Raw genomic sequence first — 144,179 nt, 5'->3', positions numbered from 1 at the left:
GTTTCGTGCCTGCATATGACAGGTGGATCCCTGATGTACTCACCAAAGAAGGTGTGCCAGATCATCGTGGCCTGCTGTATGCTTCACAGTCTAGCATTGCGACGTCAGGTGCCTTTCCTGCAGGAGGATGGTCCAGATGGTGGTGTTGTAGCAGCTGTGGAGCCTGTGGAGAGTGAAGAGGAGGAAGACGACGGGGACGACACAGACAACAGGGACACAGTCATCCAACAGTATTTTCAGTAGCACATAGGTAAGACTCACCCACGCCATTTAACATTTACTTAAAGGCTCCTGCATCTCTACTTTGTGTATTTCCCCCCAGTTCTTTTTTATTGATTTTTCCTTTTCCCTTCCCTTTTCAGTGCTGTATGACCCACTGCGTGACTTCTGCTTGGTTAGCCCATGGACTAATGGTTATTGACATCGGTATGTTCTCTTCATAAATTAACTGAGCATTATTGAACATTAATGTGTAATACATTTGTAAATAATACAGGCTGACTCCTGAATGATTTAAGTGCAATGAGTGTTTTATTTTTAGTGATAGATATTGGTACATGATATTAAAACGGTGATGGGAGGGGGTGGAGTAATGTCCATGGCAGAGTCCAGTTCTCAGTTTCACAGGTGCATTGTCCATATGCCTGTGGAAGGATGGAGCAGGGGCAGTTCAAGATTGGACAGGGTGACAATGTGGGACAGTGGGATGACATCAGGGGGTATGTTGTGGTGGAGGGTGTCTTGGCATCCTACTCTGTCTTCCTATGAGATCTCAGGTTCCGCTTGCGGGGTGGTTGTTCTTCAGCAGGAGGTGGGGTTCTGGTGGCCTGACGTTGTGGTGGGGCCTCCTGTCCACTAGCGCTGGCGGAGGTGGTAGGCTGTTCCTGGTCCTGGCTAGTGACAGGGGCCCTTTGTGCTGCCACAGTGTCCCGCAATGTGGTTTCTATCCGGTTGAGGGCCTGGACTATGGTCCCCATGGCGGTAGCGATGTTTGTAAGTTCATTGCTGAACCCCATGTAGCGTTCCTCCTGCTGTGCCTGTATCTCGGTGAACCTGGCCAGTACCGTCGCCATCGTCTCCTGGGAGTGGTGGTATGCTCCCATGATGGTGGTGAGGGCCTCTTGGAGAGTTAGTTCCCTGGGCCTGTCCTCCCCCCCCCGTCGCACAGCAGCCCTCCCAGATGCCCTGTTTCCCCGGGCCTCTGTCCCCTGGACGGTGTGCCCACTACCACTGCCCCCAGGTCCCTGTTGTTGTTGGGGTGTTGGGTCAGCCTGGGTGCCCTGTAGTGGCGGACACACCGCTGATTGACGCGTCCTGGTGACAGAGGCATGGGCCCGCTGGGTGTGAGCTGTGCTGGTGTTCCCAGAGGGGGTTGGGTCTGGTGTGGCCTGTGTCTGTGTGTGGGGAACCGACTGTCCAGAGGTCCCCGATGGTCCGGGCTGGTCATCAGGTTCTAGTTCGACAGAGCTGCTGTCCTCACTGGGGGGCTGTTCTGGGGGTGGGATGGACAAAGCTGGACCCTCCGTGGCGGTGTGTTGGCGTTCGGGCCCTGCAGGGGTAAAATGTTTGGTTATTGTTTTTGTGTCTGCCATGGCGTGCATATTGTCAGTGCCCTTGTCCCCCAGTGCTGACATTCCCTTGTGGGAGGTGTTGTGAGGGTAGTTGGGGGGGGGGGATGGGTCTGTGCAGTGGTCATGCATTGGTGATGGCTGTCTATGGTTTGTGTTGGCATTCAGGGGTTGGTGTTGTTTAGGGTGGGTTGTGCTGGTGGGACACTGGCAGGGAGGATGTGTGCTGGGGGTTTGAGATTGGGGGTGAGGGTGGGGTTGTGGGTTGGCATGCTGGTGATTGGGGGGGGGTGAAGTAATTGAGATTCGACTTACCAGAGTCCATTCCTCCGTGTACTCCAGCGAGGCCGTGAGGATGCAGGATATTTCCTACCTCTTGCTCCCATGCTGTGAATTCGGGTGGAGTGGGTGGGGGTCCGCCGCCAGTCTTCTGCACAGCGATGTTATGTCGCGACACCATCGAGCGCACCTTCCCCCGTAGGTCGTTCCATCGCTTTCGGATGTCGTCCCGATTTCTGGGATGCTGTCCCACAGCGTTGACCCTGTCTACGATCCTTTGCCATAGCTCAGCCTTCCTTGCTATAGTGGTGTGCTGCACCTGTGTGCGAAGAGCTGGGGCTCTACCCTGATTATTTCCTCCACCATGACCCTGAGTTCTTGGTCCGAGAACCTGGGGTGTCTTTGGGGTGCCATGGGTGGTGTGGATGAGGTGTGGGGTGGTGTTTGTGGTGATGTGCGTGGTGATGTGTGTTGATGTGTACGTAGATGTGGTGTGGGTGATGATGTTGTGTTCCTGTGTGTGTTGTGCTTTGCGTTCCCTGTGCTCTCTCTCAGTGTATTGCGCCTTCTCTCAGATATTTTTTGTTGTAGGGGTTTGTGGGTGATGTGGGTGTTTTTTTTATATTGTATTGGGTGTGTGGGAGTGGTGTGTCTATGTGTCTCAGGTGTGTGTATTTCAAATTGTCCAATGTGGTTGTGTTTTGTATGTGTGTGTGTATTTTGACCGCGGCGGTGTGTACCGCCAATGGAATACCGCGGTTGTAAGACCGCCGCGTGGATTCGTGGGTCAGAATGGCATGGGCGTGTTTGTGTTGGCGTGGCGGTGGAGGTTTGGTTATCTCCAGTTTATCGCTGCCCGCTGGTGAGGCGGCCTTCCGTGGATGTCGGGTTTTTGGCGGTTTGCCAGTTGGTGGTCAGAATGACCGTGGCGGTTTACCGCGGTCGCGGCGGTAGAATGGCGGTCTTCTGACCGGCGGTAAGGGCCTTTTACCGCTGAGGTCAGAATGACCCCCATAGAGCCAAAACCATATCAGAGGACTTAGCGGAGTTAACAGAGGTAGGGATATATGATAATCAACAGACGACCATTACACATGAATGACACTGGAGACAAACAATACGGCATTGTCGACTCTAGAGAATAATACAAAAAAGAAACAAATACTTAAATACATGGGATAATATATAACAGCAAGAAGCAAGAACCATGAAGGAAGTGTAAAGTAGACTCGAAATGCAAAAAGATGAAATGTCATTTCGCTGTAGCTCCAAGTTCCATGTCCTCATGGCAATTCTGATGAAGGAAGTCTCGAAGTTTAGCAGGATCTTCAAATAAATAAGAGGTAAATTTAACTTTTGAGCATTGGAACGGGCAATACTCTTAGACGAGAGGTCAAAAGAAGAGTCTTTATCTTTTGACTTTGACGGTTTGGCCATAAATAAAAAAAAGTCAAAGTTAATTTGTCAAAAAGATCTTTGTATTTAAATTAATAGGTAGATAGAACCAGTAGTAAGTAAAGCAATTGTAAGTAAGGGCCAGATGTAGCAACGTAGCAAATTGCGACTTGCAATTTGCGAGTCCAAGCGACTCGCAAATTGCAAGTCGCAATTTGCTATGCAGAACGGTGTCTCAGACACCGTCTGCGAGTCGCTATGGGGTCGCAAAGACCCACCTCATTAATATTAATGAGGTGGGTCGCAAATTGCGGCCCCATAGCGACTATGGGCACTCACGGGTATGGAGGCCTGCTGTACTCAGCAGACCTCCATGTCCGTGACTGCTTTTAAATAAAGCAGATTTTTTTTTCCAAGTGTAGCCCGTTTTCCTTAAGGGAAATCGAGCTGCACTTAGAAAAAAAAAACGAAACCGTTTGTTTCTGATTTTTTCAGGGCAGGTAGTGGTCCCTTGGACCACTACCTGCCCTGAAAAAATAATTTGGTGTCCAGTCACAAAGGGGAAGGGGACCCCTTCCCGTTTGCGAGTGGGTTACCATCCACTTCAAGTGGATGGTAACTGCGACTCCATTTGCGACCGCGTATGCGGTCGCAAATGGAGTTGCATACCACTGCGACTCGCAAATAGGAAGGGAACACCCCTTCCTATTTGCGACTCTGAAATGCATTTTGCGAGTCGGTTCCGACTCGCAAAATGCATTTCTGCATAGCAAACACACGTTTGCGACTCGCAAACGGCGATTTTCGCCGTTTGCGAGTCGCAAATGGTTTGCTACATCTGGCCCTTAATGCCTTACTGGAATTCTTTGCATATAAAAATTGGAAGGCCTGTTCACCTCAGAAAATATGACAGGAAAGCTTTTCGCATTTTGTAAGCTAAAGCACCCTCCATAAGCAATGAAAATTAGTCAAATAAAGGTCATTACCTTCCGACACAGAATTCACAGCCAGAACATTAAGGGACAGTTTTATACTTTTTCACATAAAACTGCGTTAGCGCAGTTTTGCATGAAAAAGTATAGTGCTGGCTAGCGCCATTCCAAGATGCCAACCGGGCTCCATATTTATGGAATGCCACTGGCCGGCGCTAATGCCCTGTTAGTGTCCTTGGAAAGGACGCTAACAGGGCAGGGGAGGCGTAGGGGAAATCAGGCCTTGTGCGCAGAATTATGGCGCTACACTGTTTAGAGGCAGAAATTGCCTCTAAGCAGTGTAGAGCCATTTTCTGGCGCACAACCCCCATGGACATGACTCCTGTCTTAGTAAAGACAGGAGCCATGCCCACCACCCCAATGGCCATGCCCAGGGGACAAATGTCCCCTGGGCATGGCCAATGGGGTAAGCGAAATTCAGGGGGTTCCAAGTCAGGGCTCTCGAGCAGGGTATTTAAATAAAATGAAATCTTACTGGGACTTACCTGGGATAGGTCCTCCATCCTGTGGTGTCCCTCTGGTGTGGGTGGGGGTGGGTGGTGTGTCCCTGGGGCCAGGGAAGGGCACCTGTGGGCACTTTCCATGGTCTCTGACCATGGAAATATGCCTACACGTCCCCTAACACCTGCCCATACCCAGGCATTCAATAATGGTGCTAAGCAAGCTTAGGGCCATTATTTAAGGCCCTCATCCCCCTGTGCTGGTTTTTAGCATGGGGGATAAATATGGCGCAAAGGCCATATCATCCTTTTATGGATAGGAACACCTTCCTTGCATATTATTGATGCAAGGTAGGTTTTCACGTCCAGAAAACAACGTTAACTCCATAAATTTGGCGCTAGACGTGTCTAGCACCAAAGTATAAATATGGAGTTAGGTTTGCACTGAATTAGCATTAAAAAAATGACGCTAATTCAGCAAAAACTGAGTATAAATATGGGCCTAAGTTTACACAAAATAAAAGACAAGAGTTATCCATTCCGTGACACTGTTCACCTCAGGAATTCCTGTCAGGCAATAAAGACGGCTTCAGAAGATTAAGTGGGATCCGTTTCACTGCTGTTATCAGGAGACTTTCCACCTCCAGGGACAAAACAGAGGCAACAATAGAAGGAGGACACCTTCCGATTTCAAAACCTGAACTCCAGAGATAGCTATCTGGAGTTTGTCAATCAACTTATATAAAAAAAACAGAGTCCGGCCAGAAGGCTCAAGCTCTGGTGGCCACCTTGCACGGCGCTCGCTACGCCCCTCTCCCTGAAAAGCTCTTAAATATATGTTTTTCACTACTCTAAGGCCTACTTCTCCCATAAGATAATACTGGAGATACCTTACTACATTTAGTGGGTTGTAAGTTCAACTTGGAGCAGATAGACATGTTGACTTGGGTGTCCAAAGAAGTGTAAATAAAACCCCCCTTTAATGGTAAAGGCGGATCTTATTCACAATTCTGAAAATGCCACTTTTAGAAGGTTGGCTTTTCTTGTTCTAACCATTTGGTGCCTGCAGCCTGATCCTGGGTCACATGACCAGTTGTAGCTGGCAGTTGGTCTTTGTGTATTGCTCCCAGACAGTGAGACAATGGGAAGATAGGTGTTGGCAAGATGGGCTGCTCTGAGTTAACAAGGGGGAGGAGCTGTCACCTACCACACTAGAACATCACAAAGGATCTGCCTGAGCACTCTCACAAAGGGTTGGTCACTATTCTTTTGTGACTCCAGACAAGCTAAGGCCAGGATGGGGGGGTTGCCACTTCAAGTGGTGAAAACCTCTGGAAGCTTCTTCCACTTCAAAGAAGGCACCAGGTATAAATATTGGATCCCAGACACCAGCTCTTCAGTACACCTCTGTATCTGTGGATACTACAGAAGAAGGGCTGCTGTGCTGATTTGCTCCCAGAAGGACTGCCATTCTGAAGCCCTGCTACTCTGCTGCTCTCCTGCCCTCTGTCCTACTTATAAGAAGGAAGATTGGACTTTCACCCTTCTTCTTAGGCTGAGTTGACTCCAAGGGTCAGCCAGATGACCTCCATTTCTGAGCAACATGGACATAGGCTCCAGAGGCTCCCTGCAACTGTCCGGCTGACCTGTTGCCTGGGTCAGCAACTGGATCTGCCTGAGACCTGATGGCCTCTGCTGGAGTCAGCTCCTGACCCACATGTGGTGCCCCTCAGGTCTTCGACCATTGGTGTGGCCTCAGTTGAGTCCCCTCTAGTTTTTCGGCTCTTCATAAATGCAAACGGGCCCGTTCATGGAAAGATCCTGCCACCTGTGCCAACGCGAAGTTCTGGGGAACCCAACTGTTTGCGCTGCAGCATCAACAGCCTGACAGGGACCACCAGCATGAAGCTCCAGCAAGGACCACCAACAACACCGACAGGAGCTTCACGCTACAGCGATGACTGTCTACAATGCCTAACTTGCTCTTTGTGCTACTTTGCATACCACCTGCTGACTGTTTAGCTCAAAAAACTGCAGTGCTGACCTAGATTTTACAAAGAATGCTGTGCCCACCATGTTGGAAATTTCGGTGTGGAGCCAGGCTTCCATATAGACTTCTCGTCTACCATAGCGCACTATACCAGCCATTAAAGGCCTGCTCCAGTGTGAAAGGTCTGAGCCAAAGGTGGTACTATTGGGAGGAGGCCTCCCACTGAGCTAGCTACCACCAGGTTAATCAATTTAATATTTTAATTCTCACAACACAGTGTTTACCGTATTGAAAAATGTCACATAAATGACAACTACAAGATGGAAGGCTGAAAAATGTGAAAGCGTTCAGTGAATGGTTCAATACATCAGATAATTAAAGGCAGAGCCATATATAATTCTCTTGGTGTCTAAAATCAGCCCTGGAGGAAAAGCTATACACCCTGCCTACATCTAATATTGATTCCTTTATTATGAATGGGCTAGAGACAGCTTTAGGTGTCTTTCCAGGCCTCTTGACAATAATAAAAAAAATATTATTAAATACTATATAAGAAAGAGCTTTGGGTCTCTGCCCACCTTCATGCAAGTGCTTACCTGATATGGAAGCTGAAACACAATATTCTCCTGTAGCCCAAAATTAAATGAACCCAAAAACGGAGGTCAGACCCATGATTCTAAATCATTTATATAGTTGTAAGAAACTACCCTCCCTGTCCATACTCCAAATTTGACAGAGTAAATTCATGATTAGTAACTGAGACAACTCAAGAAGTGAGTTCTAGATCTAAATTAATTTTAAAAGATTGAATACAGAGGCGTTAATAAACATTATAAAGGATTACATAATGTGTCATAAACACTCAGAGAATACAGAATCATAAATCATAGCATGACCCTTGTCAATTAATAAAATCTCTGTTTGTTCTACGTGTTAAACGCATGAAGAGTACTGACAACATTCTAGTAAGAAAGAAAATGTCAGCATAGGTGGACAGTGTCTCGGACGGAAAATAAGAAGTCGCCACTGATTCTTCAAAACCAGGTGTTTTAATACACATTTTAAGCATATTAATTAATAAAACTGCAAATTCAGCATGGTATGATCATAGCTAGGTCGCATTCGCAAATCAAAAACAGTTTTGTAATTTCAAAAAGTTCTTAACACTTACTTATTTCTTGCATCAAGGGGAATCATCTGCTTGCTTCCTCAGCAGTTGCACTGCGGAAATGTAAAACCCAATATGAAACATTTTTTTTCACAATAACCCATAGAAACATGTTCTTCTGTAAGCTTACATTGGAACTTTCATCGGAAATCCCTCGAAATGATACAGCATGTACCCGATGGAAAGTTTAATTCACAATACATGCTCTCTATTACAACAATCTTTTTATGACATTAGGCTTTGTATTCTGCGGAAACTGTGATCAGAGAGGATTGCAGCGGGCCCCTGATTCAGCAGGATGAATACACCAGAAACTGCATCCATTTTAAAACAATGGTGTCTTGCACGAAAAATGTGGCATAACTATACTACATTATTTTTCACACTTTCAAATTAAACAATCATATTGTTTCAAGTGCAAAAGCATTAGTTCGTCTTTAACAGTCATATGCATCAATAGATTTGCTAATCTAATTCACCCAAATTACTTGTCACCCAAAATTGTACATCAGAAAAAAACTAACACTGACGCGTCATTCTCCATCTGAATCCACCCGCAGGTTGCATATATAGAGTAAGGCAGCGGGACGGCTCTCTTAAACTTAATTAAAGTGTTGTGGATCAACCTACAGGACATCTATTCGTTGTTTAGATCTTGGCATATTGCCTCATTACGTCTTTACCGGCATAACATAGTTCTCTCCAGCAGCAAATTATTTTTTCCCAGAGAGACACACACTGTCTCTCTGCATAAGCAGTGAGACGGGGTATAGCAGTACGACATTGCCCTCCTCCTACTCCTTTTTAGGGTCGAGCCTGCGTTGCATGCGCTCGTGCATTCGTATCACAGCGAGACGCTGTAGTAGTTAGAAAAGGGCTCGGAGCCCTGTTGACGTCACGTCAGTATTTTTCATTGGTTCGTGGGCTTGCCTATTAAAATCTGCTTGCTTTCATTAGGCAAAGGCATGCATACGTCATGCCTTTTCCGGTGGCTAGCCTTCCTCGAGCGCAGCGACCAAGTACAGAAAACATGCAAGGCTCGCTGTTTTCTGTCCGGCTCATGGACTACTTTTTCTCTAATTTACTAGCGCGATTTCGCTTGGCAGAAGTTACATAGCTTTACATAGTTAATTGCACTTTTTCGGGTTAGGTACATAAATGCACTTTTGCCGATAGGTGAAATGTCGGGTTAGGAGTTTACAACGCTATCGCTCTAACATGATCAAACGCGAGACCCGTTGCATTGCAAATGCTTGTTTTGTTTGTTATTGCTAGCTCTTGCTTCCTATTCAAAGACTGCACTGCACAAAAGGCAATTTTTAAGTGCTGCTAGTACATTTTGTCTTATTGCCTGCATAGATTAATTCAGGCCTGTAATGCCAAAGCATCATCATGTGAGTTGCATAACAAGACTGAAAGCTGTTTTTTTAAATTTCACAGTGACAAGCTCTTTTGAGCATCTCATGAATGCATGTACTCAGTCTTATTGCCTTAATATAAGTCTGCCAGTTAACAGACCGCCAGACTCGTGGTGGAGGTGGGACCACTGCGGTTGTGGCAGTGCAACTTCCACATTACAAGGTTGGTGGGCACACCCGGCAACCTACCGCCATCCCCGCCAGGAACTCCAATCCTGATGGGATGACAGCAGTGCAGGTTGTAATCAGCACTGCTGGGCAGACAGTGCACGTTTCAAGGGTGCTGGTGCCCCCTGTGTGCGGCAGCATTGCCATCAGCTCTATTATGAGCTGACGGCAATGCTGGCAAACCTTTTCCACTGGGCTGATGGGTGGGAACCTTAGTTCCCGCCTGTCAGCCCAGTGGAAAAGTCATAATAGGGCCGGTGGGGAGACCACCACCTTGACAGCGGTCTCATCACCACGGGTTGGCAAAGTCGACCGCTGAACTCATAATCAGGCCCTTAGTTCTTACAGTACTGAGATCTTCAAGCCAGCTAATGATGTACTTGAAATACCCTTCTCTGGAAATTAAAAGAGAACCTCACCTTTCATATGCACCTCACCAGAAAGAGACAATGTCTCTGCAGCACTGTTGTGAAATTAATCTCTTTAAAGTCATTTGCCTGCCAAAGTCATCTGACTCGAAAGAACACTTCGCACAGCCACAGACATGTTCAAAGTGAAGTTTGCATGTTAGTTCTATGAGGCATTATTTCTTCTTGGTGAGTACAAAATAAAAGGTGAGGAGCTCACTTAACTTCCAGAGCCTGCACATGATTTCAAAAAGTTTCATTTTAGGGAGGCATCCTCTCTTTCCAGTGAGTACAAAAGAAAATGTGCGATGCCCACATAGGACATTTTGTGATTATGATGGTCATGGAACTCCTAGCCTCGGTTTCCATGTGAGCTACCACTAGTCTGAGGCATAAAGCGTGTCATGATGCAATGAAGAAAATGGCTTTCCTTTATCAATGCTGGTAGGATTAGATGCATTGACATCGCTGGCCTCAATCTTGGAGTGATCAGAGGGCCACACCACACTGCCACTGCCATGTTCTGCAGTAACTGATTATAAGTAACTGGAACAAATACTGCCCTGGAATAACACACATAATGGGGTCCATTGAAAACTGTAATAGGCGAGTATTATTTTACTGTGTATTTACATGCTAATATGAAAGAGTTAGATTACGTATATATGTAGTAAACAGCCTTCCAGCATAACATACAAAGGGAAATTATACAAAAAGAGTGGTCCTTGTAAAGCACTTAAATCGCCATTTGCTTGCCTCCCTCCACAATAACCTAATTGTATCTTCCAATTGGAAAGAAGACTTAATGGCAGACACCAGCAGCAAATCATAAGGTATGTGCGAGTGCTCTCTTTGTAGCATCATTTGTTCAAAGAAGAAAGCATTTAGAAAAGAAGTCCATGTGACTCAAGACATAATTTTGCAAAAAAACAGAGATCTATTCCAGGCACTCAGCAAACATTTCTACAAATTGAAACTTTTCATACAGCCTTTATCTGTCTATGGTATAATCTGGGATAATACCTTCTATGCTACTTTTATCAATTTAAATAAATCCAGAAGTTCTGTTCTGTACAAATTGTCTATAACACAATAGCTTCAGGTCTTAATAACATTTTTGACATGAAAAAGTGTACTGTTTGGGGCATGGCTAGGCACACAGCTGAGATGGTGGCTCGTCTCTGAGCTCTGACGAGCCTCTGGCATGTTTTGGACACTTCACCCAAAGTACCCCAAATTGCGGATTATGCTTTGAGTCCTCTGAAAATCAAAATCAAAGAAACATACCTGCGGACCTCCAATTGGAACGAATACTTTGGCTCACTGCACTTCTGCGCCCGCACCCAATCCCCAGCAAAATTAAATCAACTGAGGTCCCCTGTCCCTGAACATCGTTGAACACTGTGACGGAACAGGGTGAAGACAAAGGCCCTTCCTAATGGTGGGCACATGTGGTGAGTGGTGTGTTAGCATGCATACCCCGCTACTTCCTGCAATTGACTCTAGGCACCCCAGCCACTCGCCCTTGCTGGTTCTCCTTATAACCAGGAAACCCTGCTGGTGCTTCCCCCCATGCCAGTGAAAACACAATTGACAATGACCGCCTCACTAGCGGTGGCCCTGGGATGATCCTGCATGCCCTCCGCTTTGTTGCAGCTCTGACCATGGACAAAGCCCATTTGTTTGCAATGCAGTAAGATGAGTAATTTCACCCTGGCCCCCAGCAGTGATCATCCTCTAACACACCTGACATCCTATCACTGTCAAGGGAGAAGAACCACTCAGGGCTACCCATTTAGGACTCCACTGTGAATGCAGTGCGACACCATGCGAGCTCCACCCCCCAATTATCAGAATCCGTTGATGCTATGCGGATGATATCTAACCTACACTGGGTGGAGACGCTTGACTTGTTAACTGCTGAGTGGCTTTGGAATCTGGTTCACTGACGAATAAAATTTCACATAAAGTTCTATAAAATGAAAATACCCACCAACATAAACCACTTTATATCCCAGATATTCTAACCATATAACGACTACACCTCGCTAATCAAACCTAAAAAACGTACACCGCCCAAACCTCCAGCAGCCTCAAAACTCAAATGACAGTACGTCCTCCACCTCTAATCAAATTCTACAAGAGCTGTATATCTCACCCTTTTGTTGTGCCCACCAGCAGCTTCAATATGAGACATTGGTGGTCATTACAACCCTGGCAGACGGTGTTAAAGCGGCAGTAAGACCGCCAATAGGCCGGCGGTAAAAAATTTGCAATTACGACGGTGGCGGAAATCGCCAACAAAGACAGACACTTTAACACTCCGACCGCCACAGCGGTACAAACAAACAGCTTGGCGGTCACCCCCAACAGACAGGCGGGAGACAATGTACCGCCCACACTATTACAACCCACCAATCTGCCACCTTTTCCGGGGCGGATTCACCGCGGATAAAAACACAGCGGAAACAGGACTTCGAAGGGAAAACGCTCACCTCTACACACCCCACGAGGAACCAGAACACCATGGACCCAGAACTCCAAATTCTACCTGCGATAGTCTTCCTGCTCCTCTACCAGGAGCACGAACGCCGGTGGCGAAGATCACGGTGAGTACTGCACCTACGACACAGGGGAGGGGGGAGGGAAAAGAGAGTGACACACACACTCAACACGCAACATGCAACACCCCCACCATCACCCACTACAACACACACACTAATGCATATAAATACATCACAGTTACACCCCCCAACCCCTCCGGAAGAATGCAAAGACAATAGAAAATGAGTGTAACCATTGTAATATATTCAAATCAAGTAGGCAAAAATATATATATATACACCATTTACAAAATATATACCAAGCATAGTAGTCCAGGTAGTGCTCCAATTAAGTCTGTGGAACACTGGGCCCACACGGTATGGGCAAGGCCCACACAAGATCCCCGACCATGACAGAGAGAACACTGCAGGGGCATCAGACAGCAACTAAACAGGCACCTCAGGGGGAAGGAAAGGGGGGGCACCTCAGCCGGTTGAGTGCACGACGCCAAATCCACGAGGGGGTCACATGCCCACTGTACCATCCTGGGGAGTGCAAAGCCACAGTCTCTCAAGTCTTTACAGTGGGTGAGTTGCCCACTGTTCCATCCTGGGAGTGCAAAGCCACAGTCTCTCAAGTCTCTACAGTGGGTGAGTTGCCCACTGTTCCATCCTGGGGAGTGCAAAGCCACAGTTTCTCAAGTGGATAACAGTCTCCACTGGTTCTGGAGGGGGCCTTGTGCCCAGAGTGCTTCATCCTGCTAAGGACAGAGGAAGTGGATGACAGTCTCCACTGGTTCTGGAGGGGGCTTTGTGCCCAGAGTGCTTCATTCTCCCCGTGACGGACTCAGTAGCGTCAGTGCCCTTGGCATTCATGGGCCAGCGGTGCTTGAGACGGCGGTGCCCTGTTCAGCGGTGCTTGAGGCGGCGGTACCCTGTTCAGCGGTGCCCTGTTCAGCGGTGCTTGAGACGGCGGTCTCCATTGCAGGGACTCAGCTGGTGATGGTCCTTCATGGCACAGCGTGGCTTTTGCTGGCGGTCCTTCATGGCCCGGCGGGGCTGGTGCTGGCGGTCCTTCATGGCCCAGCAGGGCTGGTGCTGGCAGTCCTTCATGGCCCAGCGGGGCTTTTGCTGGCGGTCCTTCATGGCCCAGCGGGGCTTTTGCTGGCGGTCCTTCATGGTCCAGCGGGGCTGGCAGTGGCCTCCTGGGCAGCTGGGCTTGTGCTGGCGGTGGCCTCCTGGGCAGCTGGGCTGGTGCTGCCGGTGGCCTCCTGGGCAGCTGGGCTGGTGCTGGCGGTGGCCTCCTGGACAGCTGGGCTTGTGCTGGCCTCCTGGGCAGCTGGGCTGGTGCTGGCGGTGGCCTCCTGGGCAGCGGGGATGATGGCGGTCTTCTCCGCCGTGCTGCTCTTCCCAGACTTGCCGGGTTTCTTGTGGCCCTTCCCCACCTTTGAAGGTGTCGCAGCTGACTCCACACTCCCACCGGGACCCCTGGGAGCGGCTTTGGTGGCTGGAGTCTTCCCTCTCTCCCGCCGGGCACTGGCCAACTTCTGATGCTTCACAGATGGGGGACTGTCTGTGCTGTGGCTCCGTGCCAAACTTGTTGCCCTGGTGGCCGGTGCACTCCAGATTCCGGTGACTACAGGCACCCCTGGTCCCGGAGATGTTGAGGCTGAGGTGCTAGTTCGGGACCTAGGAGACAGACGGGGTGGGGGAGGTGTGGGAAAGAGGTCATGGTTGGACAGGAAAAGTTTTTTTGACACACTGGGACGGGTAGCTGGAGGGGGTTTGGGAGTGGAGAAAGAGGTTGTGGTTGTAGAAGGTGTTCGTTTGCTGACTTTGGGTGAAGGTGCATGCGCTGGAGGCTGTCATGAGGTGGATGGCTGTTGGGTGGGTGTGTGCCTGCGTTTGTGTATCTTCGGAGGGGGCGTCACAGACACACTGGGAGAGGACACAGGGGACGTGTGAATGGTAGTGGGATGGTGACTGCACGTGAGCGGGGGTGGTGGTGGGTGTGCTGGTGATGGCAGTAGTGGCTGTAGAGGTAGTGCATGCAGGTGTGAGTGTAGACGAGACTGGGAGGGAGGAGGGAGACGAGGAGGAGGGAGACACAGTGGACACAGTGGATGTTGGTGTGTCTGCATGTGTGTGATGCTTGCGTGAGTGCCTGTGGGATGTGTGGTGCTTATGTTTGCCTGAGCTTCCCTTGTGTGTTGACGTGTGTGCATGCTGGTCTGTAGGTGTGCTTGGGATAGGCTGAGGTCCGGGGATTGGGTCAGGGTGGAGGAAGTTGGAGGGGGGAGGCTAGACACAGGGACAATGGCTGCCATCAGTGCTGAGGCCAGAGTCTGAAAAGCTCACTGAAGGGCACCCTGACCAGAATGAATGCCCTCCAGGAATGCATTAGTTTGTTGCAATTGCCTTTCTACACCCTCGATGGCATTCAAAATGGTAGATTGCCAAACAGTGAGGGACCTGGGGAGGTCAATGGCCTCCTCTCTGAGGGCAGCAGCGGTGACTGGGGCAGGGCCTGAGTTGCCTTGGGCGAAGGTGATGCCCACCCTCCCGGGTGAGCGGGCACAGGGCAAAGGCTGAGGGGCTGCTGGGAGGGCGGTGCTGGAAGGGGGGGTGGCGGCTGTACCTGTAGATGGGAGTGGCACAGATGTTGCCGCAACCACAAGGGAGCTCCCATCAGAGGACGAGTCCGTGTCACTGGTCTCAGCTCCTGTCCCCACCGTGGAGCTCCCCTCGCTCTCTGTCCCACTGGTGAAGTCCGATTCCGTAGTGTGGCCCTCCATGGCCATGTGGGATGCAGCCCCCTGGTGCTCCGGTGCCACTGCTCCTCCGTCTGATGATGCTAATGCACACAAGAACAGGCAGACCACAAAAAGGGGGGGGATGACAGAAGAAATACATGTTGAGTGCATGCATTACCGCTACCGTTGGCAGACACAACAGACACAGAAGCCCCCTGCACTACGCCGTGCTCTTGGGCTTCACTGTTCCATTCCTGGGAAATGGCCTACAAGGCTATGGACGACATCTGCACACATAGATGACACAGGGGCATGACTAGGTGTAGTTGTCACTCTACAGAGGTGGGGTGGGGTGCCACATGGCCTGCCTTACGGAGGGACCTTGCCTACGGAACTCGCCCTGGCCTAGGGAAACCCACAGCCCACCTCCCCCACCCAGACCCCTCCACTGCGTGCAAAGTCAGCAGAATGCGAGTGTACTCACCCCCTTGTGGCTGCTGTGATGCTCTCAAGTGCCCATCCAACTCCGGGTACGCCACCGCCAGGATCCTGAACATCAGGGGGGTCATGGTGCGACAGGCACCCCTCCCACGTTGGGAGGCCATCCCCAGCTGAGCCTCCGCCGTCTTCTTGCTCCAGCGGCGAATGTCCTCCCATCTTTTCCGGCAGTGGGTGCTCCGTCTGTGGTAGACCCCCAGGGTCCGGACGTCCTTGGCAATGGCACGCCAAATATGTTTTTTCTGGTGGGCGCTGACCTACATGATTTGTACAGGGGGAAGAGACAGTTATTACCAACTGCACCATCAAAGTGATTGGCCCCCATACCCACCCTTGCCATGTGGCACATGCATTCACCGTTGTTTCATGCACGCCGCACTCTCCCCCTTCCTTCTTACATCCACCCCTCTCCACACAGGCATAGCCCATACATCATGCTCCCTGTGTACTTACCTGTTTGTCTGGAGGACCATAGAGTAGTGTGTACTGGGGGAGGACCCCGTCCACGAGTTTCTCCAACTCCTCTGATGTGAAGGCAGGGGCCCTTTCCCCAGACACTCGAGCCATTGTCTCTTCCAGACCGAGGTCACAGCAGTACTTGGAGTGTAGGTCCTCTCCTGTTGAAGATCAGGTATTGAGTGATTGAACAGATAGAAAATGGTGGTCATGTCCGCGGCGGTGCGTACCGTCACCGCCGGCGTACATCGTCATTAGCTTCTGGGACCCATAGGGTCCAATGTTAAGCAATGCAGCATTGCGACACGGTCTTCGACCGCCTACAGCGACGGTGTACAACGCCAGCGCAGTTTCCTCACATCCCATTGTCCCACTTTACAGGTCATGCAGCCACCATTTCAGGGGCCCACTTGGCTTCATTTTGAACTGCGTCACACATACCTAGGCCTAGACTCAACACACATACAGGCCACTTTTTGAGTATGAATGGTGTTCTGTGTAAGCTGTGGGTACGTACCACTGAGTTGGTTGACTCTGTGCTCGCTGTTGTCCTTCACAGGCACCGTCCGCTGGGACATGTGAAGAGATGGCGGCATCCTCCGGTGTACCGACCGTTGGTGGACCTGTCGACAATGGAGGAAAGACATGTGATAATCACATACAGGCTTGACCGTGCCACAATCCAGGAACTGTGTACCCAGTTGGAGCCAGACCTGATGTCAGCTATCCGCCATCCCACAGGAATCCCCCCTCAAGTGCATGTGCTGTCAGTGCTCCATTTACTTGCAAGTGGGTCATTTCAAACAACAGTGCACATAGCATCAGGGATGTCCCAGCCTATGTTTTCCAACGTGTTGTCCAGAGTGTTGTCTGCCCTGCTGAAACACATGCGGAGCTACATCGTTTTCCCTCAGGTGGAGGATTTGCCTACAGTGAAAGGTGATTTCTATGCCCTGGAACATATCCCCAACATCATAGGTGCCATTGATGGGATCCATGTGGCTTTGGTACCCCCCCACAGGAGTGAACAGGTGTACAGAAACAGGAAGAGTTATCATTCCATGAATGTACAGATGGTATGTTTGGCAGACCAGTACATCTCCCATGTGATTGCCATGTTTCCTGGCTCAGTGCATGACGCCTACATCCTGCGGAATAGCAGCATCCCTTATGTGATGGGTCAACTCCAGAGGCACCGTGTGTGGCTATTAGGTGAGCACCTGGAAGCTAGTCAGTGGGAATGGTTGTCTGGATCTGGGGATATCCCTCCAGGTTAGTGTGTGTCTAACAGTTGTCCCTCGCCATTTGAAGGTGACTCTGGTTACCCCAACCTGTCATGGCTACTGACCCCAGTGAGGAATCCCAGGACAAGGGCAGAGGAACGCTACAATGAGGCCCATGGGAGAACTTGGAGGGTGATCGAGCGGACCTTCGGCCTCCTGAAGGCCAGGTTCCGGTGCCTCCATATGACAGGTGGATCCCTATTCTACTCACCAAAGAAGGTGTGCCAGATCATCGTGGCCTGCTGTAAGCTTCACAACTTGGCTTTGCGACGACAGGTGCCTTTTCTGCAGGAGGATGGTCCAGATGGAGGTGTTGTGGCAGCTGTGGAGCCTGTGGACAGTGAAGACTAGGAAGCAGAGGAAGAAGACATGGACAACAGGGACTCAGTGATCCAGCAATATTTCCAGTGAGACACAGGTAAGACTACAGACCTGCCTACTACATGTACTGAAACACTACTGCCTCTCTACTGTCTGTCGTTTTCACCCAGTGTATGGTCACTGAGTTGTCACTTTCCCTTGCAATTTCACAGATGTGGGTCCCACTGTGTGACTTCTGCTTTGATTCCTCATGGACTAGAGCTGTGTGACATAGGTATGTTGACATTACCAATGAAAAAAGCTTTTTGACACAGTTATTGCTAATACAGTATTCCGAAATCACAGACAGACTCCAGATTGTTTTGTGCTTTAAGGGTGTTTATTTAAGTGCTCAATATTGGAGGGGGTAGTAAAATGGTGAGGGGTGATGGTGGAGGAATGTCCATGCCAGAATCCAGTCTATTAGTCTCACAGGTGCATTGCCCATATGGGCATAGGAAGTGGAGCTGGGGCAGTTTAAGGATGTACAGGGTGACAAAGTGGGACAGAAGGATGACAATCAGGGTGGTCTCATTTCTTGGTGGGGGTCTTGGCATCGTTCTCTGTCTTGTTCCTGGATCTCAGGGACCGTTTGGGAGGTGGTTCTTCCTCTGCAGGGGGTGGGGTGCTGGTGTGGTTGTCCTGTGGCATGGCGTCCTGTCCACTAGCGCCGGCGGACGTGGTGGGCAGTTCATCGTCCAGGCTAGTGTCAGGGGCCCCTTGTAGTGCCACAGTGTCCCTCCTGGTGTTGACGAGTTCCTTCAGCACCCCTACGATGGTGCCCAGGGTGGAGTTGATGGTTTTGAGTTCCTCCCTGAAGCCCATATACTGTTCCTCCTGCAGGCGCTGGGTCTCCTGAAACTTGGCCAGTACCATTGCCATCGTCTCCTGGGAGTGGTGGTAGGCTCCCATGATGGAAGGAGAGGGCCTCGTGGAGAGTGGGTTCCCTTGACCTGTCCGCCCCCTGTTGCACAGCAGCCCTCCCAGTTCCCCTGTGTTCCTGGGCCTCCGTCCCCTGGACCGTGTGCCCACTACCACTGCCCCCAGGTCCCTGTTGTTGGGGTGGTGGGTTTGCCTGGGTTCCCTGTAGTGGTGGACACACAGCTGATTGACGTGTCCTGGGGACGGTGGTATGGGCCCGCTGGGTGGGTGCTGTGCTGGTGTTTCCAGAGGTCTGTAGTGGCCTGTGACTGTGTGAGGGGAACGGACTGTCCCGAGGTCCCCGATGGGCCGGGCTGGTCATCCAGATCCAGTTGCACAGAGGTGCTGTCATCACTGTGGGCCTCTTCTGTTGGTGGTGTGGACATGTCTGGACCCTCCTGTCTGGTGACGTTGGGTAGGGGTCCTGCAGGGGTATAAAAGGATGTTTAATACATCTGTGTGTGCCATGGTGTGCAATGGGTGGGTGACTGTGTACCCCAGTGCTTGCATTCCTGTTTGGGACCTTGTGTGATGATGGTTTAGGGGGGTGGATGGGTACGTGCAGTGGGCATGCTTTAGTGCTTTAGTGTCCATGCATTGTTGTTGCATGCAGGGCTTGGTGTTTGGATGGGTGGGTTGTGATAGTGGGACATTTGTGAGGAGTAGGAGTGATGGGGGTGAGGGTGGGGGTATGTGCTGGCATGCAGGTAGGGGGGGGGATGTAATAGTTAAGATTTGACTTACCAGAGTCTATTCCTCCACCTACTCCTGCGAGGCCCTCAGGATGCAGAATCGCCAAGACCTGCTCCTCCCATGTTGTTAGTTTTGGGGGAGGAAAGGGGTGCGCCGCCAGTCCGCTGAACCGCCAGGTGGTGTCTTGAGACCACGGAACGCACCTTCCCCTGTAGGTCGTTCCACCTCTTCCTGATGTCATCCCGATTTCTTGGGTGCTGTCCCACTGCGTTGACCCTCTCGACTATTCTTCGCCATAGCTCCATCTTCCTTGCAATTGAGGTGTGCTGCACCTGTGATCCGAATAGCTGTGGCTCTACCCGGACGATTTCCTCCACCATGACCCTGAGCTCCTCCTCCGCGAACCTGGGGTGTCTTTGCTGTGCCATGGGGTGGTGTAGGTGATGTGTGGGGTGGTGTGTGGGGTGATAAGTGTGCTGATATGTAGTGGTGTGTAGTGTGAGGTGCGTGGAAGTTATGTGGGTGATGATGTTGTGTGCCTGTGGATGCTTGTTAGTTGTTTGTGGTGTCTCTCTCTAGCCTTCGTTCGTGAATTTTGGTTGTAGGGGTTTGTGGGTGATGTGGGTGGGTGTTATATATTGTATTGGGTGTGTGGGAGTGGTGTGTGTATGTGTATCAGGTGTGTGCATTTTGAATTGTCCAATGTGGCTGTGTTTTGTATATGTGTGTGTATTTTGAGCGCGGCGGTGTGTACCGCCAATGGAATACCGCGGTTGAAAGACCGCCGCGTGGATTCATGTGTCGTGATAGTGTGGGCGTATTTCTGTTTGCGTGACGGTGAAGGTTTTGTTTTCGCCAGTTTATCACTGACCTTTGGTGTGGCGGACTTGTGTGGGTGTCTGAATTTTGGTGGTTTCCGTGCTGTGGGTCATCATAGCTGTGGCAGCTTTCCGCGGGTGCGGCAGTGTGTTGGCGGTCTTCTGCACGTCGGTAAGCGGCTTTTACTACCAATGTTGTAATGAGGGCCATTGTGCTTTCAGAAGTGATACCTGGTAAACCTCAGCTCAATAGCTACTGTGACACGTACTCTGGTATCTACCAATCAACCAGATATTGGCACAGGCGACTACCTATTTGGAATCCATTATGTGGTTTGCTAGTGGGAACCATGGCTGACCGCAGAGAAACTAACATGAAGGAAAGCGAAAGAAAAACCAGCCTGAAATGATCAAAACAATGATCAAAATGAGCTCCTATTCCAGAGTCCCCAGTGGTAGAAAGATGCCAAACTAGATGCCATTCTACCAAAGCTTGAAGTAGCACATAGCACCAAAACAAGTTGAGGTTGCCGGGATTTGAAAGGACCTAGAAGATAAGAATCGCTAATGTAGAAAATAGAATAATCTCCATCGAAGACTACAACTTAGTTGGGCTTTGATCCAAAACATTTTAGCAACACTATTCAAAACAAGAATCTCCTTAAATTTACCAATGATTGCCCTACGACCCTGGCCCTCTCCGATGATTTTAAATCTTAGGCCCTGTGACATGGCCCTTTTGGACCCCCTATTAACATTTGCTGTGAAAATCATCCTATCAGAATGTAAATCCTTTTCCATTATATATTGCACTACACATGGTGGGAATGGATTACCTACCTAAAGGGAGCCCACAGCTCCCAGGATTATTCCTCAATCAATCCTCCGATATTGAACGAAGCCTGGTGAAGGCTAGATAGATACATGAACCACAATAACAACACACCCTCCTCTTGGCTACACACTGGAACCACTATTTAAGACATTGTAATATTACTTATATTCTCGTAATCTCACTGGTCACACACCCCCACCTCCCTCTCCTACCTCGATTGTTTGACTTGTTCTAACTGTGATACACATCCATGATGTACTTTCTACAAGATGACATACATACCTCCACATGTCCTCAAGGGACTCACCTTCTCATTTAAAATGACCACAAAATATGCCCCTACTTAGGAACTATAACTAGAGCCTAACTCACCAACTACAAGACAAATTTTGATGCACTCACAAGTTTAATGGCTCACTGTCTAACATCAGATACATCATCAGGAGTCATGCATCAATACCTCATACGGTCCCAGAAATGCATAATATATATCTTCATATTTATCGCATATCATTTGTACTCATGTAGATAACCATGTGCAACTGTATCGTGTATATCATGTTTTCCACTATTTTACCCACCCCATAATTGTGTATTGGTGTCTATCACATGCCATTTATCATGTTCTCTGTTCACTGTGTGTCTTAAAACAAAAAAAACATTTTATTTAAAAAAAGTTGTACTGTGTCATTACAGTGTGACCTGCTTTAGTGTACTGTGCTGACACATGTTACTGTGAGCTTTATGACAATGAGCTGTAATCATATGCTAGCTAGCACCACTCACAAGTGTCCCTTATAAGGCCATGCTAACGAGTACCCAGTAGCAATGTGCTGCTACATATAAGTGCCTGCCGTGTGTCAGCGCATCCCAAGCCCTTCCACAAGAACCTCTGTAACCACATGCTTGTCTGTTTATAAACCATGGCTAGTGTGGGCCCTATGACAGTTTGCATCAACAGGCTCGTAGTCGCAGGCTAGTGACATATTATGGTACCGTACAAGCATGAATTCTTAAAACTAGTGCTTCCGTTCTTTTTTTACCAAGGCCAGGGGTTATAATAGTCTACCTAGTGACTCACTCTACATAATTATAACAATCTTAGTGAAACAAATATTTTTTGCTTGCCTGATAGATTTTGTAAAAATTTACTAAGGGATTTTAATCACATTGTTGGTTTTCTTCTGACGAGTACTTTATATAATAACATTTATTTGGCTGCAGATATTGTTTTTCATTTGATATAAATGAACCTTAGTGTAGCTGAACCAGTCAAGTGGTGGTGGCACCCACCAAAGCTCCTTCCAAAGGGAAAATATGACTAAAGAGCCACAAACATTTCTATAATTTACTGTTCAATTTGGGTACATGTAATCCTTCAATTGTTAAATCTGGACCTGGCAATAATGTTTCAATTGTTTTCTATTGTACTTTTAGGTGAAATCCACCTTTTCTGTTCCAGTTCCAAATGATATTTTATTAAGAGGGGGTGAGAAGATGCCTGAAGTGCTGGCAGAGATGTATAATCTCTCCTTAGAAACATATAGTGTACCTAATGATTGGAAGCATGCCATCATCCGTCCACTATTAAAAAACCCAATTTGGATCCAGAGTCAATTGGAAATTACAGACCAGTCTCGTCTCCTTATTGTCAGGAATAAGTAAAATTTTTGAGAAACTAATCAATAAAAAGAATATTGATCATCTTGAGGCTAACAACTTGTTCCATCCTACCCAAATGGGCTTTCAAGCAGGACACAGTACTGAAACTGCTCTCTTGAGAGCCACAGAGGACCTGAAAATAACCATGGACCAAGGGGGATCGACTGATCATTTTGGATCTGAGTGCCGCCTTTGACACAGACTCATACGCTACCTTGCTCCTACGGCTGAATACAATGGGCATCATAGGGAAAGCTCAAAGATGGCTTGCCTCCTTTCTGTAACGTAGTATCTTCCAAGTCAGTGAAGGAATTAAACTTTCATCGAGTTATCTCCTGAAGTGTGGTGTTCTGCAGGTTTCATCCTTAAGTCCAACCATTTTAAACATTTAGATGTGTCCTCTTGGAGACATAATCGGCGCATTTGGATTTACGATGGTATCCTACACAGATGACACACAGATGGTGGTTACACTATCTCCAGATATTGATACACTTTTGTTAAGATTAGACTGCTGTTTGGAAAGGGTGTATGATTAGATGAGAACCAGTTGCCTAAGACTCAATGAGGAAAAAACACAGGTTTACAAATGGTGTTTTAGAATAGAATAGAATACTCCACTTTCACCACCCATACTTGATGTACCTTTATTTCCTGTACCGGATAGCAGGCAAACCTTTTTTAGTTAATGTGAGCAATGATGCCACGGTTAAAAGGGAAACGTTACTGAATAGCATATGTTGCGATTGTTAACCTTTATGGCACGTATGATGGTTGTACGGCCAGGCTGGCTGAAGCATTTCTGAACAAACTGGGCCGATTTGTACACCAGCTTTGATTGCTTTGATGTAATAACAACACCCCCCCCACCCAAAGACCAAAAGAGTATTGATTAGCATAAATTATCCATGTTTTCCAGAAAAAGCCCCTAAGAGGGGAGGAGAGGTGGCAATCCTTTTTTAAAACTCACTGAGTTGCAGCCTTATCTCATTAGCAGACTATTCTGACGCCTGCGAAGGTGACATCTACGAAGGTGCTTACTTTAGAATTAAAACAGGTAGTGCACCAAATCTGGAAGGCCTTCTACTCTATCGCCCTCCCAGACCAAAAAAGCGTTTCTTGGTGCTGTGGCTGCATATGATTGAACATCTATCTACATTAGACCAGAGTATCATCCTTGGGGACTTCAACTTCCACCTGGATGATAAGGAGGATAAAGACACTACCACGCTTTTAGATTTCATGTCAGGGCTGGGATGGTCTCAGATGGTAAGTTCCCCCACCCATTTAGCTGGCCATACATTGGCTGGCATTTTCACTACATCTAATACCCTGGAGATGGGGGACTGTAATCAACTAGACTGGACTGATCATAGCATTATTGCTTTTGGGATAATTCTTGAGGGCAGTAACAAATTTTCCCATCTTGGTACTGTGACGTACAGGAAATGGGATAAAATAAAGAGTGAAGACCTTTCTGCCATTTTAGAAAAAAGTCAGTTAGATGGGCTGAGCGCTCCTGGACTATCCGTCTCTGCTTTTAACACTTGGATCATGGAAGCTATTGAGTTGGCGGCCCCTTAGACGGTAGTGCACCACACAGAGAGGACAAGAAATTCTGCCCTGTGGTTCTCCACTGACTTGAAGAGTATCCAAAGAGACTGCAGAAGACAGGAAAGGACGTGGAAACTTTACCCTACTGCATTAGAAAGCATTAAGTTAACAGATGTTAGAACTCAATATAAATTAGCCATTAAAGAGGCGAAAATTGCATACTTCTCTCAGAGAATTTTAAAGGCCTCAAATTCCCCTCAGGAATTGTTTGAAACTGTGAAGTCCCTCTTTGTCGCCACAAGGGCTAGACAATTCACAATCGCTTTGTGATAGGATAGCTAGTTTCTTTAATGACAAAATTATCACAATACATAACGGGTTCCAGAACCCTCTACCTCTGTGGAGAGACCGGGATCTAGATCTTTATCCAGCGCAGCCTGAGCATCCCATCCTAGAAAATGTTGCTCCACTTCCTTCAGAACAAATTAAGGTCCTTTTATCAAGGACTCATTCGGGATCCCCCGCTGACCCCTGTCCCCCTAGGGTGCTACAGCAGATTGGTGACTCAGTGTCAGGGCCTTTGGAAAAGCTGTATGCCGGGGTGCTGGAAAGGGGCACTTATCCTCCAGAATGGAAAAAAAACAATCATTGTCCCCTTAAAGAAAAAAACGGACGGTGACTCAGAAGACCTTAAGAATCTGCACCCTATCACGCTCCCACCCACTCTAGCTAAAATCTTGAAGAAACATTTAAATCAAGAGCTCACCTCGTTCCTGACTACTTATGGCTGTCTGGATGGCTCCCAACATGGGTTCCGGAAACATCATAGCACGGAAACTGCCCTGTTGGCAACCACTGAGACAATTAGAAAACAGGTAGATATGGGAGGGGTGCAATTTTGATATTACTGGATTTGTCGGCTGCTTTTGACACCATCTCGCCACTCAGATTAACTGACCGTCTTTATGAGGTCGGAGTGAGAGGACCAGCCTTAAACTTGCTTTCATCTTTTTTTCAGAATAGATCCTTTGTAGTTAAAAGTGGGGACTACACTTTGGACACTTTTCAGCTCCCTTGTGGAGTTCCTCAGGGATCTTCCCTTAGTCCAACCCTGTTTAATTTGTATGTTGCACCTTTGGCAGAACTAGTGCGATCCTTTGGGTTTCAGGTATCTTCCTATGCAGAAGAATCACAAATCATTGTTTCCTTTGGAAACAAGACACAGGATACTGCTAAACAATTTCAGGCCTGCATGCATGAGGTTATTAACTGGATGGATACGAATTGGCTTAAAATTAATGGAGACAAAACTGAGGTAATTGTCTTCGGGGCTAGGTCATCTGTTTGGGACTCTAATTGGTGGCCGGAGTCGTGCTGGACACTTCCGGTCCCCTCAGCCACAGTGAAAAATCTGGGTGTTCTTTGTGACTCTGCCTTAACGTTTGATTTTCAGGTTAATAAAATCATCAATGTCTGCATCTGGATTATTAAGATGCTCAAGAAAATCCTCCCTTTCATACCTCAGGATTTGAGAGTAAAAGTAGTACTAGCCCTGATTGGATCAAGACTGGACTACTGTAGTGCTCTTAATTTGAACATTAATCAATCCTCGCTAAATAAGCTCAAATTGATCCAGAATCGTAGTGCATGTTTGGTTCTGGGTCTAGATAAGTATGCATCGGCCAAAGATAGCCTGCATAAACTTCATTGGCTATCAATTAGGAAGCAGATTATTTTAAAAGCATTGTGCTTGGTTCATAAGTCCCTTTACTTACAGGCTCCTTCCTCGCCTCTTCCTTTCATTAAGTGGTACGTACCTGGGAGGATGCTCCACTCAGCTGATCGAAAGTTAGCTTATGCCTTTAGGACCAAGAAAGTGAAATGGGGGGATCAAGCTTTTTGGAGATCGGCGGCCAAATAATGGAATACTTTACCTTTGAAGATTAGGAACATTCCTTCCCTTCAGCTATTTCGTAAACAACTGAAAACCTGGCTATTTCAAGCCTAATCATAGACGGATCGTAGTACTATGGTCTTATTTCCTCCTCATAGCGCTTTGATACCTCTGGTCAAAATGCACTCTATCAAATACTAGATTTAAAAAAAAATCATTGTCTTAAAGTTCTTCAAGTAATCCGAATGAAACAATGTAGCCAACACGTGTTTCGTCCCTCTCCTACATGGGAGATTATGGCTGGTACATAGTATGGCTGTCGTCACTTTTTACTAACAGAAGTCGAGGGGCGGTTCTCCAGGATGATATTTTGGTTTCACAGGCCTCTATAGGGTTTAAATATTTCACCCAATTTACACGCCAACCATGCGAGGTGCCTGGAGCACTCTCTCCTTACGAATACTTGTGGCTTTGAGACTTTGTAAGTAAATGAATGAGATTCCTATTGACTGCATGAATGCCAAGTAGATGTAGGAGGCTCCGGTGTCAAACTTAATAATGACATTTTGTACAAGCCTGTTATTGATATTGCACAAACCTGTTATTGGCTGTGCTTGACTAGCACGTTATGCACAGAAGTAAGGAATCATTCAGCTGATATTCATATGTTGATTAATTCGAACCTTTTCCTATATGAGATAATCCCTCAGGATGGTGAGGTTTTAAAATCTATATGTGAACTGGCAATGCATTGATTATTAGACCAAGCTAGTGGTCACTTGTTCCATATGGCGTTTAAACACTGGAGACTGGTTAGTACTTTTTTCATATTCCATGAGCATTTGTGATTGATAACAAATGAACCTGTAACTGACTGTGAATGATGGATTAATTATGCACATATGAAAATAATGAAGCATCAGTATTTAAGTGATAATAACTGCTTACTTTTTCATATATAAGATACGTACCGTGGGCCTCATTTACAAGACCCGTGTGCAAACCAGTGCAGCAAGTGCCTTGCTGCGCCGCCCAGTGCCAAGGGGAAAGGGCAGAAATATAAGATACTGTGCATTTCTGTTCCCTCCCCCCATGCTGGCGCACACAGTGCTGCCTAGTACCAACACAGGCATGCAAGGGAGTCTGAGTTGTGGGGATGATTCTTTTCATTCCTGCACAAAAACAATCACAAGAGTTTTTTTCCTCTTTCTATGTGAGCTGCAGAATGCAGAAAGAGGAAAGATTGGGGAGAAAGAAAGATATTTCTCCCTGTTGCCTCATTTATACGCCACCCCTGAGTTGGTGTAGGAATTTGATGCATTCCCAGTCTTGTAAATCTGGTAATGTGTCAGATTCCTTTGGGTTTCACGGCTGTTGCATGGGAACATGCCAAGCAACACCCATGGAACACCCCTTTCACGCAGTGTTATATGTGAAAGGGGTTCATATTTACAAGGCCATGAAAAGCCACGCAAGGTGGCTTTGTGTGGCCTTGTAAATGCGGGCTAGCACAGGACGCCACCGGAGGGTCATAAAAAATGACGCTCCGGTGGTGCAGTGTGCCACTCAGGTCTCATAAAGGAAGCCCTCAGTATTATGAGTTTTTGGGATTCACATGTGAAGAGTAAACACGCTGACTATTGAATCAAGTTAGCAGTCGCTTGAGTAACATGGTTTGTGAATATTGGGACTAATTCATTTTTTTCCCTCTACTTTTAAATACTTTTATGTGTTGTGCAATTTTGGATAATTCGTTGGATACATACGGCTAAGAACTACTACGTGGTAGGTAATGGACATTAATATATACCTGTTTGATACAGAAGAGGTTGATTTTTAAAGAACCTTTCGACATGACTTGCTTGACTTTATTTCAGAAAACACAGTTATGTAACTTGCTTCTAACTGGGAGCACATTTGTGGTGACACACTGATCTTGGTAAGATTTTTTATCTTGCTCACATACTCTTGGGTACCTGGGAGTGGCGACTAAATATTAATGTGCAATATCTGGAGCGCTATTGCAACTTGTACCCACTTGGAGCTCTGACTTAGTGAAGGGCCATATTAGATGATATTTCCTCAATTTTACCTCATTCTTTCACGATTTATCTTCCTGGCATGACGCTGTTGTCTGATACCTTTAACGGAATTTGCTCTCACCAGTATTCACCTACAATGGGGTTACACTGGTTTTCTCATTTTAACTTGGATGACACGTGGAGGTTGGTTCATAGATACAGTTTGAAAAGCTCTATTTTTCACCATTTGGGATGTTATGGTGATGGACCAAAGGATGTAGATTATCGTGCCTTGTCTAAGACTGTTTTGTTTATTTTCGATTGTAGCACTGATAAAGTCATTGGTACTGCAGCGATGAAACACGTGTTGGCTACATTGTTTCATCTGGATTGCTTGAAGAATCTGAAGACCATGAATAAAGGGCTTTTTTCTGGAACACGTGGACAGTCATGCTCTCTTTAGCACCACATAAAAGTTCTCAATTATGCTTTACTTGGGTACGCATGGGTTTGCACCTTTCTTTACCTAATCACTCATCCACTGTCTTTGCTTTGCTGTAATTACCTCCCGAGTCTCACAGTGGTAACTGGTACTTGGAAGCCTTCTAGCATTTGGCTGAATAGATAGAAAAGTAGAGTCATGAATAACAATGTGTTGTAATGTCCCTGCACACAAACCAGCAGGACAGATCACAGGTTTGCCAAGACACTGCCTTCGGTGTGTTGCAGCTTCCAGAATGGCTTGCTGCTACCATGTTCGGTGGTGGCAATAGAAAAGTATGGTTGCCAAAACAAACACTTGTAGGTATGAGCTACTTGTGCACAATTTCTCTGCAATTCTCAACTACAGGATATGAATTCCTAAAAAAAAAAGGAATATTTAGGGCTTTACCTATAGCTAAAATGCCTCATGATCAAATTTTGTGTTTGGGGCTGTAGGGTATGAGCTGAAAATATGTAATATGTCATAATATCAGCCCTGCATATGTACCCTGAGGCATGTGTTAAACCTGTGACCTGTTTTCATCATAAAAAATATTTTATTGCAGTAGATCGGTCTGTCTGCATGTGTGCCATACTTGTAAATAAACACATTACAGAAGATATTGCCATTACTGCAAAGAACATATTCACCTAAAATAGCCCAGACCTGTTGGCTTTGCCAATGATTGTTAAGAAATAGGGCAAATATGGCTATATTACCTCTGGCCTATATGGAGTGATCATAGATGCATCATACTCCTGTCCAATGTCTACTGAGCTCAAACTGACATTGGTCAGACAGATTGGGAATAGAATATACTGACAAAGAATGGGATACTCTTTTGGGATATCATTGGGAGGAGTTACGGGAAGCAAGACTAAAGCTTAGTAATTAGAAAATACCACATGATTAGAACTGAACTCCACCAAAATTGTGTTTGTTCAATCTGAGCCCAAATTATAATTTCTGGAGAGATGGGCGTGGAGGTGGGGATATTGGGCATATTATATGGTCCTCAGTGCAGTTGAGGCACTAGACAGAGATCCAGTCCAACATGGAAAGAGCAAAGGGGCATGATATACAGCTGGACTCTTCTAGGGTACTATTGATTAATGGTTAAAGAAATCCCTGCTCTTGTAAAACACAGACATTATGATATGCAATATACCTATCAACAGCTTCTTGTGTGTTTTACAACACTAAACGTGTGGGATGCCACCAGGTAGAAAAGAGTGGTTTAAAGAACTGATATGCAAAGCTGAACATGAAAGATTGACATACAAACTCAATCATCATCTTTCTGTATTTGAACGTCATATACTACCAAAAAAGGGGACTACTGCTCTTACAAATAGATTACCTTGAAGGAACATAAGGAGAGTATGAATGTAAGTGAAAGGTAATGTTGAAATGTATGGAGTTGGAATTTAATTTGGAAGCTGAAAGCACGAAAACTGGGGAATAAAAAGACGGGTTTTGTGCAAATTTAACAAGAAATTATCAGTGTAATGTCCTGTTAAACTGTCTTGAGACTTGCATAGTGCTTTCTGATAAAAAATGCTAAATAAACATGTGTTGCGCACAGCACTGCAGACATACCGGAAGAACATTGCCCAGGCAGAGGAGGTATTATGGGCTTATGTGTTTCCTAGGTGATGAGAATGTAGAATGTTCCAACCGTGTCAAGCAGTGCCGAATTCCAAGGATGTCAGTTAAAAAGAAGACTGACTGAGGGGGGCTGTGCTTTGGCTGTTGACCTCATATTTTAATAAACTGGCACTTAACTATTGAAAACGTCTTTGTTTCTACTTACCAACCACAAGAATTTGGCGATGAGTTGCCAGACTTCAGGTCTGTAGCCTAAAAGCCAGCATCAAACCAACACACAGACGGGAGGATTGTATTGAGTTGAAGGCCTGGAGGACCATTGAGCTACTATGGGAGATTGACTCTGTGAGATATTGATGGCTGGCAACCATTTGATATAGTAACTCCTTTAATTTTGAGCTTCTTCAGTTTGGGGCATGAGCAGCTTCACTTGTACTCAGCTACAGTGCAAACCTCGTGATGTCACTCCCAGAATTCTGCATATTTTACGTATGTGATGTCATGGCCGTTTTGGATCGGGCTACGCACAGCAATACGTGGGAGCCATTTTAACTTGTGCTATTTATGGTGATACGCACACCATTTCATTTGCGTGCACCAAAACAGTTTTAACCATGATACGCACACCTCCACTGCATTATTAACACTGTATACGTTTCACTGGTGATGCTCACAACCTTTGCTATATTATTAACACTGTACTATAATTTGGTAATTCCCAATTTAGAATATATATATATATATATATATATATATATATATATATATATATATATATATATATATATATATATATATATATATATATTAAGTTGATTTAACTTCTAAACATTTACAATGCAATCCATTAATGCTATAATGACACCTACCTTATTTTTACACAAATCAGGCCCTCTATCAATGGAATGGGAGGACTGGATTAACATGTTTGAAACCTATATTGAAGCTTTAGATGGTCAAAGATTTAGTGCAGCAAGAAAAAAGCATTACTTTTAAATTCATTAGGCAAAGAGGGGCACCATATTTTAAAATATTTACCAATGGTTACTAAAATTAATGGAGATCCAATAGATGATGTATATGAAGAAGCCAAAAAATGTCTTGAAGGCAGATCTGTGAAAGAAAGAAATGTAGTTATGAATTGATATAAATTCTACACGTATTCACAAGCTGAAGGAGAATCAATAGATTAATTTCTGTAAAATGCATATTTGGCATTATGACGGGTTAGCTACTTCGGGATCAATTTATTGTTCATTGCAGAAGCAAGAAAATTCAAGGAAGGCTGTGAGCAGCAAACAATCCATCACTTAAGGATGCGACGGATATAGCAAAGGTGTTGGAACAATCAGAATTTTGTTTGAAAGAGATGGAAAAAAAGAAATTAATTGCAGTGTAACATCAAGTAAAACCGAACCAGATGTAGCAGTGATAGGGAACTCATGACAAAGAAATGTCAAATCGAAACAAATTACAAAGCAATGTTATAGAAGTGGCAGCAGTTTCCATACTGCAAAGTATAATAAGTATATAGCAGTTAACAATGAGTGTAGAAAATGTGACAGGAAAGGTCATTTGCTGTTGTATGTAAACAAGATAATAAACAAAGAGTAGCAACAGTAGAGGAGGAATTACCATGGAATTCATGAAGACAGAATACATAGTGTGGGCAGCGTAGGAAAACTAAAAGAGGGAAAAGAGAAGGGCCAAAAGCTGAATTTTTAGTTAGAGGACAGAAAGTTGTTCTAATGATAGATTTGGGATCCATGTACACTATTTATTCCAAATACAATGTTTACTGAAAATTGGCCAAATGAAAAATTAAACAGTAAAGATATTAATACAGGAGGATATCAAAGTGAGAACATAGATTTAATGGGATATATGGAAGCCACAATAGGGTTTGAAGAAAGAGACAAGTTCAGGGAAAAGTGTACGTAGCATTAGAGGGACCACTAATTTTAGGTTGGGCACATCAATATGATCTTGGTATAGTTGTAAACCCAAGGGCTCCCAATCAAGTGATGGTTGTAGAAAATGTTTCTGTAGATGCTATAGTAAATGGAACCAGTGAAATAAAAAAATAAAAATAGGCCATTTAAAGGGATATGTACACTAGATCATGTTGAAACCTGATGCCATTCCTGTACAACGTCAGATACCTTTGGTGGCGAGAGCAGCAGTAAAGGAAAGGTTAGATGACATGCTTTCATCTAGAGTAATTGAACCTGTGGAGACGTGCAGGTGGATATCTCCAGTAGTGATTACAGAAAAATTAGCTGGAAAATATAGTTTGTGTGTGGATCTAAGATCCTTAAATCAAATTCTTAAATCAGAATGTAGTAGTAGATACTTATCCTCTGCCAAACATTAATGAGCTCTTTTTAAATTTGGGGGGAGATAAATATTTTTCAAAATTGGACTTGAAGAATGCATATCACTGTATTAGACTTCATGAAGATTCAAAACCTCTTATAGCGTTCATCACTATGGATCATCTGCCACTTCACAGGTATGCTGTTTGGCTTATGGTCGGTGGCGAGTGTATTTCAGAGGATGATGAACGACGTTTTCAGAGGAATGTCCAACATTTTATAATTCCAAAATGACATTTTAGTTTTTGGAGAATGCGCAACAACACAATATGGTGCTCAGGAAGGTATTGCATAGAATCTTGGAAGCAGGTTTGTCGCTTCAGCGAAATAAATACATATTTCTGGTTGACATGGTTGAGTATTTGGAATATACCATCACTGCAAATAGAGTAAAGCCAAAGGAAAAGTTGCTGCCTCCTTCTCCCAGTGACAAGGATCAATTGAGATCTTTTCTAGGTCTCATGGAGTACTATGCACTATTTCTTCACAAGTTCCCTGAAAAAAAATGAATGTTTGAGATTGCTATTGTAGAAAGGTAATAATTATGAGTGGGGATCAGAGCAACAAAAATGTTTAAATCAGATACAAGAAGAGATTTGTAATGCTGGGATATTGACACAATTTGATGCTAAGTTAAACTCAATACAGTTGATGCTAGTGCCACAGGAATGGGAGCAATTCTTTCACAGGTTCATGGGAATCAATAAAAAAATGTGGCTTTTGTCTCTTGAATGCTTACTACTTCTGAACATAATAATTCTGTCATTGAACGTGAGGCTCTTGCAGCTGCATGGGAGGCAGCTGTATTTTAGAACGTACTTGTGGGGGACAATATTTTTAATACAAACAGATCACAAACCTTTGGCAAAAGGTATTATTACCAGGAGGAGCTGGAAAGGGTTTGGCAAGACTGGCTAGATTAGATGCTCGTCTTCAAGAATATTCTTATACTTTACAACAAATTCAGGGATGGAAGAACTGTCAAGCTGATTGTTTGTCATGTTTATCTTTGGATTGGTGTGTTGCGGATGAGAAAGCAGTACAGAAAATGGAGGAAGAGGGAGCTGTGGCTTCAGTACAGGATGTAGTAAACACTGAGGGTGCACAAGCTATCACAATACAAGAAGGATTTAGAGAAATGGATTTGGATACTACACTTAAGGAGGTAAAAAAATACTTTTAGTGGGAGGTTGAAGGGAATGTTCTGTAGCAATCTCAGTTAGGCGATATGTAAAAGTTTTAGAGGATTTGTCAATGTGCAGCAATGATGTGATTATGAAGGGAGACAGATTTGTTCCTCCGCAGGGATTATGGTCAAGGTTAATAGAAATAGCACATGAAGGACACTTAAAGCAGATAGTGCGTGTTCCGATGGTGCTGGGTGGGGGGGGCCAGCACACCCTCACCGCTAGCCTTTCCATGCCGGTAAAACTGCCATGTAAAGGCTGGTGGTGAGGGAAGTTGTAATCAGCCAGGCAACGCTAAGTTCAGTGCCGCACTGGAGTACAACTCAGACCTTCGTCACCATGTCATGTCACCATGTCAGGGTTCGCCCACCAGGATTGTAATTGAGTGGTCGGACTGCCCGAGTGCGACAGTCCAACTAGCAACGTGAGTGTGGTGGTCTTTGGACTGCCACCCTCGTAATGACGCCCTATTATTGATTTGGGTGACAAAAAACATCTGTCAGTATTAGATGTCTTAAGGGTTGAACGTGTGCTTTCTAAATACACATGTTGTGTGGTGTTACGTTATTCCCACACTTTTTATACATCCAGTAGCACCCATTGCAATTAAGTTCAAAACAACATTACCACAATTGCACTCATGCTGAGGCAGTTGATGGGTTCCATGACTGAAGTTGAGTTCAAAAGTAAATGTTATATGCTGGGGTTCTGGATTATGAAACCTGGATTCCTCTTTCCTTCTAGGTCTTGAGTTGTTGTTGTTAGTGGCTGTTCAATAGCTCAGTAACCCATATGATGAAAAGGTGCAAAGACTCAGTGCAGAGTAGAGTGTATGTTTTTTTAATTTGAAATGCCTAAACTCCATACATTTAACTCAGAATTCTTCTGAGTTAACGCATGAATTAGAGACGACATAAGCCAAAAACAGGGAGCAGTGATTACCTCTTTCTTCTCAGAAATTTTCTGTCTGATGTTCATGCATTAAATCAGGAAAATTCAAAATTAATGACCTGATTACGAGTTTGGCGGTCTGGATACCGCCAAGGTATCAATGGCGCGCCAACCATCATTGGTCTGGCAGATGTGACCACCGTATTACGAGTTTGGTCGTCATATCAACAGAAGACCGCCAGAGGTCCGCCAGCAACGCCAGGCAGCATAGACTGCCATAGTCATAAAGAAGAACAAACAGGCCGGCAGAGTCTGTGTTTCCGTAAGACTCATTACAAAGTTGCACACCGCCAAAGTGACCGTGTATCAGAAGGCGGAAACAGACAGTATAAAAGGAGACACTCATCTGCAGGCAGCCTTACCTGTCAGGTGCCACCATGGAGCTCTTCACAAATGCCATGACACTGCTGATGTTCACCAATAGACAACAAAGTCAACGTTGCAATGGGCACCAACAACCGCAAGTACACACACCTACCTGCACACCAACCTTAAAAACAGCTTGTAGCACCAGCGAACACATCTTAGGGGTGGCACACCATGAGCAGCAGGTACACGTCACAAACAACACACACCCACAAACATACATCAACATGGACAGGTACATAGTCACAATTTGCACACTTTGACCAGAACACACACACAGCACTGCAACACTACACAAATACAATTGGCCACACAGCTCAGGCACAGGGCCACATCAACAACAACACACCTACAGCACATATACAAATACCCTGCAGTGGGGACACACATCACAGCAGCACAATGGAAGTACAATGACATGCACAAAACACAGAGACTCAAATAAACCAAGAACAGCATGACAACTATACCTACTTCATTGGGATGGGGCCATCTGGGACACCCAGGGAAGGAGACTGCATTGAGATATATAACGCTTTGAGTAGGCCCCCAAACAACATGTTCACAGGAAATGGACCTACATGGGTCTCAGGGACCAACAATAGGAAACAAAAAAGTCATGCACATCTGCACAATGGGGAGGGGCAAGTCAACAGAGCACATACAACTCCTACTGCATGGGACATATCACTACAGGAACTAGCTACAAGGGACCCAAACCTGAGTGAACATATGCAGAGGCAAATGGAAAAACAGCTAGCACAGTTTAACAAACTCCATGTTTGCACAAACAAAACTCAAGTTGACACACATCACATGTATACATAAGCCATATCAGGGGGACAAGTCTAACATCGTACATGCCTGTATTGGGCAACACAAAAAGAAATTCTTACCATACATAAAAGTCCACACCTCCATTTAACCACCATTGATTGGTATGTGCATTGACACACACATACCAACACACACAACATATTACCTTCTCTTGGGGGACAACAGCACTGCACACAAACTCACATACTGCAAACAACAGCACATGGAGCAGCAAGCAGGCTCAAACACACACAACTGGAGGCCCACAACACAAGTGACTCAGGAATAACATAAATGTAGAAAAGGAATTGCAGGACAAATGTGTACCCAAAAGAAAACAACTCTTTGGGTTTATTAACTAGTAAAATGGTTAAGTACAAAGGATATTGGCCAGTCCATATAAAGTCCAATAATAGCAGTGTTGTGCCTAAACTTGACTCCCAACTGCCATGTAACCTCCACTGGAAGAGGCACCCAGGGGGCAGGCAGGCACCTCAGGGATTATCCAGGGGTAGGGGGAGGGATCGGATTTGGGATGGGGTGTTTGGGCTTGAGCTTGTCAGGAATGGTCTTCTTAGGAGGGGTAGGCTTCTTCTTGGGAGTGTGGCTTCTTCTTCAGGGGAGAGGTATGGCTACTTGTAGTAGGAATAGGTGAGGCCTTGGAAGTGGAAGGGATGTTCTGGGAGCTGGGTGGAGTCCTTCTGGGTCTGGGATGGGGAAACAGGGCACAGGTCAAGGTCAAATAAAAAAGGTTTTTTAGACACACAGGGGTGGTCATCAGAAGGGGATCGTGATTTGGAGGTCAAGTGAGAGTTTGTCTGATGTGTAGGTGTGGATGTCATGGGTGCATGCTTATGGGAGGTATGCTTGTGTGTGGTGGGTTTCGGTTGGGTGGGTGAGTGAGGGTGTTTATGTGTCTTGGGCTTAGGGGGGTGGAGGTGCTGGGGGATGCTGTGCTGGGTGGGTGGGTGGGTGTCTGTTGGGGTGGTGACTGCTGGTATGGTAGATGTTCGAAGATGTATGTGTGTCTGTAGTTGGAACGCGCGCGGCTACAGGAGGAGGCAAGGAGACAAGGAGGCAAGGAGGTGGGACCAAAGCCCCCTTTTAAAAACTGTGTGCGCGCCCGCTTTGCGGGACGTGCGCGGCTACCAGAGGAGTCAAGGAGGCGGGACCAGAGCCCCCTTTTAAAAACTGTGTGCACGCCCGCTTCATGGGACGCGCGTGGGTGGCAGTCGGGCGTAGCCCGGGCCAAGGGCGGGCCTGTCCTGCACCCGTCATCGACCGTTAGAGGCTGGGCTGGGCCACCCCCCTTTCATTTTGCCGTGGATGGTGAGTTTTTTGGTAATTACCTTTTGTAGAAGTGCCTGGAGACCTTTCTGCTTGAGACCCTCTGTTTCATACTGTGTTTCCTGCTGTTGCCCTCAGTCAGGTGCTACCGTCTGCTTAAATGGGGCGGAAAAAGGGCCAGCTATCTGGAGCCATGAGTGGTGGTGGTGGCAGGCAGGGTAACGTAAATACTACTTTGGACTCCTTTCTTGCGAGAGCGGCTGGGGTCGTGACCAAGGAAATTGATCTGGCGGAGAGGAGGCTATCTATGGAGATGGAGGATTGGCGTCATGTATCGTTAGACAGTGATCCCTCAGTGGCCTTGGAGGAGTAGGAGAGGGTGGTGGCCCATCATGGAGGAGAGCTATGTGCTGTATCAGAGCGTGATCATGCGGAGAAATTAGGGGACCCTGGCGACCCAGGGCCTTCGAGAAGAAGTAAAAGGCTCTTGTTGTCTTCTCCTGTGGCCTGCTCTATGGATAAGTGCAGTCCTCCGCCAAGGAAGAGAAAGACACTGAAGAAATTAGTCCCTAAAACGAAAGCTTTCCTTGTGGATAGTTCCAAGGAGTTATATGGTGGTACAAAATCTAGTGAGCCAATGGGCTGTGATGCAACCAATTTATTGCTAAAGCTTAAGGAGATGATTGAGGGTATTCTGTCACCTGTGAGGGCAAACCTATCAGTGACAGAAAAAGCAGTTTCTCGGCTAGGTGAATTAAGATGCCAAGGGAGCCATTCTATGGGGGGTTGCAAGGCCATGTGTTGTGTATCTTATCCTAGTGTGGAGGAGAATCTACAGGAGGAAAATGCTGGGTCCCTGGGAAATTTGCCTTAGCATCTGGATAACCCGTTAAGTTCTGGGGGCCAAGGTGCCTGTGTTCAGTCTGTGTTGGTCCCAACTACCACCCCACCAACTGGCAGGGGGGCCCTGAATGGTCCTAGCCTCGGAAGGCAACCTGACCGTGTTTCTGTGGTGGTTGGGGGGGCTTGCCTACAGCCAGTTGGGAAGTCCAATCAGAATCCGTTGAGTGAAAAGTCTTCATTGGCCTGTCTGGATCTCCCCCCAGCATGTGCCCCTTATGTGGTAGTACTAACTAATGTCCCTGCTTCGGCCCCTGGGGTAACAGAATCTATGGCTCAATTAAAAAATAAAACTGGGTATTGGTTGAGCAAAAACTGCAATTTGTCATGTAAGGATCTTGAAGATGTTTTGTTTGTTTGAAGAATTGACTGGGTTGGGCCGAGGAAAAAAGAAGGGGACGAGGACTGTGTTATTATAAATGTCAGATACCCGGACCTGGCTCAACAGCTTCTCTTCTCATATAGTCAGGCTTTTCCAAGGGCAGAAACAATTGGTATGGTCCCCCTGGGATACTTTTATAATCAGATGTGACTGGGCGCTGACCCCTCTCCTGACCTTGGCAGGATCCCCCCCTCAGGCCAGAATGCCCTGCGGCCAATTTGCAGGAGAACAGACTACAATATAAACCCAGACTTGGCAGGGGTGGATTGACAATGCACCAAGACTGTGATTGCGTTGGAGGGGGTGGGCTCGAAGTGTGATCTTATTTCTTGGAATATTGAGGGGTATGATACCAAGAAATCTGACCAGGCTTGGGTTTGGTGTGTGGCTGACTATGATATTATCATGCTACAGGAAACATGGTCTGAGGGGCTGGTTGCTTGGGATGGTTATGATAGATTTGCCATCCCAGCAGCTCAGTCCCTCTGAGGTCATTCGAAAGGGGGCCTGGTTACTTTAATACGTTTTTCCAAGATAGTGGCTGCCTTCCAAATTAATTGTAACCATCAGGGTATATTGCCTGTTTGGGTAATTTTTTCTAATAATTTTAATGTTTTGTTGGTTAATTTCTATAATGCTGTATGGGATGGGGGGTGTCAAATTGGGATTCTTTTCTCCATTCTTCAGGTGTTGAAATATAGAATGGAGGAGGTGGGGTTGGAATTTTGTGCCATTGTATCGGGAGATTTTAATGCTAAGCTCGGTCGCCTCAGTACAGTGGTAAATCTCTTCGAGTACAACTGTGTGGACTACTCGGTGGATGACATTCAGGATGTGAGAGGCAGGGCTTCGATTAAGGAACTTAGGAAGTTGGGCCTCTTGAACTTCCGGGACACTGAAGTAGTAGATTTTCACAAGCTCCCAACATTTGTGGGTAGAGGGTCAGGCACTACAATTGACTACATTTTCGTGTCTCCGTCAGTGAAAGATTTGATAATTGGAGGAGAGGTGCTTGGAGAATGTATTAGTGACCATAACCCCCTCACAGTGTGCTTCAAACTTCCAGGGGCTCCAAGTAAATTAGGGCGGGCGGTCCTGCAACAGTGAAGATAAGAGCTCAGGGTAGGCGACTTGGCTGGAAACAGGTAGATGCCCAACAAGTTATTGAGAGGGTGGTGGGCGGTAACCTACCCTTGTTTATGGATATACTTCTGAGAGAGACTCCAAGCCCAAAAGAAGTGATGGATGCAATAGCTGAAGTAAATATAGAAGTTAGAGACTATTTATTTTCGATAGACAGTCATCCCAACAAGCGCAGAGGTGGGTGGTTTGACAAGGCCTGTTATGATGCTAGGGCAAATATGAAAACGGCCCTCAAGGAATATCCCAGAGATAGGCCCCAGTGAAAGCAGCAAGGATTAAGTATAAAAGGGCTCTGAGGGAAAGTAAGGAAAGATTTAAAGCAAAAGCCTGGGTAGAGTTGGAGCGCGCCACAGTCCTGAAGGATCCTTGTTTGTTTTGGAAGGTGGTGAATAGAGGTTCTTTTGCAACAGAGACATCTGAGGGTTTGGGCTGTAATATTGCCCCAGAGGTTTGGGTAAAATATTTCTGTAGAATTTTTGAGGGAACCCCACTGAGAAATAACTGGGGAAAAGAGTGTGCTGTGGTTCCCAATTTAGCGATTAGGTTTTCGCTCCAGGAAGTTATTGATGCACTCCAAGGTAGTGCTAGTAACAAAGCCCCGGGCCCGGACTCCATTCCCATGGATTTGTACAAATCTTATCCTCAGTTATGGGCACCTGTACTTTTAAATGTTCTTAATGCAGAAGTTACTGTGGGAATTCCTGCCTCTTGGAGAAGGGCTTGTATTATTCCAGTTTTTAAAAAGGGGGATCGGAATGACCCTAAGTCCTATCGCCCTATTTCCCTACTTGAATCTTCTGGGAAGATTTTGGAGTGGATCATCTTAAGGCGTATTGAGGCTTGGATGGTAGAAAAGGAAATTTTGAGCCGGGGCCAGTATGGTTTAAGGGAAGGTCTTGGCACACGTGAACAGTGCCTTAATCTTCTGATGATGATTGGGAAAATACGCAAGCTAGGAAGGGCACCCTCTATCTTGCCTTTATGGACCTTAGTTGTGCCTTTGATAAGGTAAATCGGTCCATATTGTGGGAAAGGTTAAGTCAGTTAGGGATGGATCCTGATATTGTGGAGCTGCTCCGGTACCTCCACTCAGGATCGGTTGCCAATGTGAGGGTGGGGACAAATGGGGAATGTTCAGAGACTTTTAGGCTCACCAAGGGCGTACGCCAGGGGTGTGTGTTGGCCCCTACTCTGTTCCTTTTATATACTAATGGATTGTGGGATTTCTTGGTGGAACACTGTAGGGATGTTCCAAAGGTGAATGACATTAGTGTCCCGGTGTTGATGTATGCGGACGATGCAGTCCTTATGGCCCGCTCCATGAATGGTCTCCGTAAAATTGTTACAGCCCACGCATCTTATATGTCAGGCTTGGGCCTTGAGATCAATTATATGAAATCGCATTTTATGGTATGTGGTAAACCTTTGAGCAGGGTTGGGGAGCTAAAGGTTGATGATCAAACTATTAGTAGGGTCAATGAATTCCCACACTTAGGGGTAATTTTTGTTGGCAAAGGCTCATGGAAACCCTCTATTGCTAGAAGGAGTATGCTCTTCCATGCTTCAGTTGGTGCCACTTTTGATTTTGCTGTAAGAGTAGGAAGTAAACCCATTAAGCCTCTGCTTGAAATCTATAGGCGAAAATGTCTCCCTGTCCTGTTGTATGGTGCAGCACTCTGGGGGTATATGGACACCCGAGTGCCCATTATTGAAGAAAATCGTTTTTGTAGAAGACTATTGGGTGTTGGTCAAAATACCCCTGGTTTTTGCTTGCATCTAGAACTAGATCTTGAGTGTGTGCAAGATACTATTCAGTTGGCTCCCCTTTTGTTATGGATTTCGATTTGGAGAAATGAATTTGCCATTTTTAATAGAGAGATTTTAAGGGACTGTTTGGCTTGTGATAATGTAAAATGCACTCCCTGACTGATGTATATAAGAAAGGTAGCACAGGAGTTGGGGCGGCCGGATTTGTTTGACTCTCCTGAGGGTCTGACTAGCCAGGATAAAAATTGGATGATGGAGAATTTCTTAAGAATTCGGAGGGCTGAAAGAGAGGGAAAGGAACTAGGGAAACAATCGGTCAGGGATTTTATTATGTTAAAGATGGGGGTGGGTCCTGAGCCCTGTTTCCTAGTAATAAATGACCTGAGGAAAAGGACTCTTATTACTCGATTCTGTTTGGGGATCAACAGAAATAATCTCTGCTTTCCATTAGGTCAGTATGGTGAAAAATCGATCAGACCGTGTCCTTGTGACGGGGTGTCCCCGCAGACCTTGTCCCATTTTACATTATTCAGTGTTTTTTACGCACCTTTTAGAAGATGTTTTTTATCACCCCTGCTGAGGGATTTGTGCAATTTTGTCCTGCTTTTATGTGGCTGCAAATGGCCTCAGATGCATTGGTATGGAGGGGTTTGGGATTGTTTTTGAGGGGAGCCATTACTTGGCGTAATAACCTAGAGGTTTTTTTAAGGGACTTTTTAGAGTATTATCCTTGGTAACGAGGTTTGATCTGTTTTTAAATTATGATTATTGTTATTTTTATTGTTCTATTGATATTATGGTCTATTTATTGTTGTTTATGTAATTTAAGGGTTGAATTATTTCATACCGAATAAAGTCTTTCTTCAGTGTCTGTAGTTGTTGTGTCTGTGGGTGTGGTGCCAGAGGTGGATGTCTGGGGATGTGGTGCCTGCAGGTAAGATGGGTGAGGTGGCTGTGTCAGTGGCTTGTGGTGGTGACTGTAGGTATGCTTGATGTCATGTGTGTGATGCTGGGGGTGCTGGGGGTGTCATGGGAAGTTGTGAGCATTGATGTGTCTGTGGGTGAATGTTTTTTGTGTGTGTGCCAGTGTGTCTGCTGAGGCAGTTATCTGCTGATCTGTTTGTGTGCTTTGAGTAGGTAGGGGAAGGGGGAATTGGACTGGGAAGAGGGAGGTGGAGGGGGGGTGGAAGGTGGGAGTGACCGGCTTCCGTCAGTGTGGAGGCCAGAGCCTGAAAAGATCTCTGTAGGCCAGCCATTGCACCATGAATGTCTTCCAGGAACGCATTAGTTTGTTGGAGCTGACTTACCAGTCCCTGGATGGCATTCACAATAGATACTTCCCAGGTGGTCAACAGCCTCCTCACTGACGGCAGCAGGGGTAACAGGGGCTACGGTAGAGGTGCATGTGGCAAAGGAGGCACCCACCCTCTTGGGTGAGCGCCCATCACCAACTGGGTGGTGAGCAACAGGGTGTGGAGGACAAGGATAGTACTCGGGGATTCCCTGATGGGTCCGCCACCACTAGGGAGTGACCACAGAGGAGGAATTTGGTGATGATGATGATGTCCCAGTCTAACCTGTGGCACTCTGGGCCACTGGGTCCCTCTTTGACGGTGGTATCTTGACCTGAGGTCCCGTGGCTAAATGCTTCCCCACTTGGCTCAGCCCCGTCTCCTTCTCTTGCCTGTGCTTATGCTGCAAAAAGAAAGAGAAATAGGGTCACAACAGGTACATTAAAACACTTCAATCACAACTCTGACTGACAGGTCAAGTAGGCCCCAGCAAAAACTTACACCTAAGTGGCACATACATGTGTCAAAACATATGCATGCATGCCATCTGGATTGACCAAAGTTGCCCACAGGAAAATCAGGATCTCAGACAACTACAATTGCATGGCTGAAGTCTTGCAACCACAAAAACCATGCGACAACTAGGAGACCTCTCCATCCTCCAAGCTGTGCCACATGCAGAAGACCTAAGTTGACATTTGACAAATAATGGTATTCCATTGTAAAGTCCATTCCCACATATCACACACAAGGTCTTGCTCACATCTATTTGGCATATATATTATGTACCAACAATTAGTAATGATGCCATGAAATAGAGCAGTGTTGATAACAAAATGGCAATATCCTGGAGTAGGTGACATGGAAATACCAATGTCACACTGTAAACATTACAACAATGTACACATCAACAGGTGACACCTGTCCCAATAGTCAAGGAGGCAGTATCACTGTTACTCAGATAGGCCTCACATGTGCCACTGAAAGGAACACTATTGACATCAGGTCCAATATGTCATGGGAGACATGTCTCCAGAATACACAAAACAATGATTCAGTAAGCCCCAGAATGGTCACAACTAATATCTGACACCCATTACAATGACATCATCTGAATGTTTCTGTAGGATCCGCCTGTCCTTTGCATTTAGGAGAGACACAGAACTTCCAATAACTAATTGAAGGATGTCAACTTGTCCACTGAGAAGCAACATCTCTATCGACATCTTGGGCATGTCAACCTAGATGTCTGTCTGTGGATGTATGCCTGCTCCCAAACACATGTGATGTCAAAATCACTGCAAGTCACTCCATGATGTATGCTAACATGTGCAGTGCAAGGGCATAGATAAACACAGAGTGGTTGCACAATCTGTGCCTAACTGTAATGCCCTTCATTGCTACTGCAGTTCTACAAGCCAAATGACATATTATGATGCATGAAGGTACCTGTCAGACAATAAACAATGGTGACACACTCCTGTCTGTGGCACAACATGAAATGTACCACCAATGTAACTGTACCATTCTACAAACAATTTTTCATGCATGTGTATGTGAGGGAATACAGACATTATTCCATCAGCCTGGGTAGAACATGCATGAAATTGCAAATTAAGAATGTTTTCTAAATAGAAAAGGACAATTGCTGACATGTAGGCTTAAGTAATTTGACAACAGTCATGGGACATGATTCATGTCAATGGACATTCCCCACTTACAAAGGGAAAGTACATCTGCAAACAATTAGCCATGTAAGCCATGTCCCATTTATAATGGACACCCACACATCACAGACTGCAGTGAGGCACCAGCACCCATCATATACTGAAGATTACTAGCTTCTGAGTGGCAGGTGTCTAAATACACATATACCAAGACACATGGCAGAGGATAGTGATCCGTAATCTACTTACCTTTGGCCAGTGATCTGTAGGTTAGAAATTACACACATGCATCTCAAACTAAGAACATTCTCCTTTTGTCCAAACTGCCCAAGTATGGCACATACTAGCCATTGAGTACAGGGACATGACTACAAACACTTCACAATCTGCAGACCAATCCACCACCCGGCTCGGACCCTCCACTGACTAGGTAGATCAACTGACATATAGTGGGACATGCTCTAGCAAGATGACTAAGATCTGAGGAACTATGGGACACATCACACCTCTGTGGCTTCTGAAAGGTAGAATCCTTAGGCATGAATGTATGTAAACACTCACACTCTGTGAGAATGATTCTCTGCTACAGTTCATAGAGGCTACTGTCAGAGTACAAACTCAATCATTACACATGGGTAACAATGAGGGGACTGACATGGTGGGTACAGAAAGTGTCTACCCTTTGTATGTGTGGACATTTGGACTAACAAATGCAGACTCATGCCACCTCTGTGTCATGTACTTGTGCCACAGAGCATGCTTTTGGGCATATGTGTCCATCCTACAGACATGGCATCCAACAAACAAAGGTATGCATTGTCCTTTTACAAGACATGTGACCTTGCAACTGAATCACATATCATGGCTTCCCAGGAATCAACACACTGTCTGCACTGTGGGACTATCATTTATAAAATAAGCCTACACAAGACTAATTTGACCTGTGTGAAGGTGACAAACGTGATGGGTGAGTAAGGGACCTGTTAGGGGACAGATAAACACATTGACAACGATGCCAAGTGCAGATTGATCATTACCTCTCCCCTAAAACCAATTTCATACTCATCGGGGAAAGAGACTCAATAAGCTACAAATTAGCACAGAGCCTAGATTTGGCCACATAACAAGATCAACTGGGGTACAGAGATTGGGCACATTGTCACAGTTGCATAGCAAAAGTGACAACACCAGCCTAGACTTGAACCCATACTGAGAGATACATTTGACAATCCCTAGTCTCTGCAGGCTGAGCAGACAGAACCTACTTGAAATCCCCTTCCCATCACTTCCATGCATGACAGTACATCATGTAGCCAACAGCAATCTGGCATGTGTTGTGTATGTGGCAACTTGAAGGGCAGAGTGAGTCAGGATATGCCTTCAAAACAACAGTTTAGCAAGGTCAGATGTGGTTTAAAATCTCAATGGCAACATACATATAACTCATTTTACACACACCTCACACATACAACATGCATAAACAGCTACACAGCTCATGCTGTCATGCAAATACATGTTGTCTCCCATTGACAACATCCATGTGGTAAGAGAAGTGTAGGGATGATTGCGATGTCACCTCACCTAGTTATGGGCATCCAACATAAGGTCGATCAGGGCACACTCAAAATACACACACAGCAATCTATTAGGACTCATCTTCTGGCACTGAATACAAATACATGCACATTGACTCTCCAATTGATGCCACGCCGACTGCACCTCCATGGCCTTGACTTTACATTCTGGCACACATGGACACAATCTAGGCTTTGAGGAGGGAATATATGGTGATGTACAGATGAATAAATGTGGACATGAAATACCTACCTGCTCCTCTGGTGCACCATAAAGCTGTTCATAGAAGGGTAGGACCTCTGTGACTAGCCTTTCCAGCTCCTTCGGGGAGAAGGCAGGGGCCCTATCACCTGCTGGATGCGGCATGATTGCTCCCAGAGGCAGTACACAGCAGCTGAGGTTGTGGAGGTCTTGCTGGCAACTGTGTCAGGAGTCAAGTGAGGGATTTTGCAGAACATGGTGGTCATGTCCTCAACGTATGCTGTCATCACCGCGGGTGGACACAGCCATTGGTCTACTACTGCGACCTGCAACAATGTTAGCCTATGGCTGTGCCCACCACAGTTCAAACTGCCTACCGCCATGACAACTTCCACCGGCGGTCGCAGGCGGTTTCTAATGTCCAGTGCAGTAGGTCAGGCAGCTGCCATTTTAGAGGCCTGAAATGCAAAATATGCCTCCAAAAAATGCATCACAACTCCAAAAATAATGTACGTTCCAGTGATAAGTTCTTGCATTGTCCTGTCATGTAGGTCCTCCTACGCAAACACCATTTTGGTATATTGTTAGGCACATAAAGCAATTTGCTTTGGGGCACAGTCCCAACCTGACAAAGGTAATTGTAAAGCTTGGGACATGAAGTCACAGTCAGAGTGGTGAGTTTCATGCACAAATTGTTGATGACCAGATAGATGATATGTAGACATGTGTTGCAAAGCAAGGGAGTAACACGTTACTTATGTGTGATTAACAGTTGTGATGTGCACTGTGTATCATGTCTTCAACTTACAACATGCCTTGTCACAGTTTGTCATTGATATGCTTCATGTATGTTGCAAAGAACACATTGAATGATGTTAAAGATCCTTTCTTGTTATGCATAGGTACCCAGGGAAGGAGATTATCAGACAAACTCCTGTCTATTGTCCACTGCCAGACATTCAGACCATGGAGGAAAGCCACATTATCCAGATCTACGGTCTGAATCGGCAAACAATCATGGATCTATGTTGTCAGTTGGAGCCTGATCTAATGCTTACCATTCATCATCCAAATAGCATACCACCCATTGCACAAATCATGGCAGTGTTGCACTTCCTGGCCACCGGGTCCTTCCAAAATACAGTTGCCCTATCTGCAGAGATGTCCCAGCTTATGTTCAGTCTTGTTTTGAAGGATGTACTCTCGGCAGTGTTGAAACACCTGGAGAGCTACATCAGGTTTTCTCAACGTGAGGATATCACACATGTGAAGGCTGAGTTTGATGGTTTGGCACACATCCCACATGTGGTGGGAGCCATTAATGGTACACATGTTGCCTTCGTCCCACCACATGACAATGAACCACTGTACTGCAACAGAAAGAACTTCCATTTCATCAATATCCAAGTTGCTTGTTTGTCAGACCTCTACATTTCACAGGTCTATGCCCATTACTCGGGTTCAGTCCATGATGCATACATTATGCTGAACAGCGCGATCCCCCAGGTGATGTCACAACTGTACCCAGAAAAGGCCTGGCTGGTTGGTAAGTCACATATATTATGTTTCTTTGTGTGCAATGCCTGTTGCAAAAATTCCAATGAGAGGGACCCATAGCTACACGTATGCCCCATTCCATAAAAAGGGACCCTGCATACCCAAATGGTCCATGGTTGTTGATGCTGGTGAGGAACCCAACTACGCCAGGGGAAATTCACTTCAATGACGCACATGGAAGTACACAGTGTGTCGTGGAGTGGACTTTTGGACTCCTGAAGGCCAGATTTAGGTGTCTGGACAAGGCAGGTGGAGTCCTCCTCTACTCCCTCGAAAAAGTTTGTAAGATCATTGTTGCCTGCTGCATGCTCCATAACATTGCCCTGCAGAGGGATATCCCATACATTCCAGATGAGGGGGAGGTAGCAGTGCCACTGGGTGAGAACCCTGAAATGCCAAGTGAGGATGACAGTGATGGAGAGGAAGGTGTAGACTTGCGGGCAGATCTCATCAATCACTACTTTACTTGGTTGTAAGTATGTAATGTTATTTGATTACTGTGACTGTATGAGGAACTAAAGTTTTCATGATGTGTTCAGTAGGGGCTTTCTTTCAAAAGACAGGGATTCTTATTATTTGCAGTATACAGCCAAGATTTGATTGCTAAGTCAGACTTGAGCATTTCATTTCCTTGATTATCTGCTTTGTTTATGTCAGTCTTGTTGCAATGTAAGAGGATCCTCTGATGTTTGATATGTGGTTTTGGTCAGAGGTATTACATTTCCTGCCTAAACTCCCTGTATTGTTTTTACCCTGCCATCCTCATGTGGGCATTTCAGAGCTGTGGCATTGGTAGGCAATTGTTGCTGTTTTGACATATGATTTGGACATGGATTGATCCAGATAATGTGGGTCACAGATTTAGGGAGGGTGTATGAGTCCCATGCCAATGCAGGTAGGACAGTGGATGGGTGGAATTCTGATGTGCACAATACACTGGTTTGATGTGGTGTGTCGGTCCAACTGTCTCACGTGTGTGATCATATGGCCTTGAAATATGTGCTCATCAAGTGCAATCCATGCATTCTCCCTTCACATTGTGTTGACAATAATCCTGTATAACGTTTTTGCAGCTGTAGTGTTTCATCATTGCAGGTCACAGTGCCTGTGCCACAACACTAACATAGTTCTGTGTCACACCACAAGATGCTTGGTCATTGTAATGGGATGGACCTATGATCAGTGACTCTTTTACTGCCCTCTGTCTGTGCCATGGCATATGTTATGTTGGCAGACCTGGTTTTAGTATGTGATAGGGCACAAGCTGGTGACAACATCAACCAATCTGTTAGCCTATTCTATGGGACAAGGTCTGACAAAGCCCTTTCTTCTGTGGTCAGCGGGACAGTACCTTGGGATATCTAGCCTGGCTCAATCTTGTTCAGCCATTCTTGGCTGTGACATTCCAGACAATTTATCAGCTTATGTGCTGTACAGTGCAATATAATGTTTGGTGTGACCAGATACTTGTATCATTGTGTTGCTAGTAATCCTCAGCATGACACTGTCTGAGACATATCCCTCCTTCTATTACCATCCTGTGTGTTCCTCATGTGCATCACAAGGGCTCACATTTCAACATTTCAAAATGTAGAAAAGAAGGTAGCAGGCAATGTTTTAGTGAAAGGTGAGTTTACTGACATAGGTGCAGGAAATAACTGAGAGATGCAACAGAAAAGTAAAGTGGAGGAATCAGTCCTGGTGGATGTAATCATATTAATAGATGCCATGAAATTTGAAGTCCGAAGTCCATTGTCCTACTACCATGCAAAAGGAAGATGAACAAAGAGCAGTCTACAGAGTACATATGGAGCACACAAATGAGTTCCTTCGGGAAGAGGTCACTTGCTGGCAGTGGTTGGTGTCTTTTCATCTGCACCTCCTGGATTCTTGGCTGGATGTCCCCGCTTGCGGGGGTTGCTGCTACAGAGGCAGGGGTGTCTGAGGCAGGTCCTTCGCCTGACAGGGCCTCCTTTCCAGTGGCTGCCACAGATGTTGAAGGGACTTGTGTTGCTTGGCCTAAGGAAGGGGTATGGTGTTGCTCACGATGCCTGATCAGGGTACTGCTGATCTTTCTGAACACTCCTGATAGGGAGGTCAGGATGGTGTTGGTGGCCTCCCACTTTTCCAGAGACTCACAATGGAAGTCCCTTTGCTGCTGCTTCATCTCCGTGAGTTTACCAAGTACCTGACCCATCACGCCGTGGGATTCTTGATAGGCTCCCAAGACTTGGCTGATGGTATCCTGGCCAGGACCATCCCTAGTAGCTTCATGCCGCTGACTCACAACATCCCTCCCACGTACCCTACCGCCACGTGCCCGCAACCTTGGTACAGCTTGCCCCCTACCACTGATTCCGGGACCATCATTGTCAGAGGTGTTTTGCTGTGACTCAGGATATGGGACTGAGGGCAACAAGATGGTTGTCACTGTCCCTGGGACACAGGTTGGGGGGCAAATGGCTACCTGTGATGTTGATGCAACCGGGCTGGGAGGAGTCGATGTGGTCAAGGTGAGGCTCACTGGTGTCATCTGACCAGGTTGTCCTGATGGGCTAGAACAGTCCTCAACGTCCAGATGTCCAGGAGTGTTGACCTCTCTGAGGGCTTTATCCATGGGTTAGTGGTAGTCTTTTGAGTGATCTCAGTGTTCCCAGTGGCAGCTAGACCTGTTGATGTGAGAGATACAATGTCACAGGTTGTACTGTAAATAGAACAAGTGATAAACGGAATGCTGAACAATGTCAAACATTCACCCCCAGTACAGAGATCTGGGCCTGAACCCATTATTTTTTGCTACCCATGCCGTTCCAGTTTGGACCCAGCCATATGCAAATCAGTCTTGACCCTGCTCCCCATGGAAATGGTCCAGCGTGAACTGCCAAGGCAAGTCCTCCCTGGACTAGAAACAGGCATCCTGGGACCGGTTTCAGGGTATCACCCTTCATCAGCATGGCTAGCTTGACTTTAGTGGCATGGAGAGCAGGGGACCCACGTCTGGGCATACCCTTCCCACTTAGAGCCAAAAATGCAAAAAGAACAAGTGATGGACAGAATGCTGAACAATGTCAAACATTCACCCCCAGTACTGAGATCTGGGCCTGAATCCATCATTTTTTTTTTTTGCTACCCATGCCATTCCAGTTTGAACCCAGCCATATGCAAATCAGTCTTGACCCTGCTCCCCATGGGAACAGTCCAGCCTGAACTGCCAAGCCAGGTCCTCCCTTGACTGGAAACAAGCATCCTGGGACCAGTTTCAGGGTATCACCTTTATCAGCCAGGCTAGCTTGACTTTAGCGGCATGGGTGGGGGGGTACAAAGGACCCACGTCTGGGCATACCTTCCCACTTAGGGCAACAAATGCAAAAATAACAAATGATGGAGGGAATGCTGAACAATGTCAAACATTCACCTCGAGAACAGAGATCTGGGCCTGAATTCATTGTTTTTTTGCTACCCATGCCATTCCAGTTTGGACCCAGTCATATGCAAATCAGTCTTGACCCTGCTTCCCATGGGAACAGTTCAGCCCAAACTGCCAAGCCAGGTCCTCCCTGGACTGGAAACAAACATCCTGGGACCAGTTTCAAGGTATCACCCTTCATCAGCCAGGATAGTTTGATTCCAGGGGCATGGGGTGGGGGTGGGTGGGAGCAAGGGACCAACATCTTGGCATACCCTTCCCACTTAGGGCGACAAATGCAAAAAGAACAAGTGATGAACGAATGCAGAACAATGTCAAACATCCACCCCCAGTACAGAGATCTGGGCCTGAATCCATCATTTTTTTGCTACCCATGCCATTGCAGTTTGGACCCAGCCATATGCAAATCAGTCTTGACCCTGGTGAGCAAAAAAACGATGGGTTAAACCCAAGTCTTTGAGACTGAGGGATAAATGTTTGCATTGTTCAGAATTCTGTCCATCATCTGTTCTTTTTGCTTTTGTCACCCTAAGTGCACCGGGTATGCCCAGACATCGGAAACGGGCTCAATATGCCATTGCCATTGCCAATGGAAACCTGTCCCAGGATGCTTGTTTCCGGTCTATGGAGGACCTGGCTTGGCAGTTCAGGCTGGATTGTTCCCAGGGTCAAGAATGATTTGCAGATGGCTAGGTCCAAACTGGGGTGGCATGGTGAGCAAAAGAACAATGGATTAAACTCGGATCTTTGAGACTGGGGGTGAACGTCCACCACTTGTTCTTTATGCTACAGTTTGTATTGTGACATCTACCTCCAGTAGTTTATAGTGATATTTAGCAAAGGCAATGTACACATTAAATATGCAGGTTTTCTTTATGTGAGAGGTACACATGCTATCAATTGTATTAATCTGATATTTGCGTAACATACCAATTCAATTTCAGTCAACTAGCTGCCGAATGTATGAGTTCATTAGCACTTGGGAGGATGGTCATAGACTTTTACATCTTGCCAGCAGTGCAGGCCAAACAGTGGTGGGGTAGAATGTGGTTTATATCATTAAATGGCTTAGTTGACTGGTATGCAGGCAGACCCAGACCTTTGCTGTATATGTGATTGTTGTCATCATGTAGTCAGTGCGTTGTGCATGTGCTTGCTGCTAATACCATTTAGGTGATGCATCATGAGGCCTTTGATTGTTTCTTTTTTTTGCATGCAGGTTGAGCTATCCTTCCTGTCCACAATATTTTCATCTTGGCTTAGTTGCTCAAGATGGATCTAGGTGGTTAGCCACATCACAGAGTGCACCCTGGTCTGTATTTTGGTCACTCCCAGGTGAGTAAACTTCATTTGTGAGTTCACAGACAGATGCATAATGTCCTATGGGCACTGGCCTGGTTATTGGAGTTACAGGGACTGCCTTTCCTGGGATCTATTCATATTACTCCAAGTACTACACACAGGATACATAGGTCATCCTCTCAGGTGAGTGCCCTTCCATTGTGAGCTAACAAACAAGGATACTTGAACAGATGCACACTGGGCTTGTGCATGGCTTTGGGGAGACAGAGCCTCCTGGCCTTCGCAATCATGGCATTCCCTGTACTCCATGCAATTGTTCTGTGTCATCCCCCCAGGTGTGTACACTTCATGTGTTACGTCCCAAATAAGGGTATATTAGCAAGTGTACACTAGAGTGGTATACGGAGTGACAGTAAAGGAGCCTCCTGTGAGTTGCATTCATGTTACTCCCTGTGTAACACACTATATTGATGGTTTCTTCCTAGGTGTGTACATCTCAATGATGATTTGGTACCCAGGTGTATTTTGGGGGAGGACACAGTTGTGTTGTAAGTTCTTGGGGGGAGCATTGCCTACTGTGAGTTGCAGTCCTGTCACTCCCACTACTTCACAATGCGTGACAGATGCCAAGTCCCCCAGTGATTGCACATCATTTGAGATTTGGAATACTGTTGTCTTCAGGGATGGGGACACTTTTTTGGTGTTTGCAGTGACAGTGCCAGCGCCTCTAGGCCTTAGCAGTCCTGTCAGTCCCTGTATTACACCCACTATACAAATGTTACCCTCCCAGGTGAGTACATTTCAATTGGGAGTTGACAAACAAGGGTCTTTGGAGCAGAGGACACTGGACTGACTGAGTGGAGTAACAGTAGCACAGCCTTTTGGCCCTAGCAGTCCTGTCAGTTCCTGCACTACACAGATTATATGAATGTTATCCTCCCAGTTGAGTACACTTCTATTGGGAGTTGACTTACAAGGGTCTTTGGTGCTGAGGACAATGGCTGAGTGGAGTGACAGTAACAGTGCCTGCTGGGAGTTGTAGTCACGTCAGTCCCTGTACTAAACACACACGCTATGCAAATGTCATCCTCTCAGGTCATTACACTTCAATGTAGAGTTCACAAACAAGTTAATTTAGAGAAGGATACACTGTTCTGGTTTTTGGAATTGTAGAACAGTGCCTCCTGGGAATTGTACTGCTGTCAATCCCTGTACTACACCCAGGTGAGTCTACTTCACATGAGAGATGCCAAACAAGGGTCTATGGACAGGTAGGCGTTACTCTGTGAGTGGGGTGACAGTGAAGGAGGCAAAAGGTGAGCAGTGAGCATGCATGACAATACATTTTGGTGATATGTTTGTGTTGTGACTTACCAGACTCCACTCCCCCAGGGATTTCTGTCAAGCCCTCAGGATGGCCAAGACCTTCTCCTCCCAGGATGTGAGTTGTAAGAGAGGAGGGGGACCACCGCCAGTCTTCTGGACATGCAGCTAGTGCCTGGATGCCATGGAACAAAACTCCCCACTGATTCTGTTCCACCTCTTCCTGATGTCGTCCCTTGTGAGCATGGTGGGGTCTACAGAATTCACTCTGTCGACTATCCTTTGTCATATTTCCATTTGTCTGGCAACAGTTTTGTGCTGGACTTGGGCTCCAAATAAATGTGACTCTACTCTTATGATTTCATCCACCATTACTCTTAACACATCTTCAGTGAAATGGGAATTTTTCTGGGGTGACATGGTGGTGGTTAAATAATAAGTGGCAGGAAATGGACAGGTGATTGTGGGTTAATGGGGTTGGGAAGTACAAACGGATGCAATAGGAAATAGGAGTGTGTTGAGGGATATGTGCTTAGGAAAAGTTGTGGGGTGCCTAATCTATGGGCCGGTAATTTTTTGATGTGCTCTGACTTGGGTGTTTGGCGTCGTAGGTGTAAAGGATTGTGATTTGTGAAGGGGTGTGTTTTATGGTGGCTTTTTTGGCTGGCTTTTGGCAGTCCTGCCTGTAGAACTCGTAATAAGGCAGTCTGTATGACAGCCAACATGGAGGTCTTTTGGTGGCCACCACTATGGCGGTTTGACCCTAAGTGTCCAAACAGGAAATGAAAAAGCCCCAACAATAGAAGATATATATTTTTTATTTATATGCAGTTGTGGCCCTTTCACAAAGTGGTGCATCAAAGGCAAGCTGATTTACGCCTGGTCGCACCCAGTACCTGTTCTCGTCTGTATCTTCTATATTCAAACAAAGCTCTGGAACTTTTATGTCTCATGAGGTAAATTTACTTTGTTTATCCCATGCTGATAAAATGATGATGTCTGCTAACATGGCATGTTTTAAAGTGCTGCTTTGCAAATATTATAATGGAAGCCAAGTGCTTCCTTCTTAATGCCCATTTGGTTGCTTCCCACAAAGTTGCATTATGTCACTTTAGCGACATATAAAATTGACAGTCTTTAATGCTTAAATATGGCTTCTTGATGCTTATAATCCTGATCAAAGTATTGCTATTCCCCCAGGTAATAGAATCATTCATCACAACCGTTTGAATAAAACATTTGGCCTCATTGTTACTATTTTAAAGTTCAATTAACGCTTCTATTCTGGCTGAAAATTCATTTTCTGTAGTGGAAACCTTTTTTTAAAACAAATTTCACTTGGGCCACTAACTCTTCATTTGGAGTACTTTTACATCAGACTTCTGGACCCTCTAATGGCATTTCCTTCAGGGTTATAGAGAGTGTACTTCCTATGTTTGGTGCCTTCCTGAGTCAAAAATGTCTCCATTTCCACAGAAACCAATTGCCGATCTTTGCCAGTCAAGACAGTAGGGTGACCACCCATCTGTAATTTTCACAGACTGCCCATACTTTTGCCCTGTGGTCTAATGCCCGTGACGAAAGGCTTAACGGACAGCATTTGTCCATAATGTTAGCCTTTCACCGAAAGGACAAGATTAGGACAGATCAGTTTCCCCAGATGGATTGAAAGACAGGGAATCTCTTGTGCTCTGAGGGAGGGAAGGGAAGACAGATAAGAAAAGGCCTTCCCTAAAGAAATTCAAATATGTGCAACTGGTAAATCTGCAAATGCAAAGGGGTTTGGAAACCTGCATTGACTTCAATCAAAGGAGTCACTTGAAGCTTTCTGATGACAAAGGTATTTTCTTTTAGAGAGGTTGTAAGGGTGTTCCAAGGTGAGCTGTGGAGTGTGTAGTTTTATTGGATTGTTATAAAAAATGTCAGTACTACGTATAAACTGTATATCATTCGAATCTGTATTTTAGAAGGACTTTTTTATTTAACCAAAATGTATTTACGCATTTTGTAGCAACCTATATTATGATGTGGTTAATGCATTTTTAAAATAAGGACTTACACATTCAAATTTTTTTCAGGGACCTCGGAACCTCATAGTACTAACAAACATGGCAAAGCCAATAGGTCTCGTCTACGTAAGAGCTATTGGCTTTGCTAATGTGTTTTAGCCATGTTATATACCGGAGTGGCTGTTGTTCAGCATGGCTAAAAGTTAGTAGAGCACAGTGGTGCAGAGTAGAGTGCAGTAGGGTACAGTGCAGTTGTTCGGAGTGCATTGGAGTAAAGTGTATTGCTTTACAGTGCAGTGGCATATAATAGAGTGGCATAGAGTGCAGTGGCGTAGAGTGGTGCAGAGTGTGGTAGTATAGAGAGGTGCAGTGCAGACTAGAGAATAGTGCTGTAGAGTGCAGTGGCGTAAAGTGGAGTGTAGAGTACATTGGCAGAGAGTGCCATGTTGCAGAATAGAATGTCAGTGCAGTGGTGTAGAGTGACACAGAGCAGTGGCGTAGAGTACAGTGGTGCAGAGTAAAGGGCAGTGTTGTACAATGCAGTTAGAGTGCATTGGTGTAACATGCAGTGACATGGAGTGGCCTGGGGCAGAGTAGAGTGGCATAGAGTGCAGTGGAGTAGAGTGGCATACAATAGTGTGGCAGAGAGTACAGTCGTACAGACTGGTGCAGTGGCATAGAGTAGACTTGCATGGCATAGAATGCAGTGGCGTACAGTGGTACAGAGAGCAGTGGCATAGAGTACAGTGGTGCAGAGTAAAGGGCAGTGGCATACAGTGCAATTGTTTGGAGTGCATTGGTGTAGAGTGCTGTGGCATAGAGTGGCATAGGGCAGAGTAGAGTGGCATAGAGTGCAGTGGAGAAGAGAGTGGCAGAGAGTGCAGCAGTGTAGAGTGGTGCAGTGGCATAGAGTGCAGAGTAGACTCAAGTGGCATGGAGTGCAGTGGCATAGAGTGGTGCAGATTGGAGTACTGTAGCATGGTGCAGAGAAGAGTGTAGTGCTGTAAAGTGCAGTGACGTACAGTGGAGTTATGCAAAGTGGTATAGAGTACAGAGGAAGAGTGTATTGGTGCAGAATGCAGTAGTACAGAGTATAGTGCCAGCTAGTGCAGTGTTGCAGTGTAGAGTATCAGAGTGCAGTGGCATATAGTGCAGTTGTTTAGAGTGCATTGGCATAGAGTGCATTGGCGTAGAGTGCATTGGTTTGGAGTGCAGTGGGGCAGAGTGATGTAGAGTGCTATGGCATAGAATGGATTGTTTCAGAGTAGAGTGCAGTGGCATAGAGTGGGGAGGTGTAGGGTAGAGTGGCATGGAATGCAATAGCGCAGAGTGCAATGGGGTAAAGTAGATTGTTTCACAGTAGAGTGAAGTGGCATAGAGTGGATAGGTGCAGGGTAGAGTGGAGTGGCATAGTGTGTGATGGCATAGAGTGAAGTGGTGTAGAGTGCCGTGGCATAGAGTGCAGTGGTGCAGAGTAGACTAGAGTGATGTACAGTGTATTGATGTAGAGTGCAGGGGCATACAGTTGAGTGTTACAGAGTAAAGTGCACTAGCATAGAGTGTATTAGCATAGAGTACAGTGGCATAAAGTGCAGTGTTGCAGAGTGGCATAGAGTGGAGATGTGCGTACTAGATTGGTGTTGCCTAGACAGGAGTGGTATAGTGTGCAGAAGTGCAGAGAGAGGTGATGTAGAGAGGCGTAAAGTACATTGGCATAGAGTGGAGTGGTAGAGAGTATAGTAGAGAGGTATAATGTGAAGTAGCATAGAGAGCAGTGACGTGGAGTGGAGAAGAGTGCAATGTCCCACAGTGCAGTGGCATGGAGTGGTGTAAAGTGGAGTGGTGCAGAGTATGCAGAGAGTGGTGGAGTATGTGTAGTGTGGTAACACACTGCCATTACATACAACACATCTTTGATTGAAATGACTATTACATTGCACAGACATACATTTTTTCAAATGAAACTATACAGTGCACAGATGATGATGTGTGGAAATTGCATCACCTAATGCAATGATTTGTTTTAATTATAGAAAGGTATTTGTTTACAGCACAGTTCAGAATTAACAAAAACGGGTTTCATTTGTACTCCTAATTTTGATATATTCTGAAGTTTATTTAAATGTCATGTGATAGAAAAAACTTGTTCCTAACCCCAGTATCCAGCAAGATTGTTGCATAAATCCTCTCACTTTGAAGTCAGAGAAAGAAAAGTAAACACTAAGTTCCCACCGAAGACAGAGCCTCACATTTGACCTTCTTCTTTGAATGCACAGCAAATGTAATGAGATAAGAACAAGATCTATATGCCTGTTTACAGAGAGGGAGCATTTGGAAGGATACTGTAAATAACGTTTGGGCAAGGGAAGGGACAAACTCAAGCTGCATAGTCTAGAACAAATAAAGCCAGCAAATTGAAAGCAATGAAATGATAGTTACAGAGCCAATGGCAAGCAACGGCCGTAATGCATTCCCAAGAACGCTCTATGAATGTACTTAAAGTGACACCTGTGGCATACTTGCAGTGAAAGTCCAGTATTTTAGTCCAGTCCGTATCTTGCAGAGGTTTGGCCACATCAATCACCCAGGTAGTATGACAAGAATGTACTTAAAGTGACACCTGTGGCATACTTGCAGTGAAAGTCCAGTATTTTAGTCCAGTCCGTATCTTGCAGAGGTTTGGCCACATCAATCACCCAGGTAGTATGACAAGAAGACCTGGAGTGGTCTCAATGTTGCAAGAAAGGTCTGTACACCCATTCTATCAGTTTGACACCAGTCCCTACGGTGTAGACCTTCTGGCACACCTCATGTAGGGTTAGTGATAGGTGGCAGACATGAAATAGGGCATTTAATGATTGCTTAAGGTGGTTGTAAGTAAGGAGTTGGAGGGCTAAAGATGGTAGTCTGCCACAAGTGTTTGGAAATTTAGTAGCTTGCCGTCCAGTGGCATGCACCTGCAGTATGCCACTGATGAAGTTACTCTCAGTACAGCCATCCTGTGCGAGTGGGAAGGCTTAGTAATGGTAGTGCAAGAGCACAGGGTTTCTTTGTGTCAGTGAGTTTACAAGTTCTAGGAAGGCAAGAAGAAGCAGTGCATGATAACCCCAGATGGTAATCCGTAGAATGGTCAGTAGGAAACAATGAGCAGTGCAGTAAGCCCTCCTTAAGTCTTTACAGATAAAACCCATATCATGCAGGGGGGCGGGCAGAAACCGCAAGCCACCCATTGGACCTGTGCAGCTGAATAATAGCATTCTAAATCCAGAAGGCCTAATCCACCCACTGTCACACGTAGCTTTAGAGTGGAAAGAGCAACCCGACGGCACTCCAGCAACCAAATCAGATGTGTGGCATGTCTGAAGAAGGAATGAAGGATGAGCAGAGGAAGGTTTGCGAAATAATACTATCATCGGGGTAGTACACCATCTTCACTAGTGCCACGTGGCCCACTACAGAAAGCAGAAGAGAAGACCAAAAAGCAAACTAGGCTTGGAGGGACCGTGACGCCCTGCCAAGATTTCCATGCTGCACATCAGTGGGAGAATGGAAGATATTAATCACCAGGTATCGAAAGGTAACTGGTTCCATGTTCAATTTGAGGTCTAATTGTATATAAAGGGGAAAACAGTGCCATATGTTAAAGAAACACTGATTACATTTTACAAATTTTACATTTTGTTTGTGCAATTTACATCCCAAATATTTTGAAGATTCTAAGTGTGACACTTAGGGATAACCCAGATCACTAGTTTGGCTTTTGCTCAATTTCAAAACCATTTTAAGACATGGACAAAGCGGGCAATTGCCTTGCACAACCTTGCAAGGTGTCTAGCCCCTGCTCACCATTCACAAGCATGAACTGTGGACTATTGCACCACAAGAGTTTGCCAAGGTGGATGGGTGCTGCTTGTTCAACCACTTGACAGTGCCTCTTCTGTTTCTCTCCTGTCTGCAGAGACAACTCCCCAGGTACGCAATATCTTCCGATAGTCTTGGTAGACCCATCTTGTCTGATTTTAGGAACTGTCCCACCTCATTTATCCAGTTCTGAGCAACAACCCTTTGAATCAGTTGCCGTGGATCTATCATTTGAACTCGATTTCACCCTCCTCTTTTATTATCTTTGATTGATAGTCCGGGCTCCAAGTTCTGAGATAAATGTAGAGTCCCAGACATACACTCTAGTGCTGTGAGTCTACAGACAAGTTGTGGGTACCTCACATCCTGACATGAGGTATGAGACTGTCGCCCACACCATCTGCCCTGCCTCATTAATTTTTTTTAGGTTGAAAGTCCAGGGGCGGTTGAGGTGAGCCAGATGTTTTTATTCAATTTGTATAAACTAGCATAAGGTTAATTACCTTAATCTTTCCCAAACTTCTTGCCAGGGGTTTTTAATTGTTCAAAAACATAATCAAAATGTTGTTGTTACTTTCTCTTTAAGAAAGATTAGGTGGATGTGGGTGCCGAAGGGAATTAACTTACTACTGAACAAGGACGTAATGTGACACCTGAATGTAGCATACCAGGAAGCAATCACAAAAAGACCATAGTGAATAAATAGTGCTATGTTAAAAAAGAGTGAAAAAATGCACTGATAATATAGTGAGGAATTTCCTTTCTTGGGTGTGTCTGTAAAACTGACGTTTGTTCTTGAATTTTTGTCCTGAATTTTGACCTTTTGGTCTGCATTTTTGTCCTGAATTTTGACCCATTGTCCTGAATTTTTTACAGTCTTGTCCAAAATTTGCCTCAATGCAAGGTGGTCACCCTACAGGACAGTGTCAGGCAAATTATCATGATGGAAAGACTCTTCAAGAAAACTAGTGACTCTTTTGGTTTCAATCCCACTCACAATGCTAATTTCAGCCCATGGTGAAAATTGATCAACCAACACCAACGGAATCTTCCTTGAGGAGTGAGTGTAATGTTGAGTGCGGAACACGTCTTCTCATGCTTCGCAGCTCTGTCGTTTAGGAATTGTCATTGTGCAAGAGGCAGTGTTGTCATTCAAGGAGCGAGTGTGCTGTCGGTGCCTGCGACATTCTGCATCTCAAACTTGCAGTTCAAAGGCACCTCTCCTTACGCTCCAAGCCTCGTTCTTTCAGCAGTCATTATCGAAGAGAGAATGCATTGTCAGCAAGCCTGACGTCATGTCTTCCAGTTTTTCGGTTGCTCGTCAGAGAAAGAAAGAGGATACTAGAACTTAAACGCATGTCCCTTGCACACCTGACATCAGTGAAGAGTTTCACCATCACCAGGTACATTGTTCCTAGCCTCTAGGTTGAGACTTTTTCCATGACTATGTCACTTCCTGCTCCATTTTTAGGGTCGAGCGCGCAAAGCACTCTGTCCCTGTTGTAATCTCTCTATGGGCTTGTAACCACGCCCATCAGTTTGGTTGGTTTGTGGGCCTGTCTGTTACAACTCGCTTGATTTCAATAGTGAAAGGCATGCACACTTCATGCCTTTTCCGGTGTTGAGCCCTTCTCGAGTGCACCAGCCAACTACTGAAAACATGTGAGGATCCGTGTTTTCTGTATGGTTTCTGGACTACTTTTTCTCTTTAGGTCCTACGCAGTGTGATCTCGCTGGTCAGTAGTCGAGCGCTTTGCATGACATCGACCCTGTTACTTGGATAATTACACTTTTGGGGTTACATGGATAATTGCACTTTTGCTGATACTTTCACTGCAGGCGAACTTCTGTTTCCCTTTATCTCCTTCACGCCCTGGCGCCATTGGCTCGCTTATGTGTAACTGTTTTACTTTTCATTTTCACTTTATGTGGCAAGAAAAGTCTGGTTAGGGGTTTACAACTCGAACAGCTCAAACTCGTTTTCTGTTCATGTTAATGTTCAAGCAGCCCTCACAAACTATGAATTTCAGTTGTTATTTTATTTTTCACCGTGTGTGAGTTTGTTACTCCGGGGTTAGTCTGTTTTCTAGTTCTCTTTCTAACTTTGCTGTTCGTGTGTAACCGCAATACGCTAAATTACCGTCCATTAACTCTCTTTATTGCGTTTACCAGGCCGACTGCTTCATAACCCAAGCTGCTGCACAACATACAACATTTGCAAATGTCGCGCCCTGGTTTACAGCGTGTTCTGGACAGCCCCCTTTCAAAGACGCTTCACAAATGTAAAAAAATTTAAGAAGAATTCATTACAGAAACATAGGAAAAAGCAATAAGCTTTGTATGATCAGTGTGAGGCATACAAAAGCATTGTGGTGTCATTATGCGGCATGTGTTGGTGTATGGGCTGCTCTAGCTTTGTGTAGTCAGTGTGTGACCCCCGTCAGCATTGCATTGATATTATGCGGCCTGGGCCAGACTTGTCACTGTAAGGATTGCTCTAGCTTCGTGTTGTGAGTCTGTGACCCCCATCAGCATTCTGTCGTGCGTGTGCAATGTACATTAGAATAATGTTTTGGAATGGCAGTACGAGCCAGCATTGTGCAGGCGCGCAGCTTATTTCACAGGAGCCCGCTGTGTTGCAGTGACAGCTGGTATGTGGATTTCATGCCTTTTCGTAACCCACTCACTGGCGCTCATTTCCACAGCCTCAGAAGGATGAGCAGTGACGCGCCTATACTGATTGATTCATTCATGTAATTTATTAAATGGTCATTGGTGATGCGAGTCACTTTGTCCCGCTCTTGAAGATGTTTATATCAAGTGAATTTAATTTTAATCACGGCCGCTGGAATTATGCGGCTGGGAGGACAACTTTGAAGGATGAGAAGTGAAGTGCCTACGCTGATTTATTCATAAATGTAATTTACTAAATGTTCACTGGTGATGCGAGACACTTTGTCCCGCTTTTGAAGATATTTATAGCAAGTGAATTTAATTTTAATCAGGGCCACTGGAATTATGTGACAGGGGAAGGCCACATTTTGTGACAAGTTAAAAAAAATTATGCAGCAAGAAAAGACTAATTGTGCGGCATAATGTGGCACATTTCATTATAGTAATACTTTGTTATGGTGGGATTTTTAGGTCAGGCGCACAAGCGCTCTGGCGCCTGACCTGTTGTAATCTATCTGTGGGTTTATAACTACACCTACCGTGCACCCATCACTATCACTCGTTCATGGGTTTGTTCAACAAAAATCCTTTATTATCATTGGTAAATGCTTTATGTTTGTCCCTCCTTGGGGCACTTTTGTTACTACCTTGGCCATCAACCCTGTTACATGGATAGTTGACTAGGAACAAACTTCTTTTTCCTTTTGTGGCTCTCCTTCCTGCTCATGCTCATGGCAGCCGTGGCGCTTGGAATCGGCTTGCTTATGTCAACTGTTTTACTTTTCATTTTCAATTTACATGGAAAGAAAAGTCCAGTTGAGAACTTACAACGCTAATAGCTTTAACTCGAAAAAATGTGAGACCCATTGTATTGGAAATCCTTGTTTCCAGGAGACTCGACTGCACCTTGTGTCTTTGATGCTTCAAAACGGGGAGAGGAAGTGGAATATGGCAACCATTTTTTTGCAGTTTCTTCATGTTAATTTCTGTATTCTTTCTATTCGTACATTTAAATTCGGTCTGTTATGCTGAAAGAAATAGGTACTTAGTAGCAGGTATTTTTTTTTATTATTGTGCCTTCATATTTATAATTATTCTTGGCATTTCCTGTGTTTATGTTTTTCTTTTTTCTCTGCTTTCATATCAATCTCTTCTATTATTCCCCAGCAGGCAAAACATTATTCCTCCACCATTCTTTCTCACGTTACCTGGTGGATATATTCGGTGGTCGAAGTGGAAGAAGACTTTTATGCATTATGCAAAACCTCCTCATTAAAACATTGTCTGGGGTGTGAAGGACAAGAAGTATATGAAAACCTACCCAATTTAGAACCTAAAGAAGATGAAGAACTAAATGAATTGGACACTTGTATAAAAAACTAGATTCGCACTATTTACCTACAGTGAGTACAGTGTTGGAGAGATATCCATGGACATCATTTAGGGGTCACCAGGGGTTACAGCTGAGACCCCTAGCTTGCCCTTTGTGACCCCTGGCACTGCCTTTGCGACCCCTGGCTTCAGAGGTGGCAAATTCAGTGCCAGGAACACAGTGTCAGCTCATCCCCATGTAGATCAGTTGGGGCTCCGCTCTGTTTTCTGTCAATCCATTATTACACCAATAATAATACAAGGTGCATGTGTTGCTGGCCACACGCTTGGCAAATTATGTGCCTCAGATTTCACCTTCCAGATCAATAATTCACTTCTTATAGGATTATTAGACCATGCTCTCTTGTTTTCATTCTATTTACTTCTATCACTCATGCATCGGGTAATCTGTCCGAACAGTGCATTACACTTTCCAGATCCTGGTCTAAGATTATTAGAAGACATTTATGTTGTCTTTCTTCTTTCGGCCACCTCTTCCACCTTATATGGTATGAATGACACTGAGACAAGCACAGAAAGATGAGATGCTAGTGTCATAGCTGCTTTGAATTAGCCTGGGTGAAATTTAAATTGCGCGTCTAATTCGAGTAGGTTGGTGAATTTTATTTTACACTTTTTATGCGAAATTATCAGAATTCAGTCACGTAGTGTAATTACGCTACCCTTTGCGGTCACATTTTATTGTGAAACGCAGAACAACATGAGAAACGAGAACCAAAGTCGCTTTCGCCCATGGCAATTGTGTTTTTGCTCAACTTTTCTAGCACAAAATGTGTCCTTGTGTGAAAAACTGATGCAAGAATGCATTTCTCACTAAAATGGCACAAAATAACAGAATTGGCTTTCTTGTAATTAAGCGTAAATTCAATGAAGTTTCCCAACATGATTTAGCATAGTTATGCAAAAGTAAGTTACGCAAATTCCGCACGCCCCTACTTTAAATTGCATTGTTCCATTATGGGAGTTTCATTCTAAGCATTTTTCGCTACAGCTTCCTGGTTTTTAAAAGAAGAGTTTAATTTAAAGTGTAACAATAAATGCCTTGAAAGGGAGTGGCATTGAGATAATTTCCGTGAGGCCAAATTAACCGATAAATGAGCTCTAAGGTTTAACAAAAAAATTGATTAAACAATCATAAATAATGTTTTTCTCATCGAGTAGAAACTGCTAAGAATCATACTAGTGAGTTATTTTCTGTTGACCATAGTCTCTGCAACGCAATTTGAGGTAAATTCTTAAAATTGCTACTGGTTTTTCTGCAACTCTCTCAGATGATGTGCCCGTTACAGCCGTGTTCACACCTAGGCCCATATTTATACTTTTTTTGCGCAGCATTTGCGTCATTTTTTGACGCAAAATCGGCACAACCTCACAAAATATAATTGTATTTTGTAAGGTTGTGCCGCTTTTGCGTCAAAGAATGATGCAAATGCAGCGCAAAAGAAGTATAAATATGGGCCATAGTTTGAATTCTGTCCAATGAGAAAGTTAAGCAGATTTTCCTTCAAACTAAATCAGGGGTCCCATTGGACTCGTTCCCTCATATTCTACAGGATGTATCTATTGTGGCAGAGTGGTTCTTATCCTCACTCGCCTGGCTGAACTGAGCAAAAACAGGCTACTATTCCTTCTGCATCATCCATCCATAATTTTAGAAAATATATCAATTATCAAATGTCATAACATATTGAAACATTCTCTTTGTTGGAATCTTCTGAGTCAGGATTTTGGCACTTCAGTAGCAGAGACTGTCCTTTAAGAAGCCTCTGAAGAGGGCTGCACAGGACCATAGAAGTAGAGCAGCTCTGGTCTTGTTACATCTCAGTGCAGCCTCTGATACTCAATTCTGAGTCAGGTGGATTGAAATCATTATGAGTGCAGTGTGCCGGCTGGCTCCAGCACCGAAAAAGTTATTCCAACAGCCCGACAGAGTAGGTGCTCATGGAATAAGAACAAGAGGCCACTTTCTGTAGGATGTGTTAGAAATGGGGTCTTTGGTTGGCAGTCAGGTTATCCCCTGTCCATAGCAAGCACCCTCAATCTAGTCAGGGTAAAGGAGAATCACCCTCAGTTAACCCCCACTACCACTCTTGGTAGCTTGGCACGAGCAGGTAGGCTTAACTTCAGAAGCAATGTGTAAAGTTTTTGTACCAACACACACAGTAATACAGTGAAAACACTACAAAATGGACACCACACCATTTTAGAAAAATAAGTAATATTTATCTAAAGCAAACAAGACCAAAATGACAAAAATACAATATACACAAGTCAAGATATGAATTTTCAAAAGAACAAGTCTTAGGGGGTTATTCTAACTTTGGAGGAGGTGTTAATCCGTCCCAAAAGTGACGGAAAAGTGACGGATTTACCACCAGCCGTATTACGAGTCCATTATATCCTATGGAACTCGTAATACGGCTGGTGGTAAATCCGTCACTTTACCGTCACTTTTGGGACGGATTAACACTCCTCCAAAGTTAGAATAACCCCCTTAATCCTTAGAAAACAGTGGGAATCCTGTTATTACACAAAATACCTGGTTAGCTCCAAAAATAAAGCTGCATTGGTGAGCATGCATCGGAAAATGCAGCGATGCGTCGATTCCCTCCTCACAACGGAGGCTGTTCATAATTTTCTTCTCCGGTCGGGCCGGCGATGCATAGTTTCTTCTCCCTCGCAAGAGAGTGATGCGTCGGTTTCTGGACAGGCACCTCGGGTCCAGGCAGACTTTGCGTTGATTTTTCGAACCCAGCAATGCTGCGTCAAAATCCGGTCACACGGTGTAAGGAAACCGTGCTGCGTGTGGCTTGCGTCATTCTCAGCAGTCGCTAGCAGGTGTTTTGATTTGTTTCCCCAGCCATGATCTCCCAGCTGCAATGCTGGTGGAGTCTCGATTTTAGCCTAGAGGCTGGCGGCGCATCGTTTATCAGCCACTTTGCGGATTGTTCATCGAAAGTTTCTCTGCACGGCGGTCTGTGCGTGGACTTCTTTCCTTTTCCACCAGCTTCACCTTTCAAGGGCCCACCTTTCAAGGGCCCAGAGGGCACCACTTGGCAGGGCAGGAGGCTCATCAGAGAGTCCAGGTGCTGGCTGAGAGAAGTCTTTGATGTTCCTGAGACTTCAACAACAGGAGGCAAGCTCAGTTCAAGCCCTCGGAGATCCTTCACCAGTGGGAAGTCACACAAAAGTCATTCTGTGTCCTCTTTTAGGCAGAAGTAGCTACTGCAGGCCAACCCATAAAAGCACAGTCACAGGCAAAGGGGTAGTACTCCTCCTCCAGCTCTCCAGCTCTTCTCTTTGGCAGAGGTTCCTCTTGATTCCAGAAGTAATCTGATTTTCAGGTGTTTTGGGTCCAATACTTATACCCCTTTCTGCCTTTGAAGTAGGCAAACGTCAAATGAAAGTCTCTGTTGTTCACAAGATCCTGCCTGGCCCATGCCAGGCCCCAGACACACACCAGGGGGTTGGAGACTGCACTGTGAGAGGGCAGGCACAAAAGGCTCACCAGGATATGCAGGCTACATCCCAGCTCCCTTTGTCTCACTGTCTAGAGGACATTCACAAACAGCCCAACTGTCAAACTGTCTCAGACAGGGAATCCACAGACAGACAGAGTCACAGAATGGTTTAAGCAGCAAGAAAATGCCTACTTTCTAAACGTGGCATTTTCAAACTAACAATCTAAAACCCAACTTCACTACAAGATGTATTTTTAAATTGTGAGTTCACAGACCCTAAAGTCCATATTTCTGTCTGCTGTCAAAGGGAATCTGCACTTTAAAGTTATATAATGGCAGCACCCATGTTAACCTGTGAGAGAGAGAGAGGCCTTGCAACAGTAAAGACTGAAATTAGCAGTATTTCACTGTTAGGACATGTAACATACATCAGTACATGTCCCACCTTTAACATACACAGCACCCTGCACATGGAGCTACCTACGCCCTACCCTAGGGGTACATGTATGAAAACGGAAGGTTCAGGCCTGGCAAGTGGATATACTTGCCACGTTGAATTGGCAGTTCAAGACTGCACACACAGACACTGCAATGGCTGATCTGAGACATGTTTAGAGGGCTACTCATGTGGGTGGCACAACCAGTGCTGCAGGCCTACTAGTAGCATTTGATTTACAGGCCGTAGGCACCTCTAGTGCACTTTACTAGGGACTTACTAGTAAATCAAATAGGCCAATCATGGATACACCAATCAACAATACAATTTACACAGAGAGAACATGCACTTTAGCAGTGGTAAAGTGCCCACAGTCCTAAAGCCAACAAAAACAGGTCAGAAAAACTAGGAGGAAGGAGGAAGGAGGCAAAAGGTTTAGGGATGACCCTGCAAAAAGGGCCATTTCCAACAGGATGGTCCAATGATTTTTCCCCATGATCACTAGGAAAAATCCAACACCAGGGAAAATCACAGAAAAAATAATGACACCCACATCCTGGGAGAAAACTTCCAGGGTGTGGGGGTACAAACTTCCACTTTGTGAGTTTGTGTCAAGAACCCTTTGACTTGCCATGTACTAACAGCAAAAGAAGTGCTGGTAAAGAAGTATCTGCAGTGGAAAAGGCGATGTCCTTCTTGGAAGAAAGTCTGTTGAGTCGTGCTACACATGTTGCAAAGTAAAGGAGGAAGAAAGGAATCCAAGATGGCCGACGAGGAATTCAAATGTTAAGTTGTCGTGCTAGTGTTGCACTCAGTTTCGTTGCTATGATACGCGCGCGCCGCTAGAGAAGCTTCGCACTTCAACTGTGACCTGACAGGAATCCAGATGTGTTGAGAGAGCGCTCGTTGTGAGGTAAACGTTTTCTGAGCAAAATTGACTTTGCATACATTTCACTGACTATTCAAGTCAACTACAGATAATATTTACTAGTTCAGAAGCAGAGGCAGTGACAGAAGGTTTTCACAGTTTGTAAAAGAGTTCCGTCTGGAATTGTTTCCGGTGAACATTAAAAGAATATAAAGATATTATCAACCAGAGAATATTAACACGCCGAATTTCAAGAAGTGTACAGATTTTTATTAACAGAAAAGATAAATTCAAAACAGACAACAGGAAATATAATTTTCATGCATTATTCCATCAAACTCGACTTTTACACATATATATATATATATATATATATATAGCAACTATTCAAAAGTATTTGAGAACGTGCAATCAAACAAACTCAAAATATATATCAGCACGAAGGCTGAGAAGTAAGCTAATCTTCACTTAGAAAAAACGGAGAACAACTCCTAAGAAAATCATTTACTATTAATTTCTATTATTCAACATCCAACAGTAATAGAGAAAGAGAGAGAGGCAACATCCTCAAAGAACTCAGGGTAAGAGAGTGTGAAATAATAGTGAAATTAATCATAAGTAAATGTAAATGAATGATGTAGTTACAATAGTGTGTCCCTAGTAATTGTAATTGGAATTTTGCAGATGCTGTTATCCAGTTAAAATAAGAAGTGAATGGCAGACTGAGTATTAGAAGAAACACCATCTCTGAGGCAGTCTCTCAAAAATCCCATTCCCCTTTCCCCCTCCAGGGGGCTCAAAACGGAGATTCTATTTCGTTGTGAGTAGTCTGGGTTGGGACTGAGGATTTATCTACTGTTCCTGAGAAAATCAAATCAAGGTACTCTTACAGTTTACGTCAGAAAAACATAACATTTTGGTGAACGTCCATCACTGACGGCAGCGGTCCATCAAACTTGATGTGTCTTCAGAGGAAGCACCATGACTTCAGTTCCTTTGAAGGCACAGAGATCACTGCTGGGGGGCAGAGATCGCTAAATCTGGCAGGTGATAGTCTGACACAGTGGCAGAGATAGTCACTTCCACCACCATGGCAGATGAGCAGGGCGCCCACCAAACTCTAAGTCAGCCCCTTTCAGCTTCCTACTACTGTAGGCCTGAATGAAAATATTGGATTTCACATTCAATTACTATTTTAACTTACTTAGGGAAATAGATTTACTTCACCTTCCTTATTGTATTGATGTTTATTAAGGAAAATTCTCTTTTTACTTCCAATGGAAAATCATAATGGTCCACATGGTAATTTTGGCATACCTGAACTACTGCAAATCATTCTGTCTTGGACTTCTTGCAACACTTTTAAACAGGCTACAGTTGATACAAAATAGTGGGGCCATATTTTCCTTCTCGTTGCTCTATTCCACATCATCTTCGGTTGCTTCACGAGCTCCATGTACTAGAGTGCAAAATATAAAGCTCAATGTATTTGCTACAAAGCTCTTCGAGGTAAAGGACCAGTAGACATCAGATTTCATCGCCTATCAGATTCCTTATCACAAGCACTGGCAAAGCCAATAGGTCTCACCTATGCAAAACCATTAGCTTTGCCAATATGTTTTAGCCATGTTGCACACCAGTAGGGCTAAAAGTTAGTGGGGTAAAGGAGAGTGGTGTGAAGTGCCAAAAAAGTGGAGTAGAGTGGAGTGTTATGGAATGGTGTAAAATGGTATAGAGATGAGTGACGTGGAGTAGAGTGAAGTGTAGTGGAGTATCATGGAGTGGCGTGGAGTGTCATGGAGACAGCAAAGTGTCATAGAGTGGAAGGGCATACAGTGGAGTAGAGTTGAGCAGCATAGAGTGTCAGAGTGAAGCAGGGTGTTGTGGTGTGGCATGGAGGGTCATCGGGTGGGGTAGAGCAGAGTGGAGTGGCATAGGGGGTGTTGCGTAGAGTGGAGTAGAGTGGTGTAAAGCAGTGTCGATTGTCATAGAGTGGAGTGGCAGAGTGGAGTAGTGTACTAGAGTGAAATGGTACAGAGTGGAGTTGAGTGTAATAGAGTAGAGTGGTGTAGAGTAGAGAGTCATAGAGGGTATCAGCATAGAATAGAGTGGCATGGTGCTGGGTAGACTAGAGTGATGTGGAGTGGCATAGAGTAGAGTGCTGTACAGTGACGTACAGTGGAGTGGCATAGCGTGGAGTGGCATAGAGTGGAGTAGAATGTTGTGGAACTGAGTGTCATGGAGTGGTATAGAATGAGTTGCATAGAGCGTCGTAGAGTGGAGTAGTGCTTTAGAGTGGCCTACAGTAGTGGTAGAAAGTTGTAGAGCATCATAGAGTGGAGTAGAGTTTAATGGAGTAGAGCGTCATAGAGTAGATTATCGTACAGTGTAGTGTTGTAGAGTGGCCTAGGGTGTAGTGGCATAAAGTACAATGGTTTTGAGAAGATTGGCATAGAGTGCAGTGATATTGGGTGCAATGGTTTTGAGTAAAGTGGTGTGGAGTGCACTGTAGAGTGGTGTGGCTTAGAGGGCAGTGGTGTAGAGTAGAGTGGTGCAGACTAGAGTGCAGTGGTACAGAATGCAATGGTGTAGAGTAGATTGCTCCATAATTAAGTGAAGTGACGTAGAGTGTAGTAGTTCAGGGTAGAGTGGAGTGGTGCAGGGTAGAGTGCAGAGGTGTAGATTAGAGTGGCATAGAGTTAAGTGGTGAAGAGCAGAGTGGCATAGAGTGCAGTGGCGTGGAGTTCAGTGGTGCACAATAGATTAAGGTGGCGTGGAGTGATGAAGAGTGTAGTGGGGCAGAGTAGAGTAGTGCAGAGATCAGTGGAGTTGAGTACACTGGTACTGAGTAGAGTACAGTAGCGCAATGGTGAGGAGTGCAGTGGTGCAGAGTAGAGTGACGTAGAGTGCAGAGGCGCAGAGTAGAGTTGGACAGTGTAAAGTGGTGCAGAGTACACAGGTGCATATTCGTACAGAGTGGCGTACACTGCTGTGACATACAGTGCAATGGTGTAGAGTGGTAGCTTTCAGTGGTATAGAATGCAGTGGCATAGAGTGCAGTGGTGCAGAGTAGAGTGGTATAGTAGAGTGGTACAGAGTAGAACAGAGTGGCGTAGCATTCAGTTGCATTGAGTGCATTGGTTTTGAATAAAGTGGTGTTGAGTGCATTGGCATAAAGTGCAGTGGTTTAGGTTAGAGTGACGTAAAGGGCAGTGCAATAGAGTAGTGTGGTGCAGATTAGAGTGGTGCAGCATAGAGTGGTGCAGCATAAAGTGCTGTGGCATAGAGTGCAGTGGTACAGAGTGGAACAATGTGGCATAGAGTACATTGTTTCAGAGCACATTGGAGTGGCGTAGAGTGGAGTGATGTAGGGTAGAGTGCAGTAGCATAGAGTAGTGGCGTAAAGCACAGTGGCATAAAGTGGTGTAGGGTAGAGTGGCATTAAGTGGAGTGGCACAGAGTGCAGTGGCTCAGAGTAGATTGTTTCAGATTAAAGTGAAGTGGCGTGGAGTGTGCAGGGTAGAGTGGAGTAGTGCAAGATAGAGTGCAGTGGCATATAGTGCAGTGTTGCAGAGTAGAGTAGCATAGAGTAGATTGGCATCAAGTGGAGTGGTGCAGAGTAGAGTGGAGTGGCCTAGACTAGACTGGTGCATAGGGAAGTACCTAAGAGTGCAGTGGTGCATAGTAGAGTGTGGTAGAGTGCACTTGCATACAGCAGAGTGGTGCAGAGTAGAGAGGCACAGAGTGAAGTGGCATAGATTGTCACACCGGACCCCAGCAGAGCTAAAGCCTGCCCTGGTGGTAGGCTGTTTTAGTGGAACATATTTACCTATTTTATTGTGAACAACACATGCATCCACCAAAAAGTATAAAACTATATTTTGACATAGATTGTTTAAGACTGTAGAGTAAATAATGTAGTTGTTTCTCAACTCCTGTGTGTAGTTTTCTGGAAAGCAGTAATCTGTGTTGTCTAGGTTTTTATTGCAGGGTACCTCAACTTTTGGCAAACCAATGCATATTATTATTAAAAGGGTCTGCTACTCTGGCTCACTGACTGTAAACAGAAAGTTAAGTAGACACTCACTAGTGCTTTGATAGAAGAACCTCAACATGAATACGCAAGTCCCTGCATGTTTTTGGTAAGCTCATAATATATATTTTGCAACCAGACAGCTTGGGTTGTCTGGATGGTTGACCTAAGCAGGGACCCCCTCACAGCTTCCATATTGTTGTAACACCACAGTTTTTTTCTTTATGTAATTTTCTTTCTAGGATAGCTGTGGGCAACACACACACAGTCGCCCAATTGTTGCCAGTTTCTGTAACAAAAAGCCAGACCTATTAGTTTTGCCATTTCCTGTTTAAGAAAAACAAGATCTATTAGATTTGGCAATACCTTTTTGTTTGGTGATAACCTGACCAGAGGCTTTTAAGAAATCAAAAATGAAGGGCTGAAAATAATGTGTTATGAGGCTTTGTGAAGGACTCAATATTTAAATCTGAGCAGACTGTCTGACCGATGGAGAGGAGCATAACATGTTTGCTTTCAAGGTAATTTTCAGATCTGCATAACTCAGCTACAAAAATATTGTGGCCATAAAGCAAGTACACCCAGCTGAGAGGGTGGTGGGGGCTAAGGCAAACAATGAGGACGATAAAATAGCATTAAATCTAAAAAATAAAGTCAGCCTTTCAGAGTATGGACTGCATACCAAATGCACACAGTGCATACATTTGGCCAGGGGGACTTCAAAATCTTGGCACCTGTCGAATGAGTGGAGGGAGATCTCTTGTGCTTAGTGGTCTTTCAGGTATCGTGGACATGGACCCATTGAACTGGGCCCAAGGTGAGCAGTGAGAGTACAGCATCCCTGAAGGGCCTGAGCTTATGAATGCTGAGAACTCTGCTCATGAAAAGGCCATTGGGTTTTGTGGCGAGTGTCTACAGCACATAAACTGTGTGTCATGTGGGCATGGGCATATAGTGTCACTGAAGTCCATTCCTTTTGAACAGTATTAACAAGGCATACCCACAGACCGTGGCCTTGGATCATTGGGAATAGGAATAGTGAGCTGGGCACAGGGATGGGGTCTGTTACTGTTTCTTGAGAAATACTGCAGTCCTGCTGTGAAGTGTGGATACTATACCTTCAAAAGTGAAACATTATTCTGTTGCGAAATGAGAAAAGCCACTGATGAGAGCTTTGTGGCCAAACGCTCGACTGTAGCACTTTAAACAAGCAGTGACAAAGCCAATGGCTCTTACCTATGCAAGAGCTATTGGCTTTGCCAATATGCTTTAGCCATGTTGTACACCAGCTTGGCAGCTGTTCAGCATGGCTAAAAGTTAGTGGCGTAAAGAAAAGTGGCGTGAAGAACCGTAAAGTAGAGTGTCGTAGAGTAGAGATGAATGTTAAGGAGTGACACAGAGTCGTGGAGTTGTGTAGAGTAGAGATTAGTAGCATGGATTGGATTGAAGTGGAATGTCTTCGAGGGATGTAGAGTGAAGTGGCATAGTGTTGTGGAGTGTCATGGAGGGAATAGAGTGTCATAGAGTGGAAGGAGAGAGTGGAGTAGAGTATTGTAGAGTTGACTGCTGTAGAGCGGAGTAGAGTGTCAGAGTGGAGTAGAGTGGAGTGGCATAGAGTTTTGTGGAGTGCTGTAGAGCAGAGTGGAGTGGCATAGAAGGTGCTGCATAGAGTACAGTAGAGTGGTATAGAGTAGAGAGGTGTAGAGTGGAGTAGACTGTCGTACAGTGGAGTGGCACAGAGTCGAGTAGTGTAGTAGGATGGAAAGATATATAGTGGTGTAGAGTGGAGTGCCACAGAGTATCACAAAGGAGTGGCATAGAGTGGCATGGAGTGGAAGGGCATAGAGTGGAGTGGTGTAGAGTGGCGTAGTGAAGTAGAGTGGAGTAGCTTGTCATAGCATAGAGTGAAGTAAAGTGCCATGGAGTGGCATATAGGGAGTTGTATAAAGCGTCTAGAGTGGAGTACTGTCATAAAGTCGCATAGAGCGGAGTAGATGGTTGTAGAGCAAAGTGAAGTGGCATAGAGTGGAGTGTTGTACAGTGGAGTAGAGTGGCCTAGAGGGAAGTAGCGTAAAGTACAGTGGTGCAGAGTAGATTAGCTTAGAGTGCAAGTCAAGTGTATTGGTTTTGAGTAAAATGGTGTAGAGTCCAGAGGCGTAGAGTGCGGTGGTGCGGAGTAAAGTAGAGTGGATTGGTGCAGCATAGCGTGCAATTGCATAGGGTGGTGTGGCACAGGACGGATTTGAGTGGAGTAGAGTGGCGTATAGTGCAGTGGTATAGAGCAGAATGTTTCAGAGTAGATTGAAGTGGTGCAGGGTAAAGTGGAATGGTGCAGGATAGAATGCAGAGGTGTAGAGTAGAGTGGCATAGAGTGCAGTGGCGTGGAGGATAGTGCTGCAGAGTAGATTAAAGCAGTGTAGAGTGTAGTGGCATAGAGATGAGTGGTGTAAAATAGAGTGCAGTGGGATACAGTGCAGTGATGCAGAGTGTAGACTTCGGTGGCAGAGAGTGTAGTCTTGCAGAGTCATGTCGTAGAGTGCAGTGGTGTAGAGTGCAGTGGCACAGATTAGAGTGTTGAAGAGTAGAGTGATGTAGAGAGTATTGGGATACAGTGGTTCAGAGTAGAACAGAGTGGCATACAGTGCAGTGACATAGAGTGCAATGGTGTAGAATTGTGTAGCATGCAGTTGCGTGTATTTCAGTGATAGAGAGTGCACTCTTGCAGAGTAAAGTGTCTTAGGGTGCAGTAGTGTAGTTTGCATTGGGGTAAAGTGCATTGGCTTAGACTACAGTGGTGTAGAGTTTTTCAGACTAGAGTGCTGTAGAGAGCAGTGCGTACAGTCAATTGGTGCTGAGTAGAACAGTGCCTTAGAGTGCAGTGATGCAGAGTGGTGTAGCGTGCAGTGGTGTAAAGTGCAGTGGCTTAGAGTGTTGCAGAGCATAGTGGTGCACAGTACAGTGGTGCAGAGTAGTTGGCATAGAGTGCATTGGTAGAGTACAGTGGTGTAGCATACAGTAGAGTGGCATAGAGTGCAGTGGTGTACAGTAGATTGTTTCAGAGTAGAATAAAGTGGCGTGGAGTGGTGCAGAGTTAAATAGAGTGGTGCAGGGTGGAGTGGAGTGGCATAGAGTAGTGTTGTAGAGTGCACTGCCATAGAGTGTAGTGGTGCAGAGTGGAGTAACCTAGACTGGAGTGGTGTAGAGTGCAGTGACAAAAATTGCAGTAGTGTAGAGTACAGAAGTGCAGAGTGAAGTGGCTTAGAGTGCAGTATCACAGAGGGTAGCAGTGCACAGTAGATTAGAGTGTCATAGAGTACAGCGGCATAGAGGCGAGTGATGCAGTGGCATTGAGTGCAGTGGAATTGAGTGCAGAGGTGCAGAATAGCGTGTAGTAGAGTGCAGTGCTGCAGAGTAGACTGTTGTAGAGTGCATTGGGGTAGAGTACAGTATCCTAGAATGTAGTGGCATCATATCAAGTGATGCAGAATAAAGTGGCTTAGAGAGCTGTTGCGCAGAGTACAGTGGTGCAGAGTAGTGTATAGTGCGTACACTGCAGTGGCAAAGATTGTATTGGTTTTGAGTAAAGTTGTGTACAGAGTTCAGTTGCTTAGAGTGCAGTGTCTTAGAGAGCAGTGGCCTAGAGTGTTGCAGAGTAGTGTATAGTGGCATGCAGTGCAGTGGTGTAAAGTGTATTAGTTTTGAGTTAAGTGGTGTAGAGTACAGTAGCGTAAAGAGGAGTGGGGTAGAGTGGAAAACAGTGCCATAGAGGTCAGTGGCATAGAGTAGATTGTTTCAGGATAGAGTAAAGCGGCATTGGGCCTGATTCACAAAGGTAAATTTAGAAGTTTGGTCTAAACTCAGACCAAATGTCTAAGTTTACAACTTTGGGAATTCACAAAGGGCATTTATGACTACCATCTTTATGTCCGCACTCAGGGCGGATTGTAGTGGTGCAGACTAGATTGGTGTAGAGTGGCAAAGAGTACATTGTTTTTGAGTAAAATGCTGAAGAGTGCATTGGCATAGAGTACAGTGGTAAGAGTAGAATGCGGCGGCATAGAGAAGACTGGTACAGAGTAGAGAAGGGCAGAGCAGTGCAGAGCGGAGTGGTGCATCATGAATTGCAGTGGATTAGAGTGGAATGGTTCAGAGTACAGTGTTTCAGAGTAGAGTGAAGTGGACTTGAGTGGAATGGTGCACAGTAGAGTGGAGTGGTGCAGAGTGTAGTGGTCCACAGTAGAGTGGTGTAGAGTGGATTGACATATAGTGCACTGATGTAGAGTGGAGTTGTACAGAGAAAAGTGCATTGGCGTAGAGTGCAGTGGCATTGAGTGCAGGGTTGCAGAGCAGGGTGGCATAGAGTGGAGTGGTGTAGAGTGGAGTTGTAAAGAGTCCAGTGGTGCACTGTAGAGTAGAATGGGGTAGATCTTACTGACCTTGTCAGTAGGTTGCTTCCCTCACTGCACAGCTCTGTCTGGTAGCTGTTTCTCCATGACCCTTTCAGGTACTTAGTTTGAGGGCCTCCTCCACCCACAGGCACTCGCCTGCGCCTCATCTTTAGTGGTCCAGTGGGGAGCATCTTCGCTCTGCTGCTGCTCTCTGCCCTCGGTCGCTTCTGCTTTCTGCCTTTTTGCTCCTCTGCTTTGTTTTCCACCTTTTCCTCTATTACTGCTTACCTTTCACTTTCTCTAATTTTGCATTGTTTTTGCACCTGTTTTTCTTTTCTGTTTGTGTCCTTTCCGCTGCTTGTCCCCCATGGCCCACCCCTTTCCAGCGCGGTTTTCACGCTTCCCCCCTCCAAGCTCTCCAGCACTCCTCCATGCACTCTTCCCCGGACTGTCCACTGCCTGGCACCTCACATCACCAAACAACCTGTTCACTTGCCACAACTGCGCCTTCTCTTCCCACCAACCGCAGACCACAGACTGCAAGACCTTCAAGAACAGACTCAACCACCTCAGATGCATCCTACTCAACACCCGCTCCCTCAAAAGACAGGCCGTGGAGATCTGGGACCTGCTGGACTCTATCTCCCCTGACGTATCCTTCTTTATGAAAACATGGTTGAACTCTAACTCAGCCCCGGACATAGGAACTGCCATCCCCGATCAGGAGGAGGCTTTGCCATCTTGCACAAAAAACCTCTGCCTCCCAACCAGCTCCGATGACCTCTCACCTGACATGGAACACCTCCAGTTCCAGATCCAGACCAACACGAACACCATCCTCTGTGACACCGTCATCTACAGACCCCCAGACCCTACCCCCCTTTAGCGAAGCCATAGTCAACTTTCACCTCACTGGACTACATCCTCCTTGGCGACCTCAACTACCACCTGGAAAACCTCGACGACAACAACACTTCATCCCTACTGGAGAATCTCACCACCACTGGATTACAAAAACTGGTCACAACTCCAACCCAATCACGACAACACACGCTCGACCCCATCTTCTCCGCAAGCAAAAACATCTCTGTCAGCCACAACTCTGAGCTGCACTGGCCCAACCACCAATGCGTTTACTTCTCCTTCACCAACCTCACTGTATGCCAGCATGCCCCCTGCGATCCTCGCAGAAGCTGTTACAAGGACACTGAAAACCAGCTCACCACCTTTAAGCGTATCATGCATGCTTAAAGATCCCTCCAACATGCTGGACCTGCATTCCTCAACCACTGCCTCTTCTTCCACACTCCCACCAGACATCTCTGTTCTGCCCAACTAGAGCTGGCCGCCATCCCATGGATCCTCAAGACCACGGCTGGAGGAAGATTCTTCTCCTACCTCTCTGTGAAGACCTGGAACTCCCTGCCTCTGCACCTCAGGCTATTCACATTGTTGCCGTAATTCAGGAAGGAACTCAATACCTGACTCGTCAACTAAACTGCAGAACCACCCCTGCACCCAGCACATTGAGACCCTCACGGGTGAGTAGTCATAAAAATCTTGATTGATTGATAGAGGGCATTATGGTAGAGTGATGCAGAGTAGAGAGGCATAGACTGAAGTGGTGTAGAGTGGAATGGTGCAGAGAGCAGTGATGCAGTGTGGAGTGGCTTAAAGTGGAGTGGCGCAGTGGGTGTGGTGCAGAGTAGAGTACAGTGGCATGGAGTGGTGCAGAGTGCCAGCAGTTGGGCAAAGTGAAGTATGCATTGTGTGGTAGTGCACTGCCATTGCAGACAGCACATCTTCAATTGAAATGGCCATTACTTTCACACAGACATACAGTTTTACTGATAACATACAGTGCACAAACTGAAAATCACCCAGGAATCACCAAGTGTAGTGATTTGTTTTGATGGTATTCAAATATTTGTTCCCACCACACTTCAGAATTACCCCCATGATTGTCATATAAATCATCTCACTTTGAAGTCTAAAAAAGAAAAGTAAACACCAACTTCCCTCAGAAGATGGAGCTAGACATTTGATCCTTGTCTTTGAATGCACAGCAAATGTGACAAGATAAGAACAAGATTTAAAGGTCTGTGTAAAGGAAGAGAGAAATTGGAAAAATACTGTGAATAAGGTTTGGGCAAAGGAAAGGACAACGTCAAGGTGCACAGCCTAAAACAACCAAAGTCAGCAAATAGAAAACAAGAAAATGTAAGTTGCAAACCAAAAAGCCAGTGGTAAGCAATGAGCGGAATGCATTCCCAGGGAAGCTTTCCAAATGTCCCCAAGATGTAATTAGCAAACCAGAGAGCTATAGGCTGGGACGTCTGTCTGGGTCATTGTATTGACTTTGCAATGACCTCACTCTGCACATAAGATCTGAGCCCAAATATTTACTCTTTAGGTAAAAGATTAAGACCTGATTATTCCTGCAGTTGGTTTTTCCAGTTTCCCGCAGCACTAGGCGACTGGAGTCCTTCTTTAGGTAACTGTTGCGCTAAATAGATGATTTCCTTTATTCATTCATTCCAAATAACAAGAGAAAGAGAAACAAATGTACATTCATGTATATATAGAGTGTGCTCACTGTGGACAACTGACGATGTATTTGTCGCAAAATTACAACTTGCATACATTTCAGGGAACCTACGTGAATTACCGGAGGAAAACTACTAGTGTACATTTCCACATTGTTTATATGGGCAGACACAAGATCTGCAATTGTAAAGCAGTCAGCAGAGGTTGAAAGCAAAAAGAAACAGAACGTGGGGATGCTTTTAACATTTATCTTCAGCACAGCTGAAATTAAAATCATTTGTCAGTGAGTATAAAGCAGGCATAAGTTATCTACAGAGCGGCAGGTGCCGTTGCACTGAGGCCCAGAAACATGAGGGGACCTCTGCACCCCAAATATGGTTGTACTTTATTACTCCGCTGGTTGCAGCATTCCTATTTTTGTGTTCCATTAGGGCACAGTACATACTTTGTACGCCACAGGTATAAAATATGTTACAGGAAACATAACAATTGACAAAGAAACAAATTGATACGCCCGCATATTCAGTTTTCCAATCATCACAGAACACATAGGTGGTCATTACGACCCTGGCGGATTACTTCTGCCAGGGCCGCGGGACGCGGTGGCACCGCCGACAGGCCGGCGGTGCCCCGCGGGGCATTCTGACCGCGGCGGCTTAGCCGCGGTCAGAGAAGGGAAACCGGCGGTCTCCCGCCGGTTTCCCGCTGCCCCCAAGGAATCCTCCAAGCCGGCGCAGCTTGCTGCGCCGGCTTGGGGATTCCGACTCCCCCTCCCGCCATCCAGTTCCTGGCGGTTCTCCCGCCGGGAACCGGATGGCGGGAGGGGGAGTAGCGGGGCCCCTGCAGTGCCCATGCCAACGGCATGGGCACTGCAGGGGCCCCCGTAAGAGGGCCCCAAAATGTATTTCACTGTCTGCCTTGCAGACAGTGAAATACGCGACGGGTGCAACAGCACCCGTCGCACCTTCCCACTCCGCCGGCTCGAGTACGAGCCGGCTTCATGGTGGGAAGGTCGTTTTCCCCTGGGCTGGCGTGCGGCCTTTCGGCGGCCGCCCGCCAGCCCAGGGGAAAACTTGGAATACCCTCCGCGGTCTCTGGACCGCGGAGCGGTATTCCTGACGCGCAACATTGACGGGCGGCCTCCGCCGCCCGTCAATGTTGGAATGAGGGCCATAGTACTCCATCAAGTTTCACTTAATCACTTATGGCCCGAATCACAAAGGTAAACTTAGACCAAAAGTCTAAGTTTACACCAAAAGTCTAAGTTTAGACTGTACCGGGTCTGTACCTGCTTCAAAAAACAGCGTTATACTTTAAGGACCCGATTCACTAAGGTAAACGTAGACCAAAAGTCTAAATTTACACCAAAAGTCTAAGTTTAGACTTAAAGTCTAACTTTACTCATAGTTAAGTTAGACTTTTGGTCTAACTTTAGACTTCTATTCTAAACTTAGACCAAAAGTCTAAACTTACATCAAAAGGCTAACTTTACTCCTAGTTGATGTAAGTTTAGACTTTTGGTCTAAGTTTAGAATAGAAGTCTAAAGTTAGACCAAAAGTCTAACTTAACGATGAGTAAAGTTAGACTTTAAGTCTAAACTTAGACTTTTGGTATAAACTTAGATTTTTGGTCTAAGTTTACCTTTGTGAATCGGGTCCTTAAAGTATAACGCTGTTTTTTGAAGCAGGTACAGACCGAATCTCAGTTCACTTTGAATGACAACGTAAATCGCTTGTATTTGGGAAAAACTATGTCACCTCATGTCTGGAATCTTGCAGACAACATTTTATCCACACAGGACGTCACCCTACACTTGACCTCTCATATTCAAGCAAGAGGCTCAGTGGGCAGCCACTTTCTACTGCAGACATCCATTTGCCTCCATCAAATCAACCTAGACATAAAGGCACCTTTGTCTTACTGGACAGAAGTAGACAGATTTCTGAGAAGACATGGAGCGGGGCACCCGAGGCTTGAGTTCCTTCTTTCTCCAAGGTTTGACATTGATTGGCGCGCACACTTGATGCGTGATCTCTATGAACTGTGACATCGTCAAGAAGCCAAGTGAAATAGAACAATACATCTGTTCATAGAGTATCGACCTCTGTCAGAAATGGTTCCATCAGACACAGAAAGATAAAATATGACCACAAAGATCTTCAAGTTGACGAGAGACGTCATTAGCAAAGGTTAAAATGAATGCACTTGTGTTTTTCGCACATGACTGGTAATTTTACAAACTGTCTAGTTCGGAGACAGGCTTTTACTCCGTCAAGCACTTCTTTCATTCCAAGAAAGAAATTAAGGGGCAGATTTAAGGAAAGGTGCGCTGGACCCAGTGCAGCACCACTTTCCTTGAGCCACTTAGCGCCCCCTACTGCCACCGTGACGTTATTGGCCCCTACCCTGTGCCAAGGTGCACCATATTTTAAATGTGGCGCACCATGGCGCAGGGTATGGGGCAATAACGTCATTTTTTTTTTAGGCTATTGATGTACTCTGCAGGATTAGCACCATAATGTTGGTGCTTCTCCTGCAGAGTACATAGGGGCCAATCATAAATAACGGTATGCCCCCTTTCAACGCCTGCTCTGAGCAGGCGTTAAAAGTGCTGAAAAAAACGACGCAAGGAAATCTCTTAGATCTCCTTGCGCCATTTTTTCAGTCGCCCCTAGCGGGGGAATCCCCCTCGCATTATGCCTGCCACATGCGCCGCCTTAGAGTCAAAAAAATAATTCTACGGCGGCACTAAGGTGGCGCTAGGGGCTCTTGAATCTGCCCCTAAGTAACAAGTGGTAGGAAACAAATGAACCAGAACTTAATATATAATCTCCAGGTCTGAAGACAGGCTTGTGTGTGCAAGGCCAGAGAAACTTTTTTTTTAATTTCAGATATTATGCATATGTTTGATTGTGACATTCAACAGAGCAACATTTTCTTACCTAATGGGGTGGCTCTGATCTTGGGCATAGGGTGGATATCCACTAGAGACAGTGCCAGTGTTTATTCTCACTAAACACACAGGTGCGTCTTATTACAAGGTGTGCCGCGCGCAGCACTGCCTAAAATTCTGCAGCTCTGCAATAGCGCAAACAGTAGAAAGCTGTGCTGCGGGATGTTTGTGCATGAGGTACACCCTCCAGTACACATTTAAACATGGCCGAAGGGTAAGCTACATATAATTTATAACTTCATGAAACTAAACATGGCATGTAGGAATATCTCGCGATTTTCTGCATGCCCATTGTGTGAGCTTGACATATTGCACTTTAGTATTTCACTGAAAGTTGGGGTTCTTAGCATCAGTATTTGTGGCTCTGGGTGAAATACTAGAGGTGTACGCACATCCCATTACTTCCTTTTGAATACATTATGTGGAGGTTTTCACTCGAGAATTGACCAGCACTTCCTTTAATTGCCGTGAAGTGCAGCTAATCACACGACCTGCTCCTCTTGTAGCTGAGGTTCAGTCTGCCATTTGTGTATGTCCATATGACAAAGGTGCTGATCGCCATCCCAGGGATAGGCCTGTTCAGAATTCAAGGACTATGGGGGTCATTTCAACCTCAGCGGTCTTTTCACAAGACCGCTGAGGGACCGCCGTGCTGAAGACCGCCAGTGCTGGCGGTTTTCCGCTCGGCGAATTATGACTGCTTTGGTGGGTGGCAGGAGGGTAGGGGGTGTTGGGGAAGGACTCGGGGTGGGGGTGGGTGGTGGGGGAGACCCCTATCAGTGCCAGGGAAGGGATTCCCTGGCACTGATAGTGCTTACCGCCGTGGATTTCATGGCGGTGCCCAACCCCATGAAATCCATGGCGGTCAGCCCGGTCATGATACCGCTGGCGGTCTTGTGACGGCCGCCCGGCTGGAGACCCAAATCTCCAGCCCAGTGGTCATCTCTGCCCTGGCGGTCGGTTCGGAGAAGTGGCGGATGACCATGGCGGAAACCGCCATGGTCATAATTCCAATTTTTTTACCGACAGCCTGTTGGCGGTAAGACCGCCACTTCTCCACCAACCCCCAGGGTTGTAATGAGGGCCTATATGTATTTTTTTTTTTTGTTTACTTTTGAAAGCCAAGCTAGAAGTGCGCTCTGCACCATGCTTCTCAGGGGCATGGCACATTCCTTTGAGTTCATCCTCAATGAGCCTATTATGGACTTTCCGAAGTATCAACCAACTGATCAGAACTTAGATGAATTCATAATTTTGTTTGTGCCAATGTAATAAAGACAGCTGAAGGAATAAATATAGGGCCTGATTACAACTTTGGCGGAGGGGGTTAATCTGTCCCAAATGTGACGGATATCCCGCCCGCCGTATTACGAGTCCATTATATCCACATTTGGGACGAATTAACCCCCTCCGACAAGGTTGTAATCAAGCCCATAGTGTGGCTGTCTATGTGAGGACTCTTGTAATGCAGGCAGTAACTTCATCCCACAGGAGATACCAATACCGTGATATGGAACCCACCTATCAACGACAAAGGACAAACCCATTGTAGGCACTTCAAAAACACCAAGAAGTATTATACGTATTTTTCTTGGGAGCAACAGAGAACCAGCCTATTGGATGCACTAATGACCCACCAGGTGTACTATACAGGGTCTCCCCAAGAGCGAGTACGGGTAACCAACCCATGAGAGGAAATGTTAAAAGACAACGTTGTAGCCTACTCAGGAGCGACAGAGTACCATCCTACTGGAGGCAATGTTAAAGGACCTAGGATTATTATACAGAGCCCACTCATAAGTGACAGAGCACCAATACACTTGAGGTGCAATTAAACATCCAGAGAGTACTAGAAGAAGGCAACTGAGGAGCATCAGCGGCTCACCCCATAGAAGGAACTGTTAAACTACCAGGGCCTTTTAAATGGGGGATGAATTTTGGGAATGTTGGGAGAAAGGTTCTGGCTCAAGGATCCTCTCTGTGGCAAACAGCCAAAGAGAGAGGAAGATACAGATGAAGGGTTTAACCTACCACCATTTAACTGGTTGCATGGACTTGTTTCACTGGGAGGAGGGCTTAAATAAAACTGTGCTTCTCCTATTCTGATGGAATCTGCTCAGGCTATTGTAAGGATTGGTGACTTCACTTATAGTCGAGAACAGCAATCCTTAAGGACTCTCTTCAATTTATTAATGATCATGTGTTTACAGCGTCCATCAGCATGTCTAGAGATTTTCATACCTACTGATGAAAGGTTGTCTTATAACATAGTTCACACACCCTTTCAACTCAAACAGCGTGGCATATTATCATACATGTTTGCCCCTTTCTAGCAAAGTAAACCCTTTGTAGGATTTTGTGCTGTATTAAGCATAACAGGACCTTAATGGCCACCTCTCTGGGATGCATGAGGGCCCCCTCCCACTCTATATCTTCCATATCTCCAATATCATGTGTCCATCGTTCCCTAAGGTGGACCAAGGTGTCAGGCATATTATTGTTTAAAGTCCTGTATGTGAGGGACACAGCTCCTTTAGAAAGCTTTTCTTGCAGCAGTGTCCCTTCCGGGGGGGATAGTCAGGTATTTTGGTGCCTTGGTATCCTTTCCGCTAACCATGCTTCCCTCAGTTGTGCATACTTAAAAAAGGGGATTTGTGCTGGTTGTATTCTTTATAAAATGTTGCCAGGGGTCTAAACTCTGCGTCTTCCAGGATGTCCCCAATCATAGAGACACCGAGTAGATCCCATGACCCAAACCCATTCAATTTACCTACTTCTTTAAAACACACTCCATGCCATAAGGGCATTTCCTTGGGTACTTTTCAGGCCCACCCAATCGTTCTTGTTGCTCTTTCCCATACCTCCTTAGTAACCTGAGTCGCCGAGCGAAATCTCTGTACCATTTGATTGGATTTTTAATAAATATAAAATACGCTTTTGAATAGAGTCTGTAACTGATACAGGTCAAAATTTATAGCTTAAAGTGAATAATGTATACTTTACCCTTTCCTATGTGCAAGCTACAGCCTGGCAAGTGACAGTGTAATTTTGAGCCACGTCACTGGCTATTCTGGTAACTCATATATCTTTAAGCTTTATTTCGGCAAAAGGATAGCCATAAAAACACCACAAATAAAACAATAAAATACAGGTTAAAAGACATTAAAATAATTAAAACAGGATGGCCCCCCAGCAGGACATGATTCTGCAGTATAAAAAATACATTTCATAATAAAAAATAAATGGACATGTCAAAGTGAAGTGCTCAGTGCAAATTCAACTGGCAGGTTTGCGTAATAAGATGCAGGATCCATCTCAACAAAATCCATAGCGCAGACATACCCACGCTATACCCCCAGCTATCACTCAGCTTGCTCCCATTGTTTATTCTCTTTTGCTCTTGTATACCAAAAACACTCCACAAAAATGTTGCAACAGCCCAAGCAAACAAGGGGCTTGGTTCCGACCTCAAAATTCTCAAAGCAATTGCGCCACAGCGTGTGCCTAGAACCCTGGCAACATGTCTGATCCATTTTCTGCACAGCCCTACGTAAGCCCGACATGCAAAGAAGACATGGGCAACTGACACCTTTGTTAGCTTACGTCTGGGAAATAGTGGAAATAATACTGGGGAACTTGACACCTAGCTACTCGTAAGAGACCTCAAGGGAAGGGAGCCAAATCTTAAATTGTACATATCACGTTCTATCCCTTGGCACTAGAATAAAATAAATAAGGTTCTAAAATACTGATAGCTTTGAAGTCCAGGAGCAGGCTAGTTAAAGTGCCCCTCCCTTCTAATTCTTGGCCCTCCTGCAGGACCCAGGCCCAATATCACCTCTATAATTCAGCTTTTGTAGAGTTGATTTCTTGTTGCATTGCATCCCAGGGAGTCTGAAATCCTAAAGTAAGTAGCAACTTCTTGATCTTTGCAAACCAAACTATCCTATTTGCCGCAGCGCTCCTAAATACCTCCCTATAAGCGGCAGCATACTGTTCAAGTTCTCGAGTCACCATCAACCTTCTCCAAAACAGCAAGGGGAGCAACCTAACTCTGTCCATTATGGACTTCAAGTCAATATCCAATTTCGGGGTTGGACCAGACTCCTAATAAACTTATGCTCTATCCTGATCATCTCACTACCAGTCTCAAACCCCCAGAGCTCTGCACCATATAATGTTGATGCCACTGTTCTTACTTCACAGATCTGTTTAAGGGCAGCTACTGGCTTGGAGAAGGGGGCCCTATTTTCACGCAAAAGGGCACCCACTACTTGACTCAATTTACTAACCATTTTATTTATATGAGGTTGCCATACCATATTATGTGCCAACTTGATACCTAAATAATCAAATGTGGTAACTCTCTCTAACTTGTCTTCCCCCAGAGTCAGCATCCCCCTGAATGACTTGTGTGGGGTGTTAACCATGAACCTGGTCTTAATGCTATTAATGGCCAAGCCCCGACTATGCCAAAATTCTTCAAATCTAGTCAAAAGCCTCTGTAGGCCTAATGCAGTCCTAGATACCAGTAACGTATCGTCCGCATATAATAGTGTAGTGATCTTATGTTTGCCAATCGAAGGGGCATCTGTCAATTGGATAGACAGGAATTTTATCACCTTTTCAAGGACAAGGAAAATACCTCACACTTTTGTAGATAGCAATAAGTTCAGTAGCTTGTCCTTGAATCCCCCACCTAATAGCTGCTTGGTTATTCTCATGCAGACGGATGATAACCAACAGGATGTCACCCGGTATACCCATGTCTGCTAATGAAGACCATATCAAAAGTCAATTTTAAATCAATAAAAGCCACATATAAACTGCCTTTTCCTAGCACCACAGTCTTCCAGTATACCAACATAAACCTAAAAACTTGATCTATGGTGCTTATCTTAGGCTTATAACCAGCCTGATAGGGATACAAGATATTGCTGTTCTCAATGCACTTCAGGATCTTGCCTAACAGTGCCCGGCTGAAGACTTTATGCGCTGCTTATATTAGTCCTATTTGCCTATAATTTGTAGGAGAATCCCTTACCCCCTTCTTATAAATCGGTACCACCTCTGCTAACTTCCAAGTAGGGGGCATAGGTGCACCTTTGGCAATTTGATTGGCAAGTGACAGCATCTATTTTGCCCAAGCTCCTTTGTCATACTTAAATAAGTCATCTGGAATACCATCCGGTCCTGGAACTTTGCTGGCCCTAATAGAGTCAATAGACGTGGCAATCTCCTTCAAGGTGAACATATCACTATAGCCGATTGAGGGCACTATAAAATTAAAATGATATGGAGCATCCCGGTGATCAACCGAGTATAGGGATCTAAAGTGGTCCACTCACAACTTTGGGGCAATCATGTGACCAGGATCTGTACGAGATGATAACTCGCACCCTCCTTTGCTCACTAAATTCCAAACTTTAGTGTACTTGTGTGATTTACATGCTACTTTGAGGTCCTGCCATCTATTTTTCTCCCAGGCCTTCTTGGCATGCACCTGAGCCATCTTATAGGATGTCCTAACCCTTGAAATGCTGTTTCCAGCCTTTAATTTGATGGCTTTAACCAGGTCAGCCCTGGCCAATCTACACCGCTTACCATACCAGCTTGCCTGGATATTTGAGGTTTTGTTTTCTTAACTCCCTCAGGGGTTGTAAAAAAATAAGTGGATTCCATCAAGAAGAGCTTTGTGGATATGAGCCAGGACATCCCAGTTCCTATCATTGGGTGCCCTCACATCCAGCGCACACAACGTGGGATTTACTAACACTGAAATTTCCCCATTTGCCTTGATTTTTGTGGCAGCTCTTCGCCGCTTAAGGTGACGCCTATAATTTGTAGGGCAGTGCTCCTAGGTACGACTGAGAGGGCGTGCATCACATTCACGCAACCCCAGGAGTGGTTTCATCAAGAGGCACAGGGGGTTATGATCACTCTTGACTGTTTCCCTTACTATCATATCCTCAGAAAAAGCCCACAATCTGAGATCCAATAGCACATAGTCTATTCTACTAGTGCCCATATGACCATGAAAGGTGGGCAGGCTAGCCTGATCACTGCTAGTTCTGCCATTCAGAGATCTAAGCCCAAATTTGAGTGTTATGGCCTTTACTTGTAATGCCACCTTGGTCCATTTTTTAACAAGTGCTAAACTCAGCTCTGGTATTGACCACTGTTCATCTTCCTCTGTTGTAAGATGTATATCATCACTATCTAAGGGCTCAAACGTGTTGTTGGAATCGCCACCAATAATTTAAAAATACCTAGGCGATGTTTTGTCTAAGCTAGCCTCTAGGCACGGCACTGTATCCAAATAAGAGCCTCCTCTCACTCCCTCACATAAAAATTATGTGAGGACATATCTAGCCCAAAGTTAGATCTATTTTTTACCTGGATAGCCAGGTTGTCCTGATGGGCTGCTGAGAGGATCTCAAAAGTAGAATTCAATTCAATTTTGGCCCAGATCAACAGTCCGCCAGAGGGCCTACCATTAGCGCCTCGGTGGCAGGACTAAACAACGTTAAAGAACCGTGCTGATACTTAGGTGCTATACACCAAGTTTCCTGCAGCAGACATATATTAAAATCATTCATAAAAGCATTCCACTCTGGGAGGAGCAGCTTTGAACTTAACCCGGCCACATTCGAGGAAACTAGCAAAAGACCTTCCGGCCATATTGGAGTACGGGCATCAGATTGTTGTGAGGAGGTATGCAGACATAGAGAACTTTGAGAAGGAGCCCTGCTCCCCACTCCACACAAGCAGTTGGCTGTAATGACTGATCCTTTGTACTCTCTTTAGCATTTACCATTGCCGGGCTAACGGGGGCAAACCCTTTGACCCTATTACCCCACTCGATTCTGCCTATCTCTCCTGTCAGTGTCAGTCGGTCAACTTCCTCCAGAACTCTAAAGCGGTTGCTAACAGGTACCATAAAATTCCCATACTGCCCAGCTGCGCCCTTATATTGACCAGGTGCCCTTAGTTGATGGTTAGCCCTTGGCAAGTGCGTGCTGTGTCTATTCCCCATGATGGGTCTATAAAAATAACCCTGCGGCAAAAGCTTTATTCCCATACCCCCTCCATACTCTGACTATCTTCATTAAGCAGTCTATGCGTTATGTCAGGATCTTTAAAGTTCATGATCACGAAGTCTCCCGGACAATCCACCCAACCTCGACCAATCCACCCTACCCTACGCTTTAATAAGATCTTGTGTGCCAATCTAGTAGGAAAATTCCTATTCCTTCCAAGCCAGTGAAAGCATTTGTTAGTTAATTCCTTTTGTGTTTTGCGCTGTCCCACCCTCAGGTTGTGGCTCTGACAATATACCCACATACGGACATGATGCGGGGGACAAATTAACAACAGGGCAGATAATAGTTTGGGCACTGCTATTCCCCCCTTCAGCCTGCCCTCCATCCTTCTCCCTGTTGGGCTGAACACCTATGCCCCCGCCACTATTTTTGGCGGGTTAACTAGATGAGTTGATAAAGGTTTGGGTAGGCATGTGTTTTGACTCTGGCTTGTCCCATGCTGCTCAGAAGGCAAAATCACAGGGCCAGATGCAACACCTAAGCCATATGTAGAGGAAATATCGCCCACTGCCCCCCACCACCGTAACTGTGGCTCAACAATACCATTTAGTGCCTGCTCTATCTTATCCAAACAAATCTTTAAAAATACAAGTTCTGCTTTCATAAATTCATCCACACTGATTGACACTACAGTAGCACCACCAGTGGAGCAGAGCCCACCCGGTGCGCACAGCAGCCCAGTATGTGCTGCACAGTGCAAGCACAGACAGTCTGGCTGCAGCACGCATCGAAGCACCGAGGGAGGCAGCCCCTGCAGGGAGAGACTAGTCGCCGTCAGATGACAGGAGAGGAGGTCCCCCGGGAAGATTCAGGTGGGTCCTCGTTTCTTTTAACGTTGTTGGTGCACACTGGTGCACAAAAAAGGACTGAAACAGAAGCTTTTGTTGCCTACGCCCCTGGCCTAGCAGTGAAAGCTGCTGTTTCAGGCCTCTTGTGCACTGCACATGGGGCAGGCCGGTGCACACAGGCCTGGTAGCTTTTGTTGCCTACAGCCCTGGCCTGAATTCAGGCTAGGGCCGTAGGCAGTGAAAGAAAGCTTCAGTTTCAGGCCTCTTCTGCACTGGCCTGCCTCATGTGCGGTGCACATGGGACAGGCCGGTGCACAAGATTCCTGAAATGGCAGCTTTCACTACCTACGGCCCTCTCCTGAATGCGCCTTGCTTATCGCTTCCGAGATTCGGCACATTCAGGACTCTGAGGGTCATGGAACTCCACTGATGCAGAATTCAAGAGTTTATTTTTCAATTCCACACAACTTCGCAGAGTCGGACTCCGTGAACTCTGCCCGGGCCTATGCATCCTAGGTCAATGCTTCTGCCTCCAAATGGGAGCCAGCCCCTCCCAAAAGCCACTGACAGCTGTTTGTGTCATGAAGCAGGCAAGATAAGCAATGCACAGACACCACTGGCAGCTGTTTATGTCAGGTAGCAGCCCCTAGCCATCCACTAACAGGCACCTGGAGTAGGCCTCACTGCAAGCTGCTGGGCTGGCAAGGAGTCGCTCACTTGCTCTTGAGGTCCTTTTAGCATCTTGGATTTTTAAGAGTGGGGTACTACAATCTTAAGGTGCAAACACTCTCCTTCCATTCTCATGTCTGCCTTCTAAAATTCTGTACTCTGAGAATGAGCATGTGCCTGGTAGTGCAGGGCTTTAAGGTTGGACACACAGTCTAACTCAAGGGTGACACACTCCATAGGACTCCGTCTGGCCCATCAATTGTCTCCTTTTGCTGTGACAGTGCAGACAGCACCTCCAGGCCAACACTGGCCTTACCAGTGCTAGTCTTGGGGTTCTCTCCTGTCAGAGCAGGTAACCACTTGCCCACTGGTCTTCCCATTGTGGATTAAATCTACCGCCTACCCCTTATTCTTCTCCAGGGCCTTTGTTCCCTACACTTATTGACAATACCCTGAGAAGCCTGTGTTTTGGGGGAGCATTAGGCAGCCACCTCTCCCAGCTATTTCCTTGCCAGCGTGAGCTTATTGCCAATGAAGCAGTATATGGGCATGTGGTGACTGATAATTATTCTTCTCAAGCGCCTCCTCCTATTCTAAGGATACCATGGTCATAGGGCAACAAAACATCAAGAATGCTCCTGAAGGATGTTCACTGTTAGAAATGGGGTCTTTGGTTGGCAGTCAGGTTGCCCCCTGTCCAAGCCAGGACCCTCACTCTAGTCAGGACAAAGGAGAAACACACCCAGTTAACCCTTGGTCACCCCCTTGGTAGTGTGGCAAAAGCAGAAAGGCTCAATCCAGAGACAATGTGTAAAGTGTTTGTACCAACTCACACAGTAATACAGTGAAAATACCACAAAATGACTCAATATCAGGTTAGACAAATAGCCAACAGTTATCTGAACAAAACAAGACCAAAACGACAAAAATCCAACATACACTTGCAATGTTATGCTTTTTTAAAAGATTAAACTTCAATACAGCGCTTGGAAACACAAATGCTTCAAATTGGTGATATCACGGCGTCGTGACAGAGTTGTTCCCAACAATCTGACGCTAATGGCACCGGTCACAGAGTTAAACGGACCCCCAGGTACAGTACCGTGTGAAAATAAGGAAACAAGCCGGCGCATGGAGTCGGGGATCATGGGGTCGGTGGGTCCGATGCAGTATTGGTTCCGGTGCTGTGGAACGAAGGAGCAGAGGCATCATGAAGAGGTGTCGGGTCTTTACTGCAGAGGGTCGCTGCACTCCAGTGAGGACCACAGCTTTAGATGCAGGCGGCGTCACGGACTTCAACAGCGGTGTCAGTCCGGGGTCATCCAAAGCCTGTGCACTTGGTTCTTCTTGATTTTCCACCAGCTTCTTTCAAGGGCCCAGGGACTGGATAGGGCACCACGTGGCAGGGCAGAAGTCTCAGCAGAGAGTCAAGGTGATGGCCCTGAGACTTCAGAACAGGGGGCAAGCTCAGTCCAAACCCTTGGAGATACCTCTCAGACAGGAATATACCACAAAGTCCAGTCTTTGTCCCCTTTCTCAAGCAGAAGCATTGAATGCAGGATAGCCCAACAAAGCACAGTCACAGGCAGGGGCAGCACTTCTCTTTCAGCTCAGCTCTCCTCCTGGCAGATGTTCCTCTTGATTCCTTGAAGTGATCTTGAAGTAATCTAAAGTTTGGGGTTTTGGGTCCCCTACTTATACCCAGTTCTGCCTCTGAAGTTGCCCAACTTCAATGAAAAGTCTATGGCCCTCATTCGGACCCTGGCGGTTTGAAACCGCCAGGGCAGAGGGCCGCGGAAGCACCGCCAGCAGGCTGGCGGTGCTTCATGGGCAATTCTGACCGCGGCGGTAAAGCCGCGGTCAGAAAAGGGCAACCGGCGGTTTCCCGCCGGTTTACCCCTGGCCCAGGGATTCCTCCATGGCGGCACTGCTTGCAGCGCCGCCATGGGGATTCCGACCCCCTTCCCGCCAGCCTGTTCCTGGCGGTTTACAGACACTGAAAATCGCGACGGGTGCAACTGCACCCGTCGCACCCCTGCAAATCCGCCGGCTCCATTCGGAGCCGGCTTCCTCTTTGCAGGGGCTTTCCCGCTGGGCCGGCGGGCGATCTTCTTGAGATCGCCCGCCGGCCCAGCGGGAAAGTTAGAATCACTGCGGCGGTCATTTGACCGCGGTGCGGTGTTTGGGCGGTTTCCGCCCGGCGGGCGGCGCCCGCCGCCTGCCGGGGTCGGAATGACCCCCTATGTTGTTTACAGCATCTTGCCTTGCTCACTAAGGCCCGTATTTATACTTTTTTAGTGCCACATTTGCGTCACTTTTTGACGCAAAAGTGGCGCAAACTTGCAAAATACAATTGTATTTTGTAAGTTTGCGCCGTTTTTGCGTCAAAAAGCGGCGCAAATGCGGCGCTAAAAAAGTATAAATACGGGCCTAAAGCCCATCTATTTTGTAGAAGTCATTCCCTATGTTTACCACCACTCACCTGGTCCCTCACATCTCTACACTCACCTGGTCCCTCCCATGTTTACTACTAAGTAGCAACCACACAACTGCAGAGATCTCCCTACAGCAAATATGGGAGATGTGGAGGTGGACATTTCCACCCATAGGTTTGTGAACTGCTTTTTGTACTAAGTAGTACAACTGTGGTACTACTTTACGTATTACAAAAAGTAGTTTGTGAATCGAGCTGCGCGTATCAAGTAAGTTTCAAAAGTAAATTAGGTAAATCAGATATCATGAAATTTGGATGGTACTGAGGTGTTAGTCTAATCTTGTGTATTTTTTCATTTATACTCTTGCAATAAGCATGATATTGAGCATATGATTCCCCGTACATCATTAATGTCAGCATTCAGTTACTATACAAGATGATCAGTATTTGATGGTGTTTTATAACTTATTTTATTTGATGATCACAACATTCTAAATACATTTATAAGCTTACAAATTGTGATTATAGACCTGATCGCCATGATTCCCAATCTCCAGGTTAGGAACTAATTTTCTCAGCCATAGCGAGGGATGGATGGCACAACATGTCCTCAAGCGAAATGCCTATGATATGACATGAAGAGTGGCATATGGCTGTCAGGGATCCCTGATCATTATTGTTAAGTCTCTTGCTTTACTGATTTTCTCTGTTTATACACTATAAAAAAAAAGTTTTTTCAATTCTTAACATTTTTATATGACCCTTTCTAGTCACAGCGCTGCCATTTCAAAGTACCTTATTAATATGCATGTTTGTACATTAGCAGTGTTGGATAGTACGATCCTAGCTGCAAAGCAAGAGAGTGCTGTACAGTAAGGGAAGTACATTGAAGAGGCAGGTGAAGAAAGGCATGACAACTGGCGGGAGTAGCAAGGGCTTCATGGGTGGTAAGATGTAGGAGAAGCAATGGGTCACTGGTGGTAGTGCTCTACTAAAATAACAGGATGATGAAGAGGAAGGATGAAAGCTTGTTCCTGAAGTGAGTTAGACAAGGTGCTTTGAGGATATACTGTTGTAATTGTGGATAACATGGCAGGGCTATCAGTCTGTATCGCTTTTAAGGATTTACAACAGGTCTTGTAGACAATGTGGGTAAAAATAGGGAGACAATGGAGAACTCTGATGCTTGGGGTATCCTGCTGCGTGAATAATGGTGTCTGGGATTGTGGCCAATAAACTGTTGCCTCAGTCGAGGTCAGGCAACATAGGTTCTTGAACATATGTTCTGTAGTTGTGTACTGGTATAATCTGGTTCACTCTGCAGAGCACAGTTCAGTGAAAGGAAGGCAGATTTAATCTTCATGCATGATGTGCATTTAAGTCCAGAAGTTGGAGTCAATGTGAAAGTACATTGGTTTGGTGCTATAAATCATTTATGCTGGGAACCATTTAGGTTCATCTCATTGAGATATTTTAATAAATGAACTTCCTTGATAAAATTAGAAATGAGAAAAAAAATCTCTCCTTCAGGGCTCAGTTTGAGGTATGCCACAAACATCCAGATTTGGCGGACAGTGATGCAGGTCATGGGCTGGGTGACATCATAGCCTGATATGAACCTCAAGTAGATCAGGGTAGATCTCCACATTCCAGTGGATGCTGACTTCCTATTGGGCACTAGGTTTGCCAAGGTCCTCATTCAGAACTTTGAAAAATATCAGAACGAATATAGAACCATGTGGGATGCTGTCAGAACCCCTTTCAGAGGTCCACGATGCAAGGAGGAGTTACTGGGCCCAGATGTGAGGTTTGAAGCCTTTTACTCCTGATGTCCCAAGGCCTGTGCTTCTGTGGATCCTGAGCAACCCGACCAAGTATCCCGTTAGCACTTGACTCTCAGGAATCGCATGGTCTGAGCACTCCAAAGCTCCCTTTTGTGGGGTCGGTGAGGGGGTAACGTTGGAACGCCGGACCAATCACAGGCTCACAACTCAAAATACACACAGCAGGAGAAATAATTTATTTCCAAGCCAAATACTCCCTAATAACACAAAGATAAATACAACATTCACACACAACTACACAGTCCACCTGAGGACAGGGCTCTAGCATTTTGTAGCCAGTTCCCTGGGTCTTACTCCCTCCTTGCTCTAGCGATCATGGTTATTCCCAATTCAATTTAGGCAGCAGGTGGGTAGTTACTAGGAAAGCTCTGCTAGTAATGCAAACCTCAAGACTCCACTCCATCTCTATCTCAAAGTCAAAGGTGTTCCAGTGTCACAGCACTATCTAACAAGAAAGTAGTCCTGGGGCTGACTGGCCAAAATTCAATCATACCCGCACCTACAGGATCAGAGTGTCCAGAGTTTCTGAGTGTGCCTCCTCTTTGGGCATCAGATCTGCAGCAGCTGGTTCAGGTGAGTTCACTGTATGAAACCAAAGAGGGCTGCACTCAACGATACCCGAGTTCCTAACTTGAGGTTGCGCACCTGCACAGATTTGAGGATACTGGTGGTTCCTGCTTTCAGAGTACTTCTTTGGGGCATCCCACTGTGGCAGAAGATGGTGTGAAACTCCTGATGCTGATCCCTCATCCCGATATAAGTGGGTAGGTGTTCCCATGGCAGCCTCACTCCTTCGGCAATGCTCAGGTCACACTTCTTGCTAGTTCTGGTGTCCCCCCGGCATACAAGGTCACAGTATCTCTACTGTACATGTGCCGCAGCTTGATCGGCACAGCAATGTCCATGGCTGACTTCACAGCAACCCTACTCTGGCATTACGAGAGTCCTGATGTTGTCCTGCACATTGGCAACAACCCGATTGATGCAGGTGCCTTTTCCTCACACCTCACTCAGGTAATCCACTGGACAGGATTCCCCACTGGATCTAGCTTTCTCCATTGCTTTCCTCTTCCTCAAAGGGGACACTGGTCTTGGCAAGCAAGGAGGTGCTCCAGGCTCCCATATTGGTGGTCTTAGATTCCCTGGGTGATGTCCCCTAACGCAGCAAGGAAGACTAGCAGGCCTTGGCTCCCAGTCCCGGTCACATGCAGAAGTCTTTCAGAGCTTTTTCTCCTCACACAACCCAGCTGGCTGGTTGACAGTTAACAATTCTGGGGGTCTCAAGCTCCCCTTTTTATAATCCATTTCCAGACACACAGGGTCTGAGTCTTGAGGTTTATGCTGGTGGACAGCTTCCTTTTGAAGTGTCCACTCCTTTACCCTCTCTCTGTCCCTCTTGAAAGCAGTCTGTCACAGCAGGAGCCACTCCAAAGCTGATAACCCCACAACACAGGCCATGAGAGTGACTAGAGTGCGTACCTGGATGACATCCACAGTGAAGTGAGTATCAAAAGGTTAGTGCAAGGCCCCAGACCTATTCTTTATGATTCCATTATTAGCCTACCTCTTTCCTGCCTGGGGGATTCCTCTACCTCCTCTTCTCATGTTTCACCATGTAGCACTGGGTCTCCTAAATTGTAACCCACAGTCTGCCATGTATTGTACCATTCACTGGTATACATACACCCAGTACATGCATTTAACATCCACATACTGTTCAGCACTACATCCTTCATTTATTCTACCACTCACTGGCACACATACATCCAGCACATGCCTTTAACATGCAAGCACTGTAGGGCACTGCATTATATCTGTATTGTACCCTTCCCACTCACACATACACCCAGCGCAGTTACACCACCCATGCGCTGTGCAGCACTCCACACAAAACCGAAGTAGGCCAAGGAGTGAGTTAAGCACACAGCATTGAAACTTTGAATGAGTGAGCCTCTAGGCCTCACTATAGTGACACCGGCTAAAAAGGACCAGTTCAGCCATACTGATCACTACACAGCATGCTGCCACCAATGCGCTTGCACTGCTTAACTCATGGTAAACACAGTAGACTTTCACCACTATGGCGGTAGCACTCTGGGGACCCTATCAATCCAACAAGACTGCAATGCATGAAACAGGCTTATTTCATGGCACACACACATGATCCTTGTTTGCCTATGACAACCATCCATGCACAATTACAGTTGGGCACTCAGGGCAGGGGTGGACGTACACTACCAGAGACATTTACCTCCCAACAGATGCCACACGTGACAGGACTGGGATTGGCCCTAAATAAGCCTATGTAAGACAGCTGGGAATTGATCATCTGATTTTATTTAAACCATTATAGAAGAGTGTCACCAAATCCCATGTGGAGATCAAGGGTGTTAGTCAGGGTTTAGAAGCAATGATACTGAAGGAAGCAGACAGGTTGAGCAAGACGAGTAAGCTTGAGTTGCAATTGATTCTTATCTGGAGGGTGGATTCCGGTTCCCCTCTACTTCATCTGGACCTTAAGTCAGTGTGGTAGTTCTTCGGACAGGTGTTTTTTCATTTGTTTTTTCCATAAAGTTGTTCAGTGACAGACAGCCTTCCTGGTGATCTTTTTGGAGGTAATAGGTGGGTAATTATGTAGCAGTTAGATGAAGAAGCTAGTGAGTTTGTTTTGATCCAGGTTCAATATTTTGAGGAATGAAAGGATTTGTCTGGGTTTGAGACCATCTGTTAAAGCTCCTGGTAGAAGGCATTAATTGACAAACTTTAGAAGTGATGTCAATGCATTTTCACATATCCTTTTCTTGATGATGATGTTGATGGGATGATATATTTTGTGTAGGTTCTAAGGATAGTTGTACGTGTTCAGGTCTTCTCGGGAAAGGATTTCGAATGTAGACCAGTTCAAGAAATTATAAGGTGGACAGGCCATGCAAGAGTACAGCAATGATTGTGCTTTTATGCTCTATCAAATCATATTCTACTAGTTCTCGAAGAAGTTGTTGAAAGTTGAAAAATTATTGGTGAGAGTAGTTTTGCTGCATTTTTGTGGCTTTGTGGTATGCTCTGTTTTTGTTGGGAGGCTGGCTGATGATGTTGCTGTAGAAGGTGGATTGGCCTCCGTGATACACTACCTGTGGTTGGAGGAGGGTTGTTTCAGATTAGTGAGGATTTCCAATTACTGCAAGCTCCTCTAGTTTCTCTTCTTGCCATTGTTGAAATGTTTGCCAATAAGTGATTTCAGAAACAATAAGAGCTATTCCAATACTTCACAGCTTCAACTTCAAAGCTGCTACAGCATTCTTGTTTTTAAATACTGGTACTTTAATACTTTGTGGGTCGATAAATATTAGCTGCCTGTTTTCCAAACATGGTGCACATCAAGGGTAGGTATGTCTACATTTCCATCATAGAAAGTATATCTTCATTTAATGGACATCAACTCAGTGGTAGCAATTCCAACTGAAACAGTTCATTTTCCTCTTTCGTTGTAATTCACTTTGCAGAACTCTTGTTGGGATGTTATTTGTATGATCAGTTTTGGACATTAACTCTGTCCCAACATCACAACATGAGTCACAATTGAAAATGATTAATGCAGCAACTTAGAGTCCAAACCCTGCAGAAGGAAAAACTAAAATAGTGTACACCTCCCTTGTCTTTCATTGATAGCATGTTATGCTCTGCACAGACTAACCTGACTTTTGAGTTTAAGGGACTCATTTAAATTAGACAGCCGTGGTTGAACTGCCTGAATTAAAGATGTTGGTCATTTTTCCAGACACGTTGCCCCAAATGGACAAGGTGGGAGTTACTCCATGGGAAAACGTGGTAAATTATCCACCATGCCACACCTTCATGGCAGATCTGTCATCACATTTTATTAGAGAAGGAATACTCACTAAGTAGGGTTCACCAGCAAGAACAACATAACTAATAACAAGCAGCCACTGTTTATTTAAATTACAGTCCCTGACACTAGTGAGGCTCATGGCAAGGTTGGTCCTTCTGATGCCATTCCGACTGATACTGGGTAAAGGGGACTGTGGTACTTCTGTCTCTAGGACCACCATCTGAGCAGGAGAAGGAAGTGGAGACTGAAGGAGACAAGCACCTTTTTTTAACCTATCCTTACTGACCTCCTCCGAATGAGGTCCTACATCTTTGAAACTAAATTTTATTTTGGGATACTTGGAAATACTGTCAGTGTCAAGTGACTGTGTGTGTGATGGTTGGCATTTAATGATCACATGATCACAATATCAAGTTCTCATTCGTGACTATTTTCATGTATTCATGGTCAACAATGTTTATCTTCCAGTGATACATCCCCCCAACTATGATGCATGGTATCACCGCACAAGAAGGCTGCTGACACGAATAACTTAACATGAGAAATGAATGCCTTACAAGCTGCCAAACCACAGCTGAGTGAAATATTTAGCAGACGCACTGGGGAAAATCAAAAAACATGTAAACACTGAAATGTGCCTGGCAAATTGAAAGCAAATGAAATGGTGTCAGGAGAAGGGACATATGTTCAGTGGTGATAGAACAATGTTAAATCAACTATGTCAAAGCAATTGTGAAAAATGCAAGTGCCACACAAAGAGAAAGTATAGCAAATGAAAGACGGCCATTCAGAGGAGAGTGGTAAGGGTGTGGTGCGTAGCTGATGGTGAATTTTGTAGCACGCTGTCAAAAATGGTGCAGTACCGCACCATCATTTACAGACATCACAATTTCCATTGAAATGGCTAAAACATTTCCACTGACATTACATTTCACTGATAAAACTAAATAACATACAAACGATAATAAATGAAAATAGGTTTACAGCAAATATTTACCATTTGCATATCACCAAGTAAAATGTATTGATTTGTTTTGATCCTATTAAAAATTGTGTTTCCATCACACTTCAGAATTAGAAAAAATGTGCATCATTTATGCTTTTCCCACTGTTTTTATATTTTGAACTATTTGTACAGTTATTTGACAGCTATTTAAATGTTATGTGTTTGAAAAAAATAACATCCTTCAGTCTTTCCTTTCACACTCCCTGCACTCCAGCAAGATTATTCAGATTGCTTACTTTACAAAATCCTCTAAACTTTGTAGAAGACAAATAAGCAGCAATTTGTTAGAAGGCATAGCCTGATTTTTTACCTCTGTCTTTGAACACACAGAGAAGCTTTGTACAGAATCTAGGAGGATGTCGAAGTATGGGGTGCATAGAATGAAGTGATCTGCTTGGGCAGTATTTGTAGATGTGACTAGCAATAAACCAGGAGGAACGACAGAGACAGAATAATAATCAATGCACAGGAATTTAAATGTGATGTTGGTAAGGGTGGCCTGACAATTTAAACATTTCCAAATGGGGGCCAGACAGGCTAAAGTGAGGAGCCACCACCACCAAATGAGCAGTCTTTATCTGAATATCCTGAAGCAGATGAATTACAGGGAAATTACTGTCCATGTAAATGCTATTCCAGCAGTCCAGATGCATGCCCACCAGTGCCATTACAGCGGCGTGTCCGCATTCGCTAGGCGAGAGGAGCAACATAGTACCCTATTTCCTCTTGTGAAATTAAAATCTGCAGGCTGGTGGATTTGGGGCGAGCCGGCTGTATCTGGAGAGAGAAGGGTCAAATTCCCCCTCATACATTTTACTGAGTTTACAGATTGAGGGCAGATACTAAAGTCAGGTGGCCATTGATTGAGGTGCCAAAAACTGCACTTTCTCTCTGTGATCAATATCTCCATTTCATCCTTAGCTAGCCTTGGCTATTGGGCGCCAATCTAGCGCCTAAAAGCAGACATGCAGCATTTCAGTGAAGAGGCATGAATGTTTGGCCCTTCAGCCCTCATCATAAAAGGCCGAGTGTCGGAGGTTATAATTGGCACATCCGATAAAAATGAAACCAAGGTGCTAGGACTTTATCGATTCGGTTATTGCCCATTATTATGAATCTGGGCCATAAAATGCAGATTCTCGTGCATCCCGCATCAAAATCCGCGGGTTGCGATGACTACCAGGCACTTTTGACTAGCAGAAATGTACTTGAAGAAAACTGCCAGCATGTACTATTGGGGTAACAGAACATCCCACACATTCCTGAATCTAATAGGCCACTGGTAGCGAGGGTGCTGTTCTAAATGAAATCTGAAAATCATCAGCAAAACAACATGATTTTGGCATTCTTGTAAAGTAATTAGTAAAGCACAAAAGTAAAGTCTTTGTAAACGAGGACATTGCCAGCGAACTCGTAGAACTCAGCGAGCAGTGACACGTCACTGTGTTTTTGTCCTGCTAATCAGAGTAGGTCGGATGAACATTTTGGGCCACACTTTCTGCTGCTCCTATCCCTGTAAATCGTTCTCTGCCCATTAAAACGTTTGCTTTCATCACACACTGGCATCATGTAGGAAAGAAATGTGTTTGGCACCAGTGTAATAACTTGTATAACCCCCTCCCCCCCATCAGGGTTAGGAAGGGAAGGAAACGAAGCTGGTTCTCCTCAGTTGAAACCCCACATTAGGATGGTACTGCGGTTTAATCAATCCCACGTGGGGATATCCAGGCAGTGATTACAGAGCAGTGGGCCCCATTTCCCAACTTGACACAAGACCAACAGAAATAAATACACGGAAGAAAGATTTGTTTAACTTTTTTTCAAGTTTGGACACGTCTTGGTATAAAGTGTGGACCTGCACTGAATTTAAAATGCTATAAAAATCTTAATAACAGGACTGTTATAGCTTTAAGGAGCAAAAGCATTGTAGTTTCTGCTCCAGATTATAGACAGTTCGTGAATAATAAAGTCTTGCTTTGATAATATTGTTCAACTATTCTGCTTATGAAAAGCAAATAATGTCTAAGTTGTTGTCATATGTCAGTGAGTCTTCTGGCCTATTTGCTTAAAATGTGGTGGATTACAAATAAAGCAAGTCATAGATTTTTCTTCGCATACGAAAATAAAGCGTGGCACCACTGTATTATACACCACTCAACCACCGTCTCTTTAAGAATAATCTTCAATTATTTAGAGGCATTTTCTTGCATAAGAAATAGTGTATATCGTTTCATTGATTATATCTTTCATAGAATCCTTTTAACTGCGCTAGGGACCATTGGAATCACCCATCCTGCCTCTGTACCAACCCATCAAAAGATGTCATGTGCTCTCTCCAGGATATTTGTAGTTTCTAACTACAGAAAGAGGCTGAAAGGGAGAGCTCTCATCTCTAAATTCTTGTTAATTGCTTTATCTCGTTCCTTCCCAGTTCTAACCAACACAATCCCCCATTTCCTAGACTGCCTATGAAGCTATTAAGTGTGTTTGAACCCCCAACCTAAACAGCTTTCTGTGCTACAAGTAGTTTCTATGAAGATGACACTTCTAGAGTTTGCTCAAGAACCACTTGTAGGAAAGGTGATGCTGGTATGCTATTTAGTAGGCCATTGTAAAAACCATTACTTCCCAACTTTGTTGTCTGTTGCAAAGATTCTTCCAGGATGCTCCAGGGGCTCTCATGAAAACCCTAAGATTGTGGGAGAGACAGACGTCTCTTTCACCATGTCATCAGGGACACTGCTAATAATCTAGTCCCTGCTGATCCTTCTTCAAAGGTGCCCTCGTGTCTAGGAAGCCAGCTTGGTTGGCCCTCTGGGATACACATCCAGTGTTTGCATACAAGAGTGAGCAGGTCCCCAGGCTCACCGTTCTCAAAGGCAGACAGGAAGTAGGTTTTCTCTTCTTCGTCCTGTTGTCTCCCCCAAGCTCAGTAGCATTCAGAGGTCCAGGTGGTAGGAGCCCTAAGAAATGAAAGCAGCTCCGCAGTGGTTGGTGGAGGATGATCATAGTCTCCTAATTAAGTTCCCACCCAGGGTTCCTCACAGGTTTTCAGCAGGTTATCTGAATCATGGCTTAAGTAGTCTCAGAAATCGATATTCCAGGACTTTTTCCAAGACAGAAGAAGGGTGTTTTAGCTGCTGGAACTCTTCCAGTCTGCTAATGGGTTTGCCTATTTAAAACTAGATCCCTCCTCGCACCAGTGGAAAACTTATAGGAAATTGTCCTATTTCTATTTCCTGCTACCTCAGGGGTGAGGGAAGCCAGTCTCGCTGGAGTAGCCCAACCTCAAGGGTAAGAAGTCACTTTATCTCTGAGTTTGCATAAACAAGAACACTTCCAGAGATTCCTCCTGTGCTTTGTATAACACGTTGGCATCTTCCCATCCCTCCTCCACATTCCCCAAATAGATGTAAGTCTGTAAGCTTGTGTACAGTAATTCATGTCAGAAGGTGTACTTTGACACATGACTGCAGCCGCTTTAGTCTACAGCAGTTCAGAGATGCATGTTTCAAAGTCTTCTACGCGGGTTTTGCAGAGCTACACTACAGCCTTCAATTTGCATTTGAGTTTAATGCCATTTTTGCAGGTTTTGCACATATGTACTTTACGCAAAAGTTAAATAAGTAAAACAGGTTTCGCCAATATTGCTTGCCATGTCTTAAGGGTTAGAGCACATTTGCTGAGAGGTGTTTAGCAGCTTTTTTGTGCAAACAGTCAAAATATGCCAGCAAATCGAATAATAAAATGAGGGACCTACACAAAATGAGGCACTTTAACACAGTTTCCTTCTAAAATGACTAAAACCAACTAGGAAATGAGCTCATTCCATTCTCTGCCCTGCATTAATGTTTCTCTTACTGATATGGTTAAGACCAGACATGGATTCCATTCTTATTGTGTCTAGAGAATTCACATCAAATTGCACTTGAATTGTCTGGAGCTGCTGGTTGTGTCAGGTGGCAGATGTGTGACGTAGCTGTTAATACAAGACAATTGCTTACTAGGCAAGTTTGAAGTGTGAGTATGGTCTCATCCATAATGGCACAGACAAACCAAGAATGATGGCACATACCGCCTCATTCATTACCCATGGTTTAGAATAGTTATTGTGAGAATTTCCTTAACGTTTTCTGTTTCGTTACCCATCCAATGGCCTCCACTTTGTAGCTTGCACTTTCCTTTGCAGCTTACATTCGGAAATCAGCTCGATCAGTGCTTTAAATGAAAATATAGAAGTGCGGGTACTCGTTTTTTAGAGCACCTGTTTGCTCGTGAGAAGTGCCAGTGCTGTCTCTCAACATGTATTACAGTAGTGTGGAGAAGTGCAGGTACCCTCCCTTTCACATTGAAGAAGTGCAGGTAGTCAGTACCGGACAGTACCTGCCCATTTATAGCAGTGAGCTCCATCACTGGGTTCCCCCTACAATGGACGCATCTCACCCATCAGTTCACTCCAAGCTGAAAAGGTGTGAACCCAAGTTATTGTATGAAGCTTATGAAGACGTAGGTAGTTGTATTACAGAATTAATCAATGAATTGCCTTTTTATTATGTCTGTAATGTTTACCATATTACAAACAGAAAAACCAAGGTGCATATTTACAAGCCCCTAGCCTTAGCGTCATTTGTTTTTTACTCTATGGCAGTGCTAACCAGTCCCCCACTCTGCACCATATTTACAAAGTGGTGCACTGCAAGCATTGCACCACTTTGTAACCCCTTGCTCTACATTTTACCTGTGCTAGGTATAATGTATGCAAGGGAGGCTTTCCCCTTCAGGGAGGCCCAAAGAAATGGCGCAGTGAAATTTACGAGATTTTACTGCACCATTCTAGTGTCATTTTTTAACGCCTGCTAGTGCATTAGCCTATGGGTCTCCCTGTGCTTTGATGGCTAGCACCAACAATGTTGGTGCTAGTCCAGCAAAGCCCCATAATAGCATAAAAAGTCTGACGCTATTGTCCTAACATGCGCCATGGTGCACTATATTGTAACTACAGCGCTACCCTTGTGTCGTTAGGGGGCCGCAGGGCAATGCAAGGAAACTAGTGCATTGAAGCAGATGCGCAGTTCCTTGTAAATATGCCCCTAAATGCTGTTATGACTTCTGTCAAATGCAGTTGCTATATTCTTGACTTTTCTTTTTTCTACAAACAAAATCAAAAAGAATGTTTTTGAAACATGAGATTATGTGAATAGCTTTTAAGTCTTTGATATAGTTCAATCCAAACTCAAGCGAGTAACCAACGACATTACACAGTGCATTTCTGTCTGTAGAACATCTTAAACATGAGGTGATGTGCAGAGAATAATATTTTATGCGCGGTCCAATAGTGTCTCTGAAACTAGGATGGAATGGAAGGAGATATTAACATGGAATTCGAGCAATAACAAAACAACTTTTGTCGTTTATTACATACTTGCAAAGTGAGTTTTGGGGATAAAGTGACTCTTTGCTCAAGTCTTGGAAGGAGGCTTAAATCCATGGTCAGTTTCCAAGGTCACCAGAACAGCAGCTCAGATCATACCTCCCCAGTGATGGCAAAATAAGGTAGAAAGAGGTCCAGGAGAAAGCCGATCACAAACACTCACATCTACAGGAACAATTTTTAATAGACTCAGAAGAGGTAATAAAGGAAAAATAAACCTAAGTAATATAATTATTGACACTGTTAGTTCTATTCAACAGATTTGGATTCCTGGATATGAAAGATGAATGTTTTGAGCTATACAGTTACTGAGATAGAAAGGGACAGTAAAAACCAGAGAGGAGAAAGAAAAACAGCAATGTAAGCACTCACACAAAATACCAAGCACAGCCCTGCGGGTTCCACATTTCATTTGCTTTCAAAGAAAATAGGAGCACATCTCATAAACCTATATGCTTTGTTATACTAATGTTTTTCTTCGCTATGTCTGAGGCATTTGTGTGCACACACTTCAGAAGGTATGCTGCTGAACATGGTGGAATGTCAAAAAATGTTGTAGTTTTCAAAATTGCCACAAAACTCTAATCTGAATCAGTGCTGCCTCAGTAATCTAGATTACCTTGTGCCTTGATTACTGCCGAGAGACCACTCCATTCCAATGCAAGCACTGGTGGTAACATTGCTTTGTTTAAACATATGTTATTCAGTTTCTATCAACATCAGAAAAGACAAGAACATTACACTGCTCCCATAGGTTGGACCTCTGTTCATAATGGTGTGTAAATGATAAAAAGAAAAAGCGCAAAGCACTATTGGCAAAACACGTATCGTCGAACAAAGATCCCAATCAAAACGGTGTTCTGATTTCCCCGACCTGATCTATCACATCACAGACAAACTCTACAGTCACAAGAGGTTGCACAATGACTTTCCTAATGAATATTATGAGGTTGTGGTTACCTGTGACTCCTTGCAATTGGCTACAAACACAAAGATGGTGGCCTGCAAGGAACAGCATCCTATCACTCTGTGTGCATTCCCAAATGTTTTTTTAAAGCAGCCCATGTTCCTTAAAGGAACCAAGGCTGCCTTGAAAAATGCATCATATTTGTGAATATATTGGGAGGAGCAGGCAGTGGTCCACTCCCTGCACCAATACCTTCTCACCCTCCACCCTTCTCAACGTTAACTGGTAAGATTCACATCAGCTATCACCTCCTTTAAGAAGGCTACTTGCAAACCTCCTCCTAACTGAATTTCGGTATAGATCACAAAATCAATTTTCTGAGTCAGAAAAGATTTTCCAATTCATAAAATGGGCTTCAGAAAATCAGAAAAGCCATGTTGCACTTATAAATCTGTGATTTTGCAAATCACAGATTTTGCAATCAGCAAATGACTTTGTACATCAGTCCCATAGACTCATCAAGATTTATCAAAAAGAATCCCCTGAAGAAGTGCTAGATACAGATTTCTTAAAGTAACAAATTCTATAAGCAACCTTTTCACAGGAATTTGATTGTAATGTCAGTGAGTAGCTATGTTCTATGTAAAGAAATATCAACTTCTGCTTTATGAAACACAAACACAACTTTTGTGGTTATTCACATTCACTAAGTAAAGCAGCAGAGAAAAAGCAGCACGGCAGTTTGACTAGAGTGCCCAGGGTTATGAGAAGTCACATTCAGAAAAGTACATATAGGTAGCAGTAGGTCTACTACTGTGCGACATTTCCACAAAGAGTATTCACAAATTATAGATTTAGAGAATGTCTAGAAGTACGTTGTCACGCCCCCTTGCAGTTATGCAAATACAGAGAGCGTAGATGTATGTCTGAAACTATGAATCTAACGCTACTACGAGGAATATTTACCCCATCGCAGACATCCCTTAGGTGAAGTGGTATGTGGAAAACATACCCTACGCTTATAATTCCAAGTTAGGAGAACAGGAAATCAGACATCACCTAAACACAATCGCACATATGTGGAAGAATAAACCCCATCATAAGTATATAAATGCTGCCAAATACCAGGGACCCACCCTCTTTCCTCTGTGATGAACACGCGCCTCTATGCACAAAAGAGGTCATGTGACATGAAGTCACAGACACAGTGAATGCTTTGAGGTGGAGTTAAGCACATTGAAGGGGAGATCGAGAGAACATAGCAAAATCAGAAAGTTTGAGAAAAACTCTTGTATTTACGCACCTAGGTAAATATGTATTTGGTATTTATATAGTGCAAACCTAGCTGAGAAGGAAGGGGAGTACTGTACAGGATGAAAGTGAAGCATACTGCCAACAAGTAATAGGAGTGGTAAGTGGTTATTGTATTGTTTTTGCATTCTGATTTAGTGTTCTTATAAAGAAGTGCATCTTTAACTCTTTCTAAAATTGGATCAGCACTGGGACGTACCTTATTGAGAGGGGTATATTGTTCCAGATTCTGGGTGCATAGATGGTAAAGGGCTACTGTCTTTTTCTCTTTTTTATATTTTTTAGTCTCCAATCTGAAAATGGACTGGCTGTGGGTGTGCCATGGAAGAGCTGTTTATGAAGATGTTCCAGATTGACAAGGGGAGCTATGGAGTTCCTCCACCTTGGAAGAGACATGTGGCAGCGAGCATCGTGCACTTAAGAATTGATGCCAGTGTGGAGTCTGGGAGCAGGGTGTTACCAACCTTGATGCAAGAACACAAGGGACCAATAATTCAGAAGTCACCTTCTGGAAGAAACAGTTTCACCTTCTTTAGAAGAGAGATAGTACCTGGCAACTGTAATCCCTGATAGAGGTTTAGGAGCATGCCAATGATTCATCCCTATGGAGCAGTGTATCCATTGCAGACCCACTTGCTGCATAACCTCTCTGTTCTGGAGAACACCATTTAACAAGTTAGGCATGATGTACACAAGAATACTGGTAGGTAAATATATTGGTCCCTGAAAATGTTATCATGCACAAAATAGTACTCCTCAGTCAGAAGATACAGAGCCTACTAAAATACATACAAAACCAGACATACGCTGAAACAGATGTAGTAAAACACCAATTGTTAAGTCACATGTCCAGACAAAGAAAGAAAAAAACACAGCTCAAAAGCAATGGGCATCCTTGTTGTGGCAATTACATAACTGGTTCTGACTGCAAAGCACATCACAACAATGTCAGTCCTAGGATATTGCATCTGTACATAAGATCACTGGCTCTAGTAGGCAGACTATGACCTCATTCCATATAAGAGCTGTTTATGTCACCATTTCAGGACCTGAGTTGTTAGCTTCTTAACCATCTACCAGCATCTTCCTGTAGTGCCCTGCAGACTGGATGGATGGGCAAGCTTGGTACGTGTACATCCACATGAGCGCTAATATATTTTTCGGCATGACTGCTATAGTAAACAGTCATCTAAATACATATCTTTGTGTTTGTCCTTTGAACAAAACTTATGCAATCTATCTCTCACAGAGCTATGTTGTAGGTGCACTTAAAGGTGTTGCGTCTTCACTGTCCTCACACAACACAAACCCTTGTCATGTGTTACATCTTAAATTGCCAAACACATTTTGGTTGATTAGAGTTCCTATTGTCTATGTATTGAAATCTAGCATATTCCTAATTTTAAGTCACAGACCATTGATATCTGGTGAGTATATTTGATCAACAAATGTGCACCTTTAATGGGTTTTCATGTGACTCTACTTTCTGTAGAATCTGAGTGTCATGTCAGCACATGGGCACTCTGATATTCTACATCCACCCTCATGCAGCTAAACAAACATTGTTAATGGCAAATTGTGCCAGCATTTGCTAGTCAATACAGGTCATATTGAAGTCACATGGCTTTATTGTACACACTGCCACACTAACTTCCTGATGTGTCATTTACAGATGTATGCCTCCACATGAGCCTGTACACAGCAGCAGTCACTGACAATTCACTTACCATATCACTGTTACCATCCAGCAGGTTGTATCAGGGAACCCCTGCAAACAAGTCATTTCAACTGCCTCCTTAGCAATGTGTGACAGTATTTACTACAATGTCAAATCACAACATGTATGTACTGATGATGTTTAATGGACAGAACTTGAGGGATAACATATTTCATTTGTGAGGACCCATGTCCTCATTTCAGTCTTAGAAAATGACAGCTGTGAAAGTTGGTTTGTTGCCTCATGATACCCATATTCCTCCACCTTTTTACAGGATGATGCTCCAAAGTCTGCCACCTATCCAACTGGCAACTTCCGGGAGTTGACTCATGTAGAAAAACACATGGAGACGGGTTCCTGGATAAGGATTAAGATCCTTTAATTAGCCTGCTACAGTGGCCTTTCCCTTGCCAGTCTCACTCCAACTGGCCTCAGAAATTCAAACAGCAACATTCCTCTGCATAACTTGGAATGCGGGCGCTCCTCAATGCGAGACGGGCGCTCACAAAAGCGAAGGTTCCAAGTATGACACATCCTTCTCCCTTATACATTTAATCAACAAATAAAAAATACATGTCAAATACAATGAACAGCTCCCTAAGTTGGGAATGAGATAACTTGGAAGTACAAATAACAGGAAAAATAAAGTAATAATACAATTCAGTGAAGGCCACATTCAAACCCAGATGCCTATTGTCGAGCACTAGTTGTAAACATTTTTTTGTATATCATGTAGCTCAGACTGAAGCATTCAAGTTTGGTTTTTTATGAACAATTCGATTTGGTTCCCTTACATTATTATTCAAATATGCAAGTGGTTTTCTTTATCCCACTATCCTGCCTTCCCTTCTATTACCACCCTCTCCTGTAACCACTTGATTACTCATCCCTCCTCTTACATGCCTTCCTGGAGGCAATGAAATATGAGGGTTATCAACAGATTCACCTACTACTCCCTCAGTTAAAATGAAAGCACTACACTCCTCCTCAACATCACTAACAGTCTTTCTTGATTCATCACACGTACCTCCCTTCTGGTACAAAGCTACTCTGCGCTTCTTCCACTTGGTCCCATTGTTCAATGCCACATTATAATCACTCACTTGTCTAACTTCAAAAGGACCACAGAACTTAAACCATCCCCATCCTATACATTCATCCTTGACTTTTACCCAATCGCCAACTTGTATACCAGAATGTTTGCACATCTGCCAAGTCTTCATGTAACGATCAACCTTTACTACATCATCCACCAACCAACCAGGGACCAATTTCGTTCTGGGCTTAACCCTCTCATGAACTCGAAAGGTGTTTTATCTTTGTCTTTAAGCTTGGTGGTATGAGGAGCCCAAACCGTCTCTTGTACTGCCACATCTATATCTTGATTACCCCTCACAGCCAACTGAATAGTGCCCTTAACCATACGGTTCATCCTCTCAACAACGCCATTGGCTTGAGGATTATATAGAGCGGTAAGATTGTACGTGATCTTATACGCCAACAAAAATTCCTTAATTTCAAAAGAGGTAAATTGCGTGCCATTGTCAGTAATGATAGTATGAGGCCAACCTTCCCTCCTGAAAACATCTTTCAAAATAGCAATAGTACTCCTTGTCGACACCTCTCTTATAAACACTACCTCCATCCACTTAGAAAACCCATCCACCAAGACCAAAGCAAACCTACCTCTGTACCCTACATCTGGCAAACTGTGTGCCATGCTCCACCAGGGTCTTCAATGTGTCCCATCTGTGACTTTACGTCAGGCCTAAATGTCCTTTGTGCGCCAATTGTATGATTCTCTTCCTTAAATTCTATGGTGGTACAAACCTTTCACCTCTCATCACCACCCCTCCGTCACTTACCGACAACTCATCCAAAATTTTACATAAGGTCTCACAGATACTGTTACTGCACTCTCTCTCCTTGAACCCTCAACAATCATCCTGCTCACACTCTGTAAAACAGAATCCCCTGCCATTCCTTGTACCTACTCAGTTTTAGAAAAAACACCTAACCTGTGTTGCACAATATCCTCCATCCATGCCACTGCCCCTTCTTCCTCTTTGTTCAAAAGTGCCTTTCCATCGACCACCCTCCAATCCACAGCAAGACGTGAAAGTGCATCAGCTTGAATATTCCACCACCCTTGAATGTATTCAACATGATACGTGAAATCCTGTATGCAACCTAGCCAATCTTGCAGATCCTTTGCCCACTCCTCCTGCCGATAATGCCTTCATCAATGGTTTGTGATCCATTCTCAACTTGAAACTTATGCCCCACAAAATTGTTCTAACATACTCTGGTGGCCACGCAGCCACCAAAGCTTCTCGCTCGATCACTGAGTAATTTCTTTCACTTTCAGTCAGCGGGCATGAGGCAAAAGCCATCGTCTTTTCAACTCCCTTGTGCAGTTGTGATAACACTGTGCCTACACCAGATGCATTGGCATCTACAGTGACAATGGTAGGGAATGATTTATTAAAAGGCAAGTATTGACAAGGCAAGTTGCCTTGGAGAAGTGAAAATGTCTGGGAGCAGGATTTTTTTCTCAGCAAGAGCCTGTGAAATGTGGTATAGCCAACATGGAGTGGTCCATGCTCTTCATTCTCACCTACTTGAGGTTCTGAACAAACACCTGTGTGACCACAGAAACTCATGGGGTTACGCAATCAGCTCCTGCAGAACACATTGAATAGCATGGCAAGGGAAGAGAACACCAATGCCATAATCAGGTCATGCAACCCATTTGGCTCATAGGCCACCGGTCACTCCTTCAGGACCGAGTCATCCGCTTGGTGCTTCTGGTAGATAACACCTATATGCAGAGCCCCCTAAATCCATTCACTTCCTCCTCCCAGTAAAAAAACAGATCCTAATCCAAACCCCAACCCAGGACCTGCACAGCATGGACTAACCTCATTAGATGCGGACACAAACACCAACCACCTTTAACACATGTGATTGAACTGCCAGAGCAGTCAGCATCTCTCGAACCAGCTCTCCACACCTTGAAAGTGCACATTTCTCCACCAAGAATATAATATATGGACAGTTGCCCAATCTCACTTCATGTCATAGTAAAATCAGACTGGCATAAATAGCCATATATAGTACACATACTTCTTTCTATGTGTGCCATGTGTAAGTACAGCTCAGAACCACCCCAACAAGTTATCTAAAGGTATTCAAAGTTTGCTGAGTGGCAACCAATTTTCATGTGGATGTACAAAATGCCTGTTTTTGCTACATGTTCACTCCCATTCTGCTTCAGGCACCTTTACAATGGGAAGTTGATCGAGGCAGCTCGTAAGGAAAGTTGCTTCTCAAGCTCTCCTGAGAGTGGTTCTGGCAGATGAACAAAGTTTGAGATGTAAAAGATCACTAAGACAAGGGTGTTCACCACCTTTTTGTTTTTATTTTGTTTATTTGTTCATTAGATACAATATCATCAAATGGTCGAAGAACTATAAAGAGAAAGGGAGTAGAGTCAAGCATGAGGCAGATTCCAGGTGCCTCCCCTCCAGAGTCGATGTCAAAAAACTTCATTTTGAGTAGGAGGAGGACCATTTAAAAAATCTGGTGGAGCCGGCCAAACTGGTACCTGCGCCAGCCTTCAGATGAACACATGCTGGCCGAGTGGTAATTGACACATTTTTAGAGTTTCTAATCTATATATATGTGTTCTGGAACTTTAGTGAAGTTAAACAGAACAGTTTGTGAATCACGTCCTGCGCACTCTGGCCCAGATTTAAGATTTTAAAAGGCCTAGCGCCTCCTTGTGCCACATTAGCGTAATTTTTTAAACGCTAATGTGGCCCAACGAGACCAAAATTGCCACGCCAGATTTACAAAGTGGCGCAATGGATGCATTGTGCCACTTTGTAACCCCTTGCACCACATACTTTTGAGATACAGGTACTGGTTGCATTTTTTATATCTTATAACTTTTTGCTGCATCAATGACCTCAGAATTGGAATGTTAAATTTTTCATAAAACTATTGTTTTCTAATTGTATCTGTTAGTAAGAAATTACACTGGAGACTAAAAGGGGGTCCTTACTGAGAAACAGAGAGGCTTAAAGACAGGCTGAGGTGCATAGTGGTCTAACATATATGCATCTGTGTCTTACATATTTTCTCTGAACTTTATCCTGAAGCCTTTGATCTCACCCCCGTGTGCTGATGTGAAGTGATGTGTATTTTTTCTTTATGCAGAGAGACCAACTCTAGTTTAGCAAATGCCTGGTCTTTAAAAAGTCTAATGCATCCTTGGAGTAGATGGGGGTTAGACAGCTTCATCATCAGGCCAATGCCACTAGCATATCACACCTTTACAAAACTTTGCCAAAGTGCCCTCTCCCAAGAGTGAGGACAAAGGGTGATTGGGCTGAATGGCTTATCCTTTGGGTGTGGTTTGAACAGGGCCTTACTTTGGGCAGCCAGTGGCATAGCTAGGTTGCCATGGGCCCTAATGCAAGCAAAGTAAATGGACTTCCTCACTATGATGAGAACTCAGTCTGCCAGGTACCCCTGAAACTCCTCAACCTCCTTCGACAGAATCTGCAACCGCCATATCAAAACTCACTACCACTTTCTTAGACTCACTATTATATTTCCACTCCCTGCACTGCCTTTCAACAAGTCAAATCCATTACCCCAAAAAGCATTACCAAAGGCAATAGGTTTAGCCCTTGTAAAGTGCATGCATACACAGACATATGCAGGCACCCCACACTTACTTACTGCCTTCACATGGACACATCCTTCATGTTGCATTCACACAGGCACCACTTTTAACCTATAGACCACTTACCCTGCTCCCACAAAAGACAACGTTAATGCTGCATTCATACAGGCATATCCTTCACAATGCATTCACAAAACATGGCAGCTGTCTTGCACTCAGACAGTCACACTGCCCAGGTACCGGTACAATACTCAATAAGACGATGCAGAGTTTGAACATAGGCTGGCATAGGAGGCACAGGTTAATTTTCGGATGCATCAGTCCACTTGTATAATTCAAAGCACTTTTACTGAGCTACACTGAAGCCTAAATGTCCACTGAGGTTACTGACTCTCCTATCAGCGGCACTTGGATCAGGAATGCAGGAGGTGGTTTTCTTTGTAGTGAAAGCATTTGCAACAATAAAAAACAAGACTGAAATAAACAATTCAGAATAAATGTGAGGGGCAAGTGCTTCAATAAAAAATTAAAAAGTAAAGCTTCACACTGGTCTGCCATCTTAAAACAGTTAAAAATGACAGAGTATGCAGAATACTGTTTCAAGATGGTGGCATGGTTGTGAAGCTTGCAGCGGTGATGCCTGGAGCTCTGCCTAGTGTTCTGCATAGGAAAGTTGGATTCCAATGTCAGAAGAGCTGCTAGGACTCTCACTACTCAATTAGCACTAGTCTGCATTTGCAGATGAGCTCCTGGGGGATGAACCAAAGGAAGTATGTTCTGAGGTCCAGGGTAACAGAGAAGAAGCAGGTAAAATACTGTTACTCAAATGACCTGACATCCTAAAGTCCACCAGTTGTCTACTAAACAGAGCCAAATATTGACAACATGCCCTATGGTTGAAGAGGGCTGATCCAGTGCCCAATTGTACGCATGCTGTCCCGAAGGGCTGAACTAATATATAAATAACACTCTGGGCCTGATTCTAACTTTGGAGGACGGTGTTAAACCGTCCCAAAAGTGGCGGATATACCACCTACCGTATTACGAGTCCATTATATCCTATGGAACTCGTAATACGGTAGGTGGTATATCCGCCACTTTTGGGACGGTTTAACACCGTCCTCCAAAGTTAGAATCAGGCCCTCTGTCTCATAAATAACTGAAGTGGGCTTACCTAAACCCATTTTCTCTAAGCACATGTACATATTATTTATGAGAAAACATAAGGCTGGAGAGACTGCTAAACCAGTCTTTTGGTCTGATCTGAAACACACATAAATAGATAGAGCACCGGGAGAAGGAGTGCAGAGGGACCTTAGATCACACTCACAAAACATAGAGCTCTGGTCAAGAGCATCACAATTTTCCCTGAAAAACAGGGGTGGAACTGCAGGACCAGTTTGAGTTTCCTTTAAAGACACAGAACAAGTGTGGTACTGCAATGCTAGCTTATGCAAGCTTCCTTCATAGTCATGGAACAAGTATGCTTTTGCACGGCTAGTCAATGCAAGTTTCCTTCAAAGACATAGAACAAACTTAGTACTGCAGGGCCATGCAAGCTTCATTCAAAGATGTGGAATAGGTTTGGTAGGCAGAGCCGGTGCAAACTTGTTTCAAAGACATGAAAACATGTATGGCACTGGGCAGCACCATTTTAACACCTTCCTTGAATACAATGAAGAAACAGCATTTCAGATTTGGTACAAGTGTAAATAGCACCGAGGTGTATGAGTGCAAGCTTGACTCACATGCATAGATTGATTTCCATGCACAAAACAGGTACAGCGCCAGGAGTACACGCTTCCCTCCTCCCCATTGAACACATACCGATCTGGTCAGAAGCAATGCAAGCTGCTCTTACATGACAAGAACATGCACAGCATCGTACACAGACAATGTGCAAAATCTGACAGCATTGTAAGCTCTCCTCATACCCAACACAAATACAAGATGGTCATCAGCAGTGTAAGATAAGATATCCTCACATGCAAAAAGGTTATCACACTGGCAGCAGCATCTAAGCTCATTTCAGGCACAGAATACTCAGAATAAAATATAGAAGTCTGTGTGCCACTGAAGGCTCAAGTCAAAGGCTAGACTCTGATTCAACTTGAGGTCCACTTGTGCCCTCAATCCCAAAATGAGTTTAGCTGCCTGCTCTCCATGCTCTAAAATCATGCACCAAGAATGAAAGACAAAGCCCTAAACTTTGATGTCAAACAGGAGTTAGAAAGAGACACCAATAGTTGCTGAAATACTCAATTTGAGACCAAAAAACAGAGGTCAATTAAGGCTTGGCCACATGACCAGATCGTGAAATTCTTAGCAATTATTTAATTTTAATGTGCCTCCTATGGTTTTCATTATTGTATCTGAGAAAACCTTGAAATACGTGAGGATGTCTACTGTATAAAATTTCTCTTGACTTAATGGACTATAATGTTGCTGTGTGTAAAATAAGAACGTGGCCCACAAATAGGTTGCACATGATAACTGACATGTCTCTGAGTTTACTAATGGTATTGTCGTAAGAGTGGGGAATGGGGACATGAATGTTTAAAATGGATCACGTCTAATAAATGGGTCTGGATGCACTATATAATCTGATGTACTAATGTGAAAGACTTGTCAAAGAAACATACTTTATTACATTTTAAAGACACCATCATGCCATCCATGTCAAATGTTGCCATGCCTCAGCTCGTGCCTGGGGTCTTGGAGCAAAGACAGACCCTTAACGTGGCGCTTCCTGTTAGTTTGTTTGGTAGCTCACCTCCACTACTGTACTGTGTGTAACAGATACTTGAATTCCACCTCTCAGTATCTCACCCTGGGGATCTTATTTTCTGAGATTCTGGTCAGTTAACACAGACTCAGAAGGTCCTACTTCTGGTTTTAATAAGGAAGAATTGTGCATTAGCTACTCCAAGGAAATGATTAAAGTTGCCTGTGCATTTTGCTAGCATAAAATGGAGAACAGTGCTCAAATTATTCATTTTTTGAGTTCCAGCTGTCTGTCCCAAGTTTGTCTATGTGCTTTTACTAACTGCCATTGTCTGTCCTCCACCCGCCATGCTGCCCACATTGATTACTGTGACTGTCTTGTCTTCAGAAGCCAGCGGTATGGGCCTAACTTCTTTGACCTCTTCTGCTCTCAGGCAGTTAGGGCCGAATGGCACACTCTGCATTTACAAAAGTAAACATGCACACTGCTCAGCCTTCTAGGGTGCGCAGTATGAGTCCTTTGCAGTGCCCGCGTTGGTGCTTTAGTAGATGCCGCTGCTTGGACTCTAACTCCTGCAGCTGAAGAATGTAACAGAGCTAACTATAAGCTCCTAGTGCTTTAAGAGGTCCCGACCCTAATAAGCAGTGATGCATGAACAAATTTAAGACTAGTTGTACAGCCATCAGTGTTACATCACTGAACTCAGAGGGATTCTGAAATATCCAAGCATCATGCAAAAATCAAGTTTTGCCAATTAACCCCATCCACTCAACAGGAGAGTGGTAAGGGTGTAATATGTAGCTGGTGTTGCTTTTAGGAGCACGCTGTCACAAATAAAGCATGGTGTGGTAGCGACTTTCACTTCGAGATAGCACATTTTTCACTGATATGACCACTAAATTTGCACAGACATACAATTATACTGATAAAACTATATACCTACAAATGATAATGGGTGTTAGGGAATATTTGTCATCTGCACATCACCAAGTGAAGTGTCCTGATTTGTTTAGACCCTATTAACATCTTTTTTCCATCACACTTTAGAGTCAGAAAAAAGGTGCTTAATTTGTTCTTTCCTGTTTATCTTGAAATATTTGTACAATACATTTATAGATATGTAAAAATGGTGTGTAAAAGAAAACATCTTACAGCCTTTTGTTTAACACCAGCAAGATTTTCACATAGTTACTTTACAAAATCCACACATTTTGAAAACACCTATCTCCATGTTAAAAGAATAAACAGCTCTTCAATCAGATAGTAGACTCACAGCAGTTTCACCTACTATGAGGGAGGCCTTACTAACAGTCATTCCTAAATCAGGGAGAGGTCATCACTCTTGTGCCTCTTAAAGGCCTATCATCCTTCTCTATTCTAAAATCTTGGCCAAAAGATTAGCACATATTCTACCTGAGCTGATCCACCCTGACCAATCTGTATTTCTTAAAGGCTGCCAAACACATGACAACTTAAGACTGATGGAAAAGGTGACTAAAGACATGTACCGGCAATTCTCTTGACGCTCGATGCCGAAAAGGCCTTGGACCGTGTAGAATAGTCATTCCTAGTTGCTACACTACGATGATTTGAGTTTGGCGACCAATTTATAACCATGATAATGAGCAACTACTCATGCCCCTATTCACGGGTGCTACTCAGTGGCATGGCCTTCAAATATTTTGAGATGACAAGGGGACGAGACAGGGCTGCCCCCTCTCCCTCCTACTTTTTGCCCTTTGTATTGAACCTCTGGCCTTCAGACTCCGGACAAACTCTAACGTACAGGGAATTCACTTTAGCTCCAATGAACATAAGGTCTCAATGTTTGCAGACAATATTTTATTAACCATTGCCTCTCCCTGAACTATGATCCCGCCGCTCTAGGTGGAACTCCAAGTTTACGAGACACTATCAGGCTTTCGGGTTAACCTAAAAAAATCCTATATGCTTTATTTAACAGTCCCCCAATCTGAAATGGAGGAAATAACCTCCGTGACCCCCTTCCAATGGGGCAAGAAAGAGATTACCTATTTAGGTATAAAGATAACCCCCAAAGTAATGGCTCTGTATAAGGCAAACTACCCTCCACTTATTTGATGCTTGCGAACGGACTTTAAGCCCTGACCCCCCTGTACCTCACCTGGGTGGGACCTGTTAATGCAGTCAAAATGACAGTGCTCCCTAGCATACTATACCTGTTTTAAGGCCTTCCAATTGAGTTACATAAAGACTTTTTCACAGAAGGCAGTTCAATGATTATAAACTTCATATGAAAGGGGCATAGAGCCTGACTCTCTTCTAGAGTTGTGACCCTTCCAAAAGATTCAGCGGTCTGGCCTTACCAGACCTTCTAATGTACTACAGAGCAGCACAACTTAAAGTCATTTCCAAATGGTCCCTTAAAATCCCGGATTAACTTTGGCTCTATATGGATTGTGCAGTGGTGAGTCACACACTAAGGGATATCCTATGGAAACCTAAAAAGATCGAACACAAAATGCCTACTTAAGCACCCATATGGCCACCACACTTAAAGTTTGGGATGTAGTGACAGAAACATTTGAGTTGACAACCTTTCCGTCTCTGCACACTCCCATCCACTATAACGCAGACTTCCCCCAGCGCAACTCCTGGGACCCTTTGACAGGTGGAGGGAAGGAGGCTGTCTGACGATCTCAGACATGTTTCATACGAATGACATTTTGACATTTGAGAATTGCTGTGTGACTTTCAGCTACCCCCCCTCAGAAAATGTTCATTACACTCAATTAAAACACTAGGTTTAACAACCAGAAACATGCATGGCAGCCACCAGAGAACTGCTCCCGATCAAGCAGTTCATATGACGGGGGATAGACACGGGGAAGTATCTCCGCCCTCTACTCACTACGATGTCAGCTAGTCACACTCCCTCCCCGCGCCATGAAATATTTTGGGAACATGTATTAGGACTTACTATAGAGGATAAAAAACGGCACACACTTTATTGAAACATCTCCAAATGTATCTGCTCTGTAGGTTTAAGGGAGGAGCTTTTACAAACTCCTTTACGACTGGTACCTACACCCGGAAAAACTTAAAGAGATCTTCTAAACAAATTTGATTGCTGCTGGAGGGGTGGTGGGTTACAGGGAGACTTCCGACATATATGGTGAGACTACCCACCTATTCGCCCATACTGGGAAGAAATACTGTCACAACTTCAATAAATCTTGGGTTACTAAATCGCTAAGACCCCGATATGTGTCCTGCTGGGTGTTCGGGCCCTGTCTCTAAAACACCAAACACTCGGAGACCGCTCCATTATGTGGCTGTGTTTAGGGGCTGCCACGATGACTCTGGAGGCAGCATGGAGGAAACCTGAGGCCCGCTCTATATTCCAGTAGCACTGCCGACCATGGTAGGCCCTTTCCATGGAACGCATTGCCGACATCTTGGCTGATACGAAAAAAGGCTTTGACTATATCTGGGTCTATTGGTTCAGTTCCTTTCTAAAGGTCTCCCACTCTTCTCCTGCCACCCACCTATTTGGGCGCTCCACCTCTTCTAGGTATAGAATGGTTCCACCTTACCCGCGATGATCCTCTGCCGTTGTCTCCACCTTTACCCATGTATTACAAACACAAGTTTCTCCATGCTATCTTGCTTCGAATGTTTTCCATTTATGTTCGTATCGAGTTATTTCCTTTTTAGGATGCTTCTTTTCATATATGTGGTACCTACTTTGCTACTATACATCACTGAACAATACCTGAGAGGCCTTACTTCCATTATATATTCTTGTACTGTGTAGGCCAATCGTTTGATATTCTGTACAAGTCTGTAGTGTGTAAATGTATTTGGCTTTACATAAGTTGTCATTGAGATGACATTGCCTGTATCACTTAAACTCTAATAAAGAAAGATTGACAAAAAAAAGAGTAAACAGCAGTTTTTCTCAAGGCTAGACTGACATTTGACCTCTGTCTTTGAAAGCACAGCGAATGTTACCAGATAAAAACAAAAAGTAAAGTCCTCTTTAATGCTCGTTCAGCTTCGGTACTCCAGCACAGTTATTTTAAGTGCCCTTTTGAGGCTCAAGGGGCTGTTGTAACTGGGTCCCCTCCCTGGGTTCCAGTGCATTGAACATCTGCACCAATGATAGCTACGTCCCTGCAGGCAGACTGGGAAGGGCACTGGTGTTGGCAGCCTTTGTTCAACAGGCTATCCCACACACCCATACACGTGGAACAGATTGTCCTATTAAATTATCAGTCTTTGTTTCACACATGGGGAAAGAACTGCAATAATCTGAAATTTATATACAGAAGAAACCTTTTTTCTTGCCTTTGGCGTGCCAACTCTTTGGGTTTCTGTCTCATGGTGAATAGGCTTCTAATGCCTAACTGGTTTGCTTCCCTAACTTATTTCTGTTGTCTTTGTGTACCAGTTGCCTATGCATCAGTACTTATGCCAATTAATGATAAATTCATGCTAGCATGCAAAGCAAACATTATTCATTTATTGTGATTCAGTATTTGTTTGTCTTGCCTGCAGAATAAACTACAGACAAATGCAGCATCTGCTGTCTGTTTAATAGTGTGATTGTAGTTATTCAATACCCTCTCAATCTCTCACACTGCCTGCTATCTCAAAAGCCTCCTCCCATTATTTCCCTAAACTTCTGCATGAATATCTAACCTTCGTCTAAAACTTTTTTAATTGTTACCTTCAGGGTGGGTCTGGCCTGTAGTGCAATCAGGCAGTGCCCCATGTGCCGGTCTGAGAAGCCAATGTGTGGATTGGTATTTTCTCTGTTTGTTGGCCTGGTATACGGTCTGCTGGGCCAATTTTTACTGTTGATTTCCCTAATATTAAGGCACCCATTTCCTGCAGAAAGATCAAATCCATGCATTCTTCCAAACATTTTAAAACAATTATACGTTCAGGGCATATTTATTAATGAGTTGCATTGCCCTTGTAAGAGTGATGCAACTCTGAAGTTAAATTTATCAAGTCATACAAGTCCACCTTTTGCAAATCGCTGCTTGCATTACTCTGCCCTGGGAAGGCGTTCTAAAGATGGAGCGTGAGTGTTCCCACACATCCATCCATGGATTTTGGTGCATTACCAGAGTTACCATTACTGGTAGACCTGTGAATGCGGTTAAACACCACGCCTCCCCAGGTAAGGCTTAACAAGGAGAAATATATTAATTTCTCCTCGTTTCTTCATCTTTCCCTTCAGAAAGAGGGAAATGCTCAGAGGATTGTTTTTGCGCAGGAAGGTGCCTCTTCCTGCACAAAAGCAACCCTGCTTATCATGCAGAGACCCGTGCAGTGAAAAGACAGGAATGCACTGTTTTATGTTAACGACGGTGCATGCCTTCCATTTTCCTATCATGCAGCGCAGCGAGGTGACTTGCTGCACTGTATGATTTCTTCATAAATATGCCCCTTTATCTTTACAAGTTCAAAACTACCTCTGTTTGCACATTTGGGCCACTTACCCTCCCATTACCTTCTATCGTCTACATGCCTTGTCTCTTTGAGTACAGCCTATGGTCCCATGGCTGTCTCCAGTAAACTCTCCTGGACCAATATTTATGCCCCAAATTATGCTGGAAAGATCTTCAAATTGGCATAATTGTCTCAGTTTCAAAAAAGCTTGTTAGACAGCAGGCTAATGGTTGAATTAGTGAAAAGACTTCCAGTGAAGCCCATAGCCAAATGTCCAGTTGCCCCTAGTTTGTTGATTTTATTTCAGGTGGATCACGTTCTTCCAAACTCTTCTGACTCAGAACAGAAGTTCCAACAGTAGGCAGGCAGTACCTACATCCTGCTGTCCTTGAGGGTCAGTAGGAAGCTCGGTCCTCTAGCACTTTAGACATTGGATCACCTTCCATATTAAGTGATTCTCCTCTACACATTTGTTTCCAATTCTGATGGGAATTCTTCCAGCAAACAGCAGATCATATTCTTATTTTCTTCTGTGCAACTTTCTCAGTAAACTCACCATACAAGAGTGAAAGATTGGTTAAACTCCCTAAGTAAATCCAGTTAAAGTTATCACAAATTCTCTCCATAACATTTATTGCAGTGTGACCCTGTGCAATGTGAGCCACACCTCTGGGTTGGATTACACAGACACACACCAAGGGATACATTCTCCATTTTGATTTTTGGGAAAACATTGCATTCTGGGTTAAAAATATGCCACACTTCACAGGAAGTGATTCTAGCAGAGGAAGGTAGCTTTACCCCTATTGGTTGTGATACCCCACCCCCGTCCTGCAACCCCAGAATGGATAATAAATAAGGCAAAGCTACAGAAGCTCTTCAGATCACTACCTGCAACATCAGAAGAGGGACTGCTATGCTGGACCTTTGGACTGCACCACACAAGACTTGCACTCAGAAGGACTGCTCCTGCTGCACTCTCAAGGCTCTATCAAGAAAGGACTACGTCTGACTCAAAGGAAAAGGAGTGGACTCCCTGATCAGCAACAGGTACAACAGGGCTGGAAAACATAACCTGCCAAGCTCACCAGTTGCAACTGGAGTTTTCCTGGACTGTGCAGTTACATTATGGGAAATTGAGTCCTAGCCACCAAGAGGCAATCAAGAGTTTCTGAACCCTAGGCTGGTGTTGCTGGATCCATGCTTTCCCCAACGGGACTAAGAACTGACAAGATCTGAAAGTTTAGAAACTTTCTACAACGTTTTACAGAAAAGCTCCAAGAGGAGACTGGCTCATCGTCTAAAGTCAAGCCACCATTGTTGACATGCAAATTGACCTGATTGTGCTAGTTTGTCCCTGTGAAAGCTCCATGACATCAAGGACAAATGCTTCCAGAGGCCCACCAAGGCATTGCGCTGCAGAAGGCTGCAGTTGTTGAATCAAACTCCGGATCCAAGCAATCGAGGACTTGTCATCGAGATAAAAGCTTAAAAAAAGATTAAGTCCAAAGTCAAACTTTTAACAGGGACCTAGCACTCGACCTAGCCGACCCGTTCTCTATCATGGTCAGCCTAAAACTTTGACTTTGTCCCAGGCCAGCATGACCAGTTTTCTTTGAGTTGCACTTTATGCTTTTTGGTACTAGAATGCACAATTTCTGATTTAGGGACCTCATAATGAGTTTGGCGGCAGGCACTGTTCCTGTAACTACAAACATTGCCAGAGAGATGTAATGATATTAGACATCTGTAGTAATAAAGGTCAATTGAAGTGGACTCACCTGGGGGATGACATTTGTACAGTGTGTGTCGCTCAGAGAGTGCCATGTCTGCAACTACCAGCAGGCCTTGGGTCTGAGACTCCAAACAACCGCACAAGCTTCACAAGCCCAAATACACCTGCCTGCCTGAAATCACTCCAACGCTCTACATTCACCTGGGAGGATAGCATTTGTCAAGTATTGGGCAGTATAGAGAGTGGCCAGACTGGCAAGCCCAGAAGGCACTGTTTCTGTGACTACAAACAAAAGTCCCCCAGTAGTCACTTACCAAAATACACCTGTCTGTCAGCTCTCAATTCAAGTCTACTTACCTGGGAGGATACCACCTGTCCAGTTTGTGAAATACAGGGACTGGGCAAACTACAGCTCACAATATGGCTCTGTTTCTGTCACTCCAACCACCAGACCAGTGTACACCTGCCCAAATTCACCTGTTTGTCAAATATAAAATGCAATTTACTCACCTGGGGAGATACTAACGGTTTAGCTGGTGAAGTCGAGGGACTGGGCTGACTACAGCTCACAATAGGCCCTGTTTCTGTCACTCCAACCACCTGACTAGTGTTCTTGTCTCCAAATACCCTCATTAGGTATCCCACAAATGAATTGTACCCACCTGGCAAAACAGAATTTGTCAAGTGGGGGAAGTAGAGGGAGTGACATGAATGGGAAGGCCAGGAGGCACTGTTTCTGAAACTACAACCATAAGCACAGTGCTCACTTGCCAAAATAACCCTGTTTGTGAAATCCCATTTGACGCTCACTCACCTGGGAAGATAACATTTGTCAAGTGTTTGGGAGTATAGAGAGTGGCCTTACTGCAGCTCCCAACAGGCCCTGTAACTGTTACTCCAGACACAAGACCACCGGTTACTTGTCAAAATACACTTGCTTGCTAACCCTCAGTTGTAGTTTACTCACCTGGGAGTGGCCAAAATATAGATCTTGCTCAACTTAGAGATGTGTCTGCTTACCTAGCACCATCTTGACATGTTAACCCAAGATTAAACTAGTGAGCACAGAAAGGACACCTTACCCAGTGTGCAAATAATGAGCTCCAAGGCCTCAAGATGCATCACCAGAATGGTATGGGCTGGAGACACACTGTGTTCACACTGCACTCACCACATGATCACTCCAGTCACATATACAACAAACTTTTGGGTCTGCCTGTCTCAATCAACTAGGTCACAAAATGGCCAAAGCCATATCCTGCACAGCTACTGTCTGGCCTGCACTGGTGGCAAGATGTAATTTCCAGGCCATCCTCCAAAGTGCAAAAGATCTGCACAACACATCGGCTGCTTAGGTCAAAATGAATCAGCAAACTTCACACACGTTAAGTCAAAACATCTAAACTTATGGTCACTTGGCACAAATGGATCAACTGCAACTTATCTTTGAAGATTGTCTTGGCACACTGTAACACTAAACTGTTGCTGGTAGATGTCAAAATAAAACCAGTTACATTGTACATTTTACATTAACAGGTCGACCTGCCACTGGGCATACAGAGGACACAAAGGAGACTGCCACCCTCGCCCCCCGGATGAAGCCGTCAGTGGGGACAGCACTCTTGGACTGCTGGATGTGGAGGATGCCCTGGCTCATCTGGGCAACCTAGTCAGACGGCAAACTTCCCAGGCAGACATTCTCACCCCCCAACCTGTGTACCAAGGACAGTGACAACAATCTCATGCTCCCCAGTTATGGATCCTGAGTTGCGGCGCAACACTTCGGATATTGAGAATCCAGGAACAAGTGGGAGAGGGCAACCTGTACAGGGTACAGGTCTGTGGTGATGGTGTGCGCGGGAAGAATGATGTGGGCCAGAAGGGTGAGGCCACTAGTGCTGCCATCAGACAGGTCTCGGGGTCTATCAAGAGTCCCAAGGAGTGATGGGCCAGGTACTGATTGAACTCTGGGAAATGAAGCAGCTACAGAGGGACATCCATCGGGACATGCAAGAGCAGTGGGAGGCCCAGAACACCAACATGGCCTTCCTAACAGGGGTGTTAAGGGACATCACCCAGGGCAGGGGTATTCAACATCACTCAACACCCTCCTTTGGTGCAGCAGCACCAGGACCACTGACATTGGTACCAGCCACTAGAAGGGAGGCCCTACCAGGGGAATCACCGGACCCAGGCACCCCTTCCTCTGTAGAAGCAGATCCACCCCCTGCCCCGCAAGCGGGGACATCCAGCAAAAAATCCAGGAGGTGCAGATGGCAAGACACCCACTACTGCCAGCAGCTGACCTCTTCCTAAGGGACCGCCTTTATGTGCCACACATTCACTCTGTTGACTTTTCCTGAACTACCGACCTGCTCCAATGGGAGAAGTACTCTGGACTTTGGATTCCCAGTAGTGTGGCATCCTCTCAGTTGATTTCATCCACCATAACTGACTCGTACACTTTTTTTTGCACTAGCATTGTAATAAATTCACCCATCACAAACTTGTTGTCTGCTTGCTTAATTTTCACTAATTGCTATGTAGAGCTATAAACTATGAGGACCATATGATGAGGACACAATCTACTTTTGCAAGGCGGGATATGTCACAAGTACACAGTGTCCGGCTCAGAACCATAATCATTACACACCAACACACTAGCACAAGTGTCTAGTCACACAAATAAATGTAATTCCAGTGTAGCACATAGGCTGTCCATATGTCTGGACTTTTAGAAACAAAATTGTGTAACTCTTACTGAGTCATTGTACATATTCCAAGGTACAGCCCCCACCAGACCACAGAGGAAAGGGATTTGCCAGGCACTGACCTGTAAAATAGGCAAACAGGGAAGTGGATGATGTCACCAGCTTGAACCATATCACACTCCACACCAACATTTTCCAGTACCACATAATCCAAAATACAGAGAGATGGCAGTGCAACAATCTCTGATCACAGGCCCATCATGATCCAGTTGTCATGCATCTGGTGATATGACACACACGTCAGTGTTGTGACAGAGACACTGTGGCCTGCAATGATGAAACCCATCGACAGCTACACATTGGCCATGCAAAAAGTGTTTAGCCAGTTTTAAGGAAAAATTATCTGTTTGCAATCTATGACTATATGTGGCAAGCCCACATGATGACACACATGATGCATGTGGCCCACCCACAGCACATACAACAAGTCCAATGAGCACTCCTGACCTTCCACCAAACCACTGTGCAAGCTTTCTTGGCACAGCACTCCTACACTCACACTCTGACCTACATTACCAGGAACAATCCATGTCCACTTAATCTGTCTTAACAGCATCACAAACCTGCCGGTGTCCCAACTCTGAAATGCCCACATGAGGCTGTCATGATGAAGGTACCTGTACAAAGACACAAAAAGGGGTATAGACTTGGAATCATAAGCATGACACAAATCACATTTCAAGCACCTTGGAAAACACTTACATTGCAGGGAAACAAACACTAACAAAGCAACATCCTCAAGGTGGGGATGTGTCAAATGCAAATTAATCAAACTGCCTTTGGCTAGCCATTGCAGAGTGCCAGCTCTTTAGCTTTTTTGTATAAATCAAACTCCACACATTCTCATCATCACAGGACATACTTACACTCATGAAAAGTAGCTGTTGATGAGATCTTCCCACAAGACAGACCCTTCCTCTTCACCACTGTCATCCTCACATGGCATTTCAGGAATCTCACCTGGTAGCACTGCAGGCTCCCCTTCCTCTGGGATGTATGGGATGTTCCTACTCAGGGCGAGGTTGTGGAGCATGCAGCATGTCACAGTGATGTTACACACTTTCTCGAGTGAGTAGAGGAGGGCTTCACCTCTCCAATCAAGGCAGTGAAATCTGACCTTCAGGAGCCCAAATGTCCGCTCCACCACCCTCCTTGTTCTCACATGGATCTCATTGAAGCGGACGTCCCCTGGTGTAGTTGGATTCCTTACTGGTGTCAACAACCAAGGACGGGAGGGGTATGCGGAGTCTCCTGCCAAGGAATGGGACATATTTGCATCAATGAGTCCCATACTTCATGATTGTAGCACCTGACATTGCACACACAGAAACAGTGACTTGCCAACCAGCCAGGTCCTCTCTCGTCGCAGTTGTGACATCAGCTGGGGTATGATATTGTTCTGCATAATGAATGAGTCATGGACTGAACCCAGATAATGGGCACACACATGTGAAATGTAGAGATTCACCAAACAGACTACTTGCATGTTGAATAAATGGAAGTTCTTTCTGTTCCGATAGACTTGCTCATTGACAAGCCAACATGTATGCCATTAATGGCTCCTACCACATGTTGTAGGCATGCAAAACCATAAAAGTCTGCCCTCACATTGTCAAGGTGTTTCAACATTGCAGAGAGAACATCCCTCAACACCAGACTGAACATAGGCTGGGCCATATCAGCTAACAGGGTTACGGTATGTAGGAAGGACCCTATGGCCAGGAAATGCACCACTGATATGACTTGTACAATGGGTGGTATGCAGGTTGGATAACTAATAGCTGGCATTAAATCTGGCTCCAACTGACGACACAAGTCCTCTATTGTTCATCTATCCAGGCAGTATAACATTATGATGTGGCGATGCTCCATGATCTGCAGGTCTGGCAGTGGATGATAGATAGGAGGGTGGCGCCTCCTCCCTCTCCCTGGGTACGTATGTGTGACAAGACATGATATGTAACATTAGTCAGTGTGTCCATAGCAACATACATGATGCATGCCAAGTTTATCATGTGACATAGCATTTCAGACTGCATAGACATGGCACCCAGTACACATCCCAGCTGGCAACTATGCAAGAGTCCAATGTGACCCACATTATTCACACACATGTCCACTACATGGTATTGGACCAAACTGGGACTTTGTGTGATACAATTGCCCCTTATATGTGACTGCCTTCTCCAAGTGCAAAAAAGACCATCGGCAGGGGTGGACTACGCACTGCTGTTGAATGCCATCTGTGCCCTGCAAAATGCTAAAATGTTGTTTGATGAGAAGGACCTACTTGTCAATACAACATAAGGATTTATGTGAGCTTATATCACGTTTTTAGAGCTTGACACAGTGGAGATAGTCCAGTACAGCAGTTAATGCTGCCAAAATGGCAGCTGCCTGACCTACTCCACTGGACATTGGAAACCACCTGCGACTGCCGGCAGAAGTTGTCATGGTGGTAGGCAGTTGCAACCGTGGAGGAACCAGCCATAGGCTAACGTTGTTGCCAGTGATGGTCACGGGCCAATGGCTGTATCTGCCACTGGTAATGACAGTGTACGTGGCGGTAGTGACCGCAATGTTTTGCAGACCCACTCACTTGACTCCTAACACTGTTGCCAGCAAGACCTCCACTACATGAGCTTCTCTGTACCATCTCTGGAAGCAATCACGCCACGCCCAACAGGTGATAGGGCCCCAGCCTTCTCTCAAGAAGAGCTGGAGAGGCTAGTGGTTGAGGTCCTACCCCCGTATAGACAGCTCTATGGTGCATCAGAGGAGCAGGTAAGTACTTCATGTGCACAGTTTTCTCTGTGCTTCACCATCCTTCCCTCCTCATTGACTAGAATGTGGCCATGTGTGCCAGGTTCATATGCCGGTTGAGGCAGTCTGTGTGGCATCAATGAGATAGACAATGTGCAGGTATTTGTGGCCAGTACCCTATGTAAAGTTAATTCACATTGTGTTTTTGGGTTCCAAGATCCTCCTTGTGTTGGATGTACATAACTAGGTGAGGAGATATTACTGCCATCTACTGATATGTCTTTTCTTATGATTGTTGTTAATGTCTGATATACATGTGCATGACAGCATGAACTGAGTATGCATGTTGTATGAGTCCGTTATGAGTAATGTGTATGGTGGCACAGTGATTCATAAACATATCTGCCCATTCTAAACTGTTGTTTGTAAGGCATATCATGAGTCACTCTGCCCTTCAGGTTGCCACACACAACATGCCAATTTGCTGTTGTCTACATAATGTACTGTCATTCATGGAACTGATGGGAATTGAGTGGTAGGTAGGTTCTGTCTGCTCAGCCTGCAGAGACCAGGGCCTGTCAAATGTATCTCCTGGTATGGGTCCTAATGAAGGCTGGGGTAGGGTCACTGTGGCTATGCAGTTGTACCACTGTGCCCACTTCCTGTACTCCAACCCTGTCATGTGGCCAATATGAGGCACTGGTGGCAAATCCTGCCCAGAATGCCTCATTTCTTTGGTTAGATTAGGCACTTGTCACATTGTTAATGTGTGTTTTTGACTCATGACAGGTCCCTTATTCCCACAGCTCTGTTGTGACCTTCACACAGGTCATACCTGTCCTGTGCATGCTTATTGCATGAATGACACTCCCACAGTGCAGACAGTGTGTTGATTCCAGGGAGGCCATGATATGTGACTCAATAGCTTGGTCACATAGCAGAAACCGTACAACACATGCCTTTGTTTATTGAATGCCATCTCTGTAGGATGGACACATATATCTAAAGGACTGTTATGTGGAACAGGTACACACCACAGAACACCAGCCCCTGAAGTGGCATGAGTCTGCATTTGTTATGGCACATGTCCATACATGGACAGGGGAGTCACTTTCTATACCACCAGGCCAGTCACTTCACTGTTACCCATGTGTAATGTTTGAGTTTGTACTCTGGCAGTAGGCTGTATGGACTGTATGCACAGAGTTAATACCACAGAGTGTGAATGTGTTGGTCCATTCATGCCTAAGGAGTTTACCCTTCAGAAGCCACATGGGTGAGATGTGTTTCATAGTGGCTTACATCACAGTCAGGTTGCTAGAGCATGGGCTAAATGATGTCAGTAAGCTTGCTTAGTCATTGTAGCCTCAGAGAAGGGTAGTGTATTAGTCTGACAATGGAGAATTTAATTGTCTGTAGTGATGTCCTTGTACTTATTGGCGTGTATGTGTCACACCTGAGGAGTATTGGAAAATAGGAAAGTCCTAGCTTGATGTTTCTGACAGGTATGTGACAACCATTTGTGAGAAAACTTGTGATCATGACCTCTTCATTTGTCTTCTGCATCCATGCAGGTCAGCACCCATCAAAAGAAGGGTATATGGAGAGCCATCACCAAGAAGGTGCAAACCCTGGGGATCCACTGCCGACAGAGGGCCCACTGCAGGAAAAGGTGGGAGGAGGACCTGCAACACTGGGCCCAGAAGATGACAGCCCCCCAGCTGGGCCTGTCCTCCCAACGTGGGCAGGGTGCCCATCGGACCATGACCCCACTTATGGCCTGCAATCTGGCGATATCCTATCCGGAGCATGATGGGCGTTTGAGGGCAGCACAGCAGCTACAAGGGGGTGAGCATAAGGCATATTTCTGCCTGTCACATTGCCAAGTATATTAGTTTGGTTCTGAAAACACTCCCTGACTATAAGGGATTTGTCATACAGTAGATGAGTGATTGTTTGTGTTGACATGTCATGTGGTGCATACTGATGTACCTTGCATGTTGGCCCAGGGACCTAGGATGCAACTAGATAGAAGCACAAATCAATTGCTCTCCAGGAACAACATATGGCTTGGTACATTGATCATACAACTACTGTTGTTGTTGTGAGGGTAATTTCTATGCAACAGGCCACTACCCCTAAATGTTACAGGCCAAAGATAAGTAGGTGATGGATCACTGTAATCAGCCATGTGTCTGGGTAAATGTGAATGTAGGCATCTGCCAGCCAGAGGCCAGTTGTCTTCAGCCTATGATGGATGCTGCACCTCACTGCAGTCTGTAATATGAAGCTGTCCAACATACATGTGACAGACCTTAAATTGTTATTTGCATGCAGCTTTAGGTCACTTACCATTGGTAAGTGGGGATTGTCCAATGACATGATTTCTGCACCATCACTGTTACCAACATTCCTTGTGCCTATATGTCAGCATGTGTCCCTTTCTCTTCTGTAAAACATTTGTAAGCTGCTGTCTCATGCATGGTCTAACTATGTTGATGGGATGATGTTGGTATTCCCTCACATATACGTGCATGGGAAACTTTTTATGGAATAGTACATTTACAATGGAGGTACATTGTGGGTACAGACAGGAGTGTGTCACCAATGTTTGTTGTCTGACACATACCCTCATCTATCATGAATTGTAATTTGTCAAGTACAACTGCAGTGGCAATAGAGAAATGACAGGTAGGCCAAGAGTTGAGAGTCACAATGTGAATATGTCTGCCCTTGATTTAGCATCATGTGAAAAAGTCAATGCACATGTGTAATGGGTAAGGTTTTTGCACTGACTGTAGGCCAGCTTCATGGAGTGACTTGCAGTTATATTGAAATTACATGTGGTTGGGTACAACCATTCAACCACAGACATTTGGGTCTGCATGACCATAATGGAGACAATGATGTAGCTTCCAATTGGGCAACATTTTGAGTGCTTTCAACAAGTGCTTGCAAATCTCAGGACCTCTCCAACATCCAAGTGACTTACAGCATCTACTGATGCACTCAGTGTATTTAATTGTAAGGGGTGCCAAAAATTAGTGGTGATAACCCTGGGGCTTGCTGATTCATTGTGTTGTGGATTTTGGGGACCTGGCTTTCTGATATATTGCACATGATGTTGATATTGTCCATTTCCATCCTATATGTGTGGGCTACCTGAACAACAATTAAACCACCTACATGACCGTGTTGGGACAAATATCACCTGGTGAAGTGTGTATTGTTGATAAGTTTCCAGTGTGGCATGGGCATTTTCATGTCTTATTCTCCAGGTTATTGTACGTTTGTCAACAACGTGGCCGGAATTTGCATCTTCATTTCTCAGTGTAGGGTCATTGTGTATGTGACAAATGAATGTGTGCATAACCTTGTGTGGGATCTGTGGGAATGCATTTGGCATCGGCCTACTATTATATCCCAACAGGTAACTGGGGTCTGCTCCATGGGGTAAAGGTTTGAGGATGATGGTGTCTCCTACTTGTTGAAAGGTTATTGTGATTGCACAACTTCAGCCATGCAAATGAGATCCTGATTTACCTGTGGGCAAGTGTTGATAGTTCAGGTGGGATGCATGCATAAGGTATGGTACAAGTATGGGCAACTTAGGTGGAGTTTGTAGCTGGGGCCTTCTTGATATTATGGTAATGTTTTCTGATCAGAGCTGTTGTTCATGTGTGATCATGGACATGTAATGACCCTATTTCACTCTGTACTTGAAGCACCCACACCAGAAGCAAAGGAGACGGGGCACAGCCGGGTGGGGAACCATCTGGCCACGGGACCTCAGGTGAAGACACCACAGACACAGAGGGACCCAGTGGCCTGGATGGAGAGGGAAATGCCACGGGGGAGACCAGAACATCTTCATCATCGTATTCTTCCACCTGTGGACACTCTCTGGTGGTGCCAGACCCACAGGGGCATCCCCCTGTACCATCCTTGTCCACCACCCCCATTCTTTCACCACCCTCCCTGTTGCTCTCCACCCAGATGTCCGTGCCTGCTTACCCAAGAGGATGGGCGTCTCCTTTGCCACATCCACCTCCGGCCCAGCCCTGTTACCCCTGCTATCCTCCATGAGGAGGCTATTGACCTCCTGAGAAGTATCTCTGTGGGTCAGACAGTCATTGTGAATGCCATCCAGAGATTTGTAAGTCAGCTACAACAGATCAATGCATTCCTGGAAAGCATTCATGGTGCAATGCATGGCCTACAGAGATCTTTTCAGGCTCTGGCCTCCACACTGGTAGCAGCCAGTTGTCACCTCTTACCTTCTGTCCTACATCCACCTCCCTCTTCCCACTCCAAATCCCCTTCCATTAACTACCAAAAGCACAAAGACAGATCTGCACACATCCACATCAATACACAAGAGCAGCACACACAAACACACGCACCACAAAACACACTGGCACCACACACAAACAACAGCCACCCACAGACACAACAACATTCACCACTTCCTCAGACACCCCACCACCCTCAGTATTACACACACCACATTCAGCATACTGACATGCACCACACCAACAGTCAGTGACCCCCACCACACCCATCATACTCACAGACACTACCCCAACATACCCCAGACATCCACCACAAGCACCATAGCCACAGACGCCAAAACAGACACACATACATCCACCACATCCAGCATACCTGCAGACAAGACCCCAACAGCCACACACACATCCACCACTCCATCCCCCAGCACCGCCACCTCTCAGCCCCCCAAGGCACACAAACACACTCACTCACTCACCCAAAAGACACCCACCAAACACAGGCATGCCTCCCAGAAGCTCGTACCTATAACATCTACTCCTACACTGTAGACAACTACTGCCCCGCCCTCCTAATCCCAACCCCCTTATGCTGATTATCCCTGTGTCCCTAAGAAAGTTTTTATGTTTATCCTTGACCTTTCCCCTATTCCCTCCACCCCTGTACCAGACCCAAGAGGCATCCACCCACCTCCTAGCCCCTCCCTTCCACCTCCATGGCCTCCCTTGCCCCACTCCCACAAGCACCCATACCTCTCCCTAACCAAGCAGAAGCCCACCCCTCCCAAAAAGCTGACCACCCCTCCCAAACCTAAGCCCATCCCCAACATCCGACCTCTCCTCCAAAGGATGATCCCTGAGGTGCCTGCCTGCCCACTTGATGCCCCTTCCTGTAGAGGTTCCATGGCAGTTAGGAGTGAAGTTTTGTCACAATACTGTGGTATTATGGGCATGAAAATGGACGGGCCAAAGACCTTTGTTCTGATTTATCTAGTTTAAATAAACCCAAACAGTTGTTATTTTATTGGGTACACCTTTGTCCTGCAATTCCTTTGCTACTGTCATGTTGTTCCTGAGTAATTTGTGTTATCTGCCTACTGTTGTATGTGTTTAAGCCTGCTTTCTGTTCTTTTTGCTGTTGCTTGCAGTATGTGACTTTGTGAGCAGTGCAAGACAAGGGTATATGTTGACTGTCTGGATATGTGGGTGTAAATGCAATCGTGGTGTCTTAGCATTGTGTACTGTTAGTTATGGAAAGTAACTTTAATAGTGGGGTGAAAGATTGGGGTTATGTAGGCGCTCAGGATCATAAATGGCATAAATTGAGGTCAAGTAAGCAAGAAAGCAAGGAAAACAAGGGTGCCTGCACAAGGGAACACCCCCAACCCTTACAGGTTTGAACAACCCAACAAACAATGATACATAGTATGGCACACCTAACAGAAACTTATTATGAATAATCAATAAATAATTAAACAAAGTCAAGCATCAACTTTTAATACATATTAGAAAAGTCCATTCTTATTCAGTGTTCTGAATAGTCATTCCTCATAAGTATACACATGTCTCCATAATGGTACAACTCAAGCCGTGTTTGACAACACCTCCATAATGATACAACTCAAGCCAACACGTGTTTCGTCTTGGGAAAACTCCAATCCAATCCCAAACGACTTCTTCAGGGCTAAAATTGTAAATATATTCATTGAGTTAGTAACCAAAATACTAGAACTTAGTCCTTGAAGTTATCAAAAGGAAAGAGAGGTTTAGTATACACTCCAAATAGAGCCCAAACAAGATGACCGAAATGTTAACCGCATAATGTCTCGTGTCTGATAAACGTGTCCCAAAAACAAAAACAAAGGGTGAAATGAGAACCAAGGAAATAGAAATGGGTATTAGCTACCCATAGGTACATAAATCGTATGTATTAAACTTGAAAAAAACAAAATATATGGTCGATAGAACAACAAACACCAACGTGCACTAGCCACAAGCTCCAATATTCATGTGAGAGAACACCACTGTGTTAATTAACAAGCAACAACGTATGTAAGTCATACCTCCTAATCCTCAAAAAGGTTGACCAACTTCAACCGTCATCAAACAAAGTCCATGAGATACCAATTGGTAAGTAGGTAGTGATCTTGGAAAACAAAAAATAATGCTATTTACATCTACTTACTGTTATGGAAAGTATTTCATGTTGTGTTATCCAATGTGGACATGTATTGTGTTAGACTTATACGCCTGATATGGATCATATAGTCACCCGATGTATGTCAGCTTGAGTTTGTGCAGACATGGAGTGTGTTCAGTTGTGCTACCTTTATTTGCAATTGACTCTGCATGTGTCCATTTAGCTGTGTGTACCTTGCAGCTATTTCCTGTAGGTGTATGTCCCATGTATTTGGAGTTGTAGGTGCTTTGTTGACTTGCCCTTCCACATTGTGGAGATAGGCATGTCATTTGGCTCTAGAATTGTTTGTCCCTGAGATACCTGTAGGGACAATTCCTGTGAAAATGTTGTTCAAGGGGCATGTGCAAAGTGATATGTGTCCCAGTGCAGCCTCCTTCCCTTAGTGCTCCTGATGGCCCCATCCCTATTGTGCAGGTGTGGTTTGCATAGTGAGCTTGGGACATTTATGTCTCTGTCTATTGTGCATACCACTGTCCTTCCATTGTGCTGTAATGTGTGTGATGTGTGCGTCCGTTGCAGAGCTGTTTACTGGAAGTTTTGTTTATGTTCCACGCCACATCCATACATATGTGTGTTGAATGTGACGACAGTCGATGGTATGTGTGCAATGTGAGTGTGTGAGTTGTATTTGTATGTGTGATGTTGGTGTGTTGTTGGTGTTTTGTGAGACAATGTTGTGAATCCTTCACTGTCACTGTGTCTGAGATGGTCAGACGTGTGTTTTTGTGTAGTGTTGAGGTGCAGTGTGAATGCCCTGCCGAAAGGGGACATTTTGGGGGTCATTCCGACCCCGGCGGTCTGGCGGGAGCACCGCCAACAGGCTGGCGGTGCTCCGCAGGGCATTCTGACCGCGGCGGTATGGCCGCGGTCAGAACAGGAAAACCGGCAGTGTCCCGCCGGTTTTCCGCTGCCATGGGGGATTCCGACCCCCTCACCGCCATCCTGTTCCTGGCGGTTCCGACCGCCCATGCCAAACTTTGACGCACAGCCGAGCTGGAATGACGCAGCCCGACTTCCTGAGAGGAATCGATGCTGTGAGTGCCGTGTGGTAGACATTTCCATGCATCACCCACGGGATCGACGCAGCCCCTGTGACTTCGTCTTGCACACCCAGGGTCTCAACGCATCGTCCCTGGGGCATCTGAAAACCCCGCAACCCAAAGAGGATCCCACTCTACGGCCCGGAAATCAACACAAAGCCTGCCCTGCGTGAAAACTCACCAATGCATCGTCTGTGTGCGCTGGAAAAATCGAGGCACACCTCCCCGTTTTCCACGCACCTCCTCCACTGCGGTCCCCTGTGGAGAATCTGAATGCAAACCACGTACTTTGTGCTTGCAAGAGACTCTTGTTGCTTTTTAACGACTAAAGACACTTTATATCATTTTTACAGTGATATTTTAACGCATACTTATTGATTCTTGATCGTTCTAACCTGCATTTATCTAGATAAATATTATATATTTTTCTAAATACTGTATGGTGTATTTTTGTGGTGTTATACTGTGTTATTGCATGATTTGTTGCACAAATACTTTACAGATTGCCTTCTAAGTTAAGCCTGACTGCTCAGTGCCAAGCTACCAGAGGGTGGGCACAGGATAATTTGGATGGTGTGTGACTTACCCTGACTAGAATGAGGGTCCTTGCTTGGACAGGGGGTAACCTGACTGCCAACCTAAGACCCCATTTCTAACACTTACAATCATGAATGTCAATTTAAATGCCAAATGATTTTTCAGTTTTAAAAAAAGGACACAGGTAGTTTGCAGCTCTCTAAAATGTGCCACCTGCCGGCTATCAAAGGTTCGAATATATAAACAAATTATAGGGAAACATGGCCAACATGGATTTCCCATAGGAGGGCTCTAATATCCCAATACACAGGGTAATTCTGCCCTCTTGATATGACCTAAATAGATTACGGTGCTAGCTGCACCTTAAAAATAGCACTGAACCTTAGAGAGGGCATGGATTTTGATATACTCTTTGACACTGGGGAACTGAAATACCCAATCAACAACAATTTCCAGTGTTCTCCATATGTTCAATACAGGCAAAGTACTTTGAAGCTATTAATTAAATTTTTTAAATTATTAAAATATTTCTACAACAGTATATCAGTAGAAGATGCACTTCGCAAACATTACTTACCTTTGGTATCATTCTTTCTTGTGGTTACACTATCTAACCATAGATTGCTCACAGTTATAATGTCTCTAGGCACCAGGTTGAATCTGAAAGATTTCTTTGTAGTGCTGCTGCATGCTCTTAGGTTGTGCAGTGCGGCTCCACATTAATTTTTGTTCCATCCTGGAAGTGACAGAGCGGAACAACAGATAAGCACCACCTCTGCGTGCCGACGTCAGTTTCTTTCTGAGTTCCTTCCACACCCTCAACTACTGACCACAAAACAACTGGAAGTAGCAGTGTGCAGACTTCTCACTTGAGACCTCACATATGGCCACTCCACAGAACAAGCAGCCAGGAGGGCAGCAAGGAATATGCAGTTTGATAGAATATCTACCAGAACAAGCATTACCAAAGGTACAAATTCCTCAACTTTTATATAGATACCAAAGCAATATCTCACAGTGGTGTAGGGTCTGGGAAGTGGGCTCAGACCAAAAAGTACTGCGAGACCGACCCTTCCCTTTGAACCTGGCTGTCAAAGTGATAGTGCTTCGTGAGCATATGAACTGACGTCCACATTGTGGCCTGACAGATGTCACTGACAGGCAAGCTGCATGTTAATGCAGTGATGGCACCTTTGTCCCTAGTAGAGTGATCCCTCAGTCATTCTGAAGGCTGTGTTTATAGCCAGGGCATAGCAGATCCTAATGCAAATGACTATCGACCTTGACAAAGTCTTTTTCTGCAAAGCCTTACCTATCTTTACCCCTGAACACCTCCAAAAACATCCACTGATATTGCTCGGTGCAATTGATGTAAAAGCTTCAACCTTTTTAGGGGTCAAACCAATGGTGTCTCTTCCTCTTTCAAAGGGTGAGGTAGATCAAAGAATTTTGGGGGGATTCATTACCTAACATGATTGAAAAGGGGAAAAGACGCTTGGCAAGAAGGCTGTCCTGGTCCTCAGCACTAGTTTGTCTGGAAAAATGGTGAGATAGGGCGATTGTACCAAAAGTGCCTGAAGCTCACTCACAAGGCAAGCAGAGTCAAAAGAAGCAACAAGCAGCTGTGCATCGGCTGAAAGGGAAGATGTATGAGAAAAGACATGCCAAATTAAAGTCCCTATGTGGAATCACCAACGGTCTAGAAAGTACAAATCAGTCACCATCAGCTCTGGGTGGGGTAGGAAGAGGGTCTATTACTGGTGAGTTGTGGTTGAGCAGCCACCACTGCAGATTTCATGCAGTCTCCTCTGGAACTTGGATGGCTTCCAACAGGTTTTCTTGGTGCTTGACCCAGTGAAACTTCATTCCCATTAGAGAGTCTGCATATGCCACATGGGGAAGTGGAATAGAAAGATTAATAAGGACAGCAGGCCAAGATGCTTCAGAGCTAGCCTCACCGAGATCCAGGACCGAGGCTGAAACATCAACATCATAGCCTGAATGTCTTGTACTCATTGTGAAAGAGGAAATGTCCTGAATTGCAACATGTACAGAACACCTCCTATAAATGAAGCATTTGCGAAGGAGCCAAGTGCAACTTTCTCTCATTTATGGAGAACCCCAAACATGTCATGTTTGCCATTATCTACCATACCACTGCAACGGGGACCATCCGTCTGCCAGATTATCAGCACTGCCTGACTTTCACCACAATAAGGGCGGAAATCCGGCTGTGTTCATACTGGCGTACGGTGGTGAACTGCTGTAAAACATCACCAACCATCTTATGTGCTGCAATATGGCCTGGTGATATTCTGCTGGTTAGGCGCTGCTAGCAGGGTGCTGCTGGCGGTAGCAGTGCCCCTTCACGTTCCCTGCTGGATGACCTCCTCGCCCAAGGTAAGTTGGGCGACCGACAGGGGAGTGGGGTGGGAGGGTGGGGGGTGTTGTGTGTGTGAGTGTGTCTGAGTGTGTGAGTGCATGTGTGAATGTGTCTGTGTTGGGTTGTATGCATGTGAGTGAATGCGTGGAAGAATGGAGAAGTGAGTGCGTGTCTGCATGTCAGTGTGTCTGTGTGTAAGAATGTCTGTGAGTATGTCTGGACGAATGAGTATGTGAACGCATGTATGCCAGTGAATGAGTGTATGCCAGTGTATGTTAATGGGTCTATGCATGGTGTATGTGTGCGTGCATGCGGGGTGGAGTTGATGGGGCTTTGACTGTAGTGCGGGTGAGGTGGTGATGTGTGCGTGTGTGTGCATTTATGAGGTGGTGGGAGTAAATGCATGCATCAGAGGGGGTGGGGGTAGTCGAATCAGGGGTTGGGGGGTTTGGATGGAGGGGGGTGTCAGGTGAGTGTTGGAGGGATGGGGGAGCCACCTACCGGTGACAGGAAAGGAATTCCCTGCCACCGGTAGGGCCTACCACCATGGTTTTGGCAGCATTGCTAACGCGATGGAAACCATGGCGATAGGCCGGCTCAAAATGCTGCCGGCGATACTCTGTGGGCCGCCGGGTGGGAGATTGAGATCTCCGGCCTGGTGGTTCATACCGCCATGGTGGTATGAGTGGTTAAGTGCAGGTTGGCTGCAGCACACTCATAATGTGCTGGTATGTACCACCAGCCTGTTGTCAGTAATACCACCACATTAACCCTGGCGGTCAAAAAACCTCCAGGGTTAAAATTTGGACCCAGTGCTTAATTTGTGCTTGTTGTTTCCAGTGCCGAGCACCAGCACTTTTTTTTGAGGGGCAGTGCTTATTCTTCTGCCTCAAGCATTTGCTGCGAGCAAAAGACACATTTGGGAAAGACGGAGGAAGATAAAAACGAAAAAGCGTCACAATGGAAGAAAGCAAAAAACTGCAGGAGTGAGCGGAAGGGGCAGGGAGTGGCTTTAAATGTATTGAAGAGGCCCAAAATAGCTTCACGATTACGCTGCCTCAGTATTCCGTGTTCCCACATTTAATTGCAGCAGCCGGCTGTTTAAGAGGAGGCCTTTGGGCACAGGCACGTTTTTATTTACAAATTGAGCACTGTGAGGACCTAGATGTGGTGAGCATGCCTTCAACAGCCAGCCAATGATATAGGGGAAAACTGTCATCCCCAAGCTTCCAAGATGGGTGACAACCAACACCATCACTTTTGTGAACACCTGAGTGGTCCTGGTAAAACCTAAAAGCAGCAAACTGAAAATGCTCCTGGCCAAACATGAGCCATCATTAACGTCGGTATGACTGCAGGATGGACACTTGAAAGTATGCATTCTGAAGGCCCAAGGTAACCATCCAGTTGCCCTGCCAAAGGCACAGAGAACTTGGGGCTGTAGGAAGGACTCTGTCCTTCGGCATGAGGAAATTGTGGGAGTAACAAGCAGTCCCTTTTTCCAAATTCAGTTCACCCTCTTTGGCCCCCTCCGAGATGTCAGCCTGCACTTCTTGCCACAAGATGGATAGGTGCTGCTCTGAAAGCCACTCTGATGTGAGTAAAATGTGCCTGGGTCAGCAAGAAATGAGAGGGAATGGCACCACTATGCAATCTGGAGGACCTATCTGTCAGACGTTATAGTTGCCACCCTTAGAGAAAACATTTGATTGTGCCTCCCACAGGGTGGTTGTGCACCACTAAGGGTACACTAAAGTGATTTGGAGACTAATAGTGTGGGTAGGGAACTGGGAAGGTCACTGACCCTGATCCATGTTTCTGTCCATGAGAGAACTGCAGCGGGGTGGGAGAGCCTGGAGGTGCCTATACAGCACATGTAAAGCCTCAGAAGGTCCGAAACTGGTGATGGAACTGCCTAGCAGGCATTGAAAAGCCCAAAGAGCACAACATAACCTGACTTTTTTTTAAGCGCTCTGAGGTGGAATCAGCCTTTTCACTAAAAAGGCAGGACCCATTGAAAGGCCTGCACATTACCAGAAATCCTATAGAGCACCAAACTAGCTGTCTGCTCACCTCACACAATTGGTAGCGTCCAGGCCAGCCCAAATCACATATTTGGCTGCATCCTGATCATCTTACATACTTCGGGCCAGGGACACCATAAACTCTTCTGGAAGTGCTGGCAAGATCTTGCTGATCATCTCCCAAAGGGTGTGTGTATATTGTCCTAGCAGTCAACTTGTGTTGAACGACCTTAAACCTAGGCTAGTCAATGAAAACATTTGTTTCTTTCCATTCATTTTGACTCCCTGCTCTGGGGGAGTCATAGAAAATGATTTGGGATTGACCTTTATACCTGCACCAGCAAAATCTCCGGAGTAGGGTGTTGAATCAAAAAATTCAAGGTCACTTGGTGGCCAGCCTGTGGCATTATGCTATCTGCCTGTACTCTGGCGGGCAAGAGCAAGGCTTAGACCAGGTGCACATCAATGCATTATTTGGGGCTTCCTTGATTGGTAGTAACGGAGCAGATGACGCCTACCCAGGCTTTAAAATATCAGTAAGAATATTAGTTTTGACCTCACCAGAAGGAAGTTGAAGATCCAAAAACTCAGTAGCATAATTAATCACTACTGCAAAGGAAGAACTTTCTTCTGTTGGTGGCCCCTTTGGGAGAGGTGTTAAATTTACCCAGTATCAGGGGAAGTATCAAGCCCAATGGCGTCCTGTAAGTCCATTACCCAATCATCATCATAATTTGGGAGAAAATCATCCTCATCATCACTATTGTCATCTCATCTCCTAGTGTCAGCAAATTTTGACTAGAGTCGGAACTGAGAAGCTGATGGAGCAACTGAGAGTGACTCCAGGGTACAGGCAGTGTTTTGTCAAAATCTGACTGTAAGGGAGCTATGTGCGTCAGAATGAAGTTAGGATACTAACTTGGTCAGGGCAGGGACAAGCTTGGCCCTGAGTCGGACATCTGCTTCAGCACTGCCACAACAAGCAATGTCATTAAAAGTCATTAAAAGTGCTAGTGGCTGGTGGAACTTCAGTGTAAGTCAACATCAGAGGCAGTGCAGAACCTGGGATGAGTGCGAGAGGCACAGATGTTGCTGAGGATGGATTCATCAACGGTAACCCATCTGGAGGCCCAGGAGATCCTTGGGACCCAACGGCACAAGAAACATGTTAAAAATGTGCAAGGTGGCCTCCCCAAAAACCTTGATCTGCTGAATTGCTGCTGATGACCCACAAACGTGGAGTGTATCGGTTTCAATTGTGAAATTAGCTCCTCAAGTGGAGAAGGAGAGCAAGTGGCAGCTTTATGCCCTTGTGACTTCTGAGGATGGAGAGTCAGAGTATGGGGACGAGTCCTGCTTAGCCATCTTTTGCTTTATTTTAGACTTTGGAATACCAGACAACTTGATCACGAGGAACACCTCACTGAATCAGCTTCAAGATCAGGAATGAGTATGTGTCCTCGAGCAGGAGCAGTACTTGTGTGACTTTTTCTGATGCTCAGCAACATGCTGCTTACTTCCCCAGGTTGCCTTTGTGTTCATGAGGGTGCCTTCTTCACATGACTTAAAGTCGTGCCCCAAGCCCAGACACCAAAAGCACACTTTGTACAGGTCTATCACTGACATCTGGTTCCGACATGGTTTGAACCGTGTAGTTTTAGGTGGAGACACTGTTCTCTTGCACAACAGCTTTCAATTTATTAAAGGAAATAATTGTCATTTCATGGAAAAAAGGGGAATAGAGCTTCAGATGTGGGTTCAAAGGCATGAAAAAAAAGGAACTGACTGTCTGGGGATGGGGGAATGGGGGTTACGTGCAGTTGCACTTTTTCACTTTTTAGGTGGAAGACAGTCAGCGTGAAGCCATGTGACTCTACGTAGCGCATGTGAAAGCTTCTAAATCCATTCTGGTACCTGACGCTATGCTAAAGTTGAGGAATCTGCCCTTAACCGAATATGAACTGGAAGGATAGTTCATTCTATATTGTGTGTAACTATTTTTCTGACCCATAAAGTCTTATTATGCACAATGAATGTAACTTAATAATAAGATCGTTTGTTGTAAACAAAAAAATATATATATATAAAAGAAAAAACTTAGAGGAACAAAAAGATTTTTTTCACTCAAATCACAATTCTAGTAACTGTCCCAGTTCAATAAAACTCCTA

Source organism: Pleurodeles waltl, chromosome 2_2 (genome assembly GCF_031143425.1).
Source record: "Pleurodeles waltl isolate 20211129_DDA chromosome 2_2, aPleWal1.hap1.20221129, whole genome shotgun sequence".
Taxonomy (NCBI): Eukaryota; Metazoa; Chordata; class Amphibia; order Caudata; family Salamandridae; genus Pleurodeles; species Pleurodeles waltl.
Note: the sequence above shows the minus strand (reverse complement) of the source record.